Below are 128,899 nucleotides of genomic sequence, written 5' to 3' on the forward strand. Positions count from 1 at the left end.
GCTGTTCCCCGGGACCGAAAAACATTGAAAACCGCTGGTGTAGACTATACTTGCGGACAACTTTCTGCAACATTTGTGAAGTAGTGAAGAGTGAGTGTCCACAACTTTGATGGGCGCTCAAGATGTGCAAGCAACCATATAGTTTTGACTGCATAGTCACAGAAAGTTGTCTGCAAGTATAGCACTTTCCGAATGGGGTGCTCTTTGGAAGTCATGATGGATTTCTTCACCTAGTGACTGCATAGCTCCCCTGTAGTGGTGTCACCTTGGGTCGAGATCTGCGAGGTTAAGTAGGCCTTCCCAGAAATCGGAAGCAAGTGGCAGTGCTGTGCCAGTTCTTTCTGCCCCTCTAACAGTTCAGTAGAGCCACCTACAACAGAACAACTTGACCACAGAGCTCCTCCGTATAGGCCATGTAAGCTCCTCAATTGGGGTTCCTAACGTGGCTGCACTTCTCGTGGTACACTTGTTGAGCACTTATATACGTAATAGTTGCCCTTGCAACAGTCCATTATTAAAGAGACTGTGCAACGACATTGGGTAGGAATATTTCTTACTTTACACCAGCCTCCTGGCACTAGTCGGACCCAAGAATACTCGCACGCAACACCACTGACCAAGGACGTCTTCGTTGCGGCGGAATTCAAAGGATGAAAGCGGAGCTTTTCTTTCAGTCTCTCCTTCGCAAAATTTTATGACGGAGCTGTGGGGACAATGGCAACGGTACGATCCCCGGGAATGCGTCATCGAGCTTAGCAATCCCAGCTGTGACGATATTCAAATGCTGCTCACACAGTGGACGCGAAGACTGCGTACGGATTTGATCTGAGCTCGTGACAATCAATGCCTCGACATGCATTTGGGTAGTGGCCCGTGTCCAATCGCTGCAACGACGACAATAGCCGAGCCGTTCAAGGTCTGGAACTCGGCATGTGTCCTGTGCTTTGTCAACCCCAGCGCGTGGCTATGATCAACATTGGTGGCATATAATCGGCTCCAGATCACGTGGCCACTTGTTCTGGCTGCGAGTTGAAGGGGTGAACGGTGCTCGTTTTTTTTTTAATTTTTTTCTGGAACTTTTATTGCGTGGGGTGAAAAAGGAATGTGTGTTTCGTAGGTCATTAACGTCGGGGATCCATTTTAAGCGGTATTTGAGCAAAGTACAAAAATTGTTGCATCGCCCCTTTAAAATGAAAGCCTTACTTGTCCCATTGAGCGAAAAAGTGGCGTATATGACCATAAAAATACGACCGAGTGGAACGCGCCGCTCAATCGTATGCTCAAGGATGATGCTGTCCTTGGCGTCGTCCTTGAGGTCGTCCTAGACCTATAGGATTACCTTCTAGACCTCTAGGACGACCTCGTAGACTTCTAGGATGACCTCCTAGACTTCTAGAACAGCCTTGTCCCATTACGCGAAAAAGTAGTGGCGTCGTGCCCGAAAGATGGCCATAAAAATGTCCATCAAGCACACGCCGCTGAAGTCCCGGAGCGTAATGTCAGCGCCGCAGCTCTGTGTGCAAAGCGTGTGCTTCGGACTTCATCTGTGCTCGTGTGCTTCATGCAATGAATTGTGAGGCGACCATGTCTACACCTACAGCGGCTTCCACAGGCAAACGTGGCCGCCCATGCAAATATGCCACAGCCCTTAAGTGTCCTCCTCTTCGGTTTCGACATCCTCCTAGAAGCTGTACTTGGCGTCGATCTCTAGGACGTCGTCCTCTACTTTAATACATGTAGAAACATTACTCTAAAACAGTCTTGAGTGTGCTGTAATATTTTTGCTTGCAATGGGGATCGCCTTGAAAGCTGCAACATCTGCACATGCTTTACAATGTGTCTTTAACTGTGGTGTTCCACTAAGCTACCACTTTCTGCACAAGGCACGGTAGAAGTTGTCAAGTATTACTGGGAAAGAAAAGCCAATCCCCCGACCAAAGTTTGAATAAAAGGTGCTGCGAGGTGATCGGTCAGTCATTTTGGAAGAGCAAGTACCATGTTAGAATTTGTGTAGGCCTGTCCAACCGAAAGACAATGCCTCCTGTCGAGCACGTAGCCAGAATGTTTTTTTTAATTTTTTTGGGCCGCCCATGACAAAATGCTGTATGAGGGGGAGGGGGGAGAGGAGGTCCCAGCAAAATGGAACCTTTTTTGAAGGGGGGGGGGGGCCCCGAGCCCCATGGTCCTCCCCCCCCCTGGCTATGTGCCCGCCTCCTGTGCTTTCCCACTCTTGTGCAACCCTAACTAGCATCCACTGCACACTAGACAATGAGATTCTCTGCAACGCTCAACTATACTCCATTTCACCCTATGGTAGACCGCAGTGGACGCCACGAGTGTGTGGTGTGACCTCCAGGAAGGGCTCGGCAATGCACAGAGCACGTGTAGAATCATGTGCCATGTTCGCAGCACTGGATTGCCTGGGATTGCTTGTAGCATCTGCTGCAGTCCATCGCAACGTGAAACAGAGTATCGCTGTTCAGTTGTGCAATATAGACATGGTAAACAGGTATGTTTTGGCAAGTCATTGTTTTGTTTAAAAACATCTTTGAACAGTTATTTGGGTTAAGGAATCAAAGATAAACCATATCGTATTACACTAAAATAATGAGACTAAAGTAATGATGGGTAAAGAAATTGTCTTTTTCGAAGTCTTAATAATGGCAATCTTTTTCAGTGTTGTGCATGTGTACCATCCCACCTTTGAGGGGTTATTTCTTTTTAAGCATGCGGTTACACTGTGGCAAAGCAGGACAGCAGTCTACCCCGTCGCCTCTCCACACTCCACCAGCGCACAGCAAGCACACTCAACAAAGCTAACTTACCTGCTCAAGCGAACCCTGAACAAAGAAATACTGTGGAACTCCCAAATACTTAAGGGCCATTCACGCACTTGCAACCGCCTAGGACCGAGTGCCTTATACTCTTGTTACATGGGCACACTTAACTGCAGTTACGCTAAGCCACATTTAGCGCACAATAGTTGCGGACAACATTCTGCGGCTATGCAGTCAAAGCTATGAGCGAACATGTGCTTGAGCATCTTGAGCACCCATCAAACCAGTGCACGCGCTCTTCACTTCTTCTAAAATAGCTGCCCGATAGTATAGTGTGGTAACTCTGGTGCCGCGTAACAGCAGTTAAAGCCGAGTTAACCGTGGTTAAGGGTGTCCGTGCAACAGGGGTATTAAAGGGGTCATGAAACAATGAGTTGGAATGTTCATGGCTTTGCAGAGGTGTACTGGTCCTAGTCTGGCCCCAAGGGTACTCGCACTCGCACAGACCGCCACCGATTCCGAAGTTTCTTTGTCGCGGTGAAATTGTGAAGATGAAAGGCGAGTATTTTTTTTCAGTCTTGCCTTCGCAAACCTTGCTGACGTAAATGAGGGATCGAAACTACCCGCCTGACGACAGTCGAGCGCGGCAGCCCATGGATTGGACACGAGAACTGCACGAGCACTCGACTTCGGCTCATAACCAATCAATGCCTCGGCAGACACTCGGGTAGTGGCTCGTGTCCAACCACTGCGGTGATGAGAATAGCCGAACTCTAACCATGCCGCGAGCTCAGCACGTGTTTTCTACTTTGCCGATCCCAGCGTGTGGGTATGATTAACGTTGTTGCCATAGGATAGGCACCAGGCCACGTGGCCGCTTGTTCTGGCTCCGAGTTGAGGGGATCAACGATGCTCATATTTCTGGAATGTTTTTAGCGACAGCCATTGTCTAGAAAAAAATTTAAAAAAAACTAAGGCAAGTTTATTCAGTTATTAACGGTAGGAAGCGATTCTAAGTAGTATTTAGCAAAAGTAGAAAACGTTTTTCTGATAATAGTATCTGGTTAGAGTAGATCTTACAACTATCTTTACTGATGTTTACAAACTTAATTGCATTGTGTCCACTACTTCAAGCAAGTAACTTTATGCAATACTTTATCAGTACCTTGCTGTTTTGTGGCTCTATTGCACATGCAACCTACTTTGCACTATCTCAGAAAATTATTTCCTGCACAAGTAAATGCATCAGCAGTTTCATATCAAAGCTATACAAAAGTGGCATTGTCCCTCGAATCGTTTTCTACATTTAGCCACAGCACAAAATACATTTTACTATCTCTAATAAGTTATTTAGTTGTAAGGGTAACTCCACTCTGTCTGTAAAAGCTAAACTTAAAAGGATCTTTTAAATGGAACAAACTAAAAGAACTTTGATGTGCCTGGAATTGCAAGCAGTGAACATTTCAACTGGGTGCCTCAAGAACAAAATTTCATAGCAGCAGACCCTCAAAAAGCCCATTTCAATTTTAGCTGGCAAATTTTGAGTTACGATTCTTTTGGACCGAGATAAGCTAGAATTAGGAACCACATCCACAGGTGCAAATCTCAAATGATGCACGTGATCGCCCAAGTGTTCTTTCTAAGCATTGCGAAGACGTGTTTCCCGGGGAAGAATTCACAACAACACGGGGTAAACAAACCAAAACAAAACTCTATTCATATTTCCACCAATGAGCACTGTGAAATCTGTTTATAAGAACACGCACACACGCACAAGTACGAAAAAAATAAGATACAAGAGGACAGGACACGACAAAAAAACGACACCTGCTTTGAAAAAGACCTACGTTAAGAACTCGTGAGGAAGAGTGGAAAAAGATTTTCTTCCCTGGAAGGCACAACACCAAACTCCACCCAATTCAGAAAGTGCTGACTAATACACATCTGGAGAGCATCCACTTAAGCAGTGCAGCAGTACTGTGTGACGAGAGTAGTTAATAGTAGTAGTCATGTACAAAAACACACCCACGAAAACCACAAAAGGTTACACGAGGCTCTTTTCTGCACTCAACAACCCCAGCTCTTTTCAGACGCTTTTTGTTTCTTCGACTCACTTCGATCGAGCGTTACACTGCGTCGATCGTCCCTCGCCGGTTTTACAAATGCTTCAAAACGACGCAGCCCCCCCCTCCCTCCCTCTCCCTCTACCACTAACCCCCTCCCCCCCACGCGCCTTTGGCTACACGGTGCAAACGAAACACTGCAACTACAGCGAGTGCCACTGAACGACATACGAAAGACATGGCCAGGTGCACACACTGTTCCGAGACCTACTGTAAGAGGAAGCAGCACACGGAGTAGCACTACACGCGATCACCGACGCCATCACTAAACATTAGCAATAACCACCAGGGATTCTCACAGTCTCAACTTTGAATGTTTTGTTTCACCTTCGCACCAGAAAAGTCGCCGACGGCGCACGCGTCGTCAAATGGCAATGCAAGTTTATACACAGGGTGCGCGGGGAAGAAAAAAACGCTCCAGAGAAGTCTTATCTATGGGGAGGAGGCAAAAGGCGGAGACGGGGAAACTCGAAAAGGCTCGACGAATGGCCTTGTCGCGTTTTCGTATTGTAAAATCTTGACTATAAAACCGCTACGTCTGGAAGGTGCATTTTGCGGTGGCGAGGGTTGGACCAGCTTTTACGTGCGTCCCGAGTTTAAATGCGACGGGAGGGTTCGGAACCAACCGCTAGATTAGGCCAAAGGTGTCTCAACTATCGGCTCGGCAAACAAAGAACTGCCCGACGATCGAGACACACCGCTAAGTAATCGTAGCGGGGAAACCACTCGGTAAACTGGGGGAGGGGGGGGGGGGCTATTTTTACGAGGCGCAGAGACGCGTCTCCTCAGAACTATTGCCATTGACAGGGAAAGATAACCTAGGCTGGATGGACGGTAGAGAATTTTTTTGAAGACACAAAGAAACAACAACAAAGACTCGGCCTCTCCTACACAGCTAGGGTATGAGGCCGAGATTGTCAGTCATTTACGAGAAAGGAAAAAAAAATCGCAAGCAGGTGTGTACAGCCCAAGCTCTTCGGCAGTGATACCTATCACCGTTTTTTCGTAGAGACCCGCTCATCACACAGACGTTGTGCCAGACAAAAGCTTACACAGCGGTAATACATTAAGACACCCTGGAAACGAGTTTGTGAACACACTTTTGTTGAATATTGAACAGAAAGAAAAAAAACGCATGCACACCTCCCGAAAGTTTTTTTTTTTTTTTTCTTTTCTCCCACTGTGTATGCCCGGTGTTTGTGTGTGCAAAAGAGCGATATGTGCGAGCAAGGTGCCCACGTGCACAACAATGCACCTTGTGCCGCCGCCGCCACCCGAAGATTTCTATACTTGCGCGACATGACGTCTAGACACATCGACGCTAGCACGCAATTTCCCAAACTTTCAAGACACCATCTTCGGTTTGTTTTCGGAGCAAATCTTTTTGTCCCAGTGCAGACAAATGCACGGCGAAGTTGTGCCGCTTCAAATGAGGACGAGGAGAAAGAGGGAGCACCTATCAAGCTTCAATGATTAAGCATCTTGGCGTGGAAAAGGAAAGCAGTAAATGACTCTCGAAAATAATGCTTCTTTTTGTGCTCCATTTCCTCCACTGAACACAGAACCGGTGACACGAGGAACGAATAGTACTACGGGCTCTGCTGGAACGGGCACCCAAGCGATACGCTGTTTCTATTTGACGAAGGGCGAAGTTCCGCCCACGCAAATCGGGCTACTGCACCCAGAAGTTACCAGATGCAGACGGCTAATGCGACCAGAGCTACCTATTATATTCAATTTAAACGATGTTGACTGGAGGATGCTGACACGAAAAATGCGCTGGCCCTACAGATGGTAAAAAAATTCAAAAGGAAAAGGCAGGCGGGGTAACTATAATTTATGGCGCAGGCCATCTTCATCAATAATTAGCAACAAAACCACTAAGTCGATTCATTTTTGGTTCTACCCAACCGAATCAATCTGTTCTTTTCATCAAGTCCACATAAAGACTGGAGCATGCTGCCGTTACCATTTTATGGTTTTCTTGAAGAAATCTCGCATTCTTTACACTTGAAACTGCCTTGCTCCTAAACCGTGCCTTTGAAACAGCAGCAGCCAAGCGCCATTGGAAGTCTTAGAAAAACTTCGGACGAGCATTGAATTCCTTGAGAAGCAACCACCTCATCTAAGTATGACCAGACGCACTAGTTACAAAACAGCCTGCCTGCAGCTTGTTCACAGTTGTCGAGACGTTTCTTGCTGCTCCACTGCTCAACTTGCCCTTCTTGCAACTGTCAAGTTCTGTTGTGCAAACTAAAATGCGACGCTAAACCAAAGCTCCCAAGGGGACCACGCAAATCAGAAACACGTCCAAGGGCTCGAGAAGAAAGTAGGTTCGGAAGCCTCGCAACGGTCGCACAAATCGGTTCCCTTTTGCCAGCCACCCGTTAAAAAAAGAAAGCCACAAGAGTCATTCCGACTAGTTTCATCAAAGTCATGTTAGGAGCTGTGGGCAACAGTAGTGGTAATGTTAGTTTGTTGGGTTGCGCACATGCGTGACTGTCCTCCCACGAAGGCAATGCAAAATAAGTTATATTTATACATGGCAAGAACAACACACCCACACATTAGCTGGAGGAAAACACACACAAAAAAAAAAGAGGGATATTTGGGTGGAGGTTCAGAGATCTAGTGCCCGCAAAAGCACTTCCCAAAAAAAATACGCACATGCAAACCCACACATAAAAAGCGGGCTGGGGGAGGAGGAGGGCGGTGGACAAGGCAGTTACTTGTTCTTTGGCACGTCATCGCGTCGTCGGTTCAGAAGCGTCGCTTAAGATGTCAAAGGGGAGAGTAAGCCAGGTGTTCGAAGCGGCCGATGCAACGAACACACACACGAAAAAAGCTGCTACTAGACCTAACATGCTACTGCTACAAGCTACACACACACAGTGTGTGCAGTCCGAGAGCCGGTTTAGTTGCCATAGCAGTCTTTCCTGCCGTCGAGGGCATTAAAAAATACCTGGTATATGCCTCGTAGATTTTGTGGAAATCCCTAGGTCTACCTACATAGTAGTATTTACACTGACAGGAAGCTAGACATTCACGTGCGCCCGTAGGCCTCCAAGTAAAGCAGTGTCAATGCAGCAAAGGAAATTTCTTTTTTCCCCCTGGAGCGGAGGTTTTAAAGTGTAGACACAGCACTAACACCGTTAATACCCAACGACTCATCGCTGCCTCTAATGGCACTGTAGTAGGTTTAAGTAATGGCAATCTACATAGAGGCTGCTGACAAGAAACTGGCAATTACACAAAAAAGAAAGAGCTTGCCAGACGGAAAAGAACGAAGACTGAAGGAAACAGGACGCATCAACGCCAAGTCCAAGTACTTACAAGTATTTACAGTACTGCATACCTGAACGTGTTTTGTGTGTCTACAAGTTTACAAAGAAAAAAGGGGACGTCCATTCCGGTACACTAGCAAGGTGCGTGCCTGCGATTACATCCCGGCACACGCCACGGACGATAAGTGTGATGCGTGTACGGTCTCGTGCGACTCGCCTGGATACATGGGAGCCGCAAGACGGGGATATCACGATTAAAACCAAACAAACAAAAATATGACAATGAAATACTGAGATCATACTAAAAGACAATGTGCCATGACAACGAAGATACGAGTCAGCACACGTACGTCTGCGACGATTTAGGAAGCTAACCCACAATGCAACATGTACGCGCATCTCCGAGGAACACAAGGTTAGTTTCCGTTCCTCCATTGACGTGCAGCGATGGTTAAACAAAATAAAACTGAGGTATTTGAAGCACAAAAAAAATATATATATGTATAGGTAGCATCGGCGAGACTGTCTTGCAAACAACAATGAAGACAAACAAGATGTCGCAACTGAAATCTTTTCTCTGGCGCCCCGTATATTAGATAAAGAAAAAAAAAAAATATGAAAAACAAAGACAAAAAAACAAACAAGCAACTATGAATGCATGTTTTACTCCAGCTTGCAGACCCTGGTAAGAAAGGTCGTCGAAACCCGTGTGGCAACGACAAACAAGACGCCGAAATGCCGCGGAAACGGGCCACACGGCGTCCTCACATAATACCAACTAACCAAACTTTTGCTCGAAGGTAGAGATGCAAGGGGCACGACGGACCAATTTCCGTCGAAAGCACCCGGTCTACTTTGACCGCCTTCTATTTCGCACATGTAACTAGCTACGAGGAGTAGAAAATAATGTACACCGAGACGAGTGAGCGTGAATGAGTGACTCGAGTGAGTGGATGACAGTGATGTCGTATGTACATGCTTTGGTCCGAAGAGATGTCGTCAATGTGTGAATCACGCACTTTTTCACAAATGAACTATGCTGGTACAGCAAACGACAGGAACGCAAAAGTGGGAAAGGTTAGCAGGCAAGTCCCTGGGACTGCTGCGGGAAAGAGAAGCAGAAGACGACGTGCACACTCAGATTGTCGCGAGGGAGAGCTCGTCTCTAAGCTAACGTAACTTTGAAGAGGGGCAGGATGCACGAGGGTCAAAGCGTTTGTGGCGTTCCCTAACGGGAGCAAGACGTGCTGGGGAAGTGTCAAACGTTGGGCACAGGGGAGAGGGAACTGAAATGACGGTTGGTTATCACAGTAAGACGTCACGACAGCTCTTCCCTCAGACCTTCTACAGCTCTCGTGGAAAACCACCCATCCATAGAAACGTGCATACATACGACGTTGCGCAAGCACGCAGTCGGCACGCACGCACAAAATGTGACGGGAATTTTTTGCCCCCAGAGCAAAATCCTAAGTGCCCTGTATGCATAGCCGGCACGAGCCAAACAACTCACAACCGCCGTTGCAAAAAGAAAGAAAAAAAAGCACCCGGGGACAACAGCAAATGTAGAAGCCAAGCCAAAGGTGGTTTACTTAGCTCACCCATTTTTTTTTCCAATGCGACGAAGGTGATAATTGTTAAAATAAAACAGAACTCCATTGTCTAAAGGAAGTTCAGTCCTGCCTAAAGAGAACCTCGACAGCTTCAGAAGCAACGAAGCTGGGCCAAACAGCTCCAAGAGAAGCAATTTGTCAATGTCCTTTCAAATCTAAAACGAAGGAGAGCTTCTAATAGTAGTAAGCTCGGTATGGCTTCCGTCATCAAACCGGTGCCCCTCAAAAAAAAAAGTATCCACTATGTTTTATACATTCTCTCCTCACTATTTCGCACGCAACTTGACACAAACTCCCAACTAAACTCCCACAAGCACTTCGAAAAAGATAAAAATTAGGGAAGCTTGCAAGCAAATAGATTAAAGAGTAGTAAACGGCGAACCCCAGAAGACTCAAAGCCGCACGGAGCAAACCAGTGCATACACGCGCGTGCACCAAATATTAAAAAAAGATGAAGAAAGTTCGAGGAACAATGTTGCCCGGCGAGAAGAGTGGCGTTGGGTTCTTCTGGCGCCGCCGCCGTCGTTGCTCGGCCAATGTCGTTGCCGGGGTGTCGCTGCAACGAGGGGGGGCATTGTTGCGGCGGTGGGTGGGGTGTGCGAAGTGGGGGCCTTCTGCTGCGGTGCCCCCCGCTGGCTCCCGTGCCCCTGCTGCCGCTAGCGGGGCAGCAGGAGGTTGTGGGGCGGGGGGTGCAGCTGCAGGGACCTCCGCTGTCACTCCCACTGGTGTGGGGAAGGCGGCAGCTCCGAGGGGTGGGCCACCGTCGAGCTGCAATGCAGGTCGGGGCGTCGGTTAATGAGCCTGTCTGTCAATTTCAAGATCTTTTACAATTTTTTTTAATTTTAAGATCCATGTTTCCTTGTGCTCAGGTTTTGTTCTAACCCGAGGGAGTCTTCGCATCAATGAGAGAACTAAAATGCTGATAGCAAGATGCTACTGCCATACAACTGAAGTTGGAACGTGCGAGTTACTGGCTATTCTGCTACCAAGAGTAACGTGTTTCTGGCTTCAAAAAGTAGCGTGCCTTATGTGACGACTGAACTCTCTTGTGCCACCCAAACAACTGATTTGGGTGGCACAAAGATTCATGCTCCAAGAAACATGTGAGGCATTTCTTGATATGTAGACAACTATGTTTTTTGTTAGGATGAATATATAACATTTAGATCACTGAGCTATGGCTCAGGTAAAGGCTCAAACATAAAGGAGAAAGGAAATCTGCACTGGCTGTAGCAATGGACTCTGTAATACTAAAGGTACCGTAGCTTTAAATTTTTCCCTTTTTGCAATGCCAGCTAATGGAGCCTTTGAAGAACATAAAGAATTGTGGCAGCTCTGAACTTGATTGGAATCTCGCAACATATTTTCAGATTACCGTAAAATACCGGGCGAGCGCTTATCCTATTTTCACTGAAAACTGGGTTAATCTAGACATGGCCGTTTGCCTCGTCAAATCGAGCAGTTAATAATGTATAATTTGCAGAATTCCAAAGTTTAAGAAATGTTAATAGTGGGTGTTGGAACGAAATTGGGTGCTCCTACGGTATTTTACGGTATTTGCAAAGTGAAACAACAGTGAGCTAAAGGTTTGTATCAGCTTGAACTTCAAGAATAGCTAAGTAAACTGACAACAGATTGTGCATCATTACCAAGGCGTCAAGCTGTTCATGAGCACAGAAAATAAACAAATGAATGAATGAATGAACACTAAATGCCAGAAAATGAAGGTACTATGCAGGAGGTTGGACTAATGTGCTTCCCAAGACTCGCATCCCAAATCTGCATTCTGGTCAAATCGTCCTAAGAAGCACCTAAAAGTTATTTTAACTTGCATAACATGCCCTGACACAGAGCGGCACAATTAACCCAAACAAAGGGTCAGCGCCAAAAAGCCCTCGTTTCAAACAGGTCACATTTAAAAGTGGAAATGTCGCGCAAGTTTGAATAATGATCTAGAGAGATGCAACGAAAGCGTGAGAAACCAGACACTAACTATGTTGCAGCCGCACGAGGCACTGTTGAGCAATGCTGCTGGCAAAGCTAGGCGGGGAGCTCACCTTGCGAAGCTCTTGAAAGCTGTCGAGAGTGGGTTGATGCACAGTGGGACCCGGCTCGAAATTGCGCACCTTTCTAGGATGAACTTGTGTAGTTTCTCTGCAACGGAGGATGCAACAGACACCGACGTGAGATTCTCGCTCTTCAGCAAATGAAACGTGACTTTCCCACTTCTAAACCAAAGGACAAAGGCTGATTCGCACATTTGAATTTTAGAGTGACTAAGTGCATTGTGACAGCTTACGACAAAAGGACACACTGGCGCTATTCATCATGTAGCCCTGATATGCGTATACATTTCCCAACTTTTAACGCAGAATGTGTTCCAAGGGTCGTTTCCCATGAGAAACTCGTCACGACCGAGCGTGATGAAAGAGTAACACGCTGGGAGCGTTACGCATGTTAGGGCTATATATAAAAACTATACATAAAGCATGAGCCCCGTCAAGGTTCCAACCTGGCTCGATGCAGTGGCAGTTGGATACCGTAGCCACCGAGCTACTAGCGCAGCTGGTCTGGCAAGGTAAATTCTTTTATTCGAACGCAAGTGTGCCAGCGGGAGAGCCAGGGTTTGGACGAGCGTAATAAAATAAAGTAAAGAATAATATAAATAAACGTGAAAAGTAAAACAAAATGAATAAATATATATATATATACAAATAAGTTATGATAATGATCCCAGGAGAAGGGGACACAAATTTCCAAACACAGCAAGGTGACTCGCGTGCGACCGAAAAAATCCGCCTGGTCCTGTTATTGAACCAGGGACCTCTCCATTTCTAGTGGAGCACTCTACCAACTAAGCTAACCAAGAGTTGGGCGTCAGTTGAGCACAAATGGGTTTTATCAGCTGCCACCAACAGGGGTGAATGGCCTGCATTATAAGGATAAGACGATAATGCAATTCATGCAAAGGTGCAAGCGAGTTGGACAAGAGTGACGATAATGGTCCCTGGAGAAGGGGAACAAGGGGGACAAAGGACAAACACAAATCTCCAAACACAGCTAGGTGACTGGTGAACGACCGAAAAAAATCTGCCTGTTTTTTTTTTTTTTTTGGGGTCGCACACTAGTCACCTAGCTGCGTTTGGAGTTATGTGGTTGTCCTGTGTCCCCCTCGTTCCCCATCTCCAGGGACCATTATCGCCACTCTTGTCCAGCTCGCTTGCACCTTTGCATTTAATTCCATTTAAAATATGGTGTGTTCCAGCCCTACCTAATGAATAGTATTGGCGTGTGCTCTCATCGTAAGCCGTCGTGAGCGGGCACGACGCATTTCGTCATGCTCAAACACAAGCGCATAAACCAGCCTCAAAGGTCGGCCTGAAGGCCTCGGCCGAGAGGCCAATCACGCATCTCCGCACGACCTTCCGACAACGCGACCCGAGAGACCCACCTTTGACTTGGTGAACAGAGACGAGGTCCGACTCGAAGGAGTCGTCGAAGGGGTGCGCCGCAACGGGCTCGAAGTCGGCCACATAGTGGCGCCCAGCTGGGGTGCTCTGGCAGCAGCGGCACATGCACGAGTGGTAGCGCAGCCGCCCTTCCTCCAGGTACGGGTGCGATAGGGCATCCGCGCACGTGATGCGCTTGTCCTGCGAAGGCAGGCACCACCCGTGTCAGGGCATCGCCACGACACTCGGCGAGCGCGGCGGTCGGTGAACTCAGAGCCACAGTCCCGCCACCCATATATCGCACGAGAGACCGTCCGCAGACACTGTCTGAGACACGTTTCTTGGTCCCGTCGTATCTGGAGTACGAGACCCATCTGCAGACGCGTTCGAAGCGTACGCATGTGCGAAGCAAACGAGGTTTCAAAGGTGCTCGAGGTGCGTTCGGATATAATTCTGCCATAGGGTCTGCGGCGAACATAGCGTCTTTTGCACGACATGTCGGCAGCGGGACTGCGACATCGGGCAATACCACGGTTGCCGCGACGCAAGGCAGCCACGCTCCAAGTCAAAAGGGGGAACGTAACCTTTGGCAAATAGGTATTATCGCTCGTCATTTGCCCGAGGACAATGTGCCGGTATATAACTCGCGCCTCTTCGCGGAACAATGAAACCGCTGCTTCGGCACAAGAGGAGGTCGATTGGAGTGGTACCCGACCGACGAGGTGGATGCGAGCGCCTAGGCCGGTGTATTATTTGTATATAGTTGATAATGGCGGCAATGAAAAAGAAGCCGATGCTGCCCGTGAAATAAACAGTGCCGAGGACCCACGCTCGACGTGCTCGGAATGCAGGGACCATGACCCGCAGCCGACGGGTGCCATTCCTTCTTTGAGCTTTAGCCGCCGCTCAATCAGATGTACTACATTTTGGCGACGAGGATGGGATCGTATTCCACTTCAAGTGTAAAGAAGCACGGGATCGGCTTCTTTTTCATTGCCGCCATTATCGACTATATACAAATACTACAGCAGGCTCCGTGGGAATGGGTCGAGACGCCTTCGATGGCACAGTTGTGAACTCGATAGCAGGGGTTTCCCCAGGATTCTAATCAAGGGGGGGTGTCCCAATGGCTCGGGGGGGGGGGGGGGTTCGAGGCGAGGCTAGATAAAATATAAAACTGTTTCTTTTTTAGTCCACTAGCTAAATTACAGACGTCTATTAACCAAATGCTCATACCCGTAATGTATGTTTCCCTTTCTCTATATATACACCTGAGAGGTGGTGTTTTCTACTTAATCTAAAAAAAATATATATATTTTTTTTTTTTAGATTTAGGGCGGGGTGTCCAGGAAAACTAGGGGGGTCTAGGGAAATCCCTGCTCGATAGTAAGTGCTTCCATGGGATTCGCGTAATTCCAGCTTTAACTTAAAGCATCGGACCATCAATTGTGCAACATAGTTTTAAAAAATGCTTTTTGCAGTCGAAAGGTGCGCATTTTGGTAAAATAACAAAACAAATTTTAAACACACACGCAAATTCCCTAGTCCACCACGCAAAGTGGGAAATCGGTAACGCTTCGTGAGAAGTCAAACTTCGTTTACTATGTTTCCGGAGGCAAAAAAAATTAGCATGGTGCCTGGAACGCGCCTCAAAACTGGCGTGTTCGGTATCCTATACCACCCGTGCGTTGAAACCGATCCTGCGTGTCATGTGGTCAGACTTCGCGCTCCTGGCAGTCGGTCGTAGAAGTTCCGGCAAAAAGTATGAGCGAATACGAGCGCTGCTGCGGAGCTGGAGGGCGGCCTAGAGTAAAACAGGTGTCTGCCGCATTCGCCCCCGCTCCTACGCCGCCGATAGCAGCAAGCAACTTCGCGACACTTTTGCAACATCGTCGGGCAAAAATCGCTGGACCAGATTTGAGGATGCCTTTAGGGATGTCGCGAACCTGTCAAACCTGCCGGGGTTCGACTAAGACCAGGTTCGACTTTCTCCAACTTCTAACACGCAAAGTATGACAAGAGTTTGACTAAGACTTTCGTGTGCATGTACAAAAATTAAAAAGAGTCGGTGCCACCTGGCGGAGGAAACGTGGAACATTTGTTTGTTATACTCTTTGATTGTTCCGCATTAACGAAGAAACTAAAGCTTTAAGAAGGCTCTTTTTTTCCTTTTTATGTTATGTAAACACTGGTAAGCCTTTTATAAAATAAAGAAAGTGAAGCACTTCATAAATTATTTCGGTCCCAAAATTTTGAATGTTCACGAAGAAGTCGAGCAACACTCCCTCCGCGAGCCCAAGTCGGTCGAACTTGGCTAAAAGTTTGCACTGAACCTCAGGTTCGATGGACGTTTGCAACGTCCCTAGATGCAGTAAACACACCGGTCAGAGATGTGTTTCAGGCACCATAGCCGCTAGTAACTAAAGCTCCTCAATGAAATTCACACGTTTCTTCCAAGTACCGACGACCATTGTTGCGCCGTGACGCGAAACACGTGCCTGGAGCAAGTGCCGCGTCACTTTTCGCTTCCAGGGGCCACTCATTTCGGTGCTACGCCATTTGCTTCCGAGGGCTGCACAAGACACAGGCCTTGGCACATTTGACGCCACTTTAACTTTAGTGACTGCCGAACCGCGACCCCGTGCGAGCGATCCGTCACGAGCGCACGAGGGCCGGGCAGTGCCTCCCTCACCGGGTTAAAGACGAGCATCTGGCAGAGCAGGTGGACGGCCTCGTGGGTGGCCTGCGGAGAGAGGGTGTAGAGGGCGGCCAGGGAGGGCAGCTTCGAGGGGCGCCGCAGCAGGTGGGCACGGGCGCCCTCGCAGCCGTGGCGCATGTCCTCCAGGCTGGGCGTGCCCAGCAGCTCCGTGATCAGCTCCAGCTGCATTCGGATGGGGGTGCGCGCCGTAAGGTTAGTGCAATAATCTAGAGAAAAACGTCCCGTGCATTCCAGCTGCTTCGAAACGGCAGGGCATAAACGCGGACATCGGCGCTCCCAGCGGGTGGTCCAGATGGTCCCACATCGCTGGCGAAACCTTAATTCACTTATAATGATACCACATATATCGATGTACCGCTTACAACCGCCAGTTTCTAGAGGACCGTGCGATTTTTGCGTGGGGTATCCAGTCCAAATACAACGATGGTTGGTTATACCAATCGCATTTTCGGGTTCTCTCATTACCGTTATGAGGAGATTTCACTGTAGACACGAAGAAGCAGCAAAACATCACCTGTAAGATCTATATCTAGCTCTTTTCTAGCCGACTTTGCAAGAAGACAGGCATTGTGTGTTATGTAAAAATAAACAAAGCTGACTAGCACTCCAACAACTTCGAGTCGCCGCGGCAAAACAAATGTGCCAACCTTTCGTCTGCTTTCCTTCTCTGCTTTTTTATCGTTCTCTTTCTCGTTCTTTCTCTCGGGCCCACCAATGTCAGTGCTCAGGATTTGCCACACTCTGCTCCCATCTTTACATCCCTGGCACACTCCCGCGTTTCCCACACGGAGTATATGTAGCCTATTCTCCGATCCACAAATTGCACCGTCGCATAATTCGCACTCCCTCATAAATGGCCGTTTTCCCAAAAAGGTTGGTATACAAGTCTCGATATATTTCTATCGAAGATATCAATAAAGTAAAGAAATGCCCTGGAAATGCGTTGCTATGCGAAACATTTTTGATCTAGCGCTAGTTAACGTCTAGGCGTTTCTTCTCGAGCTGTGCCTCTAGGCAGGCACGTAGCCAGGGGGGGGGGGGGGGGCCGGGCGCCCCCCCAAAATTTTCCATTTTGCTGGGACTTCCCCGCCCCACTCCCCCTCATACAACATTTTGTCATGGGCGGGCCCCCCCCAAAACAAAATCCTGGCTACGTGCCTGCCTCCAGGTGTCTCCACTCCTTTTGACCCCACTGACTCCACCCACTTCTCTCCACCCCATTGACTTTCCCCGTCGGGTCGGCCTGTGTCCACAGAGTATGCGGAATGACGGCTGTAGCCAGTCACGTGTCAGTTTTCCCGCTAAATTTAGTGGGTAACCTGAATTTATGTCTAGGTAATGTGACATCAATTTTCCCACTAAATCTAGCCGGTACACTGAATATGTGTATAGGTCATGTGATATGAAGTCGTGTGACATCATTTTCCCCAGTAAATTTAGCGGGGAAACTAAATTGGTGTTGAGGTCACGTGACGTCAATTTTCCCGCTAGATCTGGAGGGGAAGTGTATTTGTGTAGAGATTATGTGACGCGAAGTCATGTGACATCATATTTCCCGCTAGATTTAGTGGGGAAACTAAAGTCACGAGACATCACAGGCCACGGCATCACGAAATGTGGCTTCAGAAAATCTGGAACAACTGGCCAAGAATATTTCACAATAAACAGGCAATTCCACAGGCACATTCCTCATTAAATTTTCCCGAGGAAAAACGAATGAGCCTTTCCTTTAGTCACATATAGGGTGTCCAAAATAACCAGGCTCGATCTAAAGGGCGCCGTAAAAATTGGAGCTTGCACGTAGCAATTCATAACTTTCGTCAAAGGTGCATTTCTCAGGTCCATTTTATCATGCAAAATTGCAGGCTGTAGCTCCCTTTCTGTAAAAAAAATAGGGCCAAAAAACTTGCAACGTAGACGACCAAGTCGAGTGGCAGGGCACGTTTGGCGTATGTATTGATAGATGGCGCTACCTCCTTGTTCCAGCTTGCTTTTAAAGAAATATTGAAAGTGCCCGCGTTGACCGTGGTCTATTAATATGAACATAATCTTTTTGTAATGTACCTTTGGTTTAAAAATAAATGCAGACAATGATAGCAAAACTTGAAGTAACAAAAATAAAAGAAAATGCAGTTGCATAACGACGTTGCTGTCAACAAATTTCATCTGCGTGTCGTCTGCTCTCTTCCACCAATCGGTTATACATTCCAACGCTGCTCTTGAGACCTTTTTTGCCTCGGTTGGTGGGAAAACTGCCACAATGCATCACCTGACAGTCCAAGAGAGAGCACAGGTAGTCCTTTGGTTTACAGAAACCAGCAGCATTAGGCCAAGTGCGTTCAAAGTTTCAAGCCACTTTTCAAAGGTGTCCACCCATCTGTCAGACTGTTATGCGCTGGATAAACCGATTCAACACAGAGAACACTGTGGAGGCCAGGCCGCAAGCACACGAAAAGAAGTCGCCACAGCAGAACAGACGTCACGCCGTGCTTGCGGCATTTGCATTCAACCCATGTCTGTCGTGCGACAAGTCACAAGGCAGCTTTGTGTCAGTAGAGATTTCGTCTGGAAAGTGATCCGTCAACAGATCTATCCGTTTAAGCCACAGGTCCTGTTCGAGCTGCGTCCCGATGACTTTGAACGGTGAAAGCAGTTCACCGTGGACGAACATGGGCGCATCTCTACAAACAGGAACCGCCTTCAGTTTTTGCTGTTCAAGGATGAAGCTATTTTCCATCTGGACGGGCACGTCAACAAGCAGAACACCCGCTGCTGGTCTGAGACAACCCCTCGCTGGATCATTAAAGAGGTTGTCCAGTCACCAAAGGTCGTAGTATTGGAGAAAAGGCGTTAACGGTTTATTCTTTTTTGCGGGCTCGATCACCGGCGATGTTCACCTTTGCATGCTTTAACAGGACGTCTTGCTGGAGCTGGAAGTTTTGCACATGCGAAGGAAGGGAGGTGTGCATCTTCCAGTAAGATGGAGCACCCCCGCACTATGCCACAGCAGTGAGGGACTCACTTTTGGGGGGCATCAGTGGCTGAGTGGGTTAGCGCACACCAGCTCGGAGCACATGGAGTGAAAGCTCGCGCTGCAGAACCCAGGGATCCTGGGTTCAATCCCCGCCCCTGCCCATTTGGATCTGGGTGAGCATTGTACCGGCATGCGATCATGTATCACTACTGCGTGATGCATGTTAAAGACCCCAGGCTAGCGGTTGTACTGCACTGGCTAAATTTCTCATCTACAGCTGGGAGACAAGTTGCCTGTTGAGGCAGACTAAGTTCTAGGCTGTATAAACATACACACAGCCCAATCTTTTTTTTTTTTTTTTTTGAGGGACTGGCTGGACAGAATTTTTCACGGCAACTGGATGGTTTTGAGGGTCACCGACAATAACCTGGCCCCCACGATCCACTGACCTGACAATTTGTGATTTACACAATTCGTGTGTGCACGATGACGGAACTAAAAGAGTGGATTACATCTGCCTTCGATGTGATCACGGATAACATGCCGAAGGCAGCCTTCAGGGATTATGAGCGAAGGCTCCGCAAGTGCCTCCAAGTTCGACAAGGACATGTTGACTGAAGAGCATAGCTAACCATTTTGTACATATGACCAACGCCTTTAACAACCACAAGAACCGCGGGCTTTTATTGACAGGCTCTTTTCAGAGCCATTAATTGCTGTTTATCTGGAGTATGCTTTTGTAGCCTCCCGTGACTCAAAAGTGTGATCCAAGTAACGTCCAAAGTGACACTTTAATTGTGGCAGTTTTCCCACCAACAATGCAGAAAGGTCTTGGGAGCAGCGTCGGAAGAAGTAACCGACCAACAAAAGAAATCAGACGAAACACAGAGGAAATCTGTCGACAGCAAGAACACCGTTGTTATGCAACCAAGTTTTCTTTTTGTTACTTCAAGGTTTGGTGTTATTGTCTGCATTTATTTTTACACCGAAGGTACATTACAAAAAGATTATGTTGATATGAATAAACCACGGTCGACGCGGGCACTTTCAATATTTCTTTAAAAGCAAGCTGGAACGAGGAGGTGGCGCCATCTATCAATACGTGCACCAAACGTGCCCTGCCACTTGACTGGGTTGTTTGCGCCGGCGCTCGCCACTGACCCTGGCAAGTTTTTTGGCCCTATTTTTTACAGAAAGGGAGCTACGCTTTGTAATTTTGCATGATAAAACCGACCTGCGAAATATACACCTTTGACGAAAAGTTTAGATTACTACATGCAGCTTCCGATTTTTACGGCAAATTTTAGATCGAGCCTGGTTATTTCAGACACCCTATACTTGAAAACGATAGATGTGACTAAAATGAAATTTATACGCGCAAAATGGAACAGAGAGAAACGAGTTTCAGGTGTCTAGATTGCAATCTTTTATACAGCACCGGGCACCACGATAAAACCCCCACCTCTGTTCGGGAGGAAGGAAGGTGTTGGGGGACCCACCTGCTGGATGGGGGTCTGTGCCTGGAAGAGGATGCGCCTGCCCAGCAGCTCTGCAAAGATGCAGCCCACGGACCAGATGTCCACGGCCGGCCCGTAGTGGCGTGCCCCCATGAGCAATTCGGGGGCCCGGTAGTACTGCGTCACCACCTCCTGCGTCATGTGCCGCTGCTCGTCCCGCTCCTCCAGGCGTGCCAGGCCGAAGTCGCAGATCTGGACGAGGAGACCCAACGTCAACAACCATAGCGGGGACCCCCGGCTACTTTTAAAGGCGGAATTGCATGCATGTTCCGATTTTGCTGGAACCCTTTGTTCACAGGTCCTGAAACTGGGTTAACCCAGGGGTTCCCCAGTGTACCCTCAGGAATTCCCCCAGCTCTCAAATTTCCTTGGCCGTACCTGCACCTGAGCTAAAGCTTTCTTCCAGTTCGAGCGCTATCTTAGAAGAGCCGAGCCATTCACCGACCGATCTGAAACAATGAGCCAAACACTCCATAGCGCACGCATAATTCTTTTCTGCTCCGCATTATCGCTTCAGTGCCGAGATCAAAAGGGGTTCCCCGGCTATCGTTCAAGGAAGATGGGCATTCCTTGAGATGGAAACATTCAAAAACCCCCACTCCAGTTTATTGTTTGGCATTTGTTCCAAAGCGAGCGGTGGAAATATGTCCAAACGTAAAATTAACTTCGTTGGAGACATATTGAGAGGATGTGGTGCAACTGTCATCATCGCCTAACATCCCAGAGGAGCTCGCACTATCGCGTTTGCACCTGGACAATAGTGGTCTAGTGTCAATGAACGTTCCCAGAGCACTGAAACTCCCAGGCTCAATAATGCCACATTAACAAACTTTTTTTTGTTTTTATTATGGTCATTATAAGCGTATAAAAAGCATATTTTCGCATAAAAACAAACCGAGAAAGCTTTTTGTGGGTATTTTTATTAAAGATTAGTACAAAACGACAGCAGCATGATGTTTTCATAAAATTTTAGTTTACAAGGTTTTGCGGCACAATTAATATTGTTTTTATACAACCACGTCTCACCGTTGATTTCAGGTAGCGCATACCGACTTGGGCGCGTCCTAGCTTCGGTGGTCATTCGCGGCGCGTCTGCTTGGGAGATGGGGGTTGGCACCCCTGAAACCCCTTCCACCTTACATGTTTTGGTGCCAAAATGGCCGATCGAAGCTAAAATAGAACAGTCACAGCAAATGCTATTGAATGAGATACTCTGGAAACGTTCAATGACTCTAGGCTGATCTATCTTGCAGTGTAATTTTAAGAAAAGTGCTTTCTGCGATATCGCATCGCAAATTCTCCTGCCAACCTGCCGAAGTGGAGTACGGCCCGCCAGGCGTTTTTAGTGCATCTCTTTCGTGGCACAAAAAATAGGGCTGGTATATTCATATTTCGTCGCGGGTGTACGACGTCGGCGAAAAACAAAAACCCCGTACTTCCATCTTGAAAATTAGAGAGAGAAAAAAACGCCAATAGCAGCTAATGTGTAAAGCTGAAATGACACAGTACAAAGACACTCCAGCAAAGGAGGCCACCTCACCTTTAAGATGCAATTGCTGTTCACCAACAGATTCCCCGGTTTGATGTCTCGGTGGAGTATCCTCGAGGAGTGCAGATACTTCAAGCCTGCGAGATATCAAACGGGCCAATATACTGAGATGGAAGGGGGAAAAAAAAAGGGTTTTCTACTGAAAACAAAAACAAGAATGAGCAGAGGTCCTCAAAGAGTAACACTTCAAAACTTTTTTTTTCTTTGATCACTGTCTAAAGGCTGGTCCACCTGCGTTACATTATAATCGATTGCGCCATGACCTCTTGCAACCCCTTAGGACAAGATAACACACTGGCTTTATCTATCGGGTAGCGAAACCAAATTTGACCATATTTGACATTAGTGTTTAAACAGCGTAAGGTTGGTCTGCCTTTGAGCTGCGGTGACAGTGGTTTACACTGTAGATGAGAAATTAAGCCAGTGCAGTATGACTGCCAAACTGGGGGTCTTTAACTTTCATCGCGCAGTAGCAATACACGACCGCACGCCAGCACGACGCTCATCCAGATTGAAACGGGCAAGGGTGGGGATTGAACCTGGGATACCTGGGTTCTGCGGCGCTAGCTTTCGCTCCACATGTACCGATCGGCTGGTGTGTGCTAGGCCGGTCAGCCACTTCCGGTATGCGTATACACCAACGCACGTTAACAAACAAACCAGAGCACCCCTAGTGGACACCACCAGCACCGCACATGCGCGATGGAATGTAGGCAAGAAGCTTGCCGTCACCCATAAACAAACCATTGGAATCTGATGTTAATGTTGTCAGCGTCGGTGTGAGTCCTCATACTCTTTTTCACGTTGGAAATGTTGATTCTACATTTTCCTGGCAATGTCTGACTACTTTAGCGACCTCAGCGAAATTAACGAGGCTCGTTACAGTCACACCGCAAAAGTTTGCATGAATAATATGACATGCAGCGATTCATTCCGCGTGGACGCCGCAGAATGGACGCTAAAGCATGATTCTCATTATGACATTCTGCTCGCTATTTTCAGTCATGACGTCGCTCGAGTTGCAAAAGCGTGAACCGTAGCTGAGATGGTCGAAGTCGATACTGAAAATCGCAAGCACAATCGGACCAAGTGAATCAGGCAGAACAAGTCGGTGATGGCCACCGGTAGCAATTATCAACATATCCTTGTATCTACTGTTTACGCTGAGCCTACTTACCCCAACGAACCTTCAAACTTAAAAGTCTTTTGAGGCCTGCACTTACTTCTTATCGCAATTACCAGGTCAGCATTTGGTCTAAAGGCTGCTGTCATTGGAACAAGCAGACAAAAACAAGCAGAAACGTTTGAAAGAGCAGATGACAGCTTGAACGATCAGGCGACCGTTTGAACTTAAAGCGCACTGAACGTAGTCCACAGGTGGTCCGTGCAACTTGGCGGTTTTCCCGCGTTCATGTTGGAACAAAGCAAATCTGACGACCCCAAGTATCCATGAATTCAGTCCAAAGTACATCCTGCGCAAGCAATCGTAATGTGACGGTGTCTGGTTTTCCTTTTTCAAGGCCTCTATCACGTTCTCAGACAAACCAAGCAGGCAGAAAACATGTGAAAATTGACCTTCGAACCTTTCCTGACTTCTTTAGTACAGCCCCAGCCCCGGCGTTTTGACGAGAAGGCAGGTTTTTTTTTCGTTTCTTCCAAAACAATGCATAAATGCATGTCCCATATGGTGACTTCCGCTCACAGCGCAGACCAAAACTGCGCCCGACGCGCCAACATCCTGCCGGGACGTAACAGAGCTGAGTTTGTGTACATTTTCTCATTTTCTTCCGCATCATTCATTTATTGTGGGCTTGAAATACTTCTGACAATGTTATAAACAATCATTTCTCGTCGATAGCGCATAGATTAGATCTGGCATGTACAGTAAAACTTTTAGCCTAGTTTAAAAGGTTTCTTTCTGACTCGCGCCACCTTATTTAATCTTTGCGCATCAGTGGAATGCAAGGAGTCACAGTGCCATTGGTTGCGGTCAAACGTAGGTGTGTGAACCAGCCTTGAAACTTTGCTTTTTATTTCCCAATTATCCATAAGAACAAAAAGGCCAGATTCATAACCATACCTGTACCAGAAAAAAATCGGATAAGAGTTACGAGATCGTTTGTGTCAAAATTGCAGAAAAGCTTTCTATGTGTTTGTTTGCCCCCTGCAATAATGCCCGTATAAAATGAATAAAAAAATTTAGAAATGAGCTGCCTTTTATTTTTCTGATGGGCGGTTTCTCACAGGAAAGTTCCCGCCTTAGCGCAAAACTGATTGCACTTCGGGAGGTGTTGCTGTCTGTTATGTCTCTGGGGAACCATATCTGTTTTATTCGCAACGTTTTGCCTTGCTGGATCTATTTATAGTTTCCAAGTTTGACACTCTGCTCAAATGATACGCTGGAGGTGGCTGCTTCTTTTGCATGTAGGTCAGGTCGTTCCTGTGGTAGGGGTGATCAGTGCTAACTCTTTCGATTCCGACTTCCAAAGCTTCTTGAAATTGAAGGTTGAGAGCTCATTATCCAATGCAGAAGTTCTGTAAACTACCTTTGATTCAGAGTCTAAGATCGCCAGAATGTTGATTGGAAGCGGACACGCAAAAACGAAAACGAATGGAAGAAAGGCGACAAATTTTCGCTATAAATGGCTCCCTTCGAAACTTTCTCACTGCAAGCACTGTATGTGCTCCAGTTAAAAAAAATGCTATGCAGTGATTTATTCTTAGTGCCATCCTTTTTGAAAAAAAAAAAAAAAGACCACATTGGAGTATCTTTTTCAAAGAAAAGAACTTGACTGGGTTAATATCATTTGCTGTTTTTTGTGTCGCTACCATGCCTTCGATAGTGAATAAACGTTTTGTCTAGTTTTTATGTTTCCCAAAATTACTTTTCTCGAACCGGCCGCACAGCTTAAAGAAAAGGAGTGACATCCAGGAGAAATGCCCACAACAGCCAATGAAGGCAACCATATGTTGTGAGTCTAATATGTCATGCTCCTAACTTTGAAAAAAAAAAAAAAAATTAATTATCACTTTTATGGGAATTACTAATGATATGGCTATACGATTTTCAAGCATTTAAGGCAAGTGTCCAATTTATAATGTTTCATTTTCTTGACTGTACTACATTATGTTACTGTGTACTTGCACTGTTAAACTCATGTTTTGTTTTTGCTGTACCAGTACTCCGGTGTTGCCCTGGCCTCTGTAAAGGCGGCAGTCAAGTCCTTAAAGGGGCGGTGCAATGATTTTCATAATTTGGCCAATTAACTGTGGAAATTAATCTGCGCCCCTATGGAACGAAGAACAAAAACCGTATTCTCTTGCGAGCACTAGTTTTTGTTTTTAAGAATAAAACAAATCAAAGGTCAAAGTGACTTTGTCGACTTTTAAAGGATTATCATCGTCAAAGGTTGCGGCGAGCGGTTCACACAAAAGACGGTTCGCCACGGGGCTGACGGCGGGTGTAGCACCAGAGGCGGACAGGCTTTTGCTGACTTTTGCATATCCCCCAGAGACGCTGTCACCGCAGTTCCCGTAACCGCCAAACGGCAGCAATCGGCAAAAATTTTTTTCTCTTCTTCGCAGTTAAGCAGCAGAATAGCAGTTTTTTGGGGCAACGTAACGTGTTTTTGATTACTTGTGCTTGGATAAACAATAAAAAAAAAATACAAACTGCCAATTTTTGCAACATTAAAATCATTTCACTACCCCTTTAAATAAATAAAAATAAATAAATAATACTTGCGAAACATTCAGACACTAAAGAACAGGTCATGCACACTGTGCCTTGTATGCAAGTCTGCCATGCTCACGCGGGGGCAGACAGGGGGAACAGTTATTTTTCAGTCTTGTATTTATAATCCGCACATCAAACTCTGTGTCTTGTATACGAGCTCAAAACAAACAAAAGCTAAAATAAACAACTGTAGCAAGAGTAAGGCACTCACCTCTCAATATTTGATAGAGAAAAACCTTCAAGTGGTCCGAAGTGAGGGGCTGTGGCGACACTATGATCTTGTGCAGATCACTTTGCATTAGTTCCGTTGTGACATATCTGCAGATGCAGCCGGTTAAGGAATGGAAGCAGAGTTGCACAACGTTAACACCGTTGACAAGTTCATGCTCCCGGTTGTGGCAGAAAATAAACTGACTTGATTGATTGATCTTCTACTGATCGTTCCAGTTGGCCCAATGGCACCCCTTGCTTTTGTCCTAGCACAAGCAAGAGCTAAACAGTTGCATGTTCTACTCCTAGAGTACTGACCATCATAGGTGGCAATTTTTGAACAGCTAGGTCTTCACTTTTATGGCAAGACGATTCAAAGCTAGCCATTGGTTCCGCAGTCTACTTGTACGTCACGGCATACTGGGGTACAGAAGGTTGCCAAAGCAATGAGCCACATACAGAGAGTAACAGCCTAAACCAGGGATCGGAAACATTTCGCAGCGGTGGGCCAAGTGGACACAAAGCCAACACGGAGGGGGCCGAACAGACGGCAAAAGGTAAGTGAAGACATTTACTGCCCGAGTTTGGGGATGCCATACAATGCCAATTGGAAGTGCTTCCTGTCCGTGTCTAACCCCATTTGAGGTCAAAACTGCTGTGTCGTTCTTAAGTCTGTGGAGAAGCGGCAGGGTGGGGAGCGGGGGTGCTTTCATGGTATTGTTCTGGGGACTGCATGAAACTGCCTCGCGAGTTGCTGACCCCTGGCTTAAACTAAAAAAGAAATAATGCTATATTTGTTTTTCTTCTTTTCTTGTGAACGGCAAAAAAAAATGTAATGCCAATTAACCTTAGCAGTCATTTATATAAATTTATTAAGCATCTCAGTACATTACTTTATCCACTAAGCATTATCTACCTTTGTACTTCCTACTATGCAAAATGATGACATAGCTTAAATATGAATAAATGAAACACTTTAGTCTTCCAGTACCCAAAGCCAAATAGTATACACCGACACCCTGTTTACAAACAAGCCCGCGTTTGCTCACACCAGCTGTGGGCACTGCTTAAGCGCAGAAACCAAATTCGGAAGGAGTGAAGCGTGTGTGCACGCACCGTGCCGTCGACAGCGCCACCGCCGCTGCGTGACTTCAGGGCCGCGTGTTGGTCTATAGCAATGCTAGAGATGGTGAAACTAATTTCAAAACAGTGCTCAGCATTATCAAACTTTTTTTTTTTTTAGAAACAAAGTAAGGACAGAGGTTAGCTGACAGCTTGAGAAAGTCATTACACCCGACCACAAACTCCATGTATAACTTATACTATGAAACGCAGATTTTACAACAGAGGATCAGCGGTGAAACAGGCAAAAAGGATACATTTCTTGGAAGAAGTCTAGGTGTGGAGGCTGTAGGATATCCAGTGCTGACAAAACCTGCATTAGAAATGAAAAAGAAATAAAAATAAAAATTCATTGTTCGCATTTGAACTCAAATTCTGCAGCTGGAAGCTGCCCTAGCATCATATGATTGAGCCTGAAATTGATTCTAACCCACTGGATTGCATGCACATCACTTATTTAAGTGTGCATACTAGACTGCCACTTGAGTTTTATGACACCTGCCAAGCCCTCCCATGGTTCTTGACCTGGATGCATCTGGGCATACCTAGTTTACTCAATGGGCAGAATAGCTCTGCCAAATCTATCAGAAAAAGAACACTGCTTTAGCTAACAGAGATGTTCAATAAACAGTTGCCATTCTTTGAAGTGGCCCACCAACAATTTTTTGACCGGTTTGAAGTTCGTGCTGAAACGGAGCTCCATGAAAGCAGGAACACCGAGGAAAAAAAAATATTACAGAAATTCGCAATATTTTGCGAGTTATTAGCAAATTAAATATTGCAGAAAACAACTTTAAATAAGCAAAACATTGCGCTTCATGACGTAAAATCAAACAGTTTAGCGATTGGAGCAAAGCGGTTGGCCAATTGGACGCGAGTTTGGTTGATAGCCCATTGGCCCGGTCGGCTCGTTGGTCATCAGGCCTAGCTGCAACCATCGTAGCTTTGGGATCGGGTTGCCATCATCAATGAATTTACCGGGCTTATCGGATTTTGAGTGCGGATCTGGGCGTCGCGCCGTACGACGGCACTCCACGCAAGCGACGCGTCTCTGCCTCAGTCCGCTTCGACAGCCGCGGAAGACTCGTCTCCCGCAACTCCGCCACCGGAGCCACCTCGGCGAGCAGGAGGTACAAACTGGTGAGTGTTCCCGTTGGGCACGATATAAGCTGGGTCCCGTTGCCGCACTTCACTCGAACAGTGAAAAGTCTGTCACAGCACTAAAGGAAAATAAGGATTCCCCTGGCTCCTCTTACTGCTTTTAGTTGACCGGGACCGGGGGGCGCACAAGTGAAAATATGATGCACGTTGTCTGCACGGATCACTTGTCGTCTGCTCGCGATGGTACGTCGCGGGCGCCGCTGGGAGGCGCGCATGAGCAACAAGGCGTTGTTTTCACACTTTTTGAACTTTACTTTGCAACCTTATTAGCTCTATAAAAATGACTTGTTAGAGAAATAATAACGGTTAACGTGTAATATACTTTATTTCGCGTCAAAATTCCTGGGACGGCTCTTGCCAATCACAAAACCCAGAGAGTGTGACGTATAGTGAAAGAGAGCGCCGTTATGCGCGCGCATTCAGCACTTCGCGGCGCCACCGTCGGAGGAGGTGTTTCCGAGTTGTCAAATTAAAATATGATGCGCTAATATTTTCAAACTCTTTCGTTGTCCACTGGGTTTCCGGGACCACTAGCGTGTAGAAACCGCAAAAAAAAAAAAGTTAACGCTCAAATACTGTTGGAGGGCCCCTTTAATGAAACAATGCACCAGATACAAGAGAAATCAATAGTGACTCGGTACACTTCTCAAAGTGTAAGCGACAAAAAGGACCACCGCTACAGAACCGAAGCAGAGAAGAAACAGTGCGGAAACTCACATTTTCGTGCTTGAAGAAACACAGCATCTTGATCTCACGATAGACCCTTTTGCTGGAAACCAGGTTCTGGAACACGTTGGGCATCTTTTTGAGAGCCACCCGTTTGCCATCTCGGGGGTCTGTGACCGACCTGAAACACACAAAAACAAGCGGGGTTTCAGCACATGGCACAGCGTAGTGGCAGCAAGCAGGGTACACCAAACATGCAATGACGGCTCACTGCAGAACCGAGGGATCTTGGGCTCAATCTGTGCCCCTGTCTGTTCCAATCGGTACAAGCAATGCGCTGGCATGTGTTTGTGTAAACACCACTGTGTGATGTACATTAAAAAACCCTGGATAGCAGTCATAATGCACTGGCCAAATCATTCATCTACAACGAAGGGACTGGTCACCACATTTCGAGGACTGACTAATTTCAAGTCGTCTAAACATCCACTTGTTCAAATTTTTTTTTTTTTTTTTTTTACTTTTTTTGTTTAGAGATTTAGTAGACCTGCTACAGGAGCAACTGTATAAAGTTAGTGCCAGTAGAGGTAAAACAATTGCCCATACAAATAATGCACAAATCTGTGAGCACCACCTCTGAAGGTTATGCATAAAATTAAAGAAATATTGCCTGTGAACATAATCACGCACTTAGAGAAATTACTGCCTGTACACATAATGCCCCCTCACTCACGCTCATCAGTAGTCCACAGCAAATGTACACAGAAGACCTCTTTTTAATTTTGCATAAATCTGGCAACAAAAACCTCGTACGACTGGTTTTCCCAAGTGCATCATTGTTTCCTCACAAACAATTGACAGACTTCACGAAGAAGAAGAAAAAAAAAAAGAAAACACACTACCAGCAAGAGTAAATAAGCGTAAAAATGACAACACAATTCGATTATCAGAGTCCATCAGCCAGCCAGCCAGCCAGCCCCCCACGCAAAAAGTCCGTACTACAGGCAGAGCAGGCGGAGTGTGTGCCCGAATTATGCACTCGCGTGAACGCAACCGGAACCGTAAAAGACGAAGGGGACTACACTTGCTCCTTCGTTTTCTTTCTGTCGATCGCTCGCAGACGCCCCCTCGCTCCCTTGCCATGCAAATGAAGCCCGCAAACAGCGCGAGGGTCCGCCACCGTCACGTCACGGGCCTGCAGGCGGCGGCCGTGCAAAGCCGAGCGCGGCAGGGCGGACATTTTTGACAAAGGCGCGAGTGACGACCGAGTCCCGGATCTTCGAAACGCGGATTCACTTTGCAATCCGTAGAGATTCGCAGGACTAATTTAACAAGATTGTCTCGGCTACTTCCAACTCTTTAAGCTGCATTTTGCCCCTTCGTCGCATGACAGTGGACACAGCGCATAAGCTGCTCGACAGAAAGTGGAGAGAAGTGGCACTCGTTTTACTACCAACACACAGACCCTCAAGGTTAAAAAAAAAAAAAAAAAGTTAAAAGAGTACATAGAGTAAAAGAATATAATCGAACTTGGCCAAAGTGCTCCTAATGTTTCGTCTCAACGCGCAGCCAGCGCGGCTATGACGTCAACAAACGCAAGCTTGTTTATAAACAGCGCGTCGTTCTGTCAATTTGAAGAGCATGGGCATGGAACACATTAAAGAAAATGCAATCATATTTGAGTTTCATTCTTAGGGCAATTCAAGGCTGTGAAAGATGACCCAGCATCCATACGGACAACTCCCTTTTCTACAACGCAGACAGATTTTTGGCTGGGGGCCGTGTAATCAGCGAGTACCAAATAAAACATTGCAAGTGGCACTTTTATTTCCACAAAATTGTCACAAATGCATTAAGAAAAACAAGGTGCCCGGGAACTCTGTGCCAAAACTCCCCAGTCAAGCCAAATTGAAATTGAAATCAAGCCTAAATACCCATTTCGCCCTATGATATAGTATGTCCTGCCTCATTCTATCTCATCATTAAAGTCCACACGCCAAATATTAATTAAAAAAGTCCGTTTATTTTATCTTTTACTTAAAAGCGGTAAAAATATCTCTACATTTATTTTAATCAGTTATACCAAACCGGTTTCAGGGCGTCTTGAGATAACAGCCCAGGCACACCGTGCACTATATAATCCCCCCTCCCCCTTTCTCATTACTCAATTTTATTCAGAGACGGAACGTAACGTCCATGCATAACAGCCCGAAACGAATTCACAAAAAGTATCTTCCACAAGATTGAAAACGTCGACGCGAGGAGTAACAGCAACAGGAAGTAGAGAAGGACCCACGTAGGAAACGACCGCAACACATAAACCTCGGTTTATGCGTTGTTACTAGGCGCCTACCACACGTAAGGCCAACGGAAAGAATAGAGCTGCTCGAAACGAGCAAAATCCTCTGACCCAGAGACGCAGCGGAACATTTGGGTCAAGGGGCTTTCTCTGCTGCTTAGTGGGTCAGCGGGACATGGCGTTAGGCCTAGCGAAGGAGCTCGGCTCGGATCATCGTCCGCGTAGCAACACCGCCGTGCTGCCCCCTCGCGAAGAGCTTCCCCTCCCAACGCGTACATCTAATTACTAGTCGGTGCGGCAACGATGTGTTGTCGGTAATTATTCTCTTGCGAGTATTATTTGTGCAGCGCGGGGCGTCAACAAACACCGAGCGCACGGCGGCAGATTAAAGCAGACGACAACGCAGCGCCTCTCCGTCGACCTCGGGAGAGAACAGAAGACGGAAGCGGAAAACGGAGGACCCCGCTGTAGCACTAGAGACGCGGCGGTTGTAAACGTCACTTCCGGAAGTACGCTCGTGCTCGAGTTCGTGCTGCGCGCGTCGCTCGGGAGTATTGTTTCGAAAGTAATGACGGCAATAAATCACGGCATTCGCGCTATCGGACCATCTCGAAAGTACAGAAACAATGTGGGCGGTAACCACACACGGTAAAGGCAATTAGGCTCGACAAGGGGAATATATTTATTTAGATTACCGGAGCGCGGTAGCATAGGGTAAACTAAATAGCAGATTGCGTCACTGGCGCCACATCCCATGAAGGAAGTAAAAACAAAAAAAACAAAGGATACATATATTGTTTGGAAACTTAGCTGAGGTCACTTCGAAAACGACCAGAAAACTGTTTTAAATGGTTGAATGGGAACCAAGCAGGTTCAAATGTTGCTAATTCGCCAGGGTTTCGTCGAAGTAAAAGTTTGTCGCTATAAATGTAAAAAAATGCGTCAAAGGTTATTGAGTTTTTGTAACCCGAAGGATCAAAAATGGCCAGCAGACGGTAAACACAGTGTCCAATTTTAATTTTTCTTCGCCCCTAAGTATGCAGTTTCCAAGGGTCTACGAAAATTCCCATTACGGTACAAACTTTTTGTTGATGACGTACTTGACTTCTTAGCTTCATGGCCCAGAAAGAGACGAAAGAGAACAGAAATAAAAACGTAAGATAATTAAATTTTGGCTTAAAGCACCTGGGATTGCCTAACGTTCCAACAGAAATCTCGATAACACGGCTTTACAACGTGTAAGGCGTCAACACCGTAATAAGGTTTTCGTCAGATCGCGTACACTTCAGCCAAGATTTCAACCACTGCCCTGACAAAGAGAACATTCTTCTCCGGGATTTCGTATTTTGCCACCGCGGACCAAAAAAAAAAAAAAAATTGCAGACGACAGTTCCTTGTCAATATCAGAATGAGGTCACCTTCCGAGATAGTTTCACGTGACGTCACAGGGACGTTACGTCACGTGAGCCGACCGCTTCCGCCGCAGCGGACGAAGAGGAAAGACGGTATGCGTTACCGCTACCTTCACGGTGGTCCAGCAGCAAATAGTAAATACAAAGGTCGGGGTGGCGATCAATTGGAACCGCTAAGAATACATATATAGGGCATCGCCCGCTCGCCGCGAGGGCAAATAAAAGTGCGACAATTTGAACGTAACGCCCCTCGCTTCAAAAATCGCCTAAAAAAAATTTTTTTTACGTACTGTTGCGGACGCTACGCGACATCCCCAGCCAATTAGGCGCTGTGAACATAACAGGAGACTGCGAGCCCAGCGCGCCGCTGCGACCCTCCCAAAGGTCACGTGACACTCAGACGGCATTCGATTTGCTCCAATAGGGAGTTTTCGTAGATCGTTTTCGCCGTCCCGCAACGCTCTCCGCAACTCGCTACGATACCCGGAACTCTACAGTCAAGGCCATCGCCGCGCAGGCGCAGTAGCGGCTTCTCCGTTGCGGAGGGCTTAGCGGAGGGGGATACGCGGTCTACGAAAACTCCCTAATGGCTCGTAGCGTCCTCTGCGGTGAATTGTGAGGCTTTTCGCGCCGTCTCTCCCTACCCAGTCCATATCGTATTCCAGAAATGAAGGCAAATGCTAATACCCAAATTGGGGATCACTGCAAGGCCTCATCCGGATGCAAAAAAGCCATTCACCTTGTGACCACACATCCTAAGCTAAATGTTCTTATATTTAATTTAAAAAAAAAATGTTTTTTTTTTTGTTTGTTTTAGTGGAGTTACACATCAGGGTTTTTCCAGCTCATAGAGAAATGTTTATATACCATCTTAATGGGAACAAAAACTTCTAAACTGCTCTATTAATGGAAGCAGAACCTTCTAAAATGCAGTATTAATTGGGAGTACAAACTGCTAAAACACCCTTACGATGGGAGTAGAAACGTCTAGAACAGCACTAACGGGAGCGGAAGGTTCTAAAACGCCCTCGTAACGGGTGTAGGAAGGTCTAGAACACCACTAACGGGAGCGGAAGGTTCTAAAACGCCCTCGTAACGGGTGTAGGAAGGTCTAGAACACCACTAACGGGAGCGGAAGATTCTAAAACGCCCTCGTAACGGGTGTAGGAAGGTCTAGAACACCACTAACGGGAGCGGAAGATTCTAAAACGCCCTCGCAACTCGTAACGGTTGTAGAAACGTCTACGAGAACACCACTAATGGGAGCAGAGACTTCTAGAACACCATCCTTACGGAACTAAAATCGTCTACTACATCCTATTACAAGGGGTAGAGAAACAAAACCCCCATAAATCGCCCCTTTAACACCTTCTTCCCCCCTCCCCTCCCTCCCTCCCTCCCTCCCTCCCTCCCTCCCTCCCTCCCCCCAACCCGAAGCAAATTCCAAATAAAAAAAAGGAAAGATAGGAAATGATTTTTTGGCATCTCTCGAGAGACGCTAGAGGTAGTACGATACGAGACCGGTAGTTTACACTGCTATCTCGTGCCCCTGAGGCACAGACAAAGAAAGACGGGCCGCCGACGAAGTAGAAAGAGTCGGTGCAATCAGTCATGCGTGAGAAAACAACAAAAAAAGAGGTGACGTCAGGCCGTCTCCGCGCTATATTGCGTCACCTGACGAATTACGGTTTCTCAACCGGCTCCCTCGGGTTGCCCGCAATTGAGGTTAGCTTTTCAAGCCTTTGGAACAGGGTTACAAGAAAAATGAAAACGAGGCCAAGATTAACGACGCACTGTACGTTTCAAAACACTGATCCTCTTTGGGGCCAGGGTCAAACTTTTTTTTTTTTTTAAGTTTTTGGACGTTGTTGACGCAAGACCATGCATTCTACACCGGCGCTAAACCAATGCTTTCCAAGTAAGGTGTTAACGCAAGAACAGGAACCAGGGCTCGTCTGTCGACGTCACCCTTCGTAAAAAAAAAAAAAAAAAAAAAAATTGGCTTGCTCTTTTGTTTATACAGCCTTGATGGAGATGCGCCTCAACGGGTAATCGGTCTCTTAGCTGTAGATGAGAAATTTAGCCAGTGCGGTACAACCACTAACCTGGGATTTTTAACGTGCATCACGCAGTAGTGATCACACGAACGCGTGCCGGTACGAAACTCATCCAGATCGAAACGGGCGGGGGCGGCGGGGATCGAACCCAGGAGGTTCCCAGCGCAAGCTTTCGCTCCACGCTCCGAGCTGACGCGCGTTAGCCCACTCGGCCACCTCCCCCCACCCTTCGTTAAAAATATTTCTCTCTTTTAAATAGGCGACTGTTCTTTCCTCCAAAAAAGGGAGAAGGAAAAAAAAAACATACAGGAAAACGGCAGAAGCCAAGAAAACGCGTAAAATTTGTCATTGGGAAGAATCTGTCCAGTATTATTACCATATTACTCGTATTGTTCTTATTAGTACACTACACTCGGCGTCAACTATTTTGTGCTGCGCTGTCGAAGGAAGCGTAGCTTCTGCAGTGCTTTAACACTGTCCCCGCTAAGTGAGCGCATGCGCAGGAGACGGCGCAAGACGCAACCACGTGCCCTCGCAGCAGCGCCGGGTTGCAGCGCCGTGGAAGCTACGCTAGCCTAGACAAGGTCGACGTCCAGTACAGTATTCTTATTGTCACGCTCAGTGTTAAAATTGTGACTATCACAATTATTAGTGGTAGGGTCAGGATTAAGAGTACGATTATGCGGACAGCTAAAAGATCTCAAAGATAAAATAGTTCCAAACAAGAAAAGTAATAAAAATAGTAAACATAATAAAAATAATCGCTTTAGTGACGGAGCGCAGAAGCAGCGAACACAGTAACAAACCTGTAATCGACCACTCTTTTTTTTTCATATATATATATATATATATATATATATGTCAAAACGATAACATTGACGAGGATCCAGTGTCCAGCACGTCCAACAAGCGAAGAAGGAAACAACCAGAAGCCACAATCTCTAGTACGACTGGACGCTTCTTGGCTTCCTCGCGGTCTCGTCGCTTTGGGGTTTACCCCCCTAAGAAAGGGTTTTTTTTCTGCCGCAGAAACTGGTGACGTCCCACTTTTCCGGAGAAGGGTGGCGCAGCGGCGTTGGCAGATGATCGGGAAGGAGACGGCGAAAGGGTTTTCCGCGAAAGTTTCGGGAGGACAAGCGCCTTTCGCAAGAACCCCCACTTATTGGAAGAGCGGATTGCAGGAAGTGACGAAGAGGGTGACGACATCCACGAGGCAATCGATCCGATTTGCAAAAGAATGGAGGAGTCAAGCGCCAGGGATATGAAATCGGATTTGAGGATCCCGCCGTTCCTCCCTGTAATAACTAGAATCAAACCTTTCATTTTTTTTCCTTGCGGCTGTTTTGTTGAATTTTGGTTTGGGTTGGAGCAAAATACCAAATCGAATTCAAGGGGTTCGTGCCACACTACAGTCATGCCTCGTTCATGTTCAAAAGATCGTTCATATGAGAGTTAACCGTAATAACAAAACAGAGATACACGTATTTACCCTGTTCGTTCCCAAAATATAGACATCTTTCACGAGGAAGTCGCCATCTTGAAATTCGTCACATCCAGTATGTGCGAAGCGTCATCAAGCCCCCCCCACCTTTCTCTTTCTCTCTCTCTATATATATATTTCTTTTTTTTACGAGTTGAAATGTGTTGATATTTTTTGTCGCTGATATTGGATACGCCTGTTAGGTGACTGGGGACGAGTGTAAACGAAAAGGGTCTTGTTCGTGTAAACAAGACAACACTGTAGCTTTGTGTTTCGTTATTTTCGGGTATACTTTTTTTTTTTATAGTTACACAATTTCCTTTGCTCTGGGTCGTCCAACCCAACTACGTCATATTTCAACATTGCAACCGTCACACAAAAACAGACTACCTATGCAGCGATTATCACAGAGGGAAAAAAATGCTGCGTCACCAGGCTGTTCTCTACTCCGCAGAACAGAGCTCCAGCGCATACTCAAAAAGCGTTCCACGGCTTCGCCTCCCAGGTTTCAAGCGTGACACCACCAGGCGAAAGCAACGCAGAGTGAGGGTTATGCACGCGAATTTGGACTGCATTTTATCCACTAATCTGGCTAGCATCGTTCTCAAGTTCTTTGGTTTTCCTTCTTATTCTGTTATCTTTTCAAGTACCGACGTCAGGCGGAAATGCCTGGAACGACCGGAGGCCACCACCAAGTGCGGGGAAGCAACAAAAACGCCGAGCAAGGCCCACCATATCGAAATCGCATCACACAGACTGGTATCGCATCGGGCGATAAAAGAAGACTCCAGCGAAACGGTTTTTTCCGGCGTCGATTCTCGGCGTGAAAAACATCAACAATCTTTGAAACGTATCACCCCTTTTCTTTTTATTCCACGAAAAACAAATATTACTTCTCCTTTCTACGTCGGACTTTTTTTTTTTTTTTTTTTTGGCTAAACTTAAAGGGACCATGAAGGCAATTTAATTCTTTTTCTCTTTTAAGAATGTGTTTTCGGAGGCATTGGGGTCCTGGCACGCCACACAATTTTTTCTAGAACGTTGTGACTCTTATTTCTGTACCTGCAAATAAATTCGCGAAACCGAAACAAACATTCAGATTTCTTCCCTTTTTCGCCTCTGGAAAGAGAAGTGACGTCAAGGAGCACTGTCGGCATCGGTAGGATTTAGTGCACACTCAGTGTGGTCCCCGTGGTCCGCTCTAGTGCACGGCGGTCTGTGAAGAAAACCTGGAAGAAATGGACGACAACGCCGCGCTCGCAAACGAGTTTGAGCTCCCGTTCAGCGACCTCACGCCGACTGAACGGGAGATGCTGCTAAGGACGCAGAACTCTGGATTGGCGCTTTACGAGGGGGCCCTAGACCTATCACCAACTCCTCGGTCGCCGCCTCCAGAGCGACACCCCGCCCCACTTTTACCCAGGCTCCGGCTGACGTGAAGGTGCTGCTCAAAGTCTTCTGGTCGGAGATGCAACGAACAAATCCTGACACCGCTGTCCACAACTCTACGCAAGATGACGGCGCGCAACCAAATGCTGCGCGTTGCTGTATCGGTCGGCAGTTTATGCAAACTAACGTCGCCCGATCGACCGCACGTCTTTAGCCGACCTTTCGCGCAACCTACTTCTGCGCATAAAGGCGGCATGATTGGTGAGACACCAGTTCGCAAAGCGAACACGAGACGACGCACGAAACCAAAACCGAAAGTCCGCCGCCCCCGGCGCTCGTACCATTTTTTTTTTTTTTTTTTTTTTTTTTTTTTTTTTTGTCCATGGTTGTTTGATGCTTTTTACGCGCCCGAGGTAGCAGTGCGGGATGCGTTCAACCAGTGACAAACGGAGGGATCGCTTCAGATTATGCTTTGATACACGGTATGAAACCTATTAATTCCCAACTACAACTTCAAAAGATTATCCAACGTTCAAATAAAAATTTTTCATCACATCTCACCACCGAAATCGAAACCAAGAGCGCGTCTATCGTTTGAACCAATCGCCAGACGAGGAGCCCGTTGTCGTCACGCTTCGGCGCACTTTAGTTCACCTTTCTGCCGCCGTTTCGGTGGGGTCTCAGGCATCGTTCCCGGCGCTATTATTACCGCGCCTGTTTGCTCGATTGGCGCGGCACCCAAACTTCTGTTCGGGCTAGAACTTGGTCAACAGTATCTGAGACGTGCCTGCCATCCATTTCAATCGTCGAATAAAACTTCGAAACTGCCTTCATGGTCCCTTTAAAGCAGTTAGTTAAAGACTTGCGTGCAGGCCCGATTTTCTGCGGGGAAGATAATCCTCTTAGCGTCCTCCTCTCCAAAAGGCTGCTTCCCACACTTCCGTTCGGTTGCCATCATGTGTGTCGTGCAGCCTTGTCATCGCTTACGAAAAGAGAACACACTCAGAGCCGTATATTGGGAGAGTTTGGCCAATGGGCGGAGCAAAGGCCACCGACAGCGCCGAATATTCCCCCGTGGTTGGAGCGCAAACCTCCCCTCCTCCTCCTCAAGAACTGCGCTTTAATTCGGCATTACAGAGAATTGCAAACGTCTTTCATTCTTTGCTTAACTTAACTTAATCACGATGGATCGCAGCGGACCGAGCCGTCCCAGCGAACCGAGTACAAATTACGAGACCTCAAGGAAACATTGTACCGTTGCCAGACTAAACATCTTTCGAGTCATCGCACGACTTTATCAGTCCGCGCGTCCGCGGACGAGGCGCGGATCGCAGGAATCGGTGACGTGGCAGTCACGTGGTACACGGTCCGCGGTCGAAAATCGCGATTTGGCCTGTCACGTGAACCGGCTATTCCCTCCGCTCCCGATCGAGCCAATGTTCACGAGACAACCTGACGTTCGCGCCATCCGTGCTGCCATTGGCTACGGCCTTCCGACAGTCGGACGGCGGTAGCAAGTTGGTCGCATGCCGGAGACGGACGGAGCCGGACGAGCCCCCGTCCGACGCTCCGGTGCGGCCAAATCTTCTGTCTTGTCCGACGGTCGTTCCGACAGTTCGCACATCGGATTCGGACACTTTTGACGCGCACGTGTTTCGCGCACTGCATGGAAGAGCCACGTTTGGGAAACACTGTTTTAAGCGACACTACCAAGTGGAAAGGAGGCGGGCAAAAGTGGAAAGTGCGAAGTGTATACGTCGGCTTTTAAAATGCAACGGGGCATTCCCCCATTCTTAAATAAGCAAAGAAGAAGAAAAACTCGTCGGGCGGTGCGCTCTATTTAGTCCAATCTCGTCTTTCGTTCACAGAAGAGTCACGGGAGTCGATAACCCGACCTGCTGACGTAACGGAGGAAGAGAGAGAGAGAGAGAAGCCCGAGGTCGGTCAGCGACCGTTCGCCGAAAAAGAACGGCGAGAATTTATACTCGCGTTCTTAGCTGTAAATCGAGATGCTCCCCCCTCCTCTTCAAAAGAGCGAGAGCGGGTTGGCACTACGCGTTCCGGAGCCTCGGCTTGTTTTTCTCGCGAAATGCCGTTTCCGTCAGAGAGAACCCGCAACCGAAGGGCTCTGCCCGCAAACCCCCCGCGCGGTTCCAAGTAGTAAACGGAGCGCGAGGGAATACCCAACAAGAGAAACAAAGTTCAGGGCCGAAGCAAGCCCGCCAACACCGTGTCAACCTATTTGTTTTTTTTTTTTTTTGTTTTTTTTTTTTGTGTGTGTGTGTGTGTGGGGGGGGGGGGGGGGGCGCTAAAAGAAAGGGCCAATTTTGAACCCTGCACAATCCCCGTGAAAGCATAAATAACGGAGAGGCGCTGAACTCGAGAATCCCGACAACACGGCGGTAAATCGAATACGATGAGAGAGACGAGGAGATCAAAGCGGGCGGGAACGTCGAGCGCGGAGCTCCGATTGGAAGGGGTAGACGGAAAGGTTAGCGTCCTAGCTCTTGTCTACTCATTAGGCACGTACGATTTACCTGCGCCTCCTACACGATTAGTGCATAAAAGTGTAGTTAAGTGCAGGTGCAGGTAAATCGAACGAACCTACAGTTCAAGCGCGAGACACGGCGTGAGGAGCAGACGACGCGCTTGTTCACCCTGATTGAAGGGAGACATAGAGATAGCTAGGCCTACCCACTTTAGCCTACTTTACACATTTGTCTAGGTTGCGTCCACAGCGAGCGAAAAAACAGGGAAAACTGGGAATCATGTCTGTTTTCAAAAGCTACGTCTTGCATTAATTGCCAAATTCTCTACATTAAAAAAAAAAAAAAAATACCGTTTTTGAAAGGTTTTTTTGACGCCCCGAGAACTCTTTCAGCTCGTGAAGACCGACTTCGCCACAAGAACTATCGCCCCCTGCAGCACTAGAAAGGTAACTGGGCAATGAAGAACTCTTTCGCATAAAAAAAAAAAAAAAGAGCTTAAAAATATTTCCAGGAAGAAACTGCTTAATAAACCTGTTTTTATGGCGCAAAATATGGACAAGCCGAAGAACCCCTAAGAGTTCTTTTATGACCAGATATTTTTTAGAGCGTGTATGGAGAACAGTTGTCCCGGTTACTTGGCCGTTGCTGTCGTATCGGTCCCTTTGAAGTTTGAACGCAGTGAACTGGCCTGTCCAATCGGAACTGGGGCTCTGGTGTTTCCCGGCCCGCTCTCACCTACCCCTCTCCTTCAGTTTTCCCACCCTTCCCCACTCCCACAAGTCGGTGGCACCGCTATCGACGACGCAGACGGACGACTGCACGAACGCTTCTTTGGCACGAGCACTCGCGCGAAGGATAGACCGCCTCGAAGCCTCGTGTCGCACCCATCGCGTACCGCAACGCTGTCCAGAACGGGCCAACGCTATGAGGGCGAGCTCCTCGCCCCTCGGTTCCACTAAAGTCGCTGGAAAAGTAGCGCCATTGCCTTTCCTACCTGCAAGCCGGCCACAAACAGATACTAAAACCGTTCAGCAAACCCTCTTCGCAAGCAGCGTGCAATAATCACCTTGCTTCGTCAGTGAGAGGATTAGAACGGCAGGGAGGTCCCACAGATACTCCAGAGCGAGATTCCCGCCGTCGATAATGCGTCTTGCACGCGTAGCCGAAGCATGACGGAAAGCAACGAGCACGTGCTGGAGGTCGGGCATCGTAAAGAAACGCCCTGGCGTCCTGTCACATATCCCACTACCGTAACGAGTGCCAAAGATTCGAGAGCCAACAAGACCAGCTGTCAACAAAGCGCTGTTGTTTCGTCGGTGTGCGCAGGCCTTTGTTTTCCAAGTGGAATGGCTCAGCAGGAAGGCCATCACGACGGCCACTGACGTCAATAAAAACCGTGTAAATATGTCTCGACAACCAACCAACCACCGAAATTAAAATTTACCCTAAACCAAACGCAAAAATAACGATAATATCCTGGTGCAACTTGGCAGAAGTTGCGGGTTGCCGCCCGCGGTCACGCGCCGAACGTGAACCAGCCGGCCCAGAAACCTGCTTCGGATCATGCCACGACGCGAAAGTAATTTAAGATTAAAGGGCCGCTGACACGATGATTTCTTCTTTTTTTTTTTTTTTTACATTGCACGGTTACAAAGTCCGCAGGTTCACGTACCCACAAAAACCTTACTCCATTGGCCATATATGTTCCCTTCCCTCTTCTCGAACGCGTTGCAGTGACGCGGAAGGATGTTGATATTCAAGCCGTTTATAGACCTTTTCCACAAGGGCGCCGCCATCTTGAATTGACGTCACTTCCAGTATGGGCGAAAACACAACTTTGCCGTCGCCACGCCAATGGAAGACATTTAGGATATAAGCCTAACCGTCACACATTCTCGATTTGGCTCCCCTCAATTTTTTTACTGGTTAGAGGTTGAAACGTTTTACTATTTTGTCGTCGCCCATACTGGAAGTGACGACAATTCAAGATGGCGGCGCCCCCGTGGAAAATGTCTATAGTCGGACATTCGAGAGAGTTTTGTATCGGGACAATCGCCCACGAAGCATTCTGCTCTCCCTGATTGGGGGCTTCCCCGTCTCCACTCTCCTCCGGCGCTCGCTCTGCTAAGGTGGAAAGAAAGAAGGGCTTTGAGGGAGGCGCTTGTAGCGCTATTTATGAACTCCAACACACTATATATTTTGTAACTATCGAGAGCGAACATTTTTTATTGCTCCACAGACCACCGAACGGAATGACCGGAAAAGGAACGCATGAGACCTTTATTACTCGTTTTCTACCGTTAACAATTTTTTTTTTTCCTTTTACCGAAATAGTTTTGTGTTTTTACCGCTAAATGCGCAGGAAAAAAAAAAAATGGCGCAGTCACGAGCAAGCAGTTTTTTTCTTTTTTTTTTTATACGGAGCGGTGAAACCACTGGCAGTGACCCAAGCTGCCAAAGCACGCAACTCGAACTAGATAGGACAGCTGATTTGTTCGCAAAAATCCCTGAAACGTTGGGAGCATCCAAGTAGGCCAAACAATATTCTGAAAGAAGTGTAAGATGGGGGAGCAACCTACTATTGTCCTACTTTCTTTCCCGGCTGATCTTTGAACGCTCCAATTTCTATACACACCACCGACACACGGCCCTGACACTTCACGCCGCTGCGGCGGTGCTGCTACTGGCAGGGCGCATGCGCAGTGGGCTTGTTTGGAAACAGGAAGAAAAAAAAAAAAGCATTGCTGTTCTTTTTTTTTTTTCTGCCAAGTATTTTTACCAAAATAAATGTCGCCTTTTTTTTGTTGTTGTTTTTTGCATGTATTTGATTTGGGTATTTTCACGTTGTCAAACTTTCGCGTTCCGTCATCCCTGTTGTGGTCGGTGACAGGTTAGGAATGAAGTTGAAGCTCCTTTCACACTGGAGAAAAGGCGTCCTTCTCTTCGGCGTTCGCTCTGCTAAGGTTGAAAAAGGTGGGAGGAGCTTCCACTTGACTCTTTGCATCACGTTCACACGGGGCTCCGGCCTTCTGGGACGCGTAGTCTATTTACGACCGTCCAAAAACCGGGTGTCACTTAGCTTCACGGACCTGGCATCCCAAATAAACAAAAGCATTTTTTTTTTTTTTTTAGGCATTCGGGTTTTTGTTTAGGCCGCGAAGTGAAAGGGTAAAATGAATCAACAGGAGGAACGAGCAAGGACACCTTCGAAGCTGAGATGATCGACACCCTCGAGATGGCAAGGCCAAAGCGCTATCTTTGCACGCAAGGCAGACTCCCGTCACGAGAAAACAGTCACGGAAAACCGACGTGTCAATTTCCACGCTAAATTTAGCGGGGATACTGACGCCACGTGGCCGTAATTTCCCCGTAGACAAATCGACACGAAGGTTCTTCCTGACGGTTTTTTTTTTCCTGGAACTTAGCCAACAAAAATTCTGCGTTAAAAAAAAAAAAGAAAAAAAAAAGATATGATCTTGGAAGGTGACAAGAATTACTCTTGTCAACTCCCGAGAAGTGTCGACGACAAACAAGAGAAGCATTGTGTCGGAAACAAGAATTCTCGTTTCCAAAACAATGCTTCCCGAATGGTCGCCTTGTTCCCTAAACATAAAGGATTTTTTTAAAAAAATGTTTTGTAGTGCTTCTGTTGGTATTGTGACGTGACAAAATGAGAAGCGCGGGGAAGTCTCTTTCGAACGCCTCCCACTCACGCGATGCCGAAGGCTCGTAAAAGGTAGGAAGCTCGCACTGGAGGGGTTAGAACGGCAGGACCGTCCTGCCATTCTAATCCTGTGCGTGATGCGCATGCGCGGCGTCTGGTATTCCGCAGAAGCCATCGCGCACGCTCAGAACGCCCTAGGACTTGTGTATGACGTCATTGCTAAGTGATCCCCGACCCGCGACGATGCTGACGCTAGCTAGGGGCGGTGTGTGAATTCACCGGTAATAACGTTTGGGAATGGAAGAATTGTTTTTTCCTTTTCTTTCTTTAGGTTGTTTTGCCACAGCCCAGTAAACAAAAATGGCAGCGCGGAGAAGGTGACCATAGGAACGCTGACAGCGACGAGCTCTAGGCCATCCGGGAAGAACGTCTGCGCGTTTTCACTGCCACGCATATCGAACACCCACCCGCACATCCGGCGAAACGAGAAAGGCGGGCAACCAATTTAGGCAGATCGAAAGAAGGTCGGGCTTTTCACCGCGACCCCTTTTCCCTTCTTTTTACACACACGTTTGTTTTTTCTCTTTCGTCGCGGCGGTACCGACTCGCACCGGCCAGGCGGGCAAGACAATCCTCTCGACCGGAAACCGTCGCGGCAGCGACCCCCGCGTGGACCATATTAACGGAATCTGGGGCACACTCGGGTTCAAACGAAAACAGAGAGAGAAAGAAGGGCAAAGCTCGCGAGACACGCGGCTCGGCCCCATGATGCAATATGAAGCGGGGGGTCCCGTGGCGACACAGGAAGCGGACCGACGGCGTAACACACAGAAACACACTGAGAAGACACACATACACGCAGAGACAGGCAGACGCAAAGCGGGACAGGAGGTCAGAGCACGCCGGATGAGGAGAGCGACGCCGGGACGCAAAACCACCCTCGATTCACCCAGTTAGAAGAGGAAAAAAAAAAAACACAACTAGTTCCGGCGACCCCCGCCGGGAGGGGGGTGGTTGAGAAAGCAGCGTGATTAATCGAGTTTCCCACACACACACGCAGCACTGCACTGAAGTCACTCAGCCGCCTTGGGGGGACGCCGTAGCACCGTCCACACTAGTCTCAAGCGTCCCCACGGGGACCGACACGGAGAGGTGGCGCAACCTACCACCCGATACAAAGGGTATATATCCAATCCCTTCCATCCATTCGAAGGACGTCGTCGACGACGTCGCCTGCTTTGGCCGTCCTCGATTTTCCGACTGCGGTGCGCGTGCAGCGTGCCGGTTCGGCCTCGGTCGGGAAACGACGCCGCTATTTCGGGGCCGAAGACGTCCGAGGAAGAAAAAGGAGGTCTACGGAAGCCTTTGGAGCCAGCCGCGCGAGAGATCCGCCAAGAGCCAGCCCTCGTGGGGGGAAAAGAGAAACGAACGCGGGTTTTAGCTTTCGAGCCCCGCCAGAGTTCCTACCTGCGCCGAGCATCACGAGCAGTACGCTGAATGAAGGCCGTTTCACCGTCCGTCCATTCATCGATACAGTATCAAAGATGACGATGATGGTGATGACGTTTATGCAGTTTCGCACACGCGTTTTTGCGCAAAAAAAAATTGCCCCGGGCGAAACGTTCTCCGAACATTTGGATGATCACTTGAGGTTCTCTCGCTGGCGACGGTCATACATGGTATTCCTGAGTGAAATATTCCTGAGTGAAGAGTCTGAAGACGCGTCATGTTTTGGGCGCCTACGCTGGTTGTTTTCTATACGAATTACATGCCTATTCCTATCTCGCTTAGGGGAGCGTGCTTCTGGTGACCATGCCTAGCCCATGGCCTACGGAACTACTTTCCCACGGTAGTCTGACAAACACAGATCGTTTGTACGTACGTAAAGCAGTCCCCCCCCCCCCCCCCCCCCCTCTCTGTTCCTTTACCCCGGAAATGAGTCATAAATAAAATGCACACACACACGCACCGCAACGCGGGCGTCAAAGCGACAGCAACGCGCACCCAAGGCCACCTTTCGTGCCCGAGTCGCAACATTTCACAAGGCTCTATAAAACTTGCCTGGCAGAAGCTCATGCAAGACGCCATCGACAAAGCAAGGGTCTAGGCCAGCTCGTCGAAGAGCGACTCGGCGAAGGGCAAGTTGTGCCAATTCGACAAAATGCCCTTCGTCAGGTTGCCCCCCTCGAAAAATTGGCCTTCGATAAGTCTGCCCGATCTCACAAGACTACAGACACACAGCTACATCCAGAGTCTTGCGACGTTTCACCGAAACGCAGGTGAACGAGAGGAATAACCAAAGAAATGGGACAAATGCAGCCGTGCAGCTTTTCGAGGTTATCCGACCAAAGAGGCTCGAGCAACCCGAGAAATATTTCTTATATTCGCAACATTGCGCTTTCGCTCACTTTCCCGGACCGCAGCCTGCTTTATTTGCATCAATTTTTCCACATATTTTACGATATTTTACGCGGAACACGAAAACCACCGTCATACTCAAAACTACGGGTGCAGTATCAGGTGCTACGATGACCAATGAACACGAAGTGGTTTCCTCGCGAGGCCACCATCTCAGCCCAGGTGCACGTAACTCCAAGCATCTGATCTGGCGTCGTGTTCTGCTCCCCAAACGATTGTGAACATTTTTAGGTTGCAGCTCCACCGTTATTTACCGGCTCTCTCATATTCACCACGTTCAGTAAACTATCACCCTTTAAATCATTCTTACTCAGCCTAAATGCGCACAACGACGTGAACAAACCGTGACAACAGATTCCATGCACATGCAAATTCTTGCAATGCCGGTCGCAACAGTTCTGCGGCCTACCTTCCGGTCCCCGCCACAAGCTGTTTACGAGCGTATGACGTCAGATGGACACACGATCCACGACCAACAAAACCAAGGCTTGCTCACACGAGTACAGTGACTGCACCAATTGCACGGTGTCTCGGGAAATCCTCGGTTCATTTTCTAAGCATCATCGACCAGCTATTAAAAAGTTTTAACGATGTTTGATACCCTACCTTCGTGCGTGCAACGTGCCGTCTTCAAGGATGGCTATTTGAGCGCGAAAGCGCTCTATACTAAAGCCCCCGAACTCTGCCGGGGCGCCGATCCAGAACTCTTCTACCTCACCGAGGCGACAGGAGCCGTAGGCACAGCCGTCAGACCAGGGCCTTAAACTCGTCAAACACAAAGTTGGAGCCGAGAGTTCGCCGAGCGCGCCGATTAGCAATGGTGAAAAAAAAAAGCGCAAAGTCATCGTCGTAATAGTCCAATCGGCGAAGTCCGTGAACTTCGCCCCCAACTTTGTGTTTGACGAGTTTAGAGCCCCGGTGGAAGATGACGCGTTTCGTTCGTTTGTTTTGTTCTTGCCTCGCTATTCCCACGCTAAGCACGATCGCAGATGACCCCCAAAAACCTGGTCGCATCAAAGCTCTCACTCCGACGCGCAAACGAATCCTAGTATTTTCTAGCTACGGAAGTATCTGAATCATCATAAACGCGTTCTTTCTTTCGTTGGGGCTTCGAAAGTACCCGTTACAACGCGACTTTCTTTCCTTCTTGGCTCAGGTAAGACCGACGGAGGACGAACATCGCAACAGAGCTCGATCTTTCGGTGTCCTTGTGGAAGAAGAAAAAAAAAAAAAAGACGCCAGTCCTTGGAAGTAAAAGCGAACCCACAGCGAGACCTTCGAGTCAGCCAATAGCCTTGTCCAGGGGGGAGACCACACGGCGCCGGTCTCTCCCATATTCGCATTATATTTTCGTATATTTTTGTTTTCTTACGTCTCTTCCCGTCATCGCCTCGACCTCGAATCGGGGCTGCTGCTGTACCAACCCAAAACCCGAGGACTCGGCGCTCGATGCCAGGAATCCTCCTCCACTGCTTGTGAGGCCATCACCCATACTCAGTTTCGCCCCGGGATGGACCGCAGCGGGCAGAATGCAAGCTGTCGGAGCCAATCCAACAACACGCGAGGGTCAGGTGCCATTCGGGAGGAGCGCCGAACGCCTCGTCACGTGATACGTTCCCGGCGTCGGATTGGCCGAGATGGCTCGTGGCGGCCGCTGCGGTCCGTCGCAAAGTAAAACCGAGGATACCGAGTACGCATCCGGCGCACTCCCAAAATAAAAAGAAATATAATAATAAAAGCTTCTTAACCACCGCTTTTTGAAGCCTTCCGAATTATTTCTGGCTAACGGTATAAGAAACATACGCGGAAATTGCTATCCTCCGAGCTCGACCTTGACACCGCGGACGGTTTTTGCTTCTTCGCTCGCCCGTCCGCTTGCTTCGGCCGTGGCTTCGCTGCACGATTTCGCAAACGAGGGGGGCGGAAGCCAGGCGGACGGCACAACATATCCTTTGCGCCAGCAGCCCACTTTCGCTAAACACAACTTCCGCGTAGAGTCCAAAAAAGAGAAAACGACGCAAGGTACGATAATAAAAGGGCTCGTTAGCGTAAAGAAGCTCCATGATGCAAGAAGGGGTTCACAGTCGGCCGCCAATGAGCGCCCGCGCCCCCGTGCACCCCTCAACTGACAGTGCAGTGGAAGCCATGGGTGCTCGCGTTGGACCAGTCTCGGACATTCATCTCCCGTCTCTTTCACCCGCGCGCACAGTGGGAAAGCGGGATCGGGTGCCCAATGAGAAAGCGGTCGATTGGTCATCCCTAGAGTCACTTAAAAAAGAAGCTGAGAGTACTTGCACTCCACTTCCCGGTGTTCTCCTGGGCGCCGCCATGTTGTTTCTTAGTGCTGCTGAGCGGCGCCATGGGCGATCGCAACGATTCGAAAATCCGACCTCCCGAGCTTGAGATACGTCCGCGGGAGGTGCTTGTCCTGCTTTTGCGACAAACTGTCGTGGCTCTAGCCCGGCGGTGAGAGCGTAATTCCCAGCGCACAGTCGGCTCGGGGCTGAACGGAGCTCGCAGTCTCGGCCGCCAGAAGAGAAGCCAGGCAGATTCGGCGGCACGCGCCGCTAAAAATACCATCCCGGATATGCCATGTCCGAAAACCCCAAGGTGACGACGCCCCGACGACGAGGGGAGCCCGGTAACCGGGAAGAGTCCGGATAAGCGGGGGTTCGGAGATTCGAATACTCAGTCCCCCTCACCACCCCCCGAGTTGGCAAACCAGTTGAAAACTATTTCTGCGAGCTTTGCTACCGCTGATCACGGGAGGAGAATAACGTCGGAGACCGGAAACGACACTTTAAACATAAGAGGGAAGTACTGGCAGCGAGGGTGTATAAATACGTCACCGCAGACATACGCACGAACGTTGGACCGTCCAAGCTCCCCAGTTGTGGCCAACTGTAAAGGAATAATCTCGAACGCCATTTGCAAATACTAAAGGGCCTTAGCGTAAACATCATTTTAGGTGTGCGCCTGATAGACGTATAAGACTGTGCGAGACCACTCGGCTGCGAGACCACAGGATTACAGGTCCGTGTCCGATTGATATTAGCCAGCCACAGAAACAAACGACAAATGCCGTGACGCTGCAGTTTTAGCGTGTGCGAACTATAGGGGGGGGGGGGGGGGGGGGGGGGGGCTTTTCTAGCTATCATCATTATTGTTTGTAACGTCACGGGAAGGACAGAGTGGGGCAGACCGCGCAGATCTTGGATCCCTCGGCTCGCCAGCTCGCTTCATGCGCTGTTTGGGTAACGCGCGGCAAAGCCTGTTTCATGCGTTGTGTTTACTTGGTGAAGTGGTATTTGTAGTAGAACACTTTATCAAAGTTTGAAAATGCACGTGGCACGCAAAGTCGTGCCAACAAACAGTTTTAGCGCTGAGGTGACAAAGCGCTCGGATGCTAGCGTGCTGCTGTTCTCTACCCCAGTACAAAAAGCTGCACGATGAAAATAGAGCACCCGGCGCTTTATCCTACTAAAACATCTGCCACGGAGAATAGGTTTTTTTTTTTTATTATTATTATTATAATTAGGATAAAATAAAACTACCAAAGGAATGTATTATCAAATCGAAAATGGAAAAGCGACTTCGTATATCCTGTTAGTTCCAATCTGTTCTGTGGGTGCTGGTCTCTTATTGGTTCCAAATTGATTTCTTTTTTAAATTTTGTAAACTAGTAAACGAACATTTTCTCAAAATAATTGCCAGGAAGAAGCGCTGGCTTGCTTCCGGAGTCGTTTCAACTAAATCCCTGCTTATACACCTGGCCGAAGCGAAACGTGCGAGACACCCTCGCGATCGAAGTCTTAAATCTAATGGGTCGGTGAAGGACCAAGTTGGTCCTGGTCGGTAACACTTCAGCGTCCCCCCCCCCAAAAAAAAAAAATTAGGAATACGCCCGCTATAAATTACTACAGTCTGTATATTTCATTTTGGGGGACCCAAATGCGCATAATGCGTGATGCACTTCTTAGAGATCGATTTTAAATTTGTAAACAATTCTTAGTAAAAATAGGATAGGCCAAATTAATCAATTACTCGAATTTGCCGAGCCATGTCCGACCCAATATAAGAATTTATATATATAAAAAAAAAAGTCTCTGCTTTTTTTTCGAGCAGAAGTCGCGATGTGACAAACTTCTTTGACACGTATTCGATTCGATTCGGGAGGACCTAAGCGTCAGTTATTGACGCACTTGCTCGTCAGCAACTGTCGAGTCACACTTGGATAGAAGCGTCCGTCGCTATCGACAAGCTCCATGTAGTTAAACCTAAAGTCCCTACATAAGAGCTTCCTACAAGTAGCGACATTCTTTGAAGCGCCGACTGCCTGACGGTGCAGGTTTTAAGAAGCGAATGGCGGCGCACAGCAGAGGTTGGAACTGAATGCCGCCATTTTTTTCCAGCAGAGTGTGCTTTGTCACTTGTATTAGTTGTCGTTAATTGTAAAATAAGTATCAAGGGACTTCAGCTAAAACAGGTGTGCGGCGCTTCGCAACACAACAGTGCGCGCGTGGACAGCTAAGAAGACAGCACGTAATTTACTCTGGAGTATGCAAAACATTTAGCTACACCAGCGTCCACAGATCCGAAGGAAAAAAAAAAAAAAAGATTTAGAGAGGCTGTGAATAACCCTAACGCACGCCGCGCAAGCTGTAACGTGAAGCTCGAGGCTTGTTCTAGAACATTTTAAAGTTTTCTTTCTAATATAAAAGGAAGTTTGAGGCGCTGTTATTCATTACAAAGATTACTCACAGAAACGTCATATACGTTTCTTTAACACGCAAACCGTTTTTAATCGGCACAGGTGCGAACTAACTTCGACGTAGCGCGTCGTTTGCTCGCATCCTACCACAGCTGCGTCACACAGGAGGGTGCCCGCGAGGTGGCGCCACCAAAACATCTCGTCGCCAATAGAGCTTTCCAGCGCTAATCAACTGGGCGAAAAATGCCGATTCACGGGGTGTGCACACCGCGTCCCATAGTTTGTGGACGAAACCTGCTGCGCACGCTCAGAACACCCGATCACATGTCGCATTACTTGAGCTTCAACTCCTAAACAAAAAAACAAAAAAAAAAAAAAAAAAAAAAAAACAGAACGCAAAGATGTTTTCTCTTTGCAGTGGCGCCGCACGTTCGACAACGACCGTTTTTGACAGCTCTAGGTCGCCACGGGTGTTTCTCGCGGCGTTTTCGACATCGATTCCGGGCGGCAGCTTTCCAGCTGTGTCTCGTTTTTTTTTTTTCTTTTTCCCTCTCATTCTACTTGGTTCGAAACCGCCATCGTAAAGAAAACGCTCCGGCAAGGCGGAAATGTGTCGCTCCACTTTGCGTGCATCATCCCTCGTTGCCAGGGTCCTTTCGCTGACAGCGCGGTGGAACCTACTCCATCTCCGGGCCAATCAACCCGCTCTCTGCACGGGAGTTTCGGCAGGAGCGTGATCACGTGGCGAAAGGTAGACAAACGCAGGACTGATCCAACGAGCACACCGCACTGTCAGCTTAGGGATGGAGTTCGACCAGGTTCGACTTTCTCGAACTTCAAACGCCCAAGTTCGACAAAAAGTTCGACGAAACGGTGTCGACAAAGGTTCGACGAAAGTTCGGCTTTTGTGCGCACGCTCGAAAATTAAAAGATAGCTATCCGCAATGTTTTGATTTCATGTCGTGTATACATCGGAAACCATGAACTACTTTATAAATCATTGATTTCCCAAAACTGGAAACATGTATGTGAAAGTCGGGCAGCACTGTCCATACGTAGCACCTTGTAGAATTTCGCCAACGTTAGAAAATTCGCCGAACCAGTCAAGCCTCGTGTGCGACTGGCTAGCAAAAACAGAAAGTCAGGTTTGAGGGAAGGAGGAGGGGGGGGGGGGGGGGGGGATTTGGAAGAAAAAAGGGGTCCCGTTGACCCTTCAGCCGACCTCTCCGAAGGCGAGCAACGCAGACCGTTACCCTCCCGGTTATGCCCGGTGGTTACCGAAAACAAAAAGAGTATGCCGCGAAATTCGCACAGAAGAAGCTGTTTGGTTTATCCGAGACGAGGGGAGGGAGGGAGGGGGGGGGGGGGGGGGGGCAGCAAGGGGTGGTCCACATTTAGAAAGGATCAACAGTGAGTAGTGACTTCACGCCGTTGCCGATTCTGTAACCAGACGAAAGCGAAACAGAGCTATACACCCAACCACTTTGCTCCCTACAGCAAGGAAAACGAAGATGTGACCAAAAATAAAAAAAGCGAAAATAGGAGAACAGAGATCCCGTTTTTCAGCCACGAACGAACTCCCGAAATAAACTGCATACCGCTCGCTCGTTCGACCTCAGCGCGCCGCGTGAAAAAGAAAAAAAAAACGAGAGTTCGGTCAGTCCTTACGGTAGAAAAGGGGCCATGCACCGTCGCTGCTACTACGGGAGCTCGAATCGAAAGGCAGTCTTTAACGACCAGTTTAACTGTCAATTTGGGATATAAAACTCGTTATCTCGCGAGTACCTGTCAGTCAACAAAAAGAAATAAGAAAGAAAAAAGTAAGAAACGGCCAACTGTCAATTGGGGCGTCAAACGGAATACCCGGCAGACGACAGGTCCAAGCCCCCGTGCAAAAAGAAGACGACAAGGCGAGGGCCGAAAGTGAACGACTCCGTTCGAAGCAAGCGCGTTCGAGGAGCAAGGAGGTACATGAACCAAGTAAAAATAAGTACCACCCGAAATGAAAGGACCACTACGAGAAACAACATAAAACAAAAAGCGCTTAAAAAAAAAAAAAAAAAAAAAAAAAAAACAAAAAACAGGGGGTTGATGGAACTAGCGGACACCGAGGAGAACGTCCAGGGGTTGTCGATCTACGTGCTCGGGAAGTTGAAAAAAAAAAATATAACGAAGGAGGTCTCGCCTTCACCGGGAGAGTTTCTGAAACTCAAGTCGGCGGGTTCAAAGCTCTCGGCTTGCTCGGCGGCTCGAACCTCGTCGACCGCTGGAGAAAAAGGGAGGCAGAGGAGTTCGGCCAAGTTCGCCGCCCCCCCACCGGTTGTGACGTATAGGTCACGTGGTGGTACGGACGATCCGTGACGTCACGGAAGTTCCGCAGCCAATGCGTCAACCGCGCCGTCGCTCGATGAGACCACGGCGGGCTTCGCTGCAGGATTGTCGGAAATTCCAGCCGCATGGAATTGTTCTTTTCCTTTCCCCTTTTGTTTACTCCTACGCCCTCTTCCAAGCGCCATCAAAGGTTATGTATGAGTCACCGTATGGGGAAACTACGACGTCTGTCGTCAGAAGAGCAATCGCACGTGCTACCGCTCTTTAAAAAAAAAAAAAAAAAAAATTGTTTTTTTTTTTTTGTTTTTTTTTTAGAGAAAATTGTTTTTCCAGGCGTATTTGAGGCTTCGAAAGTGTATGGTAGCACACACATTATTAATGGAGTTTTAGTAGATCGTGCCGATACCTCCAATAGAGGTACACGCTAGACCGCCGACGCCTTTGCGCATCATCGTAATCGGATATCGTCATCGCAGGTTTCTGAACCCATCTACTATAACTTAATAGTAAGGTGTTTTATTGGAATGTTCCGATACCTCCGATAACGATACCAGATACAGTCCATGCACAAAGGCGTCGGCGGCGTATCAGGTATGATTAGCGGAAGAATCTACTAAAACTCCCTAATAAGTGACTAAACAGAGCAACGCAGCGGCATTTTTAACCTCCTCAAATGGGAAGAGAAACAACGATATCGCCCGGATTGTTCCTAAAATAAAAAAAAATAAAAAACGAAAAAAGAAAAAGAATACCTGACAAATTGTGCACATTCACATCACAGTACACGTATATAAAACGACTATAGTACATTGCAACTGAAGAAGGTAGAGCGAAGGAAAGGAAGGCCGGGGAGGAGGAAGCAGACAGAACGCTGGAGAGGGGATGAGGTTTCCCCCTCTGGGGCCTTAAAATTCTTATTTTCGCCCTCGAAACTGTGAAAAGGAAAAGCACTTTCCGAAAATAGTTTTCTTAAAAAAAAAAAAAAAAAAAAACGAGTTCCGGGTCGCAGGTCGTCACACACAAATGTGTTCCTGCCACGAACCGACCCCAGGTAAATAAGGTAAGAAAAGCGAGGTGTCATAACAGAGGAAGTGAAATTTCGTGACAAACAAATGACACCTTTTTTTTTTTTTTTTCTTTTTCTTTTCCCCTTAAACTAGTTCACTTCTCCCAGAGAAAAAGGACGAGTACAATACATCATTCAATGGTTAGGAAGATGCACAGCCCAGTACCCGCGAGCTCGTAGCTCTAGAAAGCGAACAGCACCCGCATACGCGTGAACGCTAGCGTGCAACGCTGTCAAAGCTACTGGCGCCAGCGCGTGGCTTCATCTATGGTTTTGTTTGCGCCAGAACACGAGCAAATGATCAACGAGATCAAACCCCATGCTCGCGCTAGTTGCTTCGACAGCGTTGCACACTAATGGCGAATTCGGGTGGTCATTTCCCGGCTAAGTATTTTGCCATATCTTCGGCAAGGGCGTTCGCGTGGTCAAAAGCTGGCAAGTGCGTGTCGTTCGGGTGGCTCTTCTCAGGCGCGTGCCGGCAATTTACCGGCACAATTTTTGCTCAAGCTCCACGAGGTCGGGCAGCTTGTCTGCCAGACTCTATTCGGTATCGTCATATCCCGAACCGGGAAAAAGAACCAAACGAAACAATGGTGGCCCATAGCGGGTTTGAGTAGAAAACCAAGCCATTGAGACAGACACCCCTCTGTGGTCCGAGAAACGACAGCAAAAACAACGGAGATAAAGATAAAATATTTTAAAGAAAGCTTGCGCAAGAACAGTTTATTATGGGACACAGCGTCTTAATACACCGCTGTAAAAAAAAGAATGTATTGATAGTACTGCAGCTCGACACTTGAACGCGCATTACTATTCCTAAGGGCTGGGCCAAATAAAAAGGCTGAGGATTCCAGAAAAAAAAAAAGTAACAACAAGAAAATAGAATATAAACAGCGACGCTGGTGAATCTCCTGGGATCCTCGTAAGATGGCAACAGTTATACGAAACTCCAATAAAAATATATTAGAATTTGATTACCCCACATCCCAGACTCGAATATATGTTGCTGATGGCTACAGCGTGCCTATTCTATTATAAAATAATCGAAGAAGTTTACAAAGCTCACGCGCTACTCAGGAAAACAAAAAACAGAAACGTTTCAGGGCTTTTTTTTTTTTTCTTCTTTTGGCTCACCGAACGATGTGCTATTAATAAGATTTCAATCTGCATTGATTTACCCCATCCCAAATTTCTTTTCATGGGCCTTTTAAGGGCTATCATCGAAACTACTAGGTGGTGGAAAGCGGTCACTTTGTGCACTAGCCGAAGCGGTACAATTTGGTACCCAACAATACCACTTTAATATATATATATATATATATATATATATATATATATATATATATATATATATATATATATATATATATATATATATATATATATATGGGTGTTTTCATCTCAAATCGGGCAGGCTAAAAGGGTCTAATTATTAATTTTCACGAAAAAAATATATGTTTTGGGGGCATTTCTCAAATGAGGGAGGGCGCAAACCGCATGTTCCCCAGATTCTTTGTTCTCGAGTTACGAAGCGTAGAAGCCAAAGTGGCAGAAACTAGTGTTTTTGCTTGCCGTCGCAGGTCGCGTGTTTGACACCCTCTGCTGGCGCTAGTCTTTTCCCTATACCTTTTTAACTTTTTTCCCCTCGTTTAATAAATACTATAAAGGTACCTTCACGTGTTCAAATATCTCTAATAGTTTTATTGTTTTCCAAACACAATGTCAAAGTCGTCACTCAGGTCGATTTTTGGTCAAATTTGGCAGCTCATTACTTTGTCTGTACTTAAGGTAGATTGTATTTCTTGAGCTCTATAGAAAGCCCTAAGCATGCCTAGTATAGATATAGTAATATTGTTATGATCTGCTGAGTAGCCGCTCCGCTACCTTCACGTAAACGTTGTGAAAAATAACAAATGTTCACACATATCACGTGATTCCGGCTCAAATAGAGGACATACAACCAAAATATTACATTTCTAGACTGTTTTTTTCTTGCAGTAGACTAAAATGTCTAAAAGAATTTAAAAAATAAAAATTTACAAAAATGAGGTTTTTGAGAAAATCGACCTCAAACTTTCAACATTTGTTATTTCTTACAACGTTTACGTGAAAGTAGCGGAGCGGCTAGTCGACAGATCATAATGATATTATTATATCTATAATGCGCTTGCTTTGGGCTTTCTGTAGAGCCAAAGAAAGAAAATTTACCTTAAGTACAGACAAAGTAATGACCAGTCAAAGTTGACCAAAAAGCGACCGGAGTGACGAGTTTTACATGTATTTTAGAAAACAATCAAATTCCTAAAAATATTTGAATACGTCAAGGTATCTTTATAATACCTATTAAATGAGGGGGAAAAGTTAAAAAGGTGTAGAAAAAACACTAGCGCCAGCAGAGGGCGTCAAACACGCGACCTGCGGCGACAGGCAAAAACACTAGTTTCTGCCACTGCGGCTTCTACGGCTCGAAACTCGAGAACAAAAAATCTGGGGAACATGCGGTTTGCGCCCTCCTTCATTTGAGAAATGCCCCCAAAACATATATTTTTTTCGTGAAAATTAAAAATTAGACCCTTTTAGCCTGCCCGATTTCAGATGAAAACACCCATATATGTATATACTATCAGGGTGGCGAACCGGAACCGAACCGAAAACCGGAACCGAACCGGTATTTTTTCCGGAACTGAACCCGAACCCTAACCTTTATATTGTTATCGCGATGAACCCGAACCGGAACTGAACCGGAAAAAAATAACGGTTACCGGCCCATGTCAAAACGGTTCGGCCACGCGCTGTTGACAATGAATGTGCTATCAATGCCATTTGTTTTTTAAGTGCCGTCAACTGACACACACCTCGCTTACATATTTTTCTTCTCCACTCAGTCTTAGGAATATAAACGCTGCATCCATGAATCTTGACAAACGCTGCATCCATGAATCTTGACATAGGAACCAGTATTGCGCTGGTCGCGGCTTGCACGGAAGAAAAAAAATTAAAAGGCTGTGCAAAAAAAAAAAAAAAAAAAAATCGCGTCACGGGATTTTATTTTCCTACAATCTCGTAAATCCTAAATGCTGCTGTATGCTCATTTCATAACACGTTTCTAGAACGCGCGAGTTCTTGAAGCTTGCTTCCATCGGAATGAGAAAAGAAAAGGCTGTGGAGTTTGATAATAATGCATCCGGTTTCGTATAGGCACTTAGAAGCTAACATATTTGTGAGACGGCGAACTCTTCTCTTTTAATATTTATCCTATTACGTCATTCTGGCGTTGCGTTCGGTGAAGTGTTTTTCATATTCCGTATCTTGTTTAATGAAAACTTCTTTAAGGGTCTAATTTGAGTTACCGAAGGCTAGTTCAAATAAAGAAAGCTGTATTTTCTCCCCACTGTTCCTTCAATTGCCTACACGCCGAGGTGGCGGGATAGTTAGCGAGTTCTACTTGTAAGTGGGTTTGTAAGGAGGTCGCGGATTTTACAGCTACTGCGTCGGACCCAATTACATGAAGTCCGAATGCGTAAACGTCGGTGAGGTAACCTTTGAGTGCACATAAAGAAACCATTCCAGGTAGAAATCCCTGAGCCTTACACTACGATGTATCCCGTTTCGTATGTGCTGATTTCAGATGTTTTATTTGTAATTTATTTTGATGTTGCAATTTGTCATTTATAATTTCCGAACCGGTTCGCGGATCGAATTAATCGAACCGCAACTGAACCGGAACAAAATAAATTAACCTGAACCGTAACCGAACCCGTATTTTTTTTCGGTTCGACACACTGATATATATATTTTAAATCGCAGTTGTCGGGCGGTGCACATAGCGCGACACGCTTAACGCTAACAAACAATCGCTGCTTTCTCTCTCTTCCTCTTTTTTTTTTTTTTTTTTTTTTTTTTTTAATTGAAGGGTTAAATATTAAAGCAACTAGTCCGGTGGAAAATGCTCATTGGGGGCATGGAACGAATCGGTACAAATATGATGCCGGCAAATACCCTTTCCAAGTAAAATGCGAAAGGAAACAAATTCACGTCGACGCAGACGAAAGCTAAAGAAGCCGTGTACGTCACCGCCAACACCCGATTCACGCGGCCAGCACAAAGGTACCTGTAATTAACGTGTAGGTCCCTTTGCAATCGGCGAATGAGCCCGCGGCGCTCTTAGGTCGCGAGCGCACACCGCGCACGGAAGATCGCGAATTGACTCGCCGCAGAGAATAAAGGTCTCTCAGCTTTTAAAAGCACCTTTATGATCTCGCGAATCGCGTATAAATCGCCTCGCTACTTCCCCGCACGTATTTCTTCACTCTATCCTCCATCTCTCCCTGCGATTCACGTCGGCTAGACCACTATCGGCGAGAAGTTCGCAGTCTGACGACGCGATGGCGGCAGAATCGCCATTTCTGTTTTCCTCCTTCCCCTCACGAACCGAACAGCCAATTAAAGAACTAGACGCAATCCGTCGGAGAGAAGTCAACTCCAACAAACACCAATTAAACCCAGTCCGACACCACTTAGCGGAAAACGACTATACCGTTGCCGCACACCTCAGTCATCAACCTGCTCGTAGCCACGCACGCCTCAGCAACCAGCGACAGTCGACAGACAGACACGCACGCCGGCAAAGAGATAACAGAGGCACGTAGTGTCGTAAGTGTCGTCACCCTTTCGGCCGTCTGGCTGTCGGAGGCGTACAAAAACGCAACAAAGAAAACACCACGTGCTCTTTTATCCACTTTTTGCCCTCTCTCAATTATTTTCTCCCCCTTCTCGTCCTGAACTGCATTCTCACTACTGCTACATCGACCCACCGCCGTCAGCGTGACAAGCGAGCGACGCTTCGCAAACAATGGCGCACGTGCACGTCCGTTGATCCCTTTCCACGCAAGTGGTTACGCGCATCACAGACACGAGGAAAGTCGCGTGCGGGCTGTAGACCCCGTCTCGGGCGCTTGCGAAAGGGAGTCATCTCAGCTACGCCGCGTGCTGTCGCGCCTCCTCCCCCCGCGAACGAGCTGATGCAACGCTCGCAACGTGCGTCCCTCTAACTCACGGGCACGCGGAGAAGAAGCTGCTTCGGACCTCCAGCCGCTAGAGATCAGATAACCATCCAACGCCGCAACGCACCTTTCTTTTTTACCCCGAAGAAATTAAATCCTTTTTTTTTTTTTTTTTTTCATTTGAGACTGGATTGATAACTTTGAAGCCACCGAAATAGAAGAAACAGGAAAACGAACACAGAAACCAACGTCTCAGATTCAGCTTACACGTACACCCCGTACGCGGTGTGGGCGGCGGAGAAAAGCTCACCGGAGAAAAGCTCACCGGAGAAAAGCTCACCGGAGATAAGCTCACCGGAGAAAAGCTCACCGCAAAACCGGCAGATGCGGAGAAAAGCTCACCGATATTTTTTTATTTATATTTTTAACTTAGCGGATTTTGCGTCAAACATTGCAATTTAACACATTATGCATTCATCACTTCATTAAAAATAAATCATTTTTTTTTGTAATATTCTTGACGTTCATTGGGCATAATTACTAATTCCTCAGAAATTAGTAATCAGCCATTCTGCATATTATTGAAGCCGCAAGGGTATAAACTCAGAACATCGTACACCGGTAAAAGAGACAATAATTTATTAACAGCTGACAGTGCACTGTCGGTAGCTCTGTCAGATAAAAAGGTTGGTTTTTTGCGAGCTAATATGAATAGCGGTGTGTCAACCGTTTCAGCTCTAATTATTGTGCAGTGCCTAATATATAAGTAGGTATTTGTTGATGTAATCAGTGGCGGTTGCGCTGTTCTCTTTCTGTTAATTTCACTAACAAAACTTGAGTCGCGAAAACAGCTTCGTCCAGTCGTGTTTGTTGTCTTCACTCCGTCGTCGTCGTTTGAGCGGTTTTCATAATGTATAACGTCAACCAGCTCGCTCTATTCGCTGCATAACAGAAGACTACTTCTTCTATAGGTCACGAGTAACAACGGTGCCAGTGTGCAGCTCTGAAGGTCATGGGTGCCTCACCTTAGAAGGGCACTTTCACACAAAGGCAACGTGCGGAAACACTGGCACGAACGGCTAGAAAACGTGCATGTCCGTGGAAGAAGGAAGACTCGATATCCTACTGACTGTTTTATCCTATTAAATTTTCAGTTAGGCTTTAGTTGCCCAGAGAGTAAGCCGCAGAAAACACTGGCCCGCCATTATTAATTTGTGAGCAATATACTTAATAAGCTTGGCAAATAATACAAAAAAGGTCATTTTCTTTTTGACTAAGCTGATGAACTTTAGTGATAATAAATTGATGTATGTTACGCATGATCCAACAGCCTCCATATAAAAAGAAAAAAAAATCGGTGAGCTTTTCTCCGCATCCGCCGGTTTTGCGGTGAGCTTTTCTCCGGTGAGCATTTCTCCGGTGAGCTTTTCTCCTGTGAGCTTTTCTCCGGGATTCACGCGGTGTACCTCAATCTCGAGGTAGCCAATCAATTACCAGTAATACACCTAATGTTTGTCACTTCCCAACCACACGCGCATAACCCAGCATAGCACCTGACCTACCTCTTTAAAAGTTAGTCATCGTACAAAAAAAAAAAAAAAGAAACGAAGCTTTAACTGAAAGTTGCCATCACAGTATACAAAAGATGAACTTCGTAGGCTCGCTCGCTGCTGGTGTCGCAATCACGGCACGGGTGGATCGGTTCAGCAGCTATGAAGGCGTTATACACTAAGTACGAAACGGAATACTATGATCAGGGTTGCCCACCTAAACAAAACTTCAGTTTTTTTTTTTTTTTTTTTTTTTTTTTCAAAATTAAATTATTTATTGTTGAACACTCGTTCTCCGCCCAGATGTAGCGCCAGCTGTCCGAAAGAGAGGCCAAAGCCTCGGAATCTAACTTTTTTTTCTTTTTCAAAAGTTATCATAAGTGATTTTCTAAAATAATGGGAAAATGGCGGCCGGCGGAGCTCGCGAATACGTGAATCCTCAAAACGATTGCGATCCCGTCGTCCGGAGTAATGAAAAGTGCGACGCCCAAATAAATGATCCGATAGTGAAATTGATGGGCAGCCAAGGCAGAACATTGGCCCGATCGATTCGATTGAACATTCATTCGCACTCCTAACTTAATAAATCTAGTCGCAATAACCCGCAAAAAAAAAAAAAAAATAAAAAGAAACACGTTTGAGAATAATTCGGTCGACAACTCCAAGTTCGTCGGACTCCATCCAGGCCTCCCTAGCTCGCAGTTACCCTTTTTTTTTTTTCAATATTTTATTTTTCTACGCAGCTCCAGGGGATTGATCGCGCAATGGACGTCAAACACGTACATGTCGTTCCCACGCAAAGAAAAAAAAAAGAATAAAGCCACTCCTGTCTTCATTTCTCGAGAAAGAAGTCGGGCAACGACTTTCGCTCGGAGCCAGGAGGAGCAGGCGGCGAGCGCTTTTAGAATTCTCAATCGACACAAGCGCGCCGCCCGCTTCCGAGAACAAACGCCCCCCCGGAATAATAAACCCGCAACAAAACGGCCACAAAGAAGAAGAGAAAAAAAAAAAAAGAAAAGAGAAGACGATCGAACTCTGCATTTCCAATAGTATCGCGGTTCGACGGACCCAAGAGGCATTTATCCGAGATTCCCAAGAATGTCAGACAAGTGCGCCTCTCTCGGCACGGGGACCGCGACCGATCAATCGCAAGGTCGGGCCATTGTAACCCGACTGACCGGAGGCTACACCAGCCGTCCGCACCAATCCCGTCCGTCTACGAGCCGCCATAGCTGCCCTTCTCTTGTCTTACCGAGATGCCGAGCCACTGAAGCGGGCGTTGACGGGTCTTCACAAGGGCCTATGCTGGGCACAAGAACACAGTAGCATCTAAAATGGCAATAACCTGTCCTGCTGTGGTAATGATGAAGGGAAGCGAACGGAATAAGAGGAAACAAAAACTGAAGGTCAGTTATGGCGGCGCCCATGCACAGCTGCTGTAAAGCGTCTATACTCAGCTTCACAGTTTCAAGCGCAGAAAGAGAATTCGGCAGTGATATTTACCTCGAAAGTCCTATAACTACTGAAATCAAAGATGCAATGCATCATACGGAATTGGTGAGGGAATGGGCGTGTCATGCGACGTATATTTTCCCGCTAAATTTAACGGGGAAACTAAATAACTGTGTATAGACCTTCTTCGTGTAACCCCCAACCCAGCGCGCAACTGACCCACCCGCATCCTCGACCCAGTGAACACCCGGTGCATCACTCGGACACAGGGTATGCAACCGCGCAGGGTATGGGCGAGTAGGCTTACTGACGGTGTTGACAGGCGCGTCACATTTCTCGAAAGCATGCTGCTTCGTCCGTGGGCTACTTTTGAATAGTTTCTCTTTACAGTGTAAAGAGAAACGCGTGGGTCAAATGGACCCATGGCGGTTTCAAGGGACCGCATTAATCAGTTTCTTAACCTATCGCGCTGGAGTGTACTATGTGCTCGAAGGTGGTGCACCAGGACGTGGCCCATCGGGAACGGTCAACACCCCCCCCCCCCCCCCCCCCCGAAATCTTCAATTTCGCTGGGGCCTCCTCTACACCATCCCCTCATACAGCATTTTGTCATAGTATTTTACGCAATATAAAAACGAACACACACACACAGTAAATGATCCACTATCTCATGAATATTAAAAACTGCACCGCACTCTTTAAACAAAAAAAGAAAAAAAAAACATCGTTTTTCGGTGAAATAGTTTTTTTCCCCGACTGTGACATTATAATTGTAATTTTCTTCGACTGTGACGTTATATCTGTGACATCTCAATGCAATCCATACTAAGTACTATAATGCAAAATTAAGCGAGTAGACGCAGTCTCTCGCTCTTTCTGCACGATTCGCCGTATAAGTAGGCTTTTATCAGTGCCGCATACCTGTGGCTCCGGCCCGCCGAATCTTACCCAATGACCGAATGCAGCAAGATACGATAGCTCAACAACGACAAAGAAACAGATATACTTTAAAATAAACAATATTCATAAAAAAAAAATTAAACATGGAGACAGAAGATTAACGTCCCTACGTTTCATTAGGGAGATTTCTTCCCCTCTCCTGCTGGGGCCCTTGTTATTTCTTATGTTTACGAATGATATTTGTGAAGGTGTACAATCTCGCGTTAAATTATTTGCGAACGATTGTGTACTATACCCCATAGTTGACCATGACGCAGGTGCTTGCGCGCTTCAGGGCGCTTTAGAAGTACTGCAAGGTTGGTGTGAACGCAGGGAAACGAGATTAAATATTTAAAAAAAGTGTAAATAAATATGTGTTTTACGTGCACGGTACAGCTTGCCTAACTTCGTATGAACTGAAAAAAAAAATGCCATACTTGAACGTGTAGACAGCTGGGAGTACCTGGGGGTTCACCTTTCGTCCAATTTCAAATGGAATGATCACATTGATTATACTCTTGCCAAGGCTAGTGAAATGGTGTACTTTTACCGTGGGAATTTTGAAAATACATCACGTAGAGTGAAACATATTTTTTTGTTATCAGGTCAATTCTAGAATATGCGTCTGTCATCTGGGACCCGCCCCAGTGTTACCTGGTACGGAAGTTTCAGAATCAGGTATTAAGGTTTGTGACAGGAGATTAAAGCCCATACGCAAGTTTCACAGAAATTAAAAATAGAATAGGTAAGGTCACGTTTAAATGACGGAGAAGGTGTTTAAGGTTGAAAGTTTTTCACACAGTGTATCATGGACGGACAGGTATTGAACGAAGTTTTGTATATATTAGAGCCGCATCATATATCTGCAAGATTGGATCACTCGAAAAAAGTGGCAGAGTGTCGTCACCGAACTGACTGTTTTTTCTATGTAATTTATTTATTTATTTGTAGAAACTATTAGGGAGTGGAATTCACTTTCAGAAGAGCTAATTTCGGTTTCTGATGACGTTTTGTTTTATTATGAGAGAGAGAGAGAGGGGGGATGTGTGTTGGAGTATGGAATTTTTTTTTGTTTTCTTTTTCTGTTTTTCTTTTTGTGTGTGTGCATGAATTTTGAATATGTTCATTATGTGTACACAATCTATGTACCCCCCCCCCCCCCCCTGCATAATGCCTAACGTTGTATTGAAGCATAGAAGTGTATTCGTCCTTGATTTTTTCTTTGTCCGTGAATTTTTTGTGTTTATTATATGTACGTGATCCATATACCCGATTTTGTGTGTGCCCTCTTTCGTGTGCGTGCGTTAATTTTGCATATATTCTTTGTGTTTACGCAATCCATAAAACCCCTGCATAATGCCTAACGGCGCAGCAGGTATTTGTATAAATAATTAAATAAATCCAATTGATGTACAATTACATATCAATTCAGGTCGCGTGACACGTCATTGATTACCAAAAAAAGCGATTTCAAAAGCTTGGTCTGCTGGGCAAGTTGGTAGTGGACATTCATATTAAAAATAGCGCAAAAGAGATGGGACAAAAAGACGAAGAAGCACACGGGACAAGCGCTTGTCCTGTGTGCTTCTTCGTCTTTTTGTCCCGTCTCTTTCGCGCTATTTTTAATATGAAGCGATTTCAATTGGCGTATAATATATAGACGTAAAGTCACGCGTCGTAAATTTTCCCGCTAAATTTAGCGGCGAAATTAACGGGAAATTCCACGTATTATACAACTCGTAACGAAAAGCCACTGTCACTTTCTTTTTTTTTTCACAAAAGCCCAATATAAAGTTCCCCAACACTCCCCCAGGTTTTCTCGAGAAACGGGCACCCCCTGAGAAGAAGCGGAAGCCACACAACACCCTCCCCCCGAGCGAGACGAGGTGCACACTGGCTCGCAGTCGGGCTCAGTGAAGGGCACAATGGTCGGCGGAAGAATCGAAGCCGCTCCTCGACTGCACCGTCATCAACCCACGCAGGGCTACTGTGCCGCTGCTGCTGCTGCTCCGAGGCACGTCGCTGGGAAGGAAGCCCCGTTCCCTTCTTCTCCAAGGTCGGGGACCCGCCGCCGAGCAAACGCGAAGGAGAAGCGCGCCCCTGACCTTTTCCCTGCTCCGCGTAACGTCCATTGCACGCACAATGAACACACACTCAAGAAGGAGCGTGAGCATATTATTTTTGTTCATGGCTATTCTTTCTTTGCTAGTCATGGACTGTCATGCAGATTGATGATTTCCCGTCAAAGCCCCCAGAAAATCTCTCGAGTTCCAAAAAACGGCCGTTGTCAATCACCTTTTTTTTTTTTTCTTTTTTTTTTTCTTTTTTTTTTTTTTTTTTGCATATTTAGAGGTAGATTGTTGCGGACACTGTCGCAACTACGTGCCTCACAGTTCTTGGACATGTCAATACGAATTCGGGTTACCCCTTCCAACACACGAGCTTTAAAAATATTTATATATACGTGTCGTTTGATTTTTGTTTTTTCCCCACAAACTTACACGCATGCGGTCTGTGCAGGTGAGTTATGCAGTCACGGGGACACATATTACAGGGGGCTAATCGTCCCGATAAGTCGAATAATCAACTTAGTTGTGTTTTTTTTTTTTTTTTGTCGTCTGAAAATGAACACGGTTTTATGAAGCGACTTGTTGAGCGTCATTGAAAACCCCTAAGTTAGTGAATGTAAGAAGAACTTCAAGCACGTGGCTGGCGATGCGGAAACGCGGATATCATCCGTGTTTACGCGAAAGATTTTATTCGCAAAACAAATTACAAATGCTGGCAAGCGTTAACAACGCGTGCTGTTGAAGCTACTCTGAGAACATTTGTGTCCACTTTAACTCCACTTCCAGAACTAGAGAGATACAAATAAATGGTAAATGTTAATCGAAATAGGGTCATATTTGGTTAAAAAAAAAGTAGTAACGATGTGGTAAGTAAAGACAAAACGGTATTCAACGGGTAAACAACGATCGGATCACTCAATTATCGCTGCACGTACACTGCGATACACAAGATCACCAGAGCTCAGCTACCGAGGGCAACTTTAAATTGGGAAATGTCTCGAAAAATTGTGTTTTCGGGAGACGCCATCCAGAACCCATCAACGAAAAAAAAAAAAAAATCTCCTGTTTATCAGAAAGAAAAAAGAACACGAACATTGTTACTTTTTCGTTTATGGCCGCATGTTTCGGAAACACGCAATTGTTGCAGCAGGACTAGAACGTCTCCCAACCGAGGGCTGAGGAACGATATCCTCCAGCCGACAAGATGCTCGCCTCCGCCGTCTGACGGCGATAAAGAGCTATTCGTTACGCACTGCCATCTTCGGAGCATGTCTGGACAGCCGTCAAGAAATGCGAGGCAGACATTCCAGGAGAGGCTCAAGTTGATTACGCTGACGTAAGAAATGTATTACATTATTGCCGACTCCTTTTAATTACGTCGTTTTCCTTCTTTTCAAGCAGCTACATAGACAAGTTTGCTTTTATATCTAAATAATTGAAATTTCCAAGGAAAAAAAAAAAAAAAAGGCGCCAAGAAATTTTAGTTATTGAAGGTTATTTAACGTAAATATATGCCCATTACATTTCTTTTCTTCCGATTTATAGCAGCCGTTCAAGGGGAATCCCTAATATTTTCTGCTTTTTCGAGATTTTTTTTCCCCCCGTCGGTAGAGGCCTTTGACTCCTCTTCCCCCTCCTCCCCTCCGCCCCCCCCCCCCTTTCTCCAAACCAACACACACACACACACACACACACACACACACACAGGTATAGCCCTGAACGGGGAATTCCCAATAACTGCACCCAATAACGGGGAATTCCCAATAAGTGCACCCAATAACGGGGTGCACTTATTGGACTGATTACGTTCGCAAACAGTCTCGCTTCAGTCTGGCAACCGGCACGCCACGTCAGGCTTTTGTTATTGTTTTTAGGCCAGGTGGGTGCAGGCAAAGGAACAGCCGTTATCGTCCATTCCTCATCCATCCACGCTTCATTTGCAGACTATCTACACACTCCAGCAGCAAGATGGCGGCGCCCAAGGACCGTACCCGGTCAGCTACCAAACGAATCAATAGACCTTTTGCAAAGCATTATGCGCCGCCCGCGGCGCCGAAAGGAACGCCGGGAAAGCTAGGTACGACCGGCTCTAGCAGACGACAGCCCCAGCGGGACAGGGCAGTGAGCAACTCCGCTACCAATTCAGTGTCACGCGGAGGACCGTACAGGATTTCGCGCGCGGACTTTCGGGATTCCGGCACAAAAAGTCTATTCGAGTAGAGAAGCTTTGCCCGACAGAAAGGGCCTCTTTCACCCCACCAGAGGAAAACAATCGTGCGGTTGAAGGTATCAGCAGGTGACGTCAGTAACAACGGCTGTCCCCATCTGCCACCCAGGTGGCACTTCTCTCCGTTGTCCTTCCCACAGTCACGGGAGCAACAAAAAAAAAAGTGATGTCCCCCGGGCGGAATCTTTTGCGTCAGAAAAAAGTGGCTGCAACCCCCCCCCCCCCCCTTTTTCTCTATCTCTCTCTCTCCCTCGCGCTAAATCTTTTTCTTTTGATTTTCCCCACCCGAACAGGTGCGCGGCAGACGCATTCGACGCACGACTTGCCACAAAAACACGGGCTTTCCCGTAAAACGACGACCCATGACGCAAAGTAGAAAACAGTAAACACCACCGCTCGCATCGTCCTTCAAAAAAGAAAAAAAAGAGAGACAGTTGTTAAAACGAAACGTCAACTTAATAGTTATTTGAAAGGAAGGAAACGTTCGAACTTGGTCAGACGTCCTAAATTGGGCGTCATATTCTCGTTTCGATCGCCTCTCCATCTGGCTTTGGTCCAAATCCACGGTTATGACGGAGCAACGCTGGACGCGAGCTACGTTACTGGATCAAACTTTGGACGCGAATGGGTTCTAGAACGCCAGGGTACAACGAGCGACACTCATTAGAGAGTTTTAGTATGTCGTTTCGATACCTCCGGTAACGGCACCCGATAACGATGCGACGCATGTGGAAAGGCGTCGGCGGAGTATCGTTATCGGGACAATCTACTTACTAAAACCCGCTACTATCCGTAAGCGGTTCTTCCGAAACGCATCGTGTTTCGAAATGGCGAGCAGAGCAGTGCGCAAGCAATGCCGTTTCTGCTCGTCAGACGAGTACGCACGTTGTCGCTGAAACGTAGCCCGAGTTCCAACACGGGGTCGGTTGACAACTGCACGTAAACGTACCCTCGAGTTTGAAGGACGCAGACGGCCCAATGCGCTTCTCGAGACCGCGCATTGTCAACACGCCGTTTCCGACGTGGACGTTAATGACGGGAGACGGTGAAATCACTTTAACGTATTTATTTCGCCAAAGACTGAAGCAAAAGAAAGATATTCTCGGCGTCCCGTTTATCTAGAAAGGACACCGAAAACAAAATGACTTAAGTAATTCCACGATTATTATTCGTGCGTGCTGACCCTAATGCGCCTATCCGACGAGGTTATCGGAATGTTATACTTGGTTTCAGCTTCGGTCAAGCGCGGCCGATGTTATGAGCCGAAGGGCCAATCAAACAGCGCAAAAAGCGCAGCGTCATGGTGTGCTCTCTGCGCTTGATGGGACTCGCCGACGGAGGAGCACGCACAGAGAGACGGCGAATACTAGCTGGTCCTATCAACTGCAGAGAGCACGCCATGACGTTGTGCCTTTTCGCTGTTTAATTGGCCCTTCGGCTTATAACATCGGCCGCGCTCGGACCTGAGCTGAAATGAAGTATAGCAGAAAGTTTAGGCAATGCAGTGCCAAACCAGCAACTGGAGCGGCTAGTGTTCCGATACTTCCGATAACGATACGATGCATGCGCGAAGGCGTCGGCGGAGTGTCGGAACTATCTACTAAAACTGCCTAATAACTGAAAAGATTCGCCCCCAAGAACATACAGACACATAAAAGTAGACCGAAAGAAAGGAGTCGTCCCTTCTTCCGTCGCAATCAGTCTCCAAGTCAGCTGGACGACGACGACAAATCACGAGCCAGGCACGCCGACGAAATCTTGGCAGCCAAACTTGGCGCGAGGCGGAAGGGACTGCGGAACGGATGCCATCTGGTGACGTCAAAATGACGTAAGCGCCATCGGCGTGGGGGGAAAAACAAGTCACCCGGTCTCTTCCTCGCGCACGGCAAGAGTTACCGGACACACCGGCTGCGGTCCGCCCGCGCCAACGGTGAACGGCGCTGCGAAATCAAACATCAGCGTGTCCATCGGTGGACCACCAGCGCTCACCACTTGGAAGTTGGGACCATGGACCCTCCCAGTTACAATGATGTTTCCATAACGAGGCCGGAGATACGAATTTTCGAAGTCATCTAACGGGGCAAAAGCTGGACACGTATTGGACACGAGCGCTGACGTCAGTGTTCGGCCGACGCTCGTGTCCTTACTGATTGGAAGACGAGTCTCGGTCGAACGCGGATGCCTCTTTGCATGACGTTATGAAATTCATCCCGCCGGCCTCTCAATCCACATTACACGGAAAATCAGTTTAGCCTCCCTTCGCGCCTATCCGTTTCCTTCTCAAGGCCCGTTCAGACAGTAAACTCTTCATTCACTGCAGGGGTTTAGGTCTCACTGCGCCCAGCTGCACTACCAAACGTTTGAGCGGGCCTTTGGATAGGTGCAGGTTTGCAAGCGTTGCGCATTGGAGACTGATTAACAAATGGGCTGGGTCAGTTGGGAGCTTTCCAACTGATATGCTTTATACTCCCAAGGCGTCTCTGAAGCATCTGGAAACGGCAGTTTCGTATTCAAAGGTGCGCAAAAAGTTTGCGGGAACCCTGCAGCTTTCTCGGATGCCTACCGACTGCGTTCTCTGCCGAGCAACGTCAAGCAGCTGTGCCGAAGTTCACCTGTTCGCTTTAATAAATTTATAATAAAAAAATAAAAATAAAAATAAAGAAAGAAAAGTAGTTTGGAGTTTAGGACTTTTGGAGTATTCAAAAAGAGCGGTATACTACAGAAAACCCCCCAAAAAAAGGGAGGGGGGGAGAGAGAAAGGGAAACTGGCGAGATACACAGGCACACGCGGCGCCTTAAAAAAATAAAAAAGAAAAAGAAACGGCCTACTGGTCCCATTATTTGGAAAGTAGTCCGCACGCTCACCAGCACAAAACGCCGCGTCGAAAACCGACACCACGGGGTAGTTGTTTCCGACCTGTTTGATGACGTCAATCCAGGCCTCGCATCGCGACGTCACCGCATTTTGTGCTTCCTGCTAAACGCGCCTCAAGGGCCCTCGCGTCGCTCAATGGCAAGCTTTGACGCACACGCGATTCAACGACGGGCGTGTACTACGAATAATTGCCCCGGAATCGCCAATAGCACTTCCTCATAAGGGCCAGATTTGTCATTTCTCGCTATAGCGTCGTGCGCGAGAAACATTATTTTTGCTCGTCCACCTGACAGCAGTCAGAGATCCACGCGATAGACAGCGCCAGAGGTCGCTCGACGCTTCTTACCTTCGATACCACTTTAGTTTCGAGCTTGCTCGAGCGGTCAAAGCACGGAGGAAGGCAACCAGCGCGCGCCTTCTTCCGTGCTATCGAAGGTAACAATACCCGGTATGTTACCTCCGATAACAATACCCGATAACGATAGAAGGCATGCGCAAAGGCGTCGGCATAGTATCGGGTATCGTTATCGGCGGTATCAGGACAATCTACGCCATTAAATAATAATAAATAATAAGATGGAGTTTTCGAATGGAGCTGAATTGCCCCATGCAGTTACCGAAAACTGCCAAAAGCGGGCCCCAATTTCCCATTAATTTTATTATTAGAAAATCACAACTTTTGCAGAAGATAAGCGACAGTTCTAAAACTTTGGGCACCTGGTTCTGACCGCTAGTGCTACATATGGGCGGACAATGAGCGTACGGCCACGCCTAATTCATTTTTGCAATAAAAAAAGAGGGGGATTTTGTATTGAGTCTTTCTATTGACAGCGACGATATCTTCCTCAAAAGCTAGCCATTCTCTCCATCAAGTTCCAGAAAACCATAAACATTTATCTTCGCTTTTAGCTGGGAAGTCAAACCTTATAGAGAACTCGAGGAAAGGCTGTTTGCGATATTTGCGTTCGATTTCGAACGACTCCGCTCGACCCCTCATACACGACAAGATGCTCGCCACTACGGGTTGCCGAGGCAACCCGTAGTAGCGAGTCCGCGAAACGCGTCGCGGTGGAACGCGAGTAGTCGCCACGCAGTTGATCGTATCCACACGGCAACGAGCCAGCGGAGCGTTTCATTATCCACGAGGTTCGGCACAAAAAACCTCCTCGTTTTGCGTATACAGTTGCTTCAAATTGAGGCGCAGAGAAAAGCCAAGTAAAAAGTAGAAGAAACAAAATGCGTTGGCCTCCCTGGCGTTGCCTGTCGTGACCGAGACAACACGGACGACGTTCCCCGGGTGTCTTATCCGAGAATAAAAAAAATATGGAAGAAAAAAAAAAGAGGAGGAGGAGGAGGAGGCAGCCTCTCCTCTACCAGGTCGACGACGATGCAAAGTCCCTGGAAGGACCCTTGGACGACTACGGCAAGGCGGCAGCGGCGCGTCAAGTCAGGGCTAAAAACGCGGCGACGCGCGAGGCAAGGCTATAAAGAGGAGCCCGCCGAGGCCAGGCAGGGACGCCGAGCGGTTGGAACCTTGAACGGCCGAAGGAGACCGGGGCCCCACGGGGACAGCGCACGGGCGAAAAGCTCCCCCCGCATTCAAAGTACGGCTCGAGCCTGGCACACCTCCCGTGGCACGCGCTTGCCACACCTGTGGCTGTCGACGCCGACAGGACGTTTCAAAGGATACATTTGCAGAACGAAATTACCTTCACGCCCGCGCCAAAAATAATTTAAAAACGTAACCTGGACCAACTGTTCATATTTTTTTTATTATTATTATTTCCTGTCACCCACCCAAAAGGTGTAATATCGGATCTCGTGACTCGTCCAACATTGGATTAATTTATACACAGAAGAGGATGAATAGCTTAAATAGGTTTATGTATAAACAAAAGTAAATACTTATATGAAAGCCCCTTTCCTAACCATGCTTGACGACCGTGCTTTAAAAATTAAGAGATTCATGTTAAAGATACCGTACTGCGACAATGTTTTTTTGTTTTGTTTCTTAATTGCGGCTGGCATTTTTTTTTTCTAGAAATTGCGTTTGACTGTTATCATCACGTCTAATGACACCTTTGCTCGCGCGCTAAGTACGTTCTTTTTTTAATTATTGATGTGCTGTGGTAGTAATGCCTCCTACTGTAATGCCAAAGGGCAAAGTAAAAGAATCAAAACTCACAATCCTACATGGCGAGAGATCCAACGAGTCACGAAGCTCGATATTGGATTTCTTGGACCTCTCGCTTAGCCGTCTTCTCAAATCCCCCGGCGGGAGTTCACACCTCGCTCGTTGAGAGCCTCCGCCGGTCGAACACCGATGTAGGTCACCCGGGTTCGGAAACTCCGAAGGTGACAACGGCACGCCACGGGGAGCGTACACCACCGACGGCGTAGAAACGAGGCAGCAAGCGGCCAACGAGTCGAAGCAGCTGCAAGTACCCCGACTACGCACAAACACGACGTTTACTCTTTCTCTTTCTTAGGACTGGAGCTACAGTCGTCGGGATCTTCCATACGACGCCCTTACGAAGCTGCTAGCCGACCACAAGCGTCACTGCGATCGGCTATCCTCGATTGACCAAACCCTCAATAGACCTTTACCCAAGCGCCAATGAGCAAGCACGCAGCGAGTGTAGTCACACGCCCTGCACGTGTTGGCGTCAGCAGCAGTGAACTTTTCTAAAGCAAAAATCGAAAACAAATGGCATCTTGCACGCGCGTTCGTCAACGCCTTATTTTGGGGAATTACTCGGAATATTTTAAGCCGGTAAGGCGAGCGCATGCTCGAGGTAGAATTACATTCCCAGGATTCTCCTCGGTGCTTGGGTAATTTCGCAACACGGCAATACGTCAATTGGGCTGAAAGGGAAGCTGAGGCGATTTTGTATTTAAGGAAAACCACTCAAATCGTCTTCACTTGGCCTCCAGGATCACAAATATCGAGATTATTTATCTTCACGTTGGTACACGGAAACTGCGGAAAAAAGTACCGCCGAAGCCTCCTTCTCGGAGCGTGGCGGCATATCCAGAGTTTTCGGAATCTCCGCTCTCGCGCCGCATCTTCGGCGCTTATCAAAGCTATGTACGCGCACTCTCGCCGTTTTCAAAAAAAGGTCAGAAAGAGACGTCACGACTGGTGCCAGTGTGGAGGAATGCAGCTGGCAAAGCTCGCAATAGTATGAGCAGCCCAGACAAGCGACACGCGCTTGAAGGCCCAAAGATATGATTATGACGTAAGGACTAATCCTTTTCTTTTTTTCGTGTTCTCTCGCGTTCAGTTGCATCTTTTAGGAAAGCGAACGTGATGTTCAGATTCACCGGATAAAAATACTCTATAATTCAGAGGATGAGAGCTCACCGTCCGACGGAGAAGCTCCCTAATGTACCGTAAAAGGGTGGATTGCTCGGCTAGTCGGTTGTTGGGCGACATTATTAAAAACAGCGCAAAAAGGACGGGACCGAACGGACGGGATTTATGACTGATTCATGCGCATCTTGTACAAAACAGTGGGTGAGGTTCCGCAACTTTCACGAATTAAAGGGGAACTCCGACGATTTCTTCATGGCCCCCGATTTGCTTGAAATTTTGCTAAACTCGCCGAAGAACATCGCCAAAATAGTATCCCGAATATTAGGTCAAAATAATTTTTTTTAACGAAGTTATTGAATTTACAATTTTGGTCCTCACCGTGTTTTTCAAACTGAAAGTCTCTACTGGCAACAATGAAAAAGTGACGTCATTGGAAGTGCACGGGTTCACTCTTTGGACTGTAGAATTTGTCCCCAACTGATTCGAAGCAGTTTCATGGTGTGAAATGAATGCTTTGGAAGCTCGCTCCAGTCCCCGCGCTCCAGCACGGAACAAATGATTGGCATATTCTATTTTTTAGACTGCTCGCCCGACTGGCAAGCTAACCTTCCAATGACGTCACGGCCCTGAAAAGGGCGGGTATATTTGAATGTTTGTTTTTGCATAATTTTCATTTGCCGATTTCGCAATAACTATTATGAATTTCACGATACTAAATAGCATACCAGAGAGGGTAAAGGCCGGGGAGTCAGAACATATAGTTAGTTGAGGTAGCTCAAAAATCGGCGGAGTACCCCTTTAAGAGGTCATATTCGATATCCCCTAAAATACAAACTTTTTATTTTTTAGTTGACAATGCGCAATATGAATAAACTTTTTTTTTTGTTTGGGGGGGGGGGGGGGGGGGGGGGGTTGTTAAAGGCGGGCAGGAGGGAGAAAACGTCCATATTGTTCCGCTACAAGCGCCTAGTCTCCGCTTCGCCTAACGAGCTTAGAGGCCATTCATTGCGCATGCGCGGAAAATGAGATTAAGAAAAAGGGACCTTCCTCCCGACGCGAACATCCGGCGACGAGAGTCGAGGAGAAAAAAAAGCGATAAACGCAAAATAAACCTGCTCGAACGAAGGACATTCCCCCACGGACAAAACGGGCGTAATAAACCCGCCTGCCTTTCAAAAAAAAAAAAAAATCTTTGATGCGTGTGGAGAAAAAAACAACTACGTAAACGAGCTCGGATGTCACGGCATGAATGGCGACGAATGAAGCGCGCTAACAACGACGAACTTCGCGCAAACCTCACAAAGCCACGAGCAAAGAAAGGGCATCAATTAGCTCACACCATCCAACGTAAGCGTAAGAAAACGAAAAAAAAAAAAAAAGTAAACCAGTAATACCGACAACCGGGGCAACAGCAGACAGATGTCCGAGACACCGTTCGAGGAGGACGGAACCGAACCTCACTACAAAGTAGACTACCAGAAAAACGCGACGGCAGATGTGGTGGGCCCAGCCGGAATCCCCATGCATGCAAGCAACAGAGCAGCAGGGCGGCCATCTTAGCAGGTCCCCAGACCAGACGAAGCGTAATAACAATAATAACACGACCCGAGGGGGGACCCCAGCTCCAGCACTCCAGTGGTGCTTTCGGGAACCCCCTAGAAAGCAGCCCCCTTCCCAGGATCCCCCTCCTACAAGGTACTGAAAGACGAAAACCATCCGGTCAACCTACCTCCTGCCGCATCAAACTTTCGTATTCCTTTTTCTTTTTTTAACGACCTTCGCTACTCCCTTTCTCTTCGCTGCACATGTGAGCCCCCCTCGAATAGGGAAACGTACTCGCACCAACGTAACAAAAAGAAGACAAAAAATCGAAATTTGTGCGGGGAGGGAGGGTTCGTGGCGCGACCAGCTTCCGCCTGAACGGGCTCTACACAAAGGAAGCGATAGATTTTACGCGCAGCCAGTACACGCGAAGTTTGAGAGGAAATTCACGATGTAAAAGGAATCTAAAAAGATGGGCGACATGGCAAAGTCGAGCTCCATTCGTTCGCGAATGTATATTTGAGTGGTTCGGTGGTACTACTCGAATTTCAAGAATCAATGGCAAAAACGTGCTCTTTCTTTTTTTTTTTTTTTTTTTTGTAACGTTGATTGTATTACATGGGTTTTTGGAGTGACATAGGGTTAGAGCCGCAGAGAGAACTACACACGTTGAAAAAGCAACAGGAGAAAGGAAAGAAGAAAAAAAAAGGGGGGGGGGGGGGGTACTTTCAACGTGAAACGATATGGAGGGTTTTCAAAGAGGACAAGTATAATTGTCAACAACAAAAATACACCATGCAAAAGAACGTTTCTTCAACCGCTAAATAATGAATGCATGGTGCGCAAGCCAGCCACTTACCCTGACGCCCGCTATGCGGTTAAAGTGCAGGCGAGCTGGTGTAAGTAATACACGATGATTGAAACCTGATACTGTGGTTCGAATAACGGAAACTCGTGGAGTAGGAAGAGAAAGAGACAGACAACGTACAAGGGACAGACAACGTATGTTGGTTGTCCCTTTCTCTTTCTACTCGACGAGTTTCCATTTTTCAAACCACAGTCTCAGGTTTCAATCATCATCTATGCGTATACAGTTCGACATTCTAGAACAATAAAGAAAACAGGGTCACTGGATACATCCGTGTGTCAAAAAGCAGTCCATCTGTACGTACGTAGGGCCTTCGTCGTAGTACGAGACTACCCAGACTGTGAGCTTTTCCGTTTAAATTCTAGAACTCTTCCCGTCCTGGGTACACAGAGGGAGGGGGGGTCACGCTTACCAGGGAACCGCAGTTTGGCCACCCCTGCTCTCTCTTTTACATGACTTCAAGGAATACCATAAAGAAGTTTCAACGAGCTTGAAGACCCCCAATAGTCGTTTACGTCCTGAGGGAAGGTTTTGTATTCTTCGCTGATTGACGCCCGAGAATCAGAACGTGAAATAAACGAACAAAAGCTAGAGAAGCAATGTCTTAGTTAGTGCAAAAAAAAAAACAGAACGCGAAAAAAAGCAAATACGGCTTTTTAGCTGTTGTACGGAACGGCGTTCCTGGAACGCGTTCCCTTTAGGAGGAACGAAGGAACACCGCCATTCCATTCTGCATCGGTGGAACTCGGACGGGAGGGAACTCGTTACATTTTTTACCGAAACAAAAAAAAAAGAAAAAAAAGAATGGCGGTTTTTTTTTTTTTTTTTTCGTTTAGTGGGGTATTTTTTTTTATTTTATTTCTAAGAGGGAAATTCTACAAGTATAAAAACAGTATCTTTACGGAGAGCAGGATCTCGTGAACTTTTTGGTTACTTTAGAGTTTATTTTGTGCGGTCCTCGCTTGGTAACAGTCGGGTGCCGGAGACTGCGGTTGAAAAAGCAAAACTTTTAGTCGAAGGAAAAAAACACTGAAAGAGGGACGTTTCAAACTCGGCTACTTTCTTCGCTTCCACGAATCCTCATACACTCAGAAATCCAAGGCCGACTACAGCCATCACTGAGCTTCCACAAAGAGACCTACAGATACAACAAGAGAACCCACCCGCGCATACCGAACATTGGTCACACCTTCTCCCCTTGTCCCCCAAAATGAACAACAAATCCAGCCTTCACGAAGAAGGACTTGTAGTCTTCAAGACTGACCTTCCAAAAATCCTACCCTCTTCTTCACCTGCTCGTCTTGCGGACAGCAACATCGAGAAGCAACTGTTGTTAAGTTCAAACAAAGGACTTTGTTAAATTGAAACGTGTGAGGTTGTGGGGTAACAGTACATTTGGCTCGCCTGAAACGCCTACCACAAACATGAATATGGTTAATAGCTGAGATATTTAAAGATGAATATATCAAGAAACGAAACCCTGCTTTCGCGTGTTTTCTTCTCCCGGTGCTCTTCCATCGCGGCATTCAAATTCGCACGTCCCCATTTCATGGGATATATCCTCGATCTAACTAAATATGGTAATCAGTAAAATACAAATGTAACGTATATGCAACGATAAGTTCGATTTTTTTATGTGTAACGAGAACAAGTTCCTTCTTCACAGATGGAACTTGTAACGGGAACGCGTTCCAAAAAACAGAGAAACAATCTATTGTTCCTTTTTTTTTTTTTTTTTGAGGAACGTGTAAACACTGGGAGGGGCTACATCAACAAAAACGTGTTAATTAAACTACTTTAAATGTACAGTATTTCTTTCTTCTGCATGGTTATAAGCGACCGGACAGATTGATCAATCAATCTGCCACGTTCAAAAATACATTCAGTGATAAAGTGCCACTAATCTCGAACTCCAGAGATTTAAATCAAAATGATCTGATATAAATGAAATAATTTTGATTTAATTAAAAAAAATGCATCATGACTTGTTTTTCCACTCTGGTTGAAATCATCGGTGGAGGTGTATTCCAGATTATACCCATTCACACTGCAAAATTTCTAAAAGGTAATCTATTATCCCATTTGTACAAATTTCCGCGCTTCCAAAAAAAGAAAAAAAAAAGAAACAGAAGGTGTTTCTAACAACGTTAGTCCGTTGTTATTTCCTCTTGCAGATTTGGCACCCCACTTTAGGCGCCAAACGTAGTGCGCGCCAAATGTAGTGTGTTTGCCCATAGAAGAAAACACATCACACAACAGGATGACGGAATGCTAGCGCTTGTTTTTTCCTCCAGCTTACGTCCGATGTCGGGTGGATTCCGGAATCCTTCGTCCCGAGCCAATTAACACTAGCGCGTCAACGACGCCAATAAAAAAAAAAAAAAAAAAAAAAACTTTAGGCGCTGGTTGCTGGGTGGACGACGTTTTGATGCGGTTAGAAAGAAACGGCTCTACCTAATCTTACGCCGTTCTGCTTTGACACAAAGGGGCAACGGCTGACCAGGGGATGGAGCAATGATAAGGAAGTGTGTCCGGTTACTGATGATTGCATAAAAATCCACATCACCTGGTGGCCGGAATATGAAGATGTGAAACGAAACGTGTAGCTGACTAAAACGCCCAGGGCACGACCGGAGAAGCGACTGATAAAAGTAAATAAAAGCTTATTTACTTTTTTCTTGTGCGCGTGAAAAAATTATTTGAGAATACGTGTTGAAAGTTTCTCTCGGGACTTTGGCAGTAGAGACCACAAGGAATTTTTTGTCGCGCCTGGTCCAATCTTGCTCGTGAACGTAACTGGATGGAGTTCTCTGCAATATACACAGATGCTCCATAATAGAGAAAATAAATGTTTAACACCTCTGGCCAACATAATAGTTACGCAGCAATCGCAGGGTGTGGACGACTCAAAACTCATCAATAGGGGAGCAAAAGTGAAGTTTCTACTTAGGCAGTAGTGTTCTAGTTTTACAGGAGCACATTGTCACATAGTACAGCTTTAAAGGACGTTTAATGTGTTTATAAAAACCTGTACATATTTTTTTTTTTTTTTTTACTGCGCAGTGTGGACGCAGTTGTTGATGATTTCCTTTATTTGAGTTTTTTTTTTTTTTTGCTTTGTTGATATGAGACAGCAGTTCCGCTTTGTGTATGCTATTCCCTCCTATACGAGTTGTGTGGTGTTTCAATTAACGAGCAATTTTTATAGCACCACAGTAACCACAAAAAATAAAAATATACTCTAAACAGTTTTTTTTTTTTCTTTGTTGTTAAATAAAACGTGTTGCATATTGACTTTGGGAAATAAAAATGCAGCGTCCGCGTTAAGCAAAATTTCGAAAACTTTATCATCTTTCGTCACAAATGTACATGACAATATTTTTTCTAGATAGGGCATGCATCGTATCATCTCGAAACTCGTTTGCTTATTAGACATAATTATTTTTCGTCGATGTTATAATACGATCGCTTCAATTTATTTCAGGCGTGCTTTTTTTTTTTCATTTTTTTACGTAGGTAATTATTTGCTTAACCTGACATTGTATTTTTTTAACATATTTTCAATATCGCTGCCTGCCATCGTAAAACTTGTATTAAAATGGGCACAAACAAGCCAAATGGTCTGTCAGTAACTTGTAATATGTATTGACTCTAATAAAAAAAACATTGAGTGATAGAATTCCCACCTGCACCCCAAAAAGAAACGTTCGCGCAAGAACAAAACTCGAATCATCTCAATATCAGGCGACGACACCCAACGCGCCGTCTTCGAAGATCACGCAACGACCGACCACGTAAAAGACACTTCCACGCACTGGGGATTCGCAGAAATTGAGGTGAAACACACCACCACCACCACGACGGCGACGCAGGAAAGGACCCAGCGGAGTCAGGATAAACCGCACCACGTCCCGCGACAATGTTATCGAAAAAGTAGATCACCCCGAAATTAAAACAAAAGAAGGCAACCGCAAAAGAGGGCCCTGGTCATCGACCTTCCCATTGGCAAGGGAGCAAGCGAACGCGTCACGCGGCGGACAATGACGCCGTTTTGCTGCCAGCAGACAAATTTCTACGTCTCCCCGGAAATCCCTCCGGAGTTCGCTGACCGTTTTCGAGCGATGCACTTGGCGACAAAGTTCGTCACACCGTTCCCCCTTCCATGCCCGATAAAAATAATCGCCAATGAAGTAAATGCAAACGACGACCCCAAGCAAGCGTTTCTTTCATGCGGTTGGCACGACCGCCGCGAAAACATTAGAAACTGCGCGTGTTTACGACAATGAAACAATCATCGCCTGGAGAAGACAATGACGGGGTTAACGACATTTTGGGGTTCGAAGTCAACACGGTTGCTTTTAAAATACAATGTCCTGACAAAAAGAAATAATGACAAAGAAGCAGAGAACGTTACAAAACGCTCGCGTGGTTACGAAGCAGACGATCCTTCGAACGCAGTCTGCTAACAATGCTTTGTAAGAAAGTGGACAAACTCCACGAAAAGAAGAGTAAAGGAATAGTAACTCGTCCTGCACTTAGCAAATCAAATAAAAAAAAAAAAAAATATCGCGACCGCGCGGTACGGGAGCACCACTCCAAAAAGATCAGACGCAGGATGCAGTCGAGACGAAGAACAAAGAAGCCGCGCTGGCTTCTTTCGACAACTCGGGTTCGGACGTAGAGTCGCCGCTGCATCGGGACGAACCTGGGGTCTTCTAGCCCGCTGGTTCGGACCTCGAAGTGCGACCCCGCGTCCGTCGTCGTCTGAGTGCGGACAAAGAGGGTCGGCGAGGAGCGCGAGATCGACGCCCCGAACACAAAGAGTGGGGGCCCTCGGAGGAGCGTCGGCGGGCACTCACCAGACGACGCCGAAGGCTCCGTATCCAATGGGTCTGTCCGGCTGAATATCCTGCACCGTGACGGGCGGGTGGTAGAAGGGCTGTGCCGCGGTCAGGATCGCCTGCTGAGGGGCCGCCGCGGCAGCGGCCGTCGCTCCCGTGAACGCGATCACGGGGCGGCCCGAACGAGCGCCGACGACCGCCATCGCGTCGCCGCTGCCAGACAAAGGCCGATAGCCGGACGAGACGCGCTGCTGGTGCCGCCGGTACGCTACTCCATCGTCTCCATTGTGCGGGAACAGCGCCGTTGCTCGCCGCCCCGGGCAGCTCGACAGCCGAATGGCGCAGAACACCTCCAGTATCAGTTGGCGGACATTGGACGACGAGTCGGCAGCACCCCACACACCGCCAGCGCAGTCGAGTCGAGCTCGCGCACGCCGACCAACTCAGCACCGACGACGACCGCTGCAACCGCTGGCTGCGCTGACTGGCAAGAGTCGAGGGCGAGGGGGGCACCCTGCTGCTGCCTTCGACCGAACTCTTCCTATGCTGCCTTGCGTTGGAGGGGGCGGGGGGAGGAAGAAAGGAGGGGGGAGGAAGGGTGGGGGTCGCGAGTCCACGCGCACACTGCACTGCGCAAATGATGATGATGATGCCCACGCCAAGCGCGTTGGTGGCGTCATCTCGTAGTGAAAAAGAGAACTTCTCGGAACGCGGTGTCGCGTCGTCTGCTTCTCAAAACAGAAACTTCGCTGTAGCGCCAGTTTTATGAGTTCGCCTTTCACAGTTGAAATTCTCTTATCAAAACTGCCAGCTCAATAAGGTGCAGCGCAAGGGCTTAGGTGAAAGGGTTTAGCGTTCTATACTAACATGTGTGACAAACATACATGTTAAAAAAAAAAAAAAATGTTGTCGCGTTTGTTTTTTGGGAATGAGCGCAAGCTACCGCTAAAATTCGAAATGTAATTGTTAGTTATTTCAGAATAAAACAATGTACTGTTTTAAAGGGAAGGAGGTAGGGGTCTAATAACTTGTGATGTGACGGGTTTAGTCAACTCTGCGAACATATTTTAATGGTTGGTTTGAAACTCCGGGTACTCCATTATGCAATCGTTTGCTTGGCCTGGCTATAAATTGTTCTATCTTAATTGGGTGCCTGCATGCATGATCTGGTTCATTGACTAAATGAGTGTGTATCCATGACGCCCATTTGTTTTCATGAGTTGGTACCAAAGAATTCTCCACGCCCAATGTTAAGCAAGTCGGGTGTTTCTTGCGCAACGGTTGCAGTAACGTCAGAACGACGCCGAGTTTTGATTGGATTTGACTGGAAGGGGAGTTGCTATTTTCACAGCATCAACGGGGGGTCACGTGATGCTTCAGTGACGTCGCTCCTCTGCGTCACGCATTTAATTTCTGTTAATAAAGGTCGCGTTACTTTTTTCTTTTTTTTTTTTTTTTTTCACGTTTGGTCGGTTTTTACAAGTGCGCGTGTTAATACCCCCCCTGCGTTCACACCGCTTCGCGGCGGGTCTGTCTGCGGCGGGTAATTACAAAAATGTTAACACACTTGGCCCACCCGTACACGCGCTTCGCGGCTTGACGATAGACGAACCCAACTGGCGCCAACAGCCAAAGAAGGAAAGGTCGTGTGGCCCTCACCGGCAGAGATGTGTGACGTGGAGATGTGTCGTCACTGAAGTGTCGCGATGATGCTGTTGATGCTGTGCGGATAGCAAATCCTGTTTGGAAGGATAGGCGTTCTGACATCATCGCAACCCCTGTGCAAGAAGCAGACGAATACGAAGCAAAAAGTTAGTTCAGTCTACTTGTGAGCCCACTACGCAGCTTATTTGGTACAAGTTTATCAGAAAGCTAATTTCTTTTTTCTTTCAACAATATTGTTTAGTGGTTGGTGCAAAAATAATAATCGACTTCGTCGGCCATTGTAGACCGGCGAGCGGTCGTGCTATTGGCGACGTGCGCGACCGAAAGCGTCGCTGTGGTCGGCCTTCCACGATTGGCCCAAAAGCTGACTATGACGTCGGAAAAGGTATACCATCGACGGAAATAAGAGGAATGAAAGAACTTTAATTTCGACGGTGTTGGCAGCGTTGCTTTGAGAGCGCAATGATTTCAGGCTTCCATCATGCTATTTACAAACACCATCGAACTTGTTGTTCGCAAGGTAATGACGTCACAAGGGGGAACCGTAGGAGGGCGCCACCGAAACATCTCGCCGCTAATTACTACCAGAGTCAAATCGCCTCATAGTTGATACAAAATTTAATTAATACTGCACGCTAATTAATGCGCGAGAATCAATCATTAAAAAAAATGTCATTGCACAGTTTAGTGTATTTCGTTAAAAACGTATATCAGGAAAAACTACCACAGGTGTTTTCCGCTATTTTTTTATACAAACTTTAAACTCTGATTATAACCTGCGGGTTTCGGCACCAAGGATTTTGTAAAATATCGGTACAGGAGGAGTAATCAAAAGGATTTATATACAATATTTACATTTGGAAGGCGTTGAGGTCCGTTGAGGCATTTCTTTGCGATCACGTCTTCATCATTTTTCAATTTCGTTCTGGTCAATGAGGTCTGCGATCTCCGCATCTAGTTGGTGTAGCGACGTTTCTTTCAATGTGAGGAAGTTGAGCTTCTCTTCTATGTCACCTTCTGGTAGCGGAGTCAGCTCTAATGCCGAGGAAATGTCGTTGACAAGCTTGGTAACAGTGGACCGTATCACTCCTCGTCTTCTCTTGAGCCTTTCCATCGTTTTTTTCGTTATATCCCGGGTTTCGGCACCTGGACAATGTCTCCAGTGTATAGGATTCGTTAGTTGCACTGGATCAAGGGCTCGAAGTCAAAACGGAAACCTTTCATCGCAAACAGAGTAGAAGAGATCCAACAACTAACAAATCCTATGCAGTGGAGACATTGTCCAGGTCCGCCTGTATTATAAGCCTGAAATCGTGGGCTTTTGAAAGTGTGTGTTGTGTGTACCCCTCTCCCATTTTACCATTCTCCAATGTCACGACGTCAATACAGCTAACATTCTCCAACAACCCTAGCATTCTTGATGAAAGCCAAAATGCAGGAATAACGCGTGTTCATGCTAACCATGCATGTCGCGCATTGTAATGCAAGCAAGAGAAAAATCATCAGGCAGCAGAGATAATAGCCATGTTTTAAAAGGTGCGTGAGTCTGGGGAAAGTTGGCAGCTTGAGCTACAGGAAAAAATTAAACGATTGCATGAACGCCTCAGTAAAATATTATGACATAAAAAAAAAAAAAAAGTTCGCATAGGTTGAGACCAGCGATGGCATAACTGTCAAACATGAGCTGAGGCACCACACGGCTGTCACGGCCTGCGAGGAAAACGATTGGATTGATAGAGTAACATTATTATTATATGGTTGGTCCCTGATCGGGTCACTGGGCTTTATTTTTAGAGCGCAGCTCATCGGTGCCCATTTCCAGCTTGAGAGGCATCGCCGTCGCCGTCGGCGTAACCGCGCGGTGCATTATGGGACGCGTGACGTCACTGATGACGTCATCATGATAACGTCACTTATGACGTCATGACGATGACGTCACTCATGACGTCACATGTGACGTAATCACTATGACGTCATCGTCATCGTCACGTGCCCCCGTGACGTTACGTGACCACCATGAGGTAACGAGGGTCACGCGACGTCACGAGAATCACGTGACCTCACGGTTACGCCGACGGCGACGCCGCTCGGTGGGAGGGGTAGCAGGCCAAGCAGGCAGGATGAGCAGGTGAGGAAGAGGGAGGAGGGGTGTACCCTCCCCTCAGTGCCCTTCCCTCCTCCTCCTCAAGAACTGCGCTCTGATTCGGCATTACAGGGAGTTGTAAACGGCTTTCATTTCCCCCCACCTCTCTTATTAAAGGTGAAAAAAAAAGATAATTAGGGTGGTGGGCCATTTGGACACTTGATTTGACAAAAGAGTAATAGGAGCAAACAAAGTCAGTACAAACTTGAAGGAAACAAAAAACACGCACTCGCTTTCGTTGCCTTTTTGCCTCAACCACCGACGGTGCTTGCTGGAACGAATTGCTCCGTGACAAGCTACGTCAAGGAACACCCTCTTAAAGATATTGAGAACACAAATAGTGACTGCAGCGTGCTGAAGGCGCATCTACAAAATATCATATGTGATAAGCATCTACAAGGGCAGACCTACGCTCCAGACAGTAGGCGCGTACGTTGACAAGGAACTGCTGACGCGTATGCGGAGGCCCCGTAACTTCAAGGCCTCTTGTGTAAAATATGGATGCTCTGGTAACAAATCTGGCACCGGTAAAATAAAACTCCAAGCCTAAAAAAGACTGGACTCCATGAAGCAAATATACGGCGAAGAACCGACGAACTTTGTCGGTTCATAATAGACACAATAAAAATACCGCGCAACTTTATAATTCACTTTTTTTTTTTTTTGCGATTGCAGGTAGTTGTAATTTACACTATATAAGTTGCCCAGCTAGTTCATTGAATAAACTGAAAATGACAAACTCTCGTAAATGCGAGGGGTTGGCCAGGCCCGGATAGGCTATCAAACGCAAAGAGCTTGCGCTTGTAAGCTCTGAGGTTAGTCTATGCAAAAGTCTCTGAACATTTTTAATGCGTTAGCATTAGAACCCTCGTCTTGACGAAAACCTTGCGGTGTCTCTCAGTTTGTCAGCGCCGGGGAGAAAGGTAGAAGCAGGCGGAAAGGATGACGCGTGCGACGCCCCCTTGGTCCGAAGCGCTGACGTCTGCACGCGTTAATCTCTCCCTCTCTCCCCGGCGCTGACAGACTGACAGACACCGCCGCGTTTTCGTTTTTGTCAAAGGAGCGTCGCACAGCTGGCACGGAGCCAGAGAGGAGGCACCGCGGCGCGGTGGAATGCGGGCATGCTCAGTTGCCGCTCTACCGTCGCCGGATGTTCCTCGCTCAGGGTTCTTGTAGTAGCGGTGCGTGGGTAGGGTATACTAGAGTGGGGAGGTGTGCCTTCCGGCGGCCGTGAGTGTGTCGCAATGTCCGGGCATGCCGGTGAGGGCGCTGTGGGGCAGAGAGCGCTGCCATTCGACGGGGTCGCAGCAGAACAGATATGCTTTGTTCGGCGTGAATATGGTCATATTTTTCGTTTGTTCTGCCCTCGGTGGTGAGAAATAAGAAGTTCCATCCTATATCACACCCCTGTAAAACACACACACACAAAAAAAAAAAAAAAACGACTTGCGCGAGCGGCAGAAGCTCACATTTAAAGCGTGAATGGCGTTTGCGCGCGGTCAGTTTCTTCCATAGTCTCGCTTCTTTAATTTTTCTCTTTGATTATTCTGTTATAAAAGAATAAATTTCTATCTCACCTTACATACCGGCATTAAGAAAGCGAAGTTTGAGTATGGTTTTACATACGATGCTTTCCTCTACTCTTTAGTGCCAAAGAAAATTGTACATTTTCCAGACCTTTACCAACCTAGTTTTTGTTCTGGTGTTAATGCATATTCTTATCTGTAGCATGGAATAATAAAAGCGAGTTTTTCTAAACTTCTGGATTCTCAGCCAAAGATATAGACCAAGAAATATCTGAATAGATTTCATTTAGTGAGCATGCATGATATGAAAAAAATACACAGGATCTCTTATGTTATCACTAAGACGACTGGAAGGCGAAAGACCAAGCGCCGATGTAAACGTGATAGCGAACCTCCGAAGACAGCGCGCTCTTTGACGACGCACTTCTGGCGCCGTTTCATTGACTCACTCGGATCGTGGCGTCAGCTGTGATCGCGGGGATAGCGAACCTCCGAAGACAGCGCGTTCTCTGACGACGCACTTTTTAACGCCGTTTCATTGGTACCCTTCGTGTCGACGACGCCTTTTCGTGTCGTCGACGTGTTTTCGCTCAACTGATAATAAAACTTAAACATGTTATGGGCGAAGGACCGATAACTGCATGGATTGAAGACTACTTAAAAAATCGCTTCCAATTTGTTTATTGCGAGGAACAAAGTACGCGACCAGTTGTTGTAGTATCCGGCGTCCCACAAGGTTCCGTTTTAGCTCCATTTTTATTTCTTCTTTTCATAAATGACGTAGCCGATGGCATTGATGTTAACATAAGATTATTCGCTGACGATTGTATCATATATCAAGAAATTAAGAACCAAGACGATCACATCCTACTAAACAAATCTCTTAAAAAGATTTCCGATTGGTGCGATGACTGGCAAATGGTGATTAACAAAGAAAAAACAGTCTCCATGAGTGGCGAGAAAGAAAAAGAATGTCTCTTAGTTTCAATATAGCCTTCAAGATGAACCTTTGCATAGAGTCACCGAGTATAAATACCTAGGAGTCTTGATGACATCTGATCTTAACTGGAACGCACACGTTAAATATGTATTTAATAAAGCTCTCACGAAATTATTCTTTCTGAAGAGAACCTTAAAATGTTCGTCTTGTGAAACAAAACTCCAAGCATATATAAAACCCTTATACGTCCAGTGCTTGAATACGCAAATATTGCTTGGTTCCCTCACACGAATATAAACATAAACACACTTGAAAGCCTTCAGAGAAAGGCAATTAGGCTTGTTTATCACAAGTATGGTCGTTTTGACTCCCCCACAGAGCTTCTGAAAAGAGCAGGTTTACAGACCATTACTGACCGCGCAACATTAAATCGTCTGAAATTTCTCTACCTTCTTTTACAAGGCGCCTTTAAGATTGACTCATCCAAGTACGTTCAATTGTCTAACACAAGACCGACTAGACACAAGCACAGCCATACACTTGTTGACTATTCGTTTCATAATAACACTTTTAAACACTCATTTTTTCCCTCTGCCATTACAATCTGGAATAGCCTTGATCCACACGTGTTCAGTCACGGCACTGTTGAATCATTTATCAATGCAGTCGAAGATGAACTTTTTTCGTAATTATAGGATGTTTTGAATGACGAGAAGTGTTGTTCATTCGTTGTTAAATGCCTCACATGTATCTTTATTATGTACCAATGCCTGCAATAATCCCTTCCGGGATTGGCAGTATTTTGAAATAAATAAATAAATAAAAGACTTTGAAGGTCGACTGAACGATGAGACATAGAAGGTTTTCGCCTAATAAATACAAAGACTGGCAAGATAAATGGAGCAACTTTAACTGCTATCTTTATTAAAGAGATCCCACTTGGAGAAGTTTGATTTCTGGGTCATGTCACACCAGGTCGTCACATATTTTCCTTATAATACATTTTAGCGCTCAAAAGACAAGGACACAAAGACGAGAATCAGACACCACAGTGCGCTCTCGTCTTTGTGTCCTTGTCTTTTTGAGCGCTAAAATGTATTCCAAGTTCCAACACCAACTAGCCCAACAATCTACTCTACTGAAATTTTCCTTATACTTTTTTTTTTGTTGTTTTCTCTCCATCAATGGTTTTCCCCCTTGGAATAAGACGATCCCATTCCGCGAAGAGCGAGGCGTTGGTCGGCGTCCGAAAAAAGGAGCGTTTCTCTTTGCATGTGTTGTAACTCACGTCGCACACCGGTACAAAACAGCACCGCTCCATCTTTTTCTTCGCCGTATTTTACATCGTTCTGAGTCCCTTGTCCCTTCGGCACAGCTAGCAGCCACACAATATCGTATCGATCCACACACAACACAAAACAAGAAATAGTCACAACAACACACCACAGGCCAGCCGCGCCCTGACCTGCCACCTGGCCCCGCTGTGACTGGCAGCGCCACTGGCGCCACCCTAAGCCTCTGCGGTTGAGGTATTTGATGGTGCATTCTGGTGGACGACTTTCCGTCCATTAGAACCGTCGATCATCTAACAACAAAGGACACAGCCACACACGCCCAGCTTGTATTCCATATGTGCATAATACTGCCCATCGCCTGAAGAGTCTGGCTGCCCGCTTCGACACGAAGGTTGTATTCACGTGTCGGATGAAGCTAAAACAAATGTGCCAAAGGGTAAATAATGAAAGTCGTCCACCAAAATGCACCATCAAACACTTCAACAAATACATCAAATGCCAAGAGAAGCCAATTTATTCTATTCCGCTCAGTTGTGACAGCCAATACATTGGCCAGACGGGACGATGCCTCAACGTTCACCTTAGGGAACACTTTCTCGAAGTCAACAAGGCGTCATCCGACTCCTACCATCCGATCGTTGTCCATGCCCGCACCTGCCAAGATTTCTCTCCCAGCCATGAAAACCCTTCCGTGCTAGGCTCACCCAAGGACAAGTATGGCCGAGAAATAATCGAAGCATTTAAGATCAAAACTGCCACAGACAATGTTTTCGAGCCCTTGATGTCGTTATCGACATCAGAGATGGATTTCCTAGCGCCGGAGTTGTCATAGAAAACATCTCCATATTCTTCTTCTTCCTTTTCAGGAAGTTAAATTCAGCTATCTTTACTTTTATCTTTTTCTAGTATCTTCTAGTATTTTAGCAACGTTGAGGAGTTTGTATTTTATTCTTCACTTAATTTTCTCTGTGACCAAAGTGGTTTATCATAGTGTATTGGGCATCATTTAAATGTAGTTGCTCGTTGAAAGAACTGTGTGTCTGGCCTCGTATATTTTCGACGTTTTATTCTTTCCGTGTGAACTGTACACAGTACACCATCCAACGCGCTCTGCTACGTGTACCACCAACTTGGCTAACACATTCCCTAAAATTCCAACTGTAACTTTTTTTAAAATTTATTTTTCCTTTTGAATTATTTTTCAAATATCAGGCTCGCAGAGGTTTTCCCGCGCGCGCTTAGGCGGGATACAGCTGTGCTCTTAGGTGCATTAATTAAAAAAAAAAAAGTGCCACAACAGCCCTCGGTATGCGCCTCCCGAAGGGGGAGCAGAGTTAGGCGTTTGATTTCCCCGAGCAGCCAAGCCGTTATTCGCCGAGATCGACCACTTGAAAAGCAAAGCATCCAGCGCCGTTCAGGAAAGCCACCGCTACGGTCGCTCCGCCCAACGTTGGCTCCGCCGACGTTGCACGCGCCCCGGCGCATGTTCTCCTGCTTTCGCCTCTTTCCCCTTTTCTGTTTTCCACGCGCGGCGGCGCGCGCGCCGCCGCTATTCTTCGAATTCAGTCACATGACGAGCAAAGCAGCCAGGGCTGTGCAGGAAAGCCGGCGCTACCAGGTAAATATCTATATGCAGGAACTCTAGTGGGAACTATACTCCGCGACAACTTTTCTTGGCAATGCAGTGGAACGTACGTCCCGCGTCCCCTCTCCCATTTTGAGTGTCGCGGAGTATAGTGCACCGCGGTCCCGAGGTCCCCAAAACTCTGCCGACTCTACACTTCCAATTCACATCATTGGGAGTAAATGCATTTTTTTTTAAACCGCAAGAATAAACTACGCATGGCCCAAGACTAATTGTACGCCGAAATCTTATAAAAAAAGTTATGGGATTTTTTTTTTAAAAATTCAATGGGAAAATGGAGCCGAATTAACACCAATATCCCATTGAAAAAAAAAAAAAAAAAATCACATAGGTACATTTTTTTTAGACAAACCTTTGAGACGGGATAAAAATGAAGGACAACACACACAGAGAGACTCAGTGTGTTGTGTTGTCCTTCGTCTTTTCCCCAGCTAAGGTTGATGCGTGGGGCTAGTTGGTTTAAAATGTTAAAACAGCGCAAACGACGAGGGACAAGCAGAAGGACACAGTGTATGTGTCCTGCTTTTTGGGGGTCTGTCTAAAATGATGTTAAACCATAACCTCCTGTCAATATAGAGGCTCGTTTACGCCCTAACTTTTTATTCGTTAAATCACTTAAAACTTTTTCATAAAAAAACGGTTAGTGCTGAAGCTTTGGCATCCGGGTTGACACCACTAGCTTCCTTTGGGCAGAGAAGGACCGTTCGTCGATGCGTAGTTTATTTTTCCGGTAATAAAAACCCTGTAATTATTATTATTATTAATATTATTATTTGAGGGGGGGGGGGGAAGGGGGGGTCAATCGGGACACTACTCTTTACTGTGTCCTGTAGAGTGTAGTTTGTACTCCCTTCTTTTACACTCCTTGGGTGCAATCTCTCATCGCGAACTGTGGAGAGAACTTGGTCAGAACTTGGCGTGATCGTCTCGCCATCTGTCTTTACCTCGAGACACTAGTTTCTGAAGAGCGCTCGTTTATACAGGTCTTTTAAAGCGAAAAACTTAAATTTTCACTCTGTGTGACCAAAAATAATTTAATGACGTCATAAATTTGGTTTGTTTCGCATAACAGTTGGAGCTTTTAGCGTTAGTCAGAGTAACACCTTGTACTTGAGATTCAGTTATCAAATAAAACAGCCTTTATTTATAGCGTTTATTTAAGATTTATTTAAATAAAATAATTGCTTTTAAGCGCGTCATTTTCATTTCTTTTTTATACTTCTTCTTTGGTCTTCTTTGTTTGCGTTTCCTATGTTTCCTCGTGCATTCCTCCTCTCGTTCTCGCTCATCAGTTTGCAGCTATGGCCGACGACGAAGTTTGCTTCGCGCTAGCGGTCCGTTCGTAGTACAGCAAATTGTGCGCAACTTGTCGTTTATCTCTGTCAAAATTATATCGACGCAATGGAGAGCCCATCGGAAGCCCTGAGTGTGGACGACGTGTACACCCTGGCCGAGGAGATTGGCAAGGAGTTTGAGATCGTCATTGACAACCACGGTGTGGAGGCCGTCAAGAAACTCATGACCAAAGTTATCTGCGTCTTGGAATACCTCGAAGCCTACGCCTTCAAAAACGACACCGCCCGCGAAGAGATCGTCCGTCTCAAAGCCCAGATCTACCAGCTGGAACATGACAAGTCCGAAAAAGCACAGTCCAGGAACAAACTGGAGAAGGTAAGGGGTCCCCACTTCCATGATTGTTTCGAAACATTTTTTGTCGTGCCTCAGGCACTGTGATGGCATATATGTTTTTGTTTCCTCCAATTGCTTTGCGAGCTTGTTTATTAACATTTACGCGTATCGACCTTTTTCTTTCTTTTTTTCTTTTCGATGCGGGCAGGGCAGAATTACGTCACATTCCTATTTCATGGAATAAGCGAGCATTACTGCTTTGCCGTGATCGGTTTAGGGGAGTTTCCGATAATCCGTAAATTGGTCGAAAGCGGCTCGTTTTCCTCTTTCTGCAAAGACACTGGTTTCTGTAGCAAAACGCAAAACTTTCTCGCGAGGCTGTTAGGCATGTTGGGCAGTTGGGCAGTCAACAAGTCTTGTCCGTGTGTTCTTCGATCTGTTTTCGCGTCCTTGCTGTATGACTCATCCTGACTTGTCGTGCGTTCATTACGTCCGCGACGAAAAGAGGCGGGGGTTCTTTTTCACCGGCCGTTTTCCTGCCTCACGAACGAAGCAGCTGAATGTCGTTTCTTATTTTCGTCTTTTCGGCCGATGTGACGTCAACACCACCACCACCACGACAGCGAAAAAACAAACAAACAAAGGCAAGGGGAAAGCGCTACGCACTTTCAATCAGTCGTGTTAATCGCCACCGAACGTGAGCAGACGTTTTAAAGACCTCGCTGCCACTGCGTCCTCAATTGCCGGATCGTTAGGCGGAAGGGTTATCTACGATGTATCCAGCTGTGTGTGTGTGTGTGCACGAGCGCGTCTCAAATCGAAAACCAGTATGTGGGTTAGCAGATATTTTTTTTTGTTCTGCGTGTGCGTTAGTTGGGAGCCGAGAGGGGATAAAAAATAAAGTGTATTAGGGTCGCCTAGAGAGGCGCCCGCCGAAAGAACGCGCGGCATCTCGAGACGTAGTCGCCCCTCAAGAAAATGGGGGCTCTCCTATTATCGGCTCTGATTGAATGGACGCTCTTGAGCTTTTTCCTGCGCCGTACGGACCGACAGACCGACCGACCTACCGAGCGAGCCAAAGATTTGACAGCGTTTCCTCATGTGCGAGACGCTGTATAAAGTGGCGCGCGGTATCGCCACATACCCAAGATTCGAGAACAATGGGCTCTGATTCGTCTTATCCCAAAGCTAACACGTTTTCTTTTTCTTTTAATTTTTTTTTTCGGCATTTTTGCGGGAAGCCTTTACTTGGGGGCAAGGTTAAAAGGTGCTACAAAAGTATAAAGAGAAAAAAAAAAGTCTTTCAAGTCTGTTCTGAAGGCTTTTCCTGTGCAAATGAGATTGCCAAAGAAAACCAGGGGTTTCTGTGAAAAGAATGAGGGGATAATGACACTACTTTCAGTTCTTGTCCCTGGAGACAATGGCATTGGCATGACTCAAAATGTGTGGCTGCATGCGGCTGAAATTAGATTTCGTGTGACCACAGGTCTGATGATGGCAGCACGTTGCAGTGCAGCATTTCGGTTGTTGTCGCTATAGCAAAGATTATTGAGGCTGAACGTCGGTGTACACTTTGGTTGCACCGCTTCTTCATGTGCTGTTGCTGCATACATACAAACACAATGTAACTTGGTTACAGAACTACCTATGTGCATTTGGTGACACCTTTTGTAGCCTGGTAAATAGAGTGGTGCCTAGGATTATTATGGGGGCCACTGAAAGGGTTAAAGTAATGTCTGATGGAGAACAACAGAATATATGTGCAGGACGGTCAATGAACTTCAAATAACTCGAGAAAGGCAGGAGTGGGGGTTTTCGGAAATGCTTAAAGAGTGTCATATTTGTTGACATAGGTGGAGATGATGACAAGACGATAACAAAATTATATCTGGAAATAACTTTGTTTTTTTATTATTCATCTAAAGGGTATCAGCAGTGGCCTCATAATCTGGAGATGCTGAACCCAACCCCCACATGTCACTCGTGTCAAGGTTCACCTTTTAATATCTTTTTAATTACTACCCTGTAATGCTGCCAGCTTTGGTAAGTATCAAGGCAGGAGTTCACAAAACAAACAAGGCATTTTCTGCTGCTGTACATGCTCATTTCAAGAACAAAGCATATATGCCACACTAGGATAAATCATTCTTGGAACTCATATGAAAATGCATCCATACAATGTTAAAGCAGGTGTGCAGGTGATCTGGTTGAGTATGCAGATTATTTTAACCCTGGAGAGAGGGGACAAGGAGAACGGCATGACACTGATCTCTGTGTCGTGCTGTCCTCCTTGTCCCCACTCTCCAGGGTTAAAATAACAACCATACAGTTGTATTGTTAAAATAATCTGAGAATGACATTCAAATTCACAAAAAACTTCAGGGTAACGACCATGCAGTGATTTACACAAAAGTCTATTGCTTAAGTGTAGCTTTATCGGCATCAATAGCAGGTAGCACTTTCAAGTGATGCAGTTTCTCTGAGCAGAAACCTATCAGTCTCCGGTATTTAGCCATACTACAGTAGGACAGGGTAACTTTTCAATGCGTGTTCTTCTCCTATGTATTTGAGAAAATTTCAATATTTGGCTTGCCTTACTACGTTACTCGAAGTAGTGATGGAAAAAAATGTAGCACAGTGCACCTATTTGACCCGATTTAGTATTGCAGCGGGAGAGAGACCAGCTACAAAGTCAATTGGGAGGGTGGCATTCTTCTGCCATTCAGTGGCACATTCAGGCTAATGACAATGTGGTGTGCAAATTGTTGTTTTGGCCATGCCAAACATAACAGCGACCTCATGGGGGGGGGGGGGGGGGGGGGGGGGGGGGGTGGTGCAGGCAGACTTGGCAGCACTCTGGTCAGTGAACACTGGTGGGATCACATTGTTGTGAAGTGATTTCTACTCCGCATAAACTTCTCCGTGCTACGAGTCTGCGCAGCTTTTGCACTGTACCAAGCAAAAGTAGGTAACAGAAGAGACTGAAAGAGAAGACAAAAGGACGTCTCCCCTTTTTCATCCCTTCTTGACTCGTGCCAGCACGGTCAACATTGCTGAGTGGAAAGGGAAAGGTGAGCCACCACCCCCTTTTCATTAGCAGTGCAAGGCTCCAGCTCTGTAAAGTACACTGGCCTTGCATACTTTGTACAGAACAGTTAATACAGCACATAACGCAACTTGCAAGTGCTGAGAGGGCAGTCAAGGTTGTGTGAGTTTCCTGTTGAACTTGAAAGGGTTGGAAGCAGTTCCTCAAAAATTTTGAGACGCCAACCTTGGTGCCACATGTTAGTAGCATGCTGGCAACATTCCTCTGCAGTCACATGTTAGGTTGAGCATTGCCCAGAAGCATCGGCATCCGTATGCCTTTGGGCAGGGCTTGCAGGTTTCCGTATGTTTGAGGTTTTAATCAGCGAAGTATGTAATGGTTTGGGTGAATATAAAGATATACTAATAGGGGGGAGGCGTGCAAGCTACCTCAGTTCAGGGATGGATTTAGAGGGGGGGGGGCACCACCCCCCCTAAGCTCCCCAAGGTCAACTTAAAAAAAAAAAAAAACATCATTGATATACACTAGCCAAAAGTTTAGTTTTTGGTGACATAGCAAATATTGGGTAAAAAAAATAGACCTGGGCAGTGTTTCAACCGTGACGTCATATATTGGCAGACTCCCCCCCCCCCCCAGGCTGAACGCCTGCCTCAGTTGTGCTATGAACAAACAAGCCTAACAGCATACATGCCTAAACATCTCTATGGGGCAGGTGAGGCAGATTTCTGTTGGATTTCAGTTTTATTCACCCTATCTCTTAGCATTTAGCTTGCTTCTGTTACTTTAGCTCAAATCCAGGCTAGGTTTCATTGACTGAATTAGACATTGAGTGCCTTTCCTTGCTGGAAAGGAATTTCCTGGCACAAGATTGCCAAAGGATGCTCAGATATTTAGTCGCATTGTGTAAGTTCTAATTTCAGCAAAACCATCTTTTAGAAGTAGCTCTATTCAAACTATCTGCAGGTGTTGCCTGGCCGCTTGTATTGACTTGTGTTGGTCGGCCATGGATTGTAAAATGGCGCATTGGCTTTGGTGCCGCAGATACGAGATTGTATGCTGGTAAGTCAGTACTACTACAAATGGAGTCCTCCTTATGTTTGTCATGATCATGTATCAGTTTGCTGTCTGTGAAGCAGAAACTGCACTTCAGTAGGGCTGTGCATAAGTCTGCCGTAGGTTTTTTTCAGAGATATCTGTTGACGACAATCCATCTCGTTTTCAATCTTTTTGCGCAGGAAATGGAGCAGTACGAGGATGTTTGGAGGCAAGAGATGAAGGATCTGGGCAGCCTGGTGGCGAGGCTGCAGGAAGAAAACTCCAAACTCAGCACCTCTTTGAAGGCACGGGATGGCTTTCCTCCAGTTCCCAGCGAACCTCACAGTGAGTGCCGATGACCTCATGTTCTTGAATTAGATGAGTAGAAAAACAATTTGACCAGTGCAGTTGGGAGCCCTTCATGTGCATCAAATAGTCTATCTTTCATAGTCATTTGCAGGGGTGGGGCAGCTGTGCTAATTGCACCGTTTTGATACATTCACACTTCCCTACTCCTAGGGGTGCCAAAAGCGTGAAGTTCACCCAAATTGCGCCATGCTGCGCCAGAGATCATGGCAACGCTAGATTTAGTGGAAAGTGAAAGCTCGGTTGACAACCTTGGCTATTTTATTGCCATGTGGTGCAAGCTACCGCCCGATTCCTTGGTTTAGTCGTATCTGTCGATTCATTTATACATTCATTCATCCTAACCATTGTACTGTCGCATCATACATCATACGTGCTATGATGTATGATGCAATGTAGCATTGAAGGGATACTACAACGAAATTTCGGCATTTTTTCTTAGTCTATACACGTTCATGGGAGCAATATAACATCGGACAAACTAATGTCTTCTTGAAAAAGACAGGAAAAAGAGTTTTAAAACGAATTAAACGATTAGCAAAGGACACCTGGTGGATGTTACTAAAGCCTCGCTGTAATGCCTGTCTAGGAACCTTGACACTTAGTGACGATGACTGTCTCGCCTAGAACTGTACATGCCTTCAACCTGACGTTGTCCCGCCAGCTCTCCCACCACCACCAGAAAAGAGGGGAAGGAGGAACTCCCCTCTCATCTAGAGTCTCTTTTGTGTTCCAGACATCGCTATTGTCCCTCTACAAGATTGTAGGAGATTAACCTGTCACTCAAATTTCATACAAAAGCAGCTTTGGAAGATCTTTAGGATTAGATGCAGTGGCCGGATCCCTGGCGGGCTTCGGCCGCTTTGGTGGCTGGGACGGCTATCAGGTTCAGAATACAAACATGCGACTTTAATTTATGGATATTGTGGATCGTATTCAGCCTATTTCTGAACACGAGGCATAGATATTGAATTTCGTTGAAATATCCCTTTAACTCTTTTCTGACCACGGGAAAAATGGCAATTTCCAAGGGATCTGTGCAAATGCTTTTATTTTCCTAACTAGTGTATGAATCTATGTGACACAGCAAAATGTGACCAGTTAGTTGTTCTTTCAAAAGAAACTCAGGTTGGTACTGTGTGCAATTTCAGAAATTTCACAGTAAAGTTCTATTCAAAGCTTTCCAACACTTGTACTTAGTGTTGTGCAGATATTCAAAATTTTGAATACTAGTCTAAAATAATGCGCTATGCAAAAAAAAAAAAAAAAAAAAATAGTTGCTCTGAGCCAGGTACGTAACCAGAGATGTCCAAGACTCTTAAGTGTGGGGGCAGGGGTCGGGTTGCAAGGCATGTGTATATTATAGGGTCAGCTCGATATCAAGGGGATGAGGGCGTGCTGAACCCCCATGCCACTGCTTCGAGATAAACTGCTATATTCATATATTTCGAAGTGTTGATTGCAAGGGGTTAGCCCCGTTGAGCGTGTTTCCTACCGAGCACAAGTGCAATACGGAGCAGCAGAACATTGCTTCTCTGCAGTGCACCCATGCTCGGTAAGAAGCACACTCAATGGGGTAACCTGCCACGATCAACACTTGGAAGTGTATGCTTGAATATCGCAATTGCGTGCTTGGGAGGAAAGCACACTTTAGGAGCAGGATGGTGTATGCGCACGCCTGGTGTATTTAAAAATAAACTGAAACTTTGTGAATGCTGATATCTACATTGCAGTAAAGTTTTCAAAATTAAACTGTGGCTGTTATGAAAGAGTATAAAACGTTAGGCAGAGATGCCCTGATAACCTGGCATTCATCATTCATGATCCTTTTTTTTTAATTTGAGATTGAAGACTATTTTCATATAGCAAGATTTGTAAATCCCCTCAATTATGTATAGCTGGGCATCTCTGTGGGTTTCATTTTGTGTAAAATTTGTTGTTTACTTGCCTTCCCAAGGCATTGGACTTCCTAAGGCCACAGTTCAGAAATATAGATAAATTAAAACTAGCTTATAATTGGGTAAGTTGTAGCCTGGGAACAACCTTCACATGTTAAGCTGGATTTTCGTTTAAGCATGGTGCAACAGTAATGAAAAGCTTGGAGAAACTATTCAATATTCCATTTAAAATATTTGGTCAAAACCACTATTCGCTTCAAATTTGCTTCAAACTCAAAATCCCCTAATTGCACATGACTACTTGTACAAACCTGGTTTGCTTGAATTGTAGCTCATGGTACACAGTCACTCCTAAGGTGCTCCAAAATAAATTTTTTTTATCCTTAGTGCTCCAGAGTGCTGATTTTTCTGCTCCTAAGTTGCTTCAAAAGGCAGGTTTTTCTGCTTCTAAGTGGCTCCAAAATGCATATTTTTCTGCTCCAAAAATTACCCCAAAACAAGTATGGTCTGCCCACCTCTACATTTGGCAACTCGCCCCTCTTTTGTCAACATCATACAAGCATAGCCTCAACCTGACATCTCATCTGGAGCCTCCAGCCACGTGGCATTTGAACGAGGAAAATAGAAATGCCGGCCAGCGGAAGAAGCTCGAGATTAAGTGGACTGAGGTTGCAGTCTTTATCAACATGGCTGCAGCCTTTGTTTCTGTTGCTGTCCCGAGAGCTTATCACGGCGCTTGAAAGCCATGCATGTGTGACATTCTAGGCAGTGCATCCCTCATCCCCCAGAATAACTTGAGTGTACTTTACCCAACTGGACATAACAAAGAGCATTGCAAAGCAAAGTTCAGTTGTGATTATGGCTCACCATCACGGATACAAAACAAGATAAAGAAACATACAAAGGTGTCTGGTGCAGCCATCGATGCGGCTAGGAACGTCGTTTCGTTCGCTGCCCGCAAATGAAGTGGCGGGGGGTTGCAGGTGGCGGTGTTGACTGGAGAAAAACAAGGAAGAGCCACTTTATGGAATCCGAGGGAGAGAAATGAGAAGTTTGGGGATTAAAGAGGAGGCTGAAAAGAGTGCAAAGAAAACGAGGTAATGTGCGTCCGGTGCAGGGCCGTAACCAGGGGGGGGGGATAGGGGGTTCTGACCCCCCCCGAAATTTTTTTCTGTGTACGGCCCTGGTCGGTGCACTGGCAGCCAGCCGATTTTAGTCTCCACCTCTGCGCACGCGCAGTGGCGCCGGTCGGCTACCGGGTACCAAACCGGGACCGGATCTCCGGTTTGCTGTAACTCTCCATTATATGCCACCGATGCACATGATTCATAGGCGAAAATAAGACAATAGACACTTTCAAAATGGCCGCCGTTGTCCCCAAAACCCCCCCCCCCCCCGAAATTTTTTTCTGGGTACGGCCCTGGTCCGGTGCGTGTTCCCCGTCAGCCGGCACTCGATAAGCCAATCTTTTTTTTTGTACCCAGACGGTTTTAGTAGGGTACATTAGGTAAGACTTATTGTCCATCAAAGTAAATAATTTGTTTTTAAAATGCTGTGTATACGAAAGTTTAAAAAAGAAGAGCTCTGTGGGTGTAAAATTATTGGTGGCGTTTTTACTTTCTTATGTGATATACATTTTGCAAGTGTTACGTGATGTCGCGTTTAGCGACTCTCTGGTCAGTTCTAACACCGACTGGTTTGTCTGGCACATGTTAGGCTCTGAAGTACCAGTCTAGAGCCTGGTTAGACAAAACTTAAACACAATCCTTCTGATACAATGAAACAATACCCTTCCAACATTAAAACTTTTCATTTTTTTTTTTTTTTTTTTTTTACGTTTACATTGAGCACATTTGAAATTTGGCACAATGAGGCACACACTGAAGGTGGCTGTTTTTGAACGAGACAGAAAGTGATATCCTTTATCGAGGACTGAGATAATAAAAAAAATTATCAAACATAACTCTAAAAGATATGGTTGCCTGAGAGATATGGACATTGAACCAGCTGAGCTTATGGTGGACACACAGCAAACTCTGCTAAGCCCAAATGTTGGTCATGGTAATATCCTGCACTTCTTTGTGTTTTCTCCCGACGTTGATACTTCCGAAGACGCCGCCGCTTCAATTGATTTCGACCAGTTCTTGCATGGTGGAGATGATGCTTATAATCTGCAGGTAGATGTCATTTATTTATCTCTTTCTGTTTTTTTCTTCTTATCTTTTCATTCAAGACAGAGGTGGCATACACATCTGCCAATATTATATCGTAAAATACTGCAGAAGCCCCCACTTAGTTTAAGTGCCCACTATTAACATTCCCAAACTTGGAAATTATACGAATTATACAAATTATATGTTAAGCGCCTGACTAAGCAGACAAAAAAAAAGAGAGAGAGCAGAAGGGGCTGAGGAGGAAAGCAATTCACTTGCATTAATCTGATGGCTGGCTATACTGGTGTGCACATCATTGACCTTTACAGAAGGGGTGTGTGCACGGCCCATTTTCCAGTCAAGCGTTTGGTGTGGCTTTGTGGCTTTGTTCCAACAAGTTGGTTAAATAAAAAAAAAATAGTGTTGTTTTTTATTTGTAATGCTGGTGGAATTGAGAGTAGGCCCCTGTTTTTTCAGTCCCAGTTTGTTATTCTGGAGAAGCAAAATCTAATTCGAAAGTGCCCTTACCATTCTTGGTTCGTGTTATTTCTGCAGCTGTTTGTTTTTGTATTTTTATGAGTGAGGTTCAGGAATGATAAGAGAAGGAGAAAGAAAAAAATGAAAGCCGTTTACAATTCCCTGTAATGCCGGATTAGAGCGCAGCTCTTGAGGAGGAGGATGGGAGGGTACTGAGTGATAAGTGACTCCTTGAGGTCACATGACCTCAGGGGGGGTCGTCTGACGTCAGGGGGGGTCACGTCACCTGAGGGGGTCATGTGACCTCGGGGGTCATGTGACCTCGGGGGTCACGTGACCTTGGGAGGTCGCGTGACCTCGGGGGGTCGTGTGACGTCAGGGGGGTCACGTGACCTGAGGGGGGTCACCTAACCTCGGGGGGGGGGGGGGGGGGGGGGGGATCACGTGGCCTGGGGGGTCACATGACCTCACGGTTACGCCAACGGCGATGCCGCTCAAGCTGGAAACAGGCCCCTAAGAGCTGCGCTCTAAAATTGCTGCGCTGAACAAATCATGATAACAACAGTAATAATATTAATAACTAAAAACGGTCATAAACCTTATACCCTCAAGCTGATTCATATCTTGGTTAAACTGATAATTCACAATATTCTAAGTGTGGTTTTTCTAAAATGCCAGGAGGATTTCAGTTTGATGCATTTTTATTTTGCTGGCCCTTGGGGAATAAGGCATACCATATAGTGTGGAAGGACAACATTGGAAGTGCTCATTATCTGCAGCAGCTAAAGCAGCTGCTTTATTATTGGATTGTGGGGGGGGGGGGGGGGGGGTACGTGCTTGCTTTTTGTCAAAGCTCTGTAGCAGCCTTCATTATATTGAGTTCTTATGGCACCTGATAAATCTTGTGTGTGATGCCTTGCCTCAACATTGGCACAGCACAACATTCTTAATTCAATTGCATTTACTCCTTAAGGCTTATTCACACGATGCATCTTTTCAACGCGCCACAGTTTAGCGAAACCAAGATTTCGCGAAATCGGCCTGTTCACACGTGGAGTTTGACGCGCGAAACCTGTGACGTATTGACTCACGAGAATTTCGCCAAACCTTGTCATCTGCACCGGGAATACCAAGCATTTCTCATCAAAATGATATGAAGTACGCACAGTGTGAAGGGACAGTCTGTTTTATTAATACCACTCAAGGAACTTCGTCAGATTCGGCTCACTGGGTTTACTAGTCCTGCCAAACCCGGGAAAGACCGCGAACGTCAAAGAACAGGCAGATGATCTCGAAGCATTTCGGACATTTTTGCACCGCTAATAAAGAAAGTTATCCCCAGTCACCAGGTTTATATCCGGTGCTTGCACTCGTCGCGACTATTGATGAATCTGTACCGCGCCACCAACCCGTACTGTAGGCGCCGTTCGCACACCTGACGCCGAGTAGGACGTCGCCCGTACGCACCGCTCCTCCGCTTGTCGCTCGCCATGTTTGTTTATTTTCTCTCGGCTTTGGCTCAGATACGAAATCGGCCGAAAATCAGACTCCTCCAAAAGCTCGCTCCTCCTCGAAGGTCAGACGTCATAGCAAAGTTGAGCGGCCATTGGCAGCGCCCGCGTTTCTTCTTCGGGTGATTGACAGGCCTCGGTGAGGTTTCAGCGAAAAATTGCTCCAGAAGCGAGGAAGACGCGCCACTTTTTTCGGAGGCGCGGCACTCTTTCGGTCGCGTTCAGACGGGGAATCTGTTTCCCGAAACCTAGTTTCGCGACACAAGATTCGCCAACAAGATGCATCGTGTGAATAGACCATTACTGTGTTGCAACTGCCACATTTCATGTGAATTTACTTGTCTAGCCAAAATAATGTGATAATTCAAGCTGGTTTAATTGCCTCATGGTACAATTATTGCATTACCTCATTTACTTGCACCTGATGCAGCTTTCGAGGTACACTTATAACTGGGGTAGTTAAAGGGATTGTCCGGTGATATCCGGAAGTTACTAAGTTTTTGCGCTGGTCACATAGAGAGGGCCTAGATATAGTCATATGTGGTATTGATTTCATTAAAATATGCCCCAATATTCGTTAAACCAATTATGAACATCAATACGAAACTTCAAGCCAAATTTTGCAAGTATGCATAACTGGTCATGTTGTGACGTCGCATCAGACATGGTAACGTCAGAGTCGCGGGCGATGACTTATTCCGGGTTTTGATCACTATGGTTGATGGTGCGTTCAAAGATCATTGTCGAAGAATTGAGCTTCCCTCAATACCGTAAATTTTGTCTTTCTTAAAACAAGGTCATTTTACTGAGACAGCAGTCAGGAGCTGTCGTGACTCTCTTTGCATGATGTTACGTCAGAGCTCCTGCTGTGGCCAGCGAAAATGTTCTGTGTTTTGCAGGTGAAATATGAGCAGTTGGACTCTGTTTACAATTGGATTACTTGTGTGGTGAAGGAATAAAAATTCAGATATTGTGCAGATATATTAAAGCAATGACAATATAATTTAATTGTTTTCTGAAAGACAAAATTTTATCGGACAATCCCTTTAAAAATAACCTGAAAAGGAAAAAAAAATATATTTTTAAAGCCTGGGTGAACGTTGCGTGTCAAAAAAAATTATTCTTACGCAAAAAAAAAAAAAAAGAAAATTTGAGAGCAATATTAATGGCACAAGATTTATTTTAAATTCTGCGTGCAAAGTCCTTGACGTCATGGAATGGTCATACACTCTCTCCACCTCAACGTGATGGCCAAGCCGATTCACCTCTCCTCCATGTGCCCGAAATGCCAAGAGAAAAAAACAAGTGGAAAAAGGTGACCACCGACTGAATCGCGTCTCACACCCTCAATATTGCTCTAAAAAAAATTTTTTTTTGCGTAAAAGTTTTTTTTTACACGCGGGTCTTAACAAAATTGATAAAAAGAAAACTTTTTTTTTAGGGGTTCTTTAAGAACATTTTAGATGCTTTCCCAGGATCCTTTTTTTTTTTTTGTGTGTGTTTTAATAATGGCATCCTAGACATCCAAGTTATGAAGCTTAAAACTGCCATCTCATGAAAATATGTTATTCCCTTAACGTTTTCCTTGACCCAGTATTAACATTTCAGCATTGAATTGCAGAAGCATTGCATGCATACTCAAGTGATGCTGCCAGTCTTTTCTTCTAAATGTATGCAGTCTAAGCTATATTTGGTTCCTGTTTCATTGTTTTTTTTTTTTGTATTTCTTCTGTGGTTTAGTCCCGGTAAGGTGGTGGGTCAGTGGTCCTCATTGGAGACCACACTATTGTCCTTTCTAACTTCCCTTGGATAACAGAAGTTTGTCTCTAGCGTCTGTTCAGGACAGTGGGTTCATATTGCTGTATTTCTGGGTCGCAACAGCAGCCAGTCTAGGTGTCCGATTCTGCTGGTCACTGTTCTGGTTTCCAGTTTCTACCATTCGGGCCTCTTACTAGGATAGGGAGGAATTTATCTTGTATATTTGTTGTAAATATTGCTCACAATTAAAATGACTTTCTGTGACTCATGCATTTATATGTGGATATACATATTTCTTTTTATTTATGAGTTGAGAGTGTTGGGAATATAACCAAGCTAAGCCTCTATGTATGCCTAATTACTAAAATTTTGAATGTAACATAATGAAACTCCGAAAACCCAGAACACTAACTATGGCTGATAAGAAATTAGGGCTTTATGTTTTCTTGTTTTCCGAGCTTGCAGTTTTGACAATGGAGCTACATATTCAGAACATGTTCCGTTGTAAATTTATAAGTTTTTGTCTTTATAGTACTTTGCTGCGGCAGTTCATCCTTCAACGTATCTCTCGGTAAATTAAGAAGTTTCTGTCCTTAGAAGGATAGGATAAGGTTTGTTACGGAATACAAATACGAAGCCACTGGCCCGTTCAAGCATAGAACGCTTTTTACGTAGGACCTAGCACTGCACTACCAAATTTCAAACAGACAAACTTGTTTTTCTTTTTACAAAAACAATATGTTTTATTTTGGTTTTAGTAGTTTACTGCAGCTGTCCCTCCTTGGGCGTCTACTAGAGTGCCTTCATGTGCGCTTCGCATAGAGTGATGCCAACTGCCTGTTTCCCTTTCCCACACCCTCTTCCACCGCCATTTTGTTCCCCTCATTGTTTCCCCGTGCGCCGGAAAGTGGCCTTTGTGTCCATCGGTAATCCCATCCGAGGGGGAAAAGGCTAATCCTCCCTCCGTGGGTTCCACAACGCTGCTCCGAACTTCTGAGATAAGGTGCTTGTTTCCCGGAGGGTTATAAGCCCTACGGATTATCGCCGAGGAACAAAGTGGCTGCTGGTTTGTCGGCGAGTGGTATTACAAAGGGTGGCATCACCCTAGCAAAGCGCACATGAAGGCTCCCTAGCGTCTACACTTGACACACAAAGTAATGGGACCAAACTCAACCACTCTTTTCAGCTGGCAACATTCTGGGGGACGAGAGCCTCGTGCTGAAACAGCTCAGGGATGCCTACGACAAGCAGACAACGGAGCTGCGGAAGTGCGAGAAGGACCTGGTGCAGAAGGCTGCCGATTTGGAGACGGTGAGCTGGCATCACTGGATCTATGTGCAGTCTTCAACAAAAGTTTGGAGCCCACCGCGCACGTGGCCGGAGTGGGCTTGCTCCAATTGGGCTGCGTTGCTATCGCCAGTGCTTGCTGGCTGCAAGTGTTTTGAGATTGATGGGGAACTTCGATCTAGCGTCCTGCTCGTCTTGATAACAACTTTGCTATGAAGGCGAGCATTATGCAAGAGCGAAGTTCTCCCTTGCTCTCAAAACCTTCGCAGCCAGCAAGCACCGGTTATAGCAGCACTGTCGTGCGGGAGCAAGCACGCTCCGGCCACATATGTGGTAGGCTTCAAACTTTTGACAGAGGCTGTACTATCTCAATCGCAGTTAGTGGGAACACGGGAGAGGCTCATTCGGGGTGCTATCGGAGCACTCTAATGGCCCAATGTAGAACTGTTACTGCAGCGAAGCGGATGGACTGCAGTTGCATGCCGGGCCATTAAAGTACTCCGATAGCCCATGATGCCGTGCATTATCGTGTTCCCACTAACTGTGATTAAGGCTGTACATACTATATAACAAAAAAGAGTAATTGCAATTACAAGAAAATGTACAAGCTCAAAGAAATTTACATCAGATTGAGCTCCAAATACCCACCCAATTGGACGAACAGTTCAGTGTCAGTGCGCCTACACTGGTAGTGGTTGGTCGAATTTCCCTTCGAATTAGCATCTCTCTTTTTATTTACTGTCATCGCAAATTAATGCACACAACAATGCGAAAGAGGCAGCAGACAAACTGTAAACGTGTGTATGTGTGTGTGTTTGTGCAAAATTCTTAAAGATGATGGAAGTGTCCCTTTTCAAACTCAAGGTCTTTGGGTTGTAAAACGTTTGGTACAATAATGAAGCTGTAGGTGTTCCACTTCTCATTCCTCTGGCTGCGTGCAAAAGTCTGGGGACTGTCCAACATAAATTGTAGAGAGGGCACCTGAAAAAAAAATGGTGAGAAATAATTTCATTTTCGTTTTAATTTATTTTTACCTGAAAGGCCTCTAGTGGTGCATTCATTACACGAGGAAAGCCAGAAAGTGGGAGAAGTTGTGATATCTGAGGCTTCACTTTATTCCCGATTGGCGAGTAGTTTGAGTGGTCACGCCACTTGCAAGTCGACTCACACGGCGGGGACAGCAAGCCTGAATATGTTTGTTCTTTTGTCACGGTAATTAAAAGTAAGGGACGCCCCTAACATCGAAGTAAAACTGTGGTACTGCATAGGCTACTGTCGGGGGGTTGACTGAGCGTCGAACGGGCGCGCAGGTTCAGCGGCAGCTGGAGGCGGCACGCAAGAGTGTGGCGGAGCAGGGCCGTCGCAGCCGGCGCCTGCAGGTGCAGGTGCGGCAGCTGTGCGAGGAGCAGGGGGACCTGCAGGCGCAGCTACAGGACGCGCACGGGCAACTGACCCTGCTGCAGCAGCGCCTGGGCACAGCTGTCAAGGACAACTACGACCTGCTCGAGTCGCGGGTATGTGCCCCTGGGACGGGAGGAAGCGCTGCAACAAACGTTAACGGTAGTGGACTCGTAGCCTTTCGGCTCTCGGAAACTGCTTGGTACCTGCGGCCAATACCGCCTAGAAGACGAGGCCGGCGCCAGGTTTTTCCTCTGAAACGTCGTCACTAGTGGATTCGTGCAGCGCCGCCTAGCTTGCACCAGCATTGCCTGGTAGTGCATCACGCAACGTCATGCAGGAAGGATGTTTTAGAATAATGTGCGCAATATTAGCGCGCGGTAGTGCTAAATTTAGCGCTTGCATTAGCGCACGCTATACAAGAATGCTTTAGTATAGGGTTTTTCTGCCGCTGTGCAAAAGCCCAAAGATCTCGTGCTTGCAACACCACCAAGATACAGTAACAATTTTTATTTCACGCATGAAATGATGATGTAAACTGAAAAAAAAAATATACAAGTTCTTTTTTTTTTTTTTTCGGAATAGCATATCAGATTTACCTAAATATGAGAATGCGACTGGAGCGGTCGACTAGTCATGTCCGCTTGCGTCGTCTCGGCGACAAAGATCTCGTATACTGATTACCGCACATTGTACCTCCGCCGAGAAACATTTGTGTGTTGCAAGCAGCAACTTGTCGGCAATTGTTGCCCACCTTCCTGGGTCTTCCAAAACGTTTCTGACGTGAACCTCCCGTAGGAGTGCAATGTCGTCCTGTGTTGAAAATCACAATCCCAATGATGCCGCCGACGTCGCGCTCATGACGCCGCAAAATCCTGAAAGCCGCCATTCTTTTTACTGTGCTCATCGTGGCTTTAGCCAATTCTTCATTGCGAATTCCTCTTGGAAGAGTGCATAGACTCTTTCCGTACGCGGGCAATTTCTGCAGAGAAACGTAAGCTAAAATAGCGCACGGAAAGTGCAAAACGCAGTTAGTCTTCGGCACATGCGCAGTGACGACGATGCTATTCTTTGCGTACGCAAAGCTTTAGCATGTGCGATTCTAAAACTGCCTAATGTCTCACATCGAGCGTGATGCTAGAACGCTGCGACACCAAGGTGGATGCATCTGCCGCAGTGCGGCGGCTCTCGTCGAGCTTCCGCGTGTCTGTTGCTTGGGCAAGTCGGAGATCCACTGACGACGACGTCCTGTGCGGGCCTTGTTGTTTTCCAGGTGGTGTTGCTAGAACACAGCCAACCAGTTCGTAAAGGCCACAAAGGCCTCAGTAGTGCTCTTCGTGGATGTGGAACTATCGGCCGCTGTCTTGGTGCCCGAGAATTCTTTTGTGAGACCTTGAACGTCTGTCCCGTTAGCATATCTGTCCTCGTTGACAATTTCACCCCATCTCTTCCTCGTCACCGTGTCTTTCTCCCCGCCTCCCCTCATCCGCAGTACGGGGTAGCCAGTCAGTACCTAGGTTCAGGTTAACCTCCTTGTCCTTAATAAACCTTCTCTTTCCCTCTCTCGGGGTGTAGGCATTACAGAAGGGAAAGTGTTACACGAGGAGGATTGGCAAGAAATAAACACGGAAAAATGTGTGGAAGTTCTTTTTACGTTTTCTGGATGCACTTGCAAATAAGAGACTGAACTAACAATGAAACTTAAAATATCTACCTTTTCCACCCTTCTGAATGTTGGCCTTGCTTGTGACCTCTGAGTGACAGGTTTTCTTTTGCTTGCCACTTCGTGTTCTAGGACGGACTAAGCAGCGTGGACATGCGCGGCAAGGTGCTGGTGGACCTCGACGATCCGCAGCGGCCCCGCTTCACCCTGGATGAGCTCAAGAACATCCTCTTTGAGAGGAACGAGCTCAAGGCCAAAGTGAGCGACCTCGAGGACGAACTGGCCCTCTACAGGCCCATGTGAGGAACCCCCCAAACATCTACACTCCGTCTCGCTGGTCTCTCCTCGAATTGAGACAAAGTAGGCTGTTATGGATCGAGCAGTGTACGCTCCATTCACATCTAAGCCGACAAGATTGTGGAAGCTACGTATTCAATGGACCAGTCATACATCTATCTTTTGCCAGGTGTTCACACTCTTACCCATACCCACGTGCAGAGAGTGAGGTCGGGTGACAAAAGGGAGGGGGGTAGCACTTAGCAACACAAAAGGTTCCTTGGGTCCGGATAAAGACTTGTTCATTGACTCAAATGCCAACACACTTCGCTCTTAGACAAAAAAAGTCTGGGCGCTGGCTCATTGCTCCCACTGCACTGTCAGCTTAGGGGTGAATGGCGTATGGCGTGGTTACATCTTTTGTGAAATTAGGCAGGACAGTGATGTTGGGGCTAGGGTGAAAGTCTCCCAAGTGGAATTTGGTGAGCAGCATACCTCATTTTCTCTCTGCCAGTTTCTGAGTTCAAGAATTTGTTGCGTTTTGTGTTTTGTCTCTCAAAGTGAACGAAAATATGATTTCACTTAGCTTGAATGTAGGATAGTTATGTTTATCGGTTTCTGCCAGGACTGCTCTTTTCACAATCATCAGTGAAACTGTATGAAGCAGGATAGTTTTTATCTTCATCTGTCAAGGCATGATTGATATCTCACGCTACAGCACCGTAGCTGAGACAGCACAATGCACAGACTCGGTAATCACTGTAGCCAAATAAAATGGGTAACATGTAATTTTTGCCCGTTCCCTCAGAAACGGCAACCCACTTGGAGCTATGCAATATCCGGGATTAACACTGACCTCCCTCTTGAGATCAAAGTGCTCGTCCCACGTTTCGGCAGAAATTTCTCCTGCGTAATCGTAGTGTGCCTCAGATGTAGCTTCACTTTTCGGAGAAAATGGGATTCTGAATTACTGGGAGAAGCGTGGTAGTTTCAAAACAAGATGTTTGGTCGAGATCTCGAAAACAAAACTACATGCTGGAGTTCACTTCTTGTGGAGGAAATATTTTTCTTGGCTGTTTCGTCAAAACCATCAGTAAAGGCATGGAATTATGGGAGCAGTAGTCTTTCAAATACTGAGACGATGAGACTCTATCACCCATTCTTTTTTAATGCTGACACAACATAGTCATATCCCCCAGCTTTTTTTTAATGGTCTTTCTGCTTTTGAAAACCATTAACAATCATTACATTCTAAAAGAAAACAGGAAAAAATTGTGTGTAGCAATCTGCTGGGTAATTGTGTTACATGTGAAACATTCCAATATCACTCTGGAACGTTACCGAGCCCCGCGCCCACACTCACGGCGCTCTTCATCAGACAACTTAACTTGTGGCATAGAAACTTGATAGCAGTTCCTGGAATGAAAATACTGGCTCTAGTCGGGTTTTAAAGCCTGGTGGTTTTCCAGAACCTTGCATACTCACAGGAATCAGACAATCAGCGTTCACGTGTCCTTTCCACCAGCCAATCAACGTCGAGCTTTGTGGTTGATTTTTTGAGCTTCACTAAATCTGGCGACCCCCTCCCCCCCCCGGCACCGACATTGATACACACATTTGGAAAACTTGGCTTAATCTGTCTCATGCAGAGAGAAAAAGAGAATAAGTGAAAGTTGGAGGAAATTTTTGTCTTTTGGAACTAAAATCTTGATCGTCGTGATGATTGTACTCTTGACAGTTCCATGTTTCCTGCTCTCGTTCTTCACTGGCGTCGAATCTTCTCTCCCCTTTTTCTTCCTTTTCTCCTCTCTCAGAGTGTGTGCTTTCCCCACCTTGAGGTTGTGACCATGTTTTGTTTCGCGTGAAAGGTGGTGGACTTATCAAGCCACCTCGGTTTCGAGCAGGCCCGCGCAGCAGGCGTCGCACCACAGTCCCGACGACGACGACCTGCCCGTGCAGGGCCCCATCAACCAGGAGCCCGAGGAGAAGCTTTTTTCTCTCGGAAGGGCCTCGGGGATCAGGAAATTGTGAGTTTCGCTTTTTACTCTTCCGCGAAAGCACGGATTGATGCCGACGCCTTTGCTTGGCCCCCCCTGCCGCAACTAACCCAGGCTTCTCTTCCTCTCACCTCTGCCTTCATTTTGCTGATGGCTGCTGGTTGCTGAAGACTGAACCCCACTTTTGTAGTGCCCCGCGCGTCGTATGAGCCGGTTAGCATAAATGCTCGGGGATGGAGGGAGGGGGGGGGGGAGAACGGACGGGGCGTTTCCCAAATCAGGCAACGAAAGCTGAGAAACTCTTGTGGGGAAGTTGTCGTCGTGTTTTTCTGGTGCAGTGGGGTTTGTTGAGGCGAAAGTCACTAATGAGCTGCGCCGTCGGTGTCGACACCTTATTCCCCGACAGTGTTGCCACCTCAGAACTCAAAAACTCGCAAGAGGAATCCCGAAAAACCGCTAAATTTGGGGTGCAGGCCAAGAACGGCCATTTTAATGCAACTTGAGGGAAGGCAAAAATAATGACTCCATGACTGTAACTTACCACTAAAATTAATCTATTTACGATCGACAATTGTAAATTAGAGGACATTTTAGACTGCCGAAAGAAGAAGGCTAACACGACTCGAAAACTGCTAAAAATCACACCAACCGCAAAACGGCGATTTTTCCCGCCGGACAGTTATCAAGGACCGCTGAATTCAGTAGGAAAGCCGCTAAATTGGCAACACTGCTGCTCCAATTTTTGTTTCGGTGTTTAGTGCGGGGCAGGCCCAATGGGCTGCCCTACACTTCCTTTTCTTTAGGTGTGGCGTCGAGAAGCTTGGGCGATGTTGTCTTGCCTTGTCGCGGACTGTTTTAACGTTTCTGGAAGGCGGAAAGGAGTTCTCTGCGATTTCTGATAAATGTTCAGATGACTGGTGACAATAATTTGAAGCACCAAGATGGCTAAAGTGTTGTTACTTTGAGGCTAGTGGGGCTCTACAGCATGTATACTAAGGCTTCTCAGGTACTTTAGACGGCCCACAAAAAGCGGTTTCTCGATGTATCTCGCTGCAATTTACTACAGAAGTGCAAGCAGCTGGTGGAAGTTTACTGAGAAAATATCAAAGACTAAACTTCCTTCGTTAAAAAAAAAAAAAAAAAAAAAAAAAAAAGCTGTTTTGGGCAATCTACATTGCCACTTTCTAGAAAATGCATGCGTAGAGAGAAATGCTGCCGACAGGAAGTGCGGGCCATTCGGAATTTTTTGCGAGATCGTCTGCTATCGACCCGAATCAGCCGGTGCTCCCTCGACTCGAGTACATCATTCGTCGGCAGCACTTCTTTCCACGCGTGCATCGTCTGCAAAGTGGCAATGTAGATTGCCCAGAACAGGTTTTCTTTTTTTCCCCTTTTGAACGAGGTAAGTTCATTTCTTGATTTTTTCACTGTAAACTTTCACCACCTGCTTGCACCTCCGTAGTTAATTGCAACGTGATACGATGAAAAACCAATTTTTGCGGGCGGTCGAATGTGTCTTAGAAGTGTTAGCTTACATGCTGTAGTTGCAGCGATGCTCTGAAAGCTAGTATTGCTTTTTATTTATTTATTTTTTTTTTTGGGGGGGGGGGGGGGGGAACTATTTAAAAAAAGTTTGTAAGGGGGCGCGCAGATCGGCAGTGTTGTGCGGGAGGAAGGCCGGAAAGATGGCTTCACGAGCTTTTGAGAAACAGAACACGAAAGTAACTCTGCCAAATAACGGAGGTTCGACCGCGATGCGACCAAATGCACTCGCACCAAGACCACTGCTAGGTGCAAGCAAGTCGTGTGCACCTAGTGGCCTTGCACTTTGTTCTTTACTTACCTATTGCCATGGGATTTATTCATGTTTAAGAAAGGGCTAACGATTAATTACGGAGAGGTGCCATACTGTAATATCCCTAAAGATGTCCCACACCCGAAAGGTAACCTTCCCCCCCCCCCCCCCCCCCCCCCCCCCCCCTCTATTTTTAACATGATTTGCTATTTGTTTTTCACAAACACAGAAAGATAGCCTATTTTTAGTAGTTGCAGTGCCTTGGCTAATGGTGACCTTGACCATAACGGGGTTAGTTAGCTATGGCGGGAGATAAGGAAACATTGCTGACTGGCAAGGACAGTTGTCTCTGCTCCCTTGCCCCTCAATGTGAAAACAAGTCTGGCAGGTAGGTCACAAAACACCAAAGTATTATTTAAAAAAATTTTTCTCTATCGCACACCTAAACTGGTGTGCGATAGAGAAATCCTTTTGGACTATCCTTTTGGGGTATTACGGTAGTAGTATACTGCACCGGTGTGGTTTTTTTTTTGTATTGCGTCTCATGCTTCAACATAAAAGATTTACTTTTATGTTTCCCTCTCAATTGTGAGAGGAAAACTAGGCCAGATTTTATTTTTATTTGTTTTTAGGCCGACATTAGTGGCAGCGGTGATTTACAATTTGCACATCTAGGCATGCTTTTTGTTTCCTTCAATTTGCTAGGGCACTTCGTTTGATTTAACACGCTTGCTGCCATGCATGCAGTATTATGAGCATTGAAATTGACTAAAGCGTGTCGGCTTACTCCTAATCAATTTGTAAATTTTGTTTTTGCTCGCAAACTGCAAAAATGAGTGCTCATGCTTGAACCTGAAGGCACAAAGGGCCACTCCACTCAATGTTCTATATTTTAGGATTAAAGCTGTTCATAGTGCATGCAGCATATCCGAATTATGTGGTGGAAGTTTTTTTGTTTTTTTTTCGAGTACTGTGTACAGTTTTGTGAAATTATACACTATACCAGTCAGGCACGTAGCCAGGATTTTGGTTTGAGGGAGGGAGGAAGGGAGGGAAGGGGGGGAGAGGGGGGGGGGGGGGAGTGTCGGGTTGCCCATGACAAAATGCTGTATGAGGGGGAGGGGGGGAGAGGACGCCCCAGCAAAATGGAAGATTTGGGGAGGGGGCCTGTGCCAAATGCCCCCATGGCTACATGCCTGATACCAGTCTAATTTTAACTTTTTTGGGGGGGGTCAGTGGAAAAACTGAAATGATGGGCTGAGGAGCAACTGCGCGTGAAAACGAGCGAAATATACATCCAAGATGCATCCTCAGTTGTTGACTCGTAGCAACCAAAAAGCGCAGGCTGTACAAAAAGGTAAAACTTTGGTTAGTATGGCTCCGTCGGGATCTAAAGCCACAGGAGCCTACAGCACATATTTTTATTTCAGTTTTAGCAGGGATCTCCAGTGGCATTTTAACACAATACTGCAATCATGATCATATCCAACTGGAGCAACATAAGTAATTTGATTTGGATAGAATTTTGCGAGTGGAGTTGCTCTTTAGTGACATACTCGATAAAGCTGCTGATCTATCTGCCCACTTTATCTTCTCCCCCCCGTGCTCCACACATTACTGCAGCACTTTGCTGTTATGCTGTTGTAGTGATAGACCCCACGCAGGTTTCTTTTTTTCTGTCATCGAATAGGTAATTTCACTGCACTTTTGCAAAATACCTTTTTAGTTGGGAGGCTGATATTTGATACTAAAAGTGTTACTTTGAATATGAATATTGTTGATAATCTGGTGAATTCTAGCTTGTTTTGAGGGCCTAGTGTATCTGCAAATCTACCTTGGACAGAATAGTTCTTATCAGAAGCATCACCTTCGTGTTTAACGTTGTGCATGACTAGGTAGGATCTACCAATAATGCATTAACCATTGATTGGATTCCTTATTTTGTTATTTCTCGTTTGTTGTCTTTTTTTGAACACACATTGTTGATGAAATGGGATGAAATAGTTCAGCACTTGGCAGGTGCCTCCTCATAGCTTTGCCCAATTTGCCCTGTAAGAAGTTTTGAAATATTGACCCGGTATTTCTGTGTTCTGATCTCACAAGAGCCAACAGCTCAGCTATTGATAGTCAAAGGCTGTATGACGCTGTATTTCGCCAAAGGCTGTGTTTCGCCAAACCAAAACCATTGAATCGGGCATCGCCATTTGCGGCCTGTTTGACGAGTCCCGTTTTGATTGGGGTATCTGCTTTGTGCAGTGCAGCTTGCAAAAGGAGCTATCTTCTCTTTTTTCTCTCAGTTTACGCACTTTCATTCACTGTTTGAGTTGTTTTTTTTCCGACGTTAGTGCACATAGCAGAGCATGTGGTTCTGCTTACGGTATACATGCACACGACACAAATGCTTGTAGCCCTAGCAGTGATGCATGCTGACGGCAAAGTGGCAGAGAAGAGTGATTTGGAGAGTAACATTTCTTGAAATTTGTTTTTGGTGGCAAAGGTTCCGGGTATTTAAGAGCATTAGGGGATGAGGTGGCCTCCATCTCTTGGACCGCAAACGAGGGAGAGAAGGAAGGGACCGCGTCCTCCAATGACCGGTACGAATCTCTTGCTCGTGCTGCTGTCCCCTCGCTGCAAGCCTCCTGTCTGCTGCCCTGTCCTTCGAGCCTCCTCGACCCCCCCCAACTGTTTAGTCCTTTACTTGTCCCTTCACCTAGTGTAATTCATCATTCCCCATTCGTTCATTACGCTTCAGTTGACTCGTAACCAAGAAATGAAAGGTTGCCATTCGAACCCTTTCCTCAAACCGGAGGCCGAAGCCATGAGCTGTCTGCGCCTATCCAGTGCCTCTACCATGTTACGTGACGTGCTCTAGCGGGCAGACATAGTCTGACGCTTTAGTGGCAAAAGGTTTCGACTAGAAAAAGAAGTCAAATTTTGAGGTTTTTATGTGCCAAATTAACGAAAAACATCTGGCACACCCCAGCAAAGGACTCTGGATGTATAACCAAAACCTCGGTTATGTGGTGCCTCCTGCGCAGTAAACCTCTATCAGATTGTGGACACCTCAGCCGGTGTTCAAACCCGCCAACTGAGGATCCGTAGCTCGTAGCTTTGGCTCCCAGCAAGAGGGAAGGGTGAACAGAGTCAGTTCACCTGGCTGTATGTTTCTTATGCATTTGCTGTATACTAATGTTAATGCACGAGTGTTTTAATATGTTTGTAAAAGCCAAGAGCCATTAGTTTTAAGTTTTGTTAGTATATTATTTTAACAGTAGAATGTTGTATTCTCATCAGTCAACATAGAATTTTATACTTTCAAGCTCTAATGCCAGTGTGAGAAGCAAAGGGTTTGGATTTTTTTCCCATGGTACTGTCTGGTTACAGAGACTATTTGGTACTGCTTAATAGGAAAGCTTTGGAAAGGGTTTGGAAATGCATTTAATTAATGCCTTTTTGGTTTGGAGGGTTAAAGTATTTGCTGAAGGCATTTGTGCATTAATTAGCTGATGGGGTGGGGTGGGGGGTTCAAAATTATTCTAGAAAGTCGCTTTGAAGTTTTACTGTCATTTGGTGGCTCAGATAAAATCATTAAAGTTTGGGGAGCTTACACTCTTTACATAATTTGGAAAAGGAAACTTGCGTTTCGGGGATCTTATGTTACTGTAATATCCTGAGAGATTCCCCACCTCCGAAAGATAGCCCACCCCCCAGTTTTGGCTTGATTTGCTATAATGTTTTAAACACCGAAAGATATCCCATTTCCGGTAATAGTAGTGTTGGGATCAATAATGTCCTCGGCGTAAATGCGGCTAGTTCGCTATGGCGGGATGTAAGCGAACGTTGCTGACTGGGAAGTACAGTCATCTTTGCTTTGTTGCCCCTCGTCACCATAACAAGCTTGGAAGGGACACAACCTAAAAATAGCAATTTTTTACATTTTTTCTTGATCGTACACCGAAAGTTAGCCCACTTCATATTTTCAGCCGATTTGCTCTTGATGTTAGGTGGGCTATCTCTTGGGATTTTATGTTTGGTGTTTTCTGGAGTGGCTTTCCATTTCGACAGATGATAGGTCTTGGTGAGGCTGAGTGTACACCTTACCAATGTTTTTCCGCAGCTTGCCTACCAAGGCCACTGTAGCTGTTTACGTTGGTTGCATGTGTCGAGATGTTTGTGCATGAGAGCAGGCTTTTCTGCTGTAGCTGCATGTGCATGATGCTGCCTTCTGCTTGCGGTGCTCTGTTTATTGCTCCACCTTTATCATCTGATCCATCTGAAGTGTCACACAACATTATATTTGCCTAATACTTTCTTAAACATGCGTCAACTGCAATGAACATATTGAACAAGTCTTCCAAGTTCCAGTTTAGGGCTACAGTTCGGAGCAGTTGTTGGTCGCAAGCATGAAGAGGTGGTTTAAGGGAAGGAATAGTAGATCAAACGCTTTATGATATTGTCACGAAGGACAGAAGCAGAAGCGGCAAAAATCCAGTTTCAAACTGAAAATTTAATGGGGTGAACTTGTGCCAAACAAAATAAAGATTGAGCGTCGAGACAGCAGAAAAATAGGTGGTGATTTGGCGTTGTAATAGCAAGTGAGAACAAGACTGACTTGACAAGGTCACGCGCAGCTCCTTATCTAGGGTGAGTTGGCACCTCGAAAATTCGGCCCTGAACCTTCGAGCATCAAACATTCAATTAGAGAATGAACAGGCACTTTTGAGAACAAGAAAGGAGGACAAAATGATAAAAGTTACTTCCAGAGTAAGAATAAACACAATTTTTCTAAAAGCCCATGACCAAGCTTTGGTTGCCCGGCCCCGCGTGCGGCAATATAAGTTATGCTGCACAAAGAAAAAAAGGAGCTGTGTTACTTTCGCTATTATCTGTACTAGGTTGAGAGTACTTTACACTTTTCTGACCTGCAAGAATACTTTAGTACAAAATGGGTCAGAGAAACAGCTGGCTAAAGAAGGTCCATCAAATATTTCGAGTAAACTGGGTAAGAATGCCAAGAATGTTGTTAAACTTGGGAGTACTCTCACACAAAAACTGGAGAATGAACAAGCTGACTGCCTCATTTTAAACTTAACGCAAGTACCAAACATCAGACAACATTTGATTGAATGTGCATAGCTTGACTTTTCACCGCACCACCACCGCCTTCTTCGTTTCACTCCTTTGCCCCCCTTTCTCTCCTCTCTCTGCTGCCTGCCGTGCCCGTCCCGTGCACGCTTTTACGTCCGGCCTTCCATCTGTGGCCGCACAGTTTCCAGCTTCTACTGCGTGGCCAGCTGCCCCCGTCCGGCGAAGGCCCCTTCCCTGAGCTGCTGTCCAACTTTTCAGTTTTCCAAGCGCCCTTTGGCCGCGCGTGAAGCCCGGCTGACGTCGGGGGTGGAGGTGGCGGCTCACTGGATCGCCGGCCGCCTCCTTCTGAACCTCCTGCTCCTCTCCGACCCCCAAGACCGGCTCTGCCTGACGGTGAACGTGGCACCACTCTTCGACCTCGGACTGAATCTCGGACCGATCGCAGCTCGGCGTCGCGACGATGACGAAGGCGACGACTGAGCGGATATGATCCGGACGGCCCAATCCAAAGTGTGTGGTCGTATGTCGCAGTGACCGCCGCCGAAAACAGTTGGTGTCCCAAGTCTACTCGTTTATTAAGGCCTGTTCACACGTATGCCGCAGCACTACTTGGGCGCTATCAGTCAGCGCTGGAGGTAGTGCTGACCTCGCTGACGCATTGTTGATCTCCAGTGCTATCAGTCAGTGCTGGAAACAGCGCTCACCTCGCTGATCCCGCACTGACTTCAAGCTATGCTAGTGGTATAGCGCTGATCGGCACTGCACCAGTGCTAAGTTATGTTCAGGTCAGCGCTGCATCAGAGCTGTTCCTAGTGTTGATTGAGTGCTATGGTGTATGTGTGAACCGGCTTTTAATCCTCAATTTTGCTGACTCGCGGGGCAAGGGTTGGCCCAATTCTCCTACCAACCCATTTGCCGGTAGTCCCTAGATGCTTCGTTGTTACAACCACTTTTGTCGATAAGCTGTGCTGTTCCACGACAACATCCTGGTTGCCAGCAACGAGGTTATTCTAGTGGTTGGGGGGTAGCGTCGGCCAACTGTTGCCCCGGTGCAAATTAGACAAGATGCGCTTGGAAGAAGAAATGCTGCGGTGTTCGAGGGGTCGGAGTCGGCGCTCGCGTCCATCCACAATTCGGCGTTGGAAGCTTCAGCAACGTGCCACCACGAGTTTTCAACACTGGGATCTGACAAAACTAGGCAACGAGAAAACAGTATTGTGGATACGTGGTCCCAAGTTTTTCAATATCGTCGACGAGGCAGGGTTGGATGAATATCTATCTGTTTGTAAATTAAAAATTACGAGCATGTGTAGAGCTGAACTGCCTTGTATCACAAGCCTAAACTACTATAATTTTTTGCTGCTTTTTGCATTTGCGTAATGGTGCAATAATTGCCTCAAAAACCACCAAATATTGATGAAATATATATATATATATATACCGTATTTGCACGAATATAACGCGACCACGAATATATCGCGAGGGCAGTTTTTGATTCCCCCAAAAAGAAAAAAAATATTATTACTATTATAACGCGAACCTATGCCGCGTCAATTTCTCGCACTCGGGGGCATAGCAGAAGTGAAAAGTCAATGGAAATAGAAGAAATGTCAGTTTATGTTTTGACTGCACTCATCCTCACTGGGTCCTTCCGTTTCCAATCAATCCACTTGGCGACTACGCAGGCAACGGGAGGCACTCACTTGATCGAATGACGTTTTAGCGAACGCCCACGTTTCATCGAACGACACTTTAGCGAATAGTCGGACGCCGCGAAGCGGCGTTTTCGGTTGGGCCAAGTGAGTTCATATTTTTGCAATGAGTTGCCGTAGACTGTCGCCGCGAAGCGGCGTAAAGCGCAGCGCGACGGATGGGTTAACGCGCGCCCCCGTTATTCGCTAAAACGACCATTCGCTCAAATGTCGCCGTTCGCTAAAATGTCATTCGCTCATGTGATATGGACCCGCAGGCAACGCAGGTATGCAGCAGCACGGCACCTGCTTGTCTGGTAGTTTTTTCTTCCGTGGGAGCTCCTCGGCAGCCCACAATCCAAACAAGGCGCGGAAGCAGAAGCACCAACATACAAACACCAGATCACTCTGGAGCAGAAACTAAACAGTGCGCAGGCAGAAAAAAGACTGCTGAACCCGATACACGATCACACTTCTTGTTCTGATCCCTCTTCGTAAACAAATGCCTCGTGTTGCACGATTGCGTAAATGCGGTCAGTGGTCTTGGCTTGGCTTGTGTTGACTTGACTTGGCCCGGCTTGGCTTGGCTCGAATTGGCCGGTGCCCGCATTCCCGCATGGCGCGCGCGCGTTGTAAAAACACAAAAGCGATAAAAATGCTTTTTTATGTTTTCTATTCGCCCGTTCACGTGGCCCAATGGCTAGAAAATGCCCCTCCACACCCCCACTTCTTTTTCCATTGGATCTTTTGCATTGAGCCGGAGGGATGACTTTCTCCTCCGGCTTTCTCCAGACTCGCGCGCCTCGTGGCCGAACACGATTCCGAATATAACGCGAGGTGCGTTTCAGTGTCCTCGGCGCTCCGCGGGCTCCCCCTCCCAAGTCCCTTGGACCGCTTCCCGACCTCTATCTATTCTCACTCCTTTCTGCTCATCTTTCACTCCCATTCCCCCTCCCCTCAAAGATTAGCATGACTCCCATTTGAGTGAGTCTACAGGACTATCTCTTCCTTTCCAAACTCCTTCTCTTCTCTCTCTCTCTCTCAGAGCACGTAATTTCAACAAAAAACTCGCGTTATGTTCGTGCAAATACGGTATATATATATTTTTTTTGCACTATTGAAGTTGGGAGTTGTAAATACAGTGGTTTCACAGAAACTGTTTTATTTTTTTTTTTAACATTGTCAGCTGTACCAACAAGAAGGTGACATTTTTTTTTTCCTCCGAGTTTTTGTAGACGTTGAGGACAGGTCTGCACATTCTGTAGACTTTTGAACAAATGTGTTTACCAGGGTTGACAACAGAGCATTTTGGAAGGTGCCCTTGATGGAGGGATTTAGTGTGCGGTCTGCAGGTACAATGTTGACCCCCTCGCAACACAGACGTCGGGAGTTCCTACAATGCTAGCTGCTGCGATGCCAAAGTGGGTTTTTAACCTAGTCCCTCTTACTGCATAATTATAATGCTGTAGCTTTGTTCATAACTAATGTACATAAGATAATCATAGTAATGTTGTTAGCCTTTTTGCTTAGGCACTGCGTAGAGATTTATAAGACACGGGTTGTGTGATGTACTTTGACCCAGAATATTTTATGTTGGTGCCAAGACAAGGCCATAACGCACTTATGAATCAGCGCACGCCGGAAAAAGCAGTCTTCAGGCTGGATGCAGAGAGTTTTCAAGGATTTTTGTAAGTGGCCTTGGAAGTTTGTGATAACAAGTTCAGGATTTGTAACGGTGTCCACAATAAAAGCTCTTCTTCAGCAAATGCTTTCATGAACGTTTATTTATATCTGCTGGCAACAATACCAATATCTAATAAGGACCAGGTACAGTAAGATTTCTTTTCTGGGCCCGCTGTAATGTTGCATATTGTGAATATGGATTTCAGCAAACTTCCACAATTGCAACATGGGGTATGGATTTTCTTGTGCTACATGATTTTGGCAGTTCCTGGGATTTTCAAATATCTAATGGTTGTCGGGTATATACTGATTTCTGTTGAAGGTGTCTTTTGTCCTGCAGTGCTATAATAGTTCCAATTATAATTTTAAAAAAAAGGTACAATAATTGCTTCGTCCTTCCAATAAGCTAATTTTCAGTCAGGAAATCTAGTGGAAACTGGTGCAAATTGAGCTTTTAGTTTTGATTTTTGCTGGTGGTTGACAATTTTTAATGGAAGGGAAACGAAGTACAGTTTAGGTACCACCTGTGAGGAGTGCAATGGTGGCAGCTGTGGTGGCCTCAAACGCAATAACATCGGTGGAAATATGAGAATGTTGGTATATCTGACATGCTTCCATTCCCCCTAATGAGATCCTTTTGGCTTCTTCCTCTCCCCTAATATAAGGAGAGTAGCAAAAGTAATTAACTCCTTGGAAGGAGTAGGGGACATGGAAATTATCATAATCATTGGGAGAAAGCAGTGAAGGTAAGCAAAAACAGTTTGAAGTGTACACCATGGCTTCTACAGCTATGGCCTCTAAAATGTCTTCCGGCACGAGTATTGATAAACAACACAATGGTACAACAGTTTTTCAAAGTCAACTGTTAGTAAGAAAGAATGGGTGTCAAGGGTATTCATGAAAGATAACTTAAGTAGTTGACACTTGCGAGAAATGGGGGGGGGGGGGGGGGGGGGGGGGGGAATCTGCTTGTGTTGAGCACAAGACGGTGGCTAAAATGTTTGGTACCACCCTGGCCACTAGGTATGTATTGTCTTATCACATCCGCACCGATTAGTTTTTGGCTGCATTTAGCTGCTTTCCTCTTCCCAGGATGACTGCTAGCAAGTTTTGTTAAGTATAGTACAAGCTATATATAGATGCGCTACATATGAAAATTGACGCCAGGCTCAAAAGTTATTTTCTCTCTCTTCAAAACAAACTATAACAACTTGAAGGCCCTGCTGAGTTTCTGTGTCATTACATGGGCACAAGCAAGTAGTCTAAACTCTCGCACTGATCCGAATAACCTTTCCAGTCATTTCACTTTCTTATCGAGTATTGTTATTCAAATATTTCAAAATATTTCTTATTGTTTGTAGCCTGGGCAGGCTTGTTTCTGTTGATTGCTCTTCCCACGAGGTGCATGCGCACTGCGGGGAATAGACATTCGCAGAGCGGAAATTCTGCGTGAAGCCAGTGTTTTGGAAGTCTGCGCTACTTTTGCAAAGCGTGCTGCATATTGAGTAATGTTGGGTTCCAGAAAAGTTAATATTTGGACATTGGTTTTCATATTTTAATGAAAAACATGGCTGAGCTTCGAGAATTTTAGTTTTCTTGCTATTCAAAAAATTGTAGAATGTATATTCCACCTGACGTAAGTAATAGTTATCCCCCCCTCCCCCCCTGATGCCTACATTTTCTCTTCATACTTATTACAACAAAACTAATTTGTTTGGTGTGAATTATGTTTGCAGGAGCACAAAAAAGGGATATATTGAACAAAGTGAATTGATGGTGTACACGAGGAATACCTACATGAAATGAGGAAATCGAACTAGGAAATAGCTAAATTTTGGGGCAACATTAGGATTCTAAACTCTGAAGAGAGGACGGAACGCAGCTAAAATTTTATTCCATCGATGTATGACATCCTTAAATCTGCCCAATACCAGGTGAAGTACACACCTAACCATGCGCTACAAATTAAGGAACCTTCGAGAAACCAGAGACTACTAAACACAACTTTGAGAACTATGCATGGATACTTCACAAAAGATCTTAGGCGCCCGTTTCCGGCTTGAGCGGCGTCGGCGTCGCCGTCGGCGTAACCAAGGTCACCCCAATGTCGCGACCCCCCAGGTCACGTAACCCCTCCCAAGATCACCTCAAGGCCACGTGACCCCTCAAGGTGACCTCTACGTGACCCCCACGTTTCCCCAAGGTCACGTGACCCCCTCCCCCCGAGGTCAGGTGACCCCCCCGGAGCATATTAAAGAATGAGGGGAGGAGGAGAATGAGGACGATGAGGGGTCTACCCTCCCCTCAGTACCCTTCCCTCCTCCTCAAGAGCTGCGCTCCAATAGACTACTTCCATAAAGCCCTGCATGCAACACGGCGCGCGTTGCACTCTGGGAACTAGTTGGCCAGGGAGGAGGGAGGAATGGTTTCGGTTTCGATCGACACGTCGACAAGTGATCGTTTTCTGGTCCCGAGAGCGTCATTTGTGGTCTCTAAACTAACCTAAATTGCCAGACCTCGAAGCTTTAGCACAAGCCTGAGACGTATAGCTTGTCTTAACACATGCTTGTTGTATTTTTGTACTTCAGCCCTCCTCTTAGCGTTCCAATCGAGGTATGTGGACGAGCCAGTGCTGGGAATCTCGACGCTGCGAAGCTCGGGGATCTTGCTTATGTACGAATCAACAAGCTATAGCAACCAATTAGTACGCATACATCGAGCTCGCGCCTTTACATTAGTGTTGTTGGTCAGGAAGTTTGTTTGTTTTGCGCATCCATAGACGAAATATATTACTTTTTGCAATTACTGTTTTTCTTAATATGCCTGAGTATGCGAGGTAAACCTCGGAGGCGTTATTGAAAAGCTCAATTTTAACACACTTCTTATCTCTTATCTGTACTGACCCGCAGCACTGCACGAAGTGAAGTCCCCACCCGCTTGCTTTCCACTAATATTCAACATCGCGTATGCGCATAGAGTTATCCTGCAATCATATAGGCAAATTCGCGCATACAGACCGTTTTAAGAAAGCAAAAGTCGAGCACTTGTGTGAAGAATGCCGCACCGTTCGCCGGAAGTGTGCCGGACGGGCATGAACCCGTATTCGCACCGCACAGGGGTTCACGCCCGTCCGGCGCACGGTGCGACATTCTTCACACAAGTGCTCGAACGAATACAAAGCGTGTTTGACGGTTGCTAATGGCTATAATATTTGTTATGTGTTTGTTTTCTTTCTGCCTGAGTATGCCGAGATAATTTCAGACACACCGTTCAGGCACAGATCTTGAGCGTCAGTAAAAACTCGTGCAAAAAGGCTTAGCGAGGAGTAGGGGATGCTTTTTAGGGCCTCCGTCGTAGCTAGCCGATCTCAGCGTTTGCAAAAAGTTAATCTTCTATCAGCATAAAATTTTAGTGGGAGATATATGATGACACGAGGAAGACATCATAGTAATTTTGTGCAGTAGTGAGGTCGAATTTATTGCGTTTCTTTAAAAAGTTATGCGTAAACGCTGGGCTCAACTTTGATACCCTGTGAGGATGCGGCTTGCTTTTCGCCCAATGAAGTAACAAGAAACGGACGTTTGGCAAAAAAAAAAAAAAATTCGTGTAAGGCTCCATATGAACAAATTTCAGTTCTAGTTCACTGGTACTAGACGGGATTATTGAAATTGAGCTCAAACATGCACTCGTGGGGTGAGAGGTGACTAAGCCACGACTTACTACGTTCGCATACGCACGCAAAATATCCGGTGTTTCGGGAACCAAGGAAAGTGCCCCGGTCTTCGTTTTGTATCGCTCGAGAATGAGTGTATTATACGTTGGTGAAAAGTCAGATAACCGAAAACGCAAGCAGCGCGTTCGGTCGCGGCGTGATAGCATGAGATGAGGCTGCTCAGTCGAAACCGAAACTGAGTGGCCAACTAGTTCCCAGAGTGCATTGCGCGGTATTTCGCCGTGGTGGGGCGCGTCGGTTTTGGAAGTAGTCCATTCAGCGTTACAGGGAGTTGTAAACGGCTTTCACTTTTTAGAGCGCAGCTCTTAGGCGCCCGTTTCCGGCTTGAACGGCGTCGCCGTCGGCGTAACCAAGGTCACGCCACCCCTCCCAAGGTCACGTGAACCCCCAAGGTCACGTGACCCCCAGGTCACGTGGCTCCCAAAAGTCACGTGACCCCTCCCAAGGTCACGTGGCCCCCAGGTCATGTGACCCCTCTCAAGGTCACGTAACCCCCCAAGGTTACGTGGCCTTCTCCCCGAGGTCACGTGACCCCCCCCCCCCCGAACTCACGTGACACTTTCCCCCGAGGTCACGTGACGTCCTCTCCCCCCCGAGGACAGGTGACCCCCCGGAGCACATTAAAGAATGAGGGGAGGAGGAGGAGGAGGGGTCTACCCTCCCCTCAGTACCCTTCCCTCCCTCCTCAAGAGCTGCGCTCCAATTTGGCATTACAGGGAGTTGTAAACGGCTTTCACTTTTTTTCTTCTTTTGTCCCACGTCTCGGGTTTTACAATGCTGAAAGTTCACCAGCTCGCTTGCATCTTCTCTGTAATTTCTATAAAAGCTGGGATCACAACTCGCGGCTATGGGACACGGAGAAAAATTTATACGACATTACTACAGCAGGAACCCCAAATGTATTTTGGAATATCAAGAACGGAGCCTGGAAGTGGCAGAGACCCCCAAGAAACTTCACGCTCTCCTCCCTACAGGAGCCAGAGTTGCGCGTTCATCCCCGTAGCGCCGTCTTTCCTGCACGGCATGTTGATCTGCTCCTCACGTGACTGAATTCGGCGAATAGCGGCGCCGCGCGTTCGAGGCACGCGGCGTGCTCAAAAGCAGGAGAACGTACTGACGGGGCGCGTGCAACGTCTACTTTCCTGCACGGCATTTGATCCGGATCCTCACGTGATCGGATCTCGGCGAATAGCGGTGCGGCGGCACGCGGAAAACAGACCGATTACCCGTTTTGGCCGTTTTGGCGTATCTCCATCAAGGCCTGTATAAACCTGTATAAACATACAGAGCAAACCACCCTGGCCGCCGATTCGACTTTTTCGAACTTTTAGTGAAAAGTTTCGGCGAACCTTATACAGAGGTTCGACTCGTGTGCGCATGCGCGGCAGGCTGGCCAGTTGGCTTCAGATTGGATGGTGATGGCTAAAAGATGAATCAAGGGCAGGGCTGATTGGTTCTTTCAGTTAATTCATGACAAAAAAAAATTAAGTTATTAACTTCTTCAGTGATAACAATTGATTTATTTTAATTGCAACTGTTCAGAAAATAAAATAAAAAAAAAACATTGCATACAAATAAAATTTTTCAAACCTAGACATGCTTGTATCAAGGTCTGGCCACAGTGTCCACAAAGTCGAACCGGTCGAATCTGGTGGACAGGTCGAAGGTTCGTCGAACCGGTTCGACCCAGTCGAACCCCGAAAGTTCGACCTAAAAATCCGGTTCGACAAAAGTTCGCGACACCCCTACTTCCTACACCGTGCATCCCATGATCCGCCTGAGCAGAGCCTCCTAGATAAGTGTACTATGCCTGTCAGCTCCGCTTTCAGGGCGGTACACGTGCCGTGTACGGGTAAGTGGCGCCATCAAACGACTTCTGTGCTAAACCAAGGTAAGTGTAGCCAGGAGGCGCTGGTGCGGCGCGACCGCCGAACGCTTCGTCTGCTAAAACGGAATTTCGGCGCTTTCTCGGGCGGGGACGGAAACGGCGTGCAACGACTGTTAGCAGGTGAGTGACAGAATAACTCTAAATAATATAATGAACATGAACGCAAATAATCACCGCGAAGCTACCATTTAGTGCTCTCACAAGCCCGGTAAATAGCGGCGCAACTGCATGTGCGACCCCAAAACAGAGCATTCTAGACGCGAAAACGTCCTAATGTTCCGTCAAACAATTTTCCAGAGAAGTAGCGTATGTCTCAAATAATTTTATAGCACGCCTGTATAAGAAAACTACGAAATGCTATATTTTGGTGGTTCAACTGTCATTTTAAAATTGCACATATACCAGCTCGGCTCCTGAGAAAATATAAAATCTGCCATTCTCTCCCCTCGTCAAAACATCTCATGTCTTATATCGGTTTCATGCCTATGTCTCGCCTGCTTTCATCAGTTGCCAGTAGCACATTAAAAAAGAAATCATTTTCTTGCGCTTCGCACATTACCGAAATGTATACAGCGTACGTGGTCCAGATGTCAGACGAGACCTAGATAAATCTTTAAAAAATCGGATTTGCAAGCTACGACAGTGTAATTGCCCGCAGAAGTTCGGCTCGGTAGTGGATTTTATTTCTGAAAATAAAAAAAAGGAAAGACTTGACCCACTCAAAAAAACAAGCAAAGTTCTATGGGCCGACATAAGGTGAAGCCACAATCTTGTGGGCCACTGGGACGTTTGGTAGACAAAAACGGGGGACGATATCAAGGCTGTCCCGTCCACGCTTTTGTTAAATCAAGCACCCCAATGGCCCAATGATATCAAAGCCTACAACCACGGGTTCTTTTTTTTTTTTTTTTAGATCGAGATACGTGGTAATTTATTGATTTTCCCTTGTAACTTTTGACTGAGGGAAGTATTTTTCTTGATATTTTGAGTAACTAAATTCACCACCTAGCCGAACTTGCGTGATAAATTACAGTGTTGTAGCTCGCAAATACGAATTTTTTGCAATTTATTTAGGTCTCATCTGACGCGTAGACCACATATCAGTATGAGGATTAATTTAGCTTTATTACAGATGTGGTGACATTTCGTATTTTTAGAAGCCTGTTTGGAGCGAAAATAGTGCATATATCAGCACTGGTACGTGCTAGGCATCATTTACATAGTATCTCCATAGGCAGGTCATTATATTGAAATAAATCAGCGTCATTTAGCGCTAGCATACTTGCTAATATATATTACTACAAACACATATACGTGCCGAAAAACAAACTTCTGGGAGATAGTTTAAGGAAGTGGTCCAGTAGCTAACACGTTACCATTCTGAAAAATCAACCGAGAAAATCCAGCTTGAGTTTCGAAGCATTTATTCACAAACATTTGTGTACTTCGCAAGTGGTGTTAAATAAACCATTATAAAACAAAAGAACACTGACACCCCCCAAAAATTTTTTTTTTTAATTTTTTGCCAGGCGATTTATTATGGTATCAGAAGACTATCGAATCAATATGTTGCTACAGCGTCACGTATATTTTTAATAAAGTTAAAAAAAAAACGCAACTGCTTGAAACCGAAACCGAAACTGGACTGGGGAGTCTAGAAGTTTTTGTGCGACACAAGGGACAATAAGTGAGTAGACACGGACAAGCCCCTCTACTTCCTTCTGTCGCGCAAACACTACTAGACTGCACCATGAAGCAACTAGGCCAACAAGTTTTAATGGACTGGGGAGGAAGAAGAAATATAGGAAGAGGAGAGAGGTGGCTGTGATACTTCTTTCCCCCCAAAAACAACGTATTTGCAGCTTTATAGAAGCCACAAATAATGGGCATCATATGTCTTTGCCCTTTCTAATATTGTGTGCCTGCCTTCGATGACGTACGACTCTGATCTTTGGTGGTTGTGTCTAAACCATAAAAAACGGCATATGGCCACAGAGAAGAGAGTAAAAGTGCGACTCAAACCGGCCAGTTCTCGATCGGAAAGAAAACAAATTTTGAGCAGCGAATCGTTTTCCGGGTAGTTGGGCTCTCATATGTAATGTACAAATAAAAACCTTGGCAAGCATAAATACACTGTCAGTGTCCCTTTAAACCTGTAATAGGTTCTGCGTTTTTGAATAAAGCCAATAAAAACCAGAAAACACTTGCCGATAAAAAATTTTGTTATTTATAAATTTTGTCAATTTAGATTTGTCGTAAAAACTCGGAATTTTTTGGGTCTGCCAGCTTTAATAAACCCAACAGGCCTTTATATCACCGTGGTTCCGCGAGCCAGCTTACGATTCACTTCGTTTTTAGTGTCAATTTCCAATTGTAGGTGTCACAAAATTGCTGTTTAGTCTTTTGTAATAAAAATAA

At 46.4% G+C, this 128,899-nt stretch overlaps 2 protein-coding genes across 4 annotated transcripts; one reads left to right on the plus strand and one right to left on the minus strand.

Annotated features, from left to right (window-relative positions):
• Nucleotides 1–4,468: 4,468 nt before the first annotated feature.
• Nucleotides 4,469–81,521, minus strand: LOC8028864 (serine/threonine-protein kinase NLK). The gene is made up of 10 exons (XM_029967206.4): nt 80,914–81,521; nt 28,949–29,078; nt 27,328–27,383; nt 25,950–26,056; nt 21,994–22,079; nt 20,436–20,645; nt 15,936–16,124; nt 13,246–13,444; nt 11,852–11,948; nt 4,469–10,562 (listed from the first exon to the last, which is right to left on the minus strand). The coding sequence occupies exons 1-10, from the start codon at nt 81,096–81,098 to the stop codon at nt 10,508–10,510; spliced, it is 1,314 nt and encodes a 437-aa protein (XP_029823066.3). The 5' UTR covers nt 81,099–81,521; the 3' UTR covers nt 4,469–10,507.
• A 9,802-nt stretch (nt 81,522–91,323) lies between these two features.
• Nucleotides 91,324–119,002, plus strand: LOC8028866 (RILP-like protein homolog). 3 transcript variants are annotated; one of them, XM_042290720.1, is made up of 8 exons: nt 91,403–91,780; nt 96,020–96,164; nt 105,169–105,293; nt 106,580–106,783; nt 108,463–108,629; nt 110,475–110,633; nt 114,896–114,992; nt 117,745–117,833. In XM_042290720.1, the coding sequence occupies exons 1-7, from the start codon at nt 91,511–91,513 to the stop codon at nt 114,924–114,926; spliced, it is 1,101 nt and encodes a 366-aa protein (XP_042146654.1). In that variant the 5' UTR covers nt 91,403–91,510; the 3' UTR covers nt 114,927–114,992; nt 117,745–117,833. The 3 variants fall into 3 exon arrangements, with proteins under 3 accessions (XP_029823099.3, XP_042146655.1, XP_042146654.1); XM_029967239.4 differs by lacking the exon at nt 114,896–114,992 and having other exon boundaries at nt 91,324–91,780; nt 117,745–119,002; XM_042290721.1 differs by lacking the exon at nt 114,896–114,992 and having other exon boundaries at nt 91,387–91,780; nt 110,511–110,633; nt 117,745–119,002.
• The last annotated feature ends 9,897 nt before the right edge of the window (nt 119,003–128,899 follow it).

Source organism: Ixodes scapularis, unplaced genomic scaffold (assembly GCF_016920785.2).
Source record: "Ixodes scapularis isolate PalLabHiFi unplaced genomic scaffold, ASM1692078v2 PGA_scaffold1__304_contigs__length_218370807, whole genome shotgun sequence".
NCBI lineage: Eukaryota > Metazoa > Arthropoda > Arachnida > Ixodida > Ixodidae > Ixodes > Ixodes scapularis.

What these genes read in the sequence shown, in the direction of transcription:
- LOC8028864 (XM_029967206.4), bottom strand. Translation starts at nt 81,098, where the DNA reads ATGGCGGTCGTCGGCGCTCGTTCGGGCCGCCCCGTGATCGCGTTCACG. An exon ending in ACAGCAATTGCATCTTAAAG is followed by an intron (nt 20,646 to 21,993) that starts GTGAGGTGGCCT and finishes CTCCTCGTCCAG; the next exon opens with ATCTGCGACTTCGGCCTGGC. An exon ending in AGATGCTCGTCTTTAACCCG is followed by an intron (nt 13,445 to 15,935) that starts GTGAGGGAGGCA and finishes CTGCCTTCGCAG; the next exon opens with GACAAGCGCATCACGTGCGC.
- LOC8028866 (XM_029967239.4), top strand. Translation starts at nt 91,511, where the DNA reads ATGGAGAGCCCATCGGAAGCCCTGAGTGTGGACGACGTGTACACCCTG. An exon ending in CCAGGAACAAACTGGAGAAG is followed by an intron (nt 91,781 to 96,019) that starts GTAAGGGGTCCC and finishes CTTTTTGCGCAG; the next exon opens with GAAATGGAGCAGTACGAGGA. An exon ending in AGGCTGCCGATTTGGAGACG is followed by an intron (nt 105,294 to 106,579) that starts GTGAGCTGGCAT and finishes ACGGGCGCGCAG; the next exon opens with GTTCAGCGGCAGCTGGAGGC.